This window comes from Manis javanica, chromosome X (assembly GCF_040802235.1).
Source record: "Manis javanica isolate MJ-LG chromosome X, MJ_LKY, whole genome shotgun sequence".
NCBI classification, from domain to species: Eukaryota; Metazoa; Chordata; class Mammalia; order Pholidota; family Manidae; genus Manis; species Manis javanica.
The window spans coordinates 120,877,627-121,021,805 of NC_133174.1; the positions used below are offsets into that span (position 1 = coordinate 120,877,627).

General features: G+C 42.4%; 2 protein-coding genes, 1 long non-coding RNA gene and 1 other non-coding gene across 10 annotated transcripts; 3 read left to right on the top strand and 1 right to left on the bottom strand.

Annotated features, from left to right (window-relative positions):
- The first annotated feature begins 15,311 nt into the window (after positions 1-15,311).
- On the top strand, positions 15,312-61,454 carry TMEM255A (transmembrane protein 255A). 3 transcript variants are annotated; one of them, XM_017673913.3, is made up of 10 exons: positions 15,312-15,563; positions 22,004-22,146; positions 30,262-30,324; positions 32,465-32,554; positions 37,464-37,532; positions 38,959-39,030; positions 39,447-39,535; positions 45,961-46,123; positions 53,204-53,347; positions 59,692-61,454. In XM_017673913.3, the coding sequence occupies exons 1-10, from the start codon at positions 15,506-15,508 to the stop codon at positions 59,848-59,850; spliced, it is 1,050 nt and encodes a 349-aa protein (XP_017529402.1). In that variant the 5' UTR covers positions 15,312-15,505; the 3' UTR covers positions 59,851-61,454. The 3 variants fall into 3 exon arrangements, with proteins under 3 accessions (XP_017529402.1, XP_017529403.1, XP_036864373.1); XM_017673914.3 differs by lacking the exon at positions 38,959-39,030; XM_037008478.2 differs by lacking the exons at positions 37,464-37,532; positions 38,959-39,030.
- Positions 61,455-62,323: 869 nt separating this feature from the next.
- ZBTB33 (zinc finger and BTB domain containing 33) lies at positions 62,324-69,942 on the bottom strand. 3 transcript variants are annotated; one of them, XM_017673912.3, is made up of 3 exons: positions 69,734-69,942; positions 68,018-68,121; positions 62,324-67,321 (listed from the first exon to the last, which is right to left on the bottom strand). In XM_017673912.3, the coding sequence occupies exon 3, from the start codon at positions 67,317-67,319 to the stop codon at positions 65,301-65,303; it is 2,019 nt and encodes a 672-aa protein (XP_017529401.1). In that variant the 5' UTR covers positions 67,320-67,321; positions 68,018-68,121; positions 69,734-69,942; the 3' UTR covers positions 62,324-65,300. The 3 variants fall into 3 exon arrangements, with proteins under 3 accessions (XP_017529401.1, XP_073084191.1, XP_017529400.1); XM_073228090.1 differs by lacking the exon at positions 69,734-69,942 and adding an exon at positions 69,499-69,695; XM_017673911.3 differs by lacking the exon at positions 68,018-68,121 and having other exon boundaries at positions 69,734-69,938.
- Positions 69,943-70,088: 146 nt separating this feature from the next.
- On the top strand, positions 70,089-86,468 carry LOC108405646 (uncharacterized). 3 transcript variants are annotated; one of them, XR_005058597.2, is made up of 8 exons: positions 70,095-70,340; positions 72,139-72,236; positions 80,628-80,741; positions 82,018-82,088; positions 82,272-82,406; positions 84,068-84,121; positions 84,822-85,046; positions 86,209-86,468. It is a non-coding gene; the product is annotated as an uncharacterized lncRNA (long non-coding RNA). The 3 variants fall into 3 exon arrangements; XR_001855241.3 differs by lacking the exon at positions 86,209-86,468 and having other exon boundaries at positions 70,089-70,340; positions 84,822-85,215; XR_001855240.3 differs by lacking the exons at positions 70,095-70,340; positions 72,139-72,236; positions 86,209-86,468 and adding an exon at positions 72,264-75,668 and having other exon boundaries at positions 84,822-85,215.
- Positions 86,469-119,086: 32,618 nt separating this feature from the next.
- Positions 119,087-119,208, top strand: LOC118970550 (small nucleolar RNA SNORA40). Its single transcript, XR_005058609.1, has one exon. It is a non-coding gene; the product is annotated as a small nucleolar RNA SNORA40 (small nucleolar RNA).
- Positions 119,209-144,179: the final 24,971 nt, after the last annotated feature.

Below are 144,179 nucleotides of genomic sequence, written 5' to 3' on the forward strand. Positions count from 1 at the left end.
AGAGTTCTTTATCCCAAAGGGGGCAATGTCCCAAGAGTTTGTAAAAATGTACAGATAAAACAAATTATTGGCAAGTCATCTAATGTTAAAATCATTACCTAAAGTGTGGCCAATTGTGTTGACTCTTGGATGCCATCTTTTTCAGGGACATTCTGGTTAAGGGATGAAGACCAGCAACATTCTACTAAACTGCATCATGTATGATGGTGCAATGCCATCTATAAAATTACAAACTCCTACTATTGGTGACTCAGTTTATCCTATGGGGGTCCCAAGGTAGCCAAGCTGACCTCCTCTAGCATGATGGCATCTGGCAAATGACTGGCGATAGAGGAGGCCACCCCTCATGTAGGTGGGAATCTACTAGAAGGCCCAGGTTTGGCTCCATCCTGTAGCAAGGAGGCCTCAGTAGCTGTAATGTGCTTGTCAGGTTGTATTTCTATGACCCAAAGCATAATGGGAAGTTGGGTAAAAAAGGTCACAGGCTCAGGGACTGAGAGCCTCAATTTCCCAGAGATCTCAGTATGTGGTCAGCAGTTGCTGCCCTAATGGTATACAGTGCAGGGATATGAAGGGCAATTTCTGTGTCAGAAGTCTGTGGACAACTTATGGTCATCATAGACAGTCTAGAGATTTCAGGAAGCGTGAAAGGAGGTTGCTAAAGCTACAATGAAGGAGACTCTGAGGGCACTAACAGGCATGCTTATTGATTTCAATTTGGACAGATTCTAGAGATGCTTGTTGGAGAAGGCCCCATTCAAGGTGGGCCAACGTGCAAGTAACAAGATCAGTGAGATTAAATTTGTAAATGAAGAATATAGTAATTTGTCACTAAAAAAAAAATACTACAAGATGTTGGACTTGTATTAACATTGCCAGTACTGAAAGGGTCGATAGCTGTTTCTTGACAATCTCGGAGATGGAGCAGCCCCCAGTTTACCAAAGAATTTTCAGGAATGTAACACAGGTGGTGGGGCCTTGCACTGTGTGTGACAATGGTCTATCCTCTTTTTGTGACTTCCTTTGTATTAATATGTCCTTAAATGTGTCAAACGAATCTCTTTGGAGGAGGACGTCATCAATGAAATGTCATATCTGTGTCCCTAGAAAAGGTGGATGCAGTGAGGATCTGGCCTGTAAAGGTTGTGTGTGGTGGTAAGGCTGCTGTGGTACCCCGGGGGTAGCCTAGTAAAGGTACACTTATTGTGTCCTTTCAGAGGTGAAGCAAACATCAGTTGAAAAACTGTTGAAATAGATACTGGACAGCATATGTCATCTAAATGTATAATGGCAAAATATTCACCAGTTGCTGAGTGGGTCAAGTCAGTACAAAAAATCCTGCATATTGGATATGGGGCCTTAATGAATAGGACCACAGCATTGAGGTTGCAGTTATTTACTGTGAGACGCCATTCATTCTTTCCAGTTTGAAGAACAGGCCAAATTGGGATGTTAAATGAAGGAACAGTGAGGATAATCACTCCTTCCTAATTAGGTCATAATCTTTAATCCTTGAGGGCACTGTTTTACGATGCATTGGGCCATATTAACTTTTTTAAACTGGGGAATCCATGGCATCTCATTTAGTTAAGCCAACTTATAAGTGCCAAAGACTTTATATAATTTTAACTTATTATTCAATTGGGTCAGAGTGTCCATGCTCACTAGAGGATTTTAGGGTAATGGGTGCTACGAACATGGGGAATTTAGACAAAATAGTAATACTGATGGCAAAGGTGAGGCATACCTATTTGTCCTCTATTTTATATTAGTAACTCCCTTAAGATTTCAGAGGGTACTTTGTTTAAAATTAATGGGTCCCCAGGTATAACTGTAATTTGAGCCACAGTATTGATTAATTCCACGAAGGTTTGCCAATTGGTGCATTTTAGCAAATGTTAATTCAGAACTGTTGTTATAGAGGTGCAAAAGCAAATCAGTGCCCTTTTGTCTTTTTGCCGTATAAATTCTTGTAATAAATTTTAGCTTTCCAACCGTGGACCTTTGTTTCCATTTAATTTTTTTTCCTGCAACCCCAAGGACTGAGCTGTGTTGCAGTGGAGACGTAAGCAGCAGAACAGTATAGCAGAAGAGCATCGGGTCCACAATTCTACTACAGCTCCACTCTTTCCCCCAAAGGGATTCAATTTTCCCCCCTGTTTTCTCTCTGTAAAAGTTCCCTCATAATAACTTAGCTATATAGCCACATAAAGCTGCTGCTTTCAGTTTCTGTCTCTGCCCAGTCACCTATGATGTGTACCTTCTTGGGGGTTATGGTGAAATATTCAGGGGTCCTTGTTCCTGCCTCATAGGGATCTGCTTCCTCTTCCAGGTAAGAGTAGTCTTCCCAGCACTGAGGATCACATCCAGTAAGATCCTTTTGTCTGTGGCGTGGATGGGATCCATCAAGTCTCACGATTGCAAGATTAGCTCTTTGGTGTGCTGGTAAACAGCACACAGCCCAGGTGCATTGGCTAGGGGTTATACATCGGGAGAGCAAATAAGTATAAAATATTCCTTCCCACTTTGAAAACCCATCAATACCTAGGCCATGGGCCACCATGGACATGCACGTCAAGGCCTTTAGGGGTCAGGAGAGCATACATGACAGCAGTAAGGGAAGTAGCAGCACAGGACAGAAGCAAGGATGCTACCCTTTCCTGATCAACTATTAGGGAACTGGGGTGCTATGCTTAATTCTCCTTCCTTTCTATAAACCTCACACAGAGGCATCCCTGGGCCCATCCTGGCAGTCCAGATTCACAAACAAGCAGTCCGTGACAGTAACCAGACTAGACACAGAGAACAGAGAGGTATAGCCTGACCCTTGGCAGTTCAGACTCAAGTGCCAACTGGTTAGAATACTGTGTGTGCTGCCTTCACAGGCAGGAGCCTCAGAGACTACAGGCCAAACCCAGCAGCATATCATGATGGGGCACAGTCAATTAGCAACAATTCTTGCCTGGAGGATTGGAGCATTTATTGTGAAAAGAGAGAAAAATACCTGGCAAAGACAACACAGTGCTAGGCAAGTCAAAGTGCAGGTCCACCACCAATTTGGAGTTCTGTCCCAGACAGCATTTGCCATAGTATGGAACCAGTTAATTAGCCATGAGCAGTTAATTAAAGCTAACCGGGTATTTTTGGTCATGGATGGTCCACTCTGTTTTGGGCACCAGTTGTTCTGATCACCTCATCTTCACCTCACTGTTGAGGGAGGGATCCTGCCGTAGGGTTGGGTAGTGACCAAACGCACAACACACCACACTGGACAGATGATACTGACAAGAGTTTACTAGTCACATATACTTACAGCCTGAAGCAGGAAGACTCTATATGTCACGCAGAGCCACAAGGGGTTTGCACTTGGGAACAGACTCAACAACCAGGGATTGTGGGAGGCAGGCTTGGTAGTATCAAGAAGATGGGGTAACCCTTGGTTCCTATGGGAGGGTGTGATTGGCTTGTTTGAATGATTCTATGGGCTGGCAGGGAACTGAAACTCACTACTCAAGGGTAAGCAAAAACTGTGCCTGGTATCCATGATAAGGAGGGTTGTTTGGCTAGGAGGACTTAATCTGGAGAAACAAAGTGGGTAGGGGAATTTGCAGTTATGCCATTTGAGGCACTCCCAATTTTACTAGATATCAAGGCCAACACATAATATCTTTAGGCTGTATACCACATTCCTTTTTTTCCCCTTTCTGATTTAAAAAACAATTCCATAAAGCAATCATGACAAATCTGTGTTGATGGACATATAATGTATAAGGATATCATTTGTATGACAATAAGAGCACAGTGGAGGGGGTAAGACATGGAGCTATCTTAGAGCAAAGTTCTTGAATAATTAAATTAATTTCATATTAACTTCAACTAGATTGTTATGAGTCAATATGTTAATTGCAACCCTTAGGGAAGCTACTGAGAAAATAACTGAAAATAAAATAAAAGAAACAAGGTAATTAAAATGGCAGACTAGAAAATAATCCATTTAACACAAAAGAAAGTAATAATGGAAGAACTGATGAACAAAAAAGACATGAAATACAGAAAATGAATAGCAAAATAACAGACATAAATCCTACCTTTTGGTAAATTACATTAAATTCAAATAGATTAAACACTACAATCAAACAGAGATTGCAAGAATGGATAAAAAAGCATGATCCAATTATATGCTGTCTACAAGAGACATGCTTTGGATTCTAAGACAATTAAGTTGAAAGTAAAAGGATGGAAAAAGATGTATCATGAAAATAGTAACCAAAAGAGAGTTGGAATGGATATACTAATATCAGACAAAATAGACTTTAAGACAAATCTTGTTACTAGAGACGAGGAAGGACACTGTATAATAATAATAGGGTCAATAATTTAGGGAGCTATAACACTTATAAATACATTCACACCTAAAACCAGACACCTTTCCCCCATATACATGAAATAAAAACTGACAGAATTGAAGGGAGAAATAGACAATTCAATAATAATAGTTGGGGACATTACTACTGACCTTTCAGAAATTTTTTTAAGAGGGAATACTATGAACAACTGTATACCAACAAATTAGATATCCTGGATGAAATGGACAAGTTTCTAGAAAGACACAAATTACCAAAACTGACTCAAGGTTCTATATGAGTAAGGTGATTGAGCCCATAATAAAAAATCCACGCCCAGCAAATTTCAGAACGAGATAGCTTCACTGGTGAATTCTGCCAAGCATTTAAAGGAAGAATTAACACCGATCCTTCTGTTGAAGCCAAAAACCTAGAAATCTTCCATTCTTCTTCCTTTTCTGTCACCACTCCTTCATGTATCCCAAGTGGTTAGCACAGTACTTGGCACATAGTAGACAGGTATTCATTATTCAATTAATATGGAGCTCACAGCATATTCCAGATACTCTTCTGGTCATTAGACGTATAACAGTGGACAAAACAGGTCGCTGACTTCATGGGACTTACATCCTAGAGAATGAGTGAATAAATGAATGAATGAATAAATGTTTCAATACATAAATTAGGCACCACTTCCCCCTCTTCCTCCTACCTGGGTTAGGAACCTCTTCTCAGTCCTTTCTCAGTATCCAGCATACACTCTTATCATTGAATTTAGTTTTCTGTGTGTAAATGATTTTTTTTAACAAATCTCTTTCCCTCACTTAACTGTGAACTCCTTGAGGGCAGGATCTGAATCTTATTTATCTCTAGCATCTGGCACAGAGCAACCACACAATAATGGTTTGTTCTATACTATTCAAGGTGTCTTCTAACTTTGAATACCATCTCTATCCTTCTGGTCCAACTCCACCTCTTAACACCCCCAAGCACATATGCAACAATGTGGCCAAGAACACTAGTCACTTCTTTCTGGATCCCAGATTCATTTCAGACTTAGGGCCCTGAGGTGGTGCTTTAGGTAGGGCCCAGGAGTCTTGAAGTATCCTTAACTTCCCACAGAGAAGAGACTGCTCAGCCCTTTGAGTTTGGAGAGGGTTGCTGGAGCCCTATCCATTTTGTTCCTCTTGGTCCTGAAAGGCTACCCTTTCCGCTGTGCATTGAGGCCTGAATAATTCTAAGCACCGACCTCACTCTGAGTCAGATCCCCATGCTGATTATGGAGTGCACTCTGGAGGGGTTAGGTGGGAATTTTTCACCCTAGAGAAACAAAGATCAGCAAGAAATTGTGCCTAGCTCATTCAAACTGTCTCTACCACTAGGAAAACATCTTGCATCACAGATCCTGGTAAGAGAGGCCTAGCATAGTCAGCTTGGATGTAAAGCACATATGCCATTTGAGTGGTGGGACATGGCAGTCACCTAGGTCCCTGCTGCAATTTCTACCTGCTAGAGAGTATAATAATGACTAGAGAATTTCTACAAGTTGGTATAATAACCACTGTGCTTCTGATGGAAAAATGGACCAAAAAGGGTAATTAGACCAGGAACTCCAGTCATTTTGTGAGATGGGGCCATTTTTCATTTCACTTAAGCCTTGAGAACACCTGTGGCGGGGAGGGGAAGGATGGATGCTCCTGTGAATGTGTGAATGAATGTGTCGGTGGAAACTGAAGTGGAGGCCTTGAGCTGGGAGGAGACACTAAGTGTGATGGATCAGAGGGGATGCAGGCAATGGATAATAATGACAGGAGGGAGTTAAAGGAGTTGACAGGGAAGACCCTAGGGGCAGGAGGGAGGCTGACAGCAAAGGTCCTAGAAGTAGGGAGGAACCCGCAATCTAACAGTGATAACCTCACACAGAACCATAGAGGGACTGCTGCTGCCTGCTGCATTTCCTTGCTAGTTGATCCAATGTCCTAGTTGGGGCCCCCTGGGCTGGACTAATAATGTACGTGCCCCACTACAATGCCAACACATCAAACAGGCCACCATTAGAACCAGATCATTTTCCTCCAGGCAGCTGCTTGCTGCAATCATTCTGCTGATTAAATTTCATTCTGGAAAGTACTGCACAGACATTAATCAGGTGTCACAGCCACTCCATCCTATAGAGCCAAAGCCTCTTTGACCTTTAAAAATACACCAAACAGTTGCTAGAACACATCTCCCTAGGGAGGACAGGTCCTCGGGCCAGCCCACAGAAATCCATGCCGTCCTTGCCCCCTTCCAACCAATCTTCTTCTGCCCTGGAGAGAGAAAGGGGTAACAAAGACCTTTCTGGAATTTTGCCTGGGGGACTCTGGTCATCTTTTGTCTTGGTAGTGCCAGCAACCCCCTACATATGTGGATTTGAAGGTCTGGAAGTGTCTCCCGATCTCAAAATAGCTTCCCCACTGCCAGACATTTTCACTGTAATAAGCACTCTCCAACCTTATTTCCATATGCTATCTCATTTCATCTTTATATCAACCCTGTGAAGACAATATTATTATCCCCATTTTGCAGATGTCAAAATGGAGGCTCAGAGAGATTAATTGATTTGGTCAAAGTCGTAGGGCTAGAAAATGGTCTCCTGATACCAAGCCTTAAACGCTCTCTGTCATGCTAACACAAATGAATATACTGGCAACTGAGAGTTCTAAAAAGAGATATGTTTCGATGAGGGTGCAATGGCTGAGGTCACCTCCAAGTAAGGTCAAAGAAAGGGCTTTCAAAGGGCCAGAAAGCATGGGGGAGACAATGAGCACCTAGGTGAGGGAAGAGGGGTGGAACACAGCCTGGTCTCCCTCAATTTGGATGTTAGTATCAGTGCCCTCTGTTTCTTTCCCCCAAGCTGGTAGGTGGCAAATAAAGTGCCTTATCTCTAGTGGGGATTTCCTGCCAGAAATGGCAGAGAGGGGCTGGATGTAAGTGGAGGAGAGAAGGTCACATATTTCTGTTCCCCTGGGAAGGGCTGCCCCTGGGAAGTAATGCCTTGGTGATATGTACTAGCAGCCTCTGGCCACCCACTCTCTTCAGGCAGTGACCATTCAAGTCTAGGGCATTAATGTTATGGTAGAGCATTATAACACTGTATGAGTAACCTAAGACAGTGACCTGTCCTTAAACCATAATGTCATTTAAAATGCAATGTGTAGTAGACTGCAACTTAATTGGAAAGGATGCCTTGGACCATTCGAGACGGTACAGAACATTTGGCATAGCCATTAAAAACTTTTCTCCAGAGCCCAAGAAACTAATTGTAAGTGGTTAGGTAATGCAGAACTGATGGAAAGAAGACTTCCCCTTAAATTGCTTCCATGGTATATGTATAGGTCTGTTTACTGCAGTATTGCTTGGAACTATGAAAAACTGAAACTAAGTTAAGTGTGCAACTATGGGGGAGTTGGTTAAATAAGTCTGAAACAAACAAAAAATAATCCTCCTTCCAAAAAAAAAAAGAGAGAAGTCTGAAACATTCATATGATGGAATGTTGTACAGCTGCTTAAATAAAAAGGTAAACCTATATATACTGACATGGAAATATGCCCATGAAATAGATTTGGTTTTTAAAAAGTAAGTGGCAAATAATATGTATAGTTTGGTTCCATTTTTGTTTGCTTTATATGTATATAACTGTGTGTGTGTGTGTGGTGTGCATATACTTGTATATGCACAGCAAAAGTGGGAAACTCTGGGAAAATATACACCAGACTTTTACTAGAGGTTACCTCTGAAGAGTGAGATCCTTCAGAAAAAATCCAAAAGGGATTCTTCAGAAAGACTCTCAAAGGGGAGGGACTTTGGCTTTTTAATTTCTACACCTTTGTATTGTTTGAAATTTAGGTGCATATTTCACTTTCGTAATTGTTGGCTGTTGGTTAAAGGAAAAGCAGCCTTTGTGGAGCTTCCCCCTCTTCTTTATGACAGGATTCGGGATTTCTGGGCAGAGCTGAGAGGCAGGCCTGAGTTAAGTGCATTTCACTTTTAGTAGAACTTCTTACAGGTGCAGTTGGACTGCAATGCTGTATTGCTTGTGAACAGGAAGACATAAGAATACCACCTTAGCAAAGGAATCCTCTCTAATAAACAAAGGTGCTCATTTGATCCCTTTTTCTATGTTGTCTTTCCCTCAAATTCCTCCCACCCCACCCTAGGTAGAGCTCCTTTTGTCTTCCTAGGCAGGTCAGTTTCCCACAAAGTTGTTCCTTTCAGGCAGTCTGCAGAGTAGACAGCCCCCTACCGGTGTGATTTCAGGGGCATAGAAAGAGCTGGACCAGAAAAAATACTTGTCCACCTGTCAGCACCAACAAGCTTTAATCACACAACAGAAGAAAGTACAAATTCCCTTGAAAGTTGCACTTAGACAAGTAAGACTGAAAGCAGAGCCGTGTATGTCTGTGTGTGTGTGTGTGTGTGTGTGTGTGTGTGTGTGTGTGTACCAAAGTAGGTGGGTCCTAAGGGCCCCAAGCAGACTGCAGGGAGGACAGAATGCAACTTATGAAATTCTCACCTGTTTATTTCATTTGTTTATAGAATACCATTTGGATAGGTTTTTTTTCTAATTTGAATAATATTCAAGCTCACTGAAAATATTTGAAAGATTCAGAAAAGTGTAAAGAAGGTAGTCACCATGTATTTCCACTACTCAGAGAAAACTGCAATGAATATTTTTATGACTTTCCTTCTAGCCATTTCCTCTGCATATATATCATTTTTAAACATAATTTGGATCAAAGTATACATGTAGGTCTTGCTACCTCTTCATCCATTATTATGGATATTTCTATGTCCCTAATATGTGACAACATGATTTTAATAGCTATATAATATATACATTGTATGGCTGTGGTGTCATCTAGTTAATCATTCCCCTAATTTGGGTCATTTCAGTTTTTTTCCATTTTTTCCCCTTATAAATAACATTGCCATGGATATCGTTGCACATAAATCTTATCCAGATTTCTCTTTCCTTAGTGCAGATTCCCAGAAGGGGAATTACTGGGTCATGGAGTGTAAACATTTTTAAAGGCTCTGTGGAGCAGTTTGAACTGGGAGCAAATCTATTGATTCCCAGAAACTACTGAACACAGAAATCTTCTCCAGTTCAAACCTGAACCAAGCAGTTGGACACAACTTCCCCCGCCCCCACCGCTGCGCTTGCAACAATGCCACATCTAAGTAGGTGTTTACTGAATGTTTTTTGATGGGGATAAATGGAAAGGATGTACTTGGCTCTGTAATTAATTAGAGGAAGGAAACAGAGCAGTTACAGCTTAACTGAATCCTGTTTGAATATCCCCACCAACCACCGTGTCTGGCAGGTCAACCAGGCCATACAAACTGTGAGGCCTACCAAATGATCCCCAACCCATTCCTGTGGGCTTAAGCCTGCTCACCCTCATCTCCTGCCCTTTATTCCTGATTAAAAAGTATATGTATGGTGAATTTTTCTATATGCATTTTTTTCCTTCAGTAAATATACTGCACAAAATATGCTAATTATGTTTACTCATCGACTGATCTTGCTGTATTAACCTCTGCTACACTTATTCTAAAACTCAAAAAAGCATTATCTGGCCTTTTTGAGTATCAAGATTTCCCTAGTGTGTGCTGCTGCATATGCATTATTGTTCTCTGTTGCTGTTTTATGCCTTCAAATTAGGGAAATGTGAGATTCTGTGAAAAAAGAAGGACTTTGATCTTAAAAAGAAAACTACCTCCTTTCTGTAGTGAGAGACAGATTGTTCTTCTGAACTTTACTATCAAGAATTTACTGTAAGTATGTATATCTGTAGTATTCTGATGTTTTTGTTAATCCAAATTTGTTTGTATCCAAACAATGTACTTTGAAATCAGAATTCTTTCTTTTACATTCACTTTCACATGATTCTTCTGATGTTCTTCATCACACAATCGTGCTTGGAAACAAGATGTAATTTCCATTCCCTTTGCATAAGAGCTAGTAGGTACGGCAATATAAATTGAAGGGAGTTTTATTGCACAAGAAGCAACTACTTTTGGTGTTGATTGATTATGGACTTTGCTGCAGTGTATTTGGAAGCTATTAAATGCAACTTACAGTGCTTAACAAAAAATTGTAGTATTGAAAAAGTTTACTTTTTGAAGGAGTATTTAACTCTCCAAACAAATAAACAAAAGTAAAAGTATGCATGGAAAAAAATCAAGAAAATTGCCTTCCAACCCATGAATTTTTATCTCTGGGAAGTAGTATTGTGGGGGAGAAGATAATTTGGTGCCACATACACCTCTGTAGCTTGGGGAATTTTTAGTGTCAATGTTTTATGTCAGTAAGCAGAAAAAACAATAGATAAAATACTATATATTCAACAAGTATCTGAGTCCCTACTATGTGCCAGGTGTAACTAAGTGATCATTACAGAAATTGTGGAAGCTCCATAAAAAGAAGACTTTGGGTATGTGCAGTGGAGAACAATAATGAACACAATAATGAAAACTGAGCAGCTGGAGGTTTCTAAGGGACTTGTGGACTGTGACATGGTGTTGTCTGCCTGCTGGGACTGCCCTCAGTTTCTGTCTCCTAGATCTGTAGCTTCCACTGGATGCCTAGTGCCCAGCTGCACTCCAATCCACTTCTTGACTGGCCTTTTCTGTCATTGACTGTAACCGGTACTAAGATGTTTTAAGTGTTAAAACATCTCCTTTGCAAGGTAAAATCAAGAGGGTGTGAGCATCCAGACATTTTCACATGCTGGTCGTGGGGCTGTTCTTTGCTTACAAATATTTTGGAGGACAATTTGGCAGTATGCATTAAAAGCCTTAAAAATATTCGGACTTGATAAAAGTCAGAATAGTGGTTACTTCCAAGGCATTTATTTCTTGGAAAGGGGGCTCAAGGGAGCCATCTGGGATGTTAGAAAGGTTCAACATCTTGATCTGTGTGGTAGTTATAGAAGTATATGTGTGTAAAAATTCATCAATATGCACACTTAAGACCTGTGCACTTTATGCGTATTGATAAAAAATGCTTTAATTGCAAAATAAATGGGAAACTTTTGAACCAACAGTCCCACTCTAATACTGTATCCTATGGTGATAAAGATGCAAATATTTAGTTTATTGTCCTTTTATGTTGAAAAATTGGAAACCTCTAACATATCCCAAAACAGGGAATGGTAAATAAATGGTGTTCCATCCATTTAAAATCCTGTTATCAAAAATTTCTAATTGGTATTGGAAAACATTTAAAGGGTTTGGTAACTAAAGCAGGTCACTAGAATAGGAAGAGAACAATAATAGGAAGAGGAAGAGACAAGTACCAGCATTGTTCCCTCGTGCTGTGGGATTTTCCTGGTACCCAAAGAAAATGACTAACTGACAATGGGAACCAGTTAAGTTTTGTCGGTGAAACTGCACCGTCAACAGTGGTTCTTCTTAATAAACATTCAGCTGTTTGGGGCTCATGCATTGGGTATGAGGGACTGACCGAAGGTAGTCTGGTGGCACAGCTCCAACCTCAATTAGGGACGTTTGGACTCATTGGTTTCTCCATTATTCTAAGCTCCTTTTCTATCCTTAGCCAACTTAACTCTGGGAGCTGAGATGTGCTAACCAGGATGGAGAGAGAATGCCTGTGGGGGGGGTGTGTGTATGTGTGGGGTAACTAGGTAACTAAATGCACACACATTTGTGTGGCCACCATTCTAAATATGCACAAAGCATGAATGTGTGTGTATTCATGTGGATATGATCCCTCTAGCCCACATTCCAAAATTTGAAATCAGGAAGATGCTATGGTAATATTACGAGTCAAATTGATCATCCAAGTAAGGAGGTGATCTAGTGCTAAGGCTATTCCCTGGGTGAATGTGTTAGAGACAGAGTGCCATCTGGCATTTTTCTAGTGGTCTGAAGGCTTCTAGGGAGCTCCTCATCAGGGGTTTGAAGAAGCTGGACAGAAGCAGGCTGCAGCCGCATTGGCGAACATTTCCTCATCCTATAAAAGTTAGCAACCTAGGGCAACATTGGATGCTTGATTAAGCATGCAGTGAAATGATTTATTTTAAGCCATTTTAATAATTTCTTTTTTATCAGAAGCTAATGAAACAGTTTTACAGTAGCCTTCCCTGGCATGAAAGACATATTCCTTCATCTCAGTGGCTTGCCTATTGGTAAATTTTACTATGAGCCTATTAATGTATAACATTCACATGTGTTTTGACATGAGGCAAGTCAGAAGGGAGCCCAAGAAAAACGGCTCCTGACCTTTTAATTGTCCAGCTCATTCTGAGTTAAAATAAACTTTTGAGGAAAGGGGGTCTTTGTCCCAGGCTGGGTTGAAATGTGGGTTTTCCCCCAGGTTCCCATTCTATTCCTTCCTTTTATCCCAGATCCTCTGTCCAAACAAGCACACCATCTCTGGGAAGAAGACGGCTACTACTCTCTGAGCTGCCGCAGCTGCTGCTATTGTCGCTGCTACTGAGCTCAAAGTCATTTTTAACTTGACTGAGAGCCTGCTGTGTTCCAAGTCTCATAAGGTACCCCAAGAGACAGTATGAAAGGAATATACAGAATGCAGTTCTTTTAAATAGGCAGCTCCCCTAGTACTTTTTAAAATAGCATTTCATTTTCACGCAGGACTCAGGAATACAGATGTGGCATAAAGCCAGCCCCACCACCAGAAGAGCACCACACTCATTTGTGGCTTTGATTATAAAGGTCAAATGACATATGCCTTCGGTGTCAACTGATGGGTAATGTGCTTCTCTCTAAACTGAAAAGCTCTCCTTCTGCCCATCCAAACCAGCATGGTAACAAGTTTTATTTGACTTCTTTAGGGGTCTTTTAACTGTATGGTTGCTATAGGGGAGCCAAAATCTCTGAAGAAGGTATAAAGCTGTCTTTTCCAGCCTGTATAAAAAATTATTTTCTTCAAGGCTACTTTCACAGAAACAAAATCAGTTAGTTACAAAGTACTCCTGAGAAATCGGTGCTGGTCACAGGAGTTCTTCATATTAAACATAAGATATTTGGAGTAGGAAGAGGAAGAGATAAACAGAACTGAAGACAACACGGCATGAATGTAAACATAGGATTTCTCTCTGCTTCTGTGGAGATCATGGAGACTGATACATAAGCCAAGTGTGATTAAGACACACCTTTACAATAGTGGTCATCTTGTTTCTATCTAGGACATATAGCACAGATTTATGAACCACTTCTATAGTGTATGGCTGCTAATAATACCTGAGCAGCATTCAGCCTGGCCCCTGAGGTATCCAAGTTCTTTACAAAGGGCTTTCTTTTCAGCCTTCAGGAAGCATCTTTTCTTTTTCAGGAAGATGGAAAAGGGCAAGGGGCCTTGGCTCCTTAAGGAAACAAAGCCTCACAGTAGATTAGCCAGCCAGAGATGGAAAGAACCAAATACTCTTCTTCATCTCATCAATGTCAGGAGAGTTTTATGCTTGATTTTTGTTGTTTGTTTGGTTTTTGGCCAGGGAGGGGGACAAGGAGAGAGGGTCGCAGCAGTCATAGAGGGAGGTGGTTGGAAGGAGACCTGGCAAGTAGAACTTGGGAGCTCTCACTAGAACAGAATGAATGACTTCAAACAGGTAAATTCCTTCAGATGCCAGCCCAGGGGCTGTGTCCAGACGGAGCTGAAAACCACTCTTACCCCTTCCTCACCTTCCACCTCCTTTGGCCACCAGGCAGATGTCTTGGGGCACTCCAAGGAGGCTCCATCCTGTTCTGCTGATGTTTTAAGGACATCAGAAGCACTGTCTGGGCCAACATAGTGATTCTAGCCTGAAATCTTAACGGGGTCTGGAAGAATGGGTTGAGAAAGTATTTGGCTATCCTCCAAGATCAGGGACATTCCCACCTCAGCCCCCGTTTCCCGTAGCAACCTACACTACATCTGTCATCCACGGCTTTTTCACTTTTTCCAAAGCTACTTGTGTTTTCATCCTGTTGTACCTGTTGGGGCTAAAAACTTCCTTAAATTTTAATATGCTAGTATATAGAGAGTAATATTTGTTCTCAGCTGCCATAGTAGAAGAGCACTGACCAGGAGTTTCAATGGATCTAGGTTCAAATCCCACCTCTGCCACTTAATAGCTGAGTGACTACAGGAAATTTTTGCCCCTTCTCTGAGACTCAGTTTCTTCATCTGTAAAATGGGATTATTGCTACCTCCTCTTCCTGCCTTGCATGGCTGCTATGATGAGAAAATGAGATCCTTGACATAAAAACATCTTGAACAAAAGCACAAACTAGGGTGCTGATGCAGTCATGTTTGCTTTAGCTCAATCTCCTTTTAGCTCCTAGGGGGCTGTTGATTCAGAATTCTCAGATCTGGTGAATGAGCCTGTGTTCTTCTCTCCATCTCTGCATGATTTTATACAACCTGGTCACATCCCTTCCCAGGCTTCATCTTTCTAAAGAGTCTGCATTTGTTTAATCTATCTTCATATGGCAACCTCCTCCACCCTTCCCCATCCCCTTGGCTATAGAGTGGCCCTTCTCTGGATCATCTCCAGCTCCATTATGTCATTCTGGAAGCACTAAGATCAAACCTGCACAAATGTGTGTGTGTGTGTGTGTGTGTGTGTGTGTGTGTCTGGTCTCTGCGTGTGTGTTCCTTAGCTCTGAACCTCTGACCCTGCCCCCTCCTCAATTATAGATCCTAAAACAGGATGCTTGCCCAAGACCCTCTCTCCAAACTACAGAGAAGGCCGGTTGGCCCTGGGCTGTAGCCTCCCCCTCTTTCTCTGCGCAGCCCTGGCCCCAAGGGGCTAAAACAGCTCCCTGTCTGGCTTGGGAGGCTAGTAGGTGGATAACTAGGATTGGGGGGGGTAGAGGAGGAGGGAAGGGGGGGTCTTGCGCAAGCGCACGCCGCTGCTCGGACCGCCAATGCTGCTGCCTCCGGGAGCAGAGGAAGGCAGGAGAGGAAGGAGGGAGAAGAGGGGAAGGGAGGGGGAGAAGGCACTTGGGCTGCAGCTCGCAACCAGAAGCAGCCTCGCTCATCTCTCGGAGGGACAGGGAGCAGCAACCGCGGAGTAGGATGCTCTGCGGGGCGCCCTGAGCCGGGGACGCGTGGAGCAGGTTCGGGGGCCGGGGCCACAGGGCAGCTTTCAGCATGCATCAGTCCCTGACTCAGCAGCGGTCCAGCGACATGTCCCTGCCCGATTCCATGGGTAAGTCTAGCCGTCCTTCCTAGGGGCGGCGGCAGCATGGGGTGAATGCACTGCCCTCTGGGCTGCGAGCGCCCCGGACGCTCTGGGAGCCAGGGAGCGGGAAGCGGGGCTCTGGAGGGGATCCGCGCTCCCCAGAGTCCAGGTCGCAGACCCAAGCCCCAGGGGAGCGGCCCGGCGGGGGCGGAGGCGACGCGCTTAGATTGGAGCTCCAAGCTTGCGTCGGAGTATCCCTGCCCCGGAGTGAGGGTGTGTGCGTGTTTGTGTGCGTGTATCGACAGACTTGCAGCCGGTGGTAAGTCCCAGCTGTCTGGGGATCAAAACACTTCCCTGCAACCTGCGCCTTCGCTTTCCATTCGACGCTCTCTCTTTGCAAAGTCCTCGTCACTTCTGAGAGCTCAGGACTAATGATAATTAAAAGAAGCGGGGTCCTCGCCCCCTCCCAACTCTGTCGTAGCTGCCCTGAAATTCTGCAGGGTCGGCGGGGGGGCGGTGCTGACTTGCACCTGGTTGCCTGGGGGAGGGTTGCGCAACCCTGGGGGATGGGCGTGGGGGGAAAGGAGGTTCTGGCGGGAGGGGAATTCCTGAGGAATCACTCAAGACAGCATAGCCCTGCCGTCTGCAGCGGCAGGATCAGCATTCCTTGAATTTGATTCCTATTCTGCTCCAAATGCACGGAATGTGCGTGAGTGTGAAAAAAGGGGCGGGGCCCGAGTGAGAGCGCGAGAAAGAGCTAGCGCGAGCCCGCGCATCTTCTGAAGTCGCGCTTTTCTTGCCTGGGTGGAATGGAGGGGGAGGTGGAACCCACAGCCCGATTTGGTTTAACACCTTTCCTCCTCAAAACTGGGGGACAGCTACCTCTAGTCACCAACTTGGCTGCCCCTCGAAGCTGCTTTTTGGTAGTAACAAAAACAAACAAACCCAGTCCTCCTCAGCTGCTAGGCACCTTCCCAAGCCCTATGATTTCACTGGGCGGAGAAATTAATTTGGAGCCCAGGAGAGCAGGAGGGGATTGTCAAATCATGATCCCATTTAATCTTAAAATTCGCCTCAGATACACTTTAAATCGAATTCTCTCTTTAAAACGTACTTTTCATTTTCCAAATCCGTCCGTCCCGAATTACTGCCAATTACAGTCTGCTCAGGTGTTCTCCAAAGAATCTGCGCTAACATCTCGAGGGGAGGGGACTGGGAGAGAATTGAACCCCCTATGTGAGCTCCCCTCTGCTTGCAAAAGACTCAGTCTCTACAATTCGTTCACCGGAGGGGCCCCAGAAAGTACATGGTGGAAAGATCCGTATTTTCAATGTTTGCATATTCAGTATAAGAATTTGCTCTTTTTTATTTTTAAGGGCGTAGTTATTTGCAACGTGGTACAAATGAGGCCAAGAACTCGGGTCCGAATCCAGAACCCAGCAGTACCAGACTCCCCGCAGCTCTCTAACACACAGATACGGACACACACGCACACGTAAACACAGAGACAAGCACACACACACACGCACGCACACAATGCACTCCTCACCTTGGCCAGCTGTGGCGCCACGACGCCAGGCTGGGGAGCGAGGGCGGGCAGGGGGCAGAGTGCGAAGGTTCCGCAGCGCCCCTGCCCGCCGCGGGCCACAGCCGCCAACCAGACCGGCCTCCTGCACCCGCCCCGCTGCCTGAGGGGGAGCCGGCAGGTTAGCAGCCCAGGCTTAAAACACTGCTACCTGTGGGTTGGGGAACAAAATGAAGAGAGTTCTTGGGGTCCCAGGGGCCCTCAGCCAAGCTTGCGACTGCGCAACAGGAAGTTGAGTGGGCTTCGCCCAGCCCGGACTCAACACCGCGGGAGAAGAATTATAGATTCTGTATAGACTCGCGAGCCCGCTCCAAACATCCCGCTTTGTAAAGTCCGCAGACCGAGGGCACTAGCGAATTTCTGAGTCAAGTGGTAACCCTGGGCTTCCAGTTTGGACAGGGGAGTCTCCCCGGAGTTCCCTGGCGCTGGTCCCGCACAGCCCAGGCCTGAATCAGCGTCTAGCCTACTCAGGAGCTACTCCCACTTAACTCAGCTCTGGCACAGCCACCTTCCCTTCACGGAGGGAGGGGAAGCAGGGTGGGTGGGTTCGTGTTTCCGCCTCCAAAGGCAGCATTTCTGAGGGGAAGACACAACAGCAGCCAAAACAATAAAATATAAAACACACAAATACACACTCACCAGGTGCCCGCAATCCACGCTTGCTGGCTGCCTGGGGATGAGCGGTTCCTACAGGTCTTGGAGAAGGCGGGCGCTTGGCCTTTTGAAGATGGAGATTTGACTCCAGCACCCCTCCATCCCCTCCCAGCAACCCCACTTCTCCCTTTTGGCAATACTGCCCCCAGGCGCTAAGGCACATCTACTGCGGCGGGGCACTCCTTTCCTCCCAGATAACAAACACATTGTAATTCACCGGTGATCGGGGATTGCTCTGGTCAATGAATTGCCAAGGCAGGGGTGGAAGGGCGGGTGTTTCAGCACCTTTAAGAAAGTGTTTGGGAGATTGGCAGAGCCTTGAGGCTCTTGTGTGGGCAGCCACCTGTTTCCACGGATGCTCAAGGCTGGGACTTCTGGGACCCTCCCTGTGTGGCAAAGTGGACTCAGGTAAGCAAATCCTAATCGGTTCAAGAGATCAGCCCTGAGCATTAGCCGGTTGTCAACAACGTAGTGTACAGGACAGGATACTGGCCCCCTATCCTCACTGCACTCTGATAGAGATTACACACCCTGTGATCCAGGAGGTAATCAAGAACATGCCCAAGGTAAAACAAATGAGCAGCTGCAACCATCCCGCCTCCTGGCAACCCACACCTTGGTTCCTGTCTCATACATAATCCTGGAACTGGTGGACATCACATGGGTTGTGGATCCACTATTACAATTGTAATAGTTAAAATGAATGTATGTATTGAGTAAGACATACAGGACCTCAGGGACATGAAATAATGAGTGATTAGAGTGAGCTTCATCAGAAAAACTTTCTGGAGGAAGTGAGTTTTGAGTAGTTTCAGAGGAAGGGAGGGAATCATGTTCAAAGACCTCAGTGCAGGTGGGGGCTTTGACCAGGCGGAGAAACCCAGAGGAGGGAGAAATTGGCTGTATTTGGAAGGGTGGAGACAGCAAATAATTGGGTGCTTTTAGAGCTGAGAGCTTTGTGGTCATCTGGAACCTGGGGTGGAGGCGGGGCACTGCAGAAAGGGAGGGCTGCAGTAGTTCTGCAGGAGGCTGCTGGAGTGGAGGGGCAGCAGGCAGTGCCAATGACTGGGTTTCAGACTCTTCCACTGCTGTGGGTTGCAGGGGTGGTTACTGTTGTCTAAACAGAAATATACTGGGTGCCAAGTTGACAGACTAGTGAGAGACATGGGGGTTGTAACACAATTTGGCCAGAAGTCTTTTAATTCTGGGGAGCCCTCAGGTGTACCTTATTTTAAATCTATTCTATGACTGTGGCCCATATTTATTCACACAATTCCCTCCACAGCCTTTTTGATTAGAAGGGAAGCAATTCTGAGACATTGCCTCTTGTTTATTCAACAAGTATTGGCTGCTCACTAGGTGTCAAACACTGTGATAGGCACTGTTTTCAAATACCTGCTGCTTTTAAGTACCTCACGGGTCTGAGGTGTTTAATATGTCAATTTACTAAATAAAATGGCAATAAGATGTTCCTGTCTTCATGGGGGCATCTAAGGCAGGCCCAAACTGTATCCCAATAAGAGTAGGGCTCTACTTCTTCCTTCCAAAATAAAGCACTCACCAGGAAAATGTCCTAAGCAGACGCAATGAACTGCTTTCTAAGAGCCTGGGCTCCACCTTTAGAGAATAGACGTGTCTTGCTCTAAGTAGATGTGACTTTTAAGTCAGATTGACACCAAAGATAAATGGAGGCATGATTCTTCAGTTTGCCAAAGGATTCACCCTGGGGTTCCTTAAAATGGTCAACTCCTTAAGTGCAACTAGAAATAATTTCATTTTACTCAATTATCGTCCTTATTGTGTAAAATAAGGGGTGACTTCGGGGAGGGCATGAGGGGACAGAGAATAGATATTCAACCCAATGATGCAAGAGTTTTCTTAGGAATTTTATCTAAAGCAAATCCTATCCGGAGGCAAGGCCCCTGTGGATCTGTAGGATCTTGGCCTGGGTTTCTCAAATGACTGGAGTTTCAATTCAGGTTCTAAAGCACGAAAAAAAAAAAAGATTTTCAAATGACACCATGTGGTTTGCTGAGTCACTTTTCTGACCTGGCTCCTGTGCTTTTAAGAGTTAGAGTGATATTTGCAAAAGAGACCTAAGAGCTGTGAATAGGATCAAAGGAGCAGGCGAGTGATACACACACAACTAGAAAGACTACACACACACTCCCCCAATTTAGTCTCTAAAGTTACATGTTTTCCATATGAGGCGACACTTTCATGTGTCACAGAGATACCCTTGGTGGATCCAGATGTTTCCTCTCTTTGGCCAGTTTGAAGCAGGGAAGCGCTAAGAAGGTGTGAGTGACAAAGGAGAAAGGCAGATAAGACTGGGAGGCAACGTTGTAGGTTTATGTTAGAGTCCCTCTGTGGTGCCAACTCGCAGATCCGCTGGGAAGTATCTATCATATAAACTCAGGGACCCTGATTTAGAGACTCACTCAGGGCCGCTAGAAATCAAGAGGAAGAAGAGTGAGCCTTCAGATAAACAGAGGGCATAAATCCTGCTCCTCCACCCCCACCCCTGGCAGCCCGCAGCTCTGGCTCAGCTCCAGGGTTTGCCACCAGTCAGCTCACCATTTGCATCCCAAATACCCTTTCACACAAAAGGCCCTGATGTCACAGGTGTCTCTAGTGGTCCCTTCTATTTTGTCCCCATGGAGGCCGAGTTCAAGCCCCAGGGGGGAGAAGCCCGCAACTCTCCCTACCCCTCCTCCCCGGGTGAGATACTCTTTATTCTGTGGGTGCCTATAAACGCTCAAGCCACTAATAACATTTCAATGCAAATAGTCTCAGAAGAGTATCGTCTGAGAAATGACCCTGATGAGTCACGTCCCTCACTTTCGAGGCTGACGTCAGGGGAGACCGCCAGCCCCTCCCACCTCCCTGGGAGCCTCGGCAGGGAAGGCACTGGGGACGACAAGATGGATGGTGGGAGTAACCTAGGGTGGCACTCGGGATGCTCTTCTTCCATCCAGGAGGGGATATCTGTTGGGAGCTGCTTGGCCAGCCCCGGCCCCTCCCTCTCATCACCAGCAGCCCCCTCTGGGTCTTGCTGGTTTTCTCGCCTCCCTCCCCCAGGCTTCATCCCTTCTCCCCTCCCTCCCAGTGGTGCAGTCTGGGCAGCTTTAACAGCAGCTGCTTCCTGAGGCTGCAGTGAGGCCTCTCAGAATGACGGGGGTCCTGTGAACAGACTCTAGTGGCATCTTTAGGCCCATAAACGACAGTCAAACCACCTGGGTGGGCGACCCCATCCTCATGCTTCCCATTGTGTCAACCTCCCCACTAGAGAATGGACCCTCCTAGCATGCGTTCATTTGCATATTTTTACAGAAGTCCTAGGTGGGACTCATCCTTGGCATTTCCTGTTGAGAGCCCCTCCCCATGCTTGAGAAACGCACTCCGAGTGGAACAGTGCTCAGTTCCTTCAAAAAAAGGTTGAAAAGCGAGTCACCATTTTTCTATCTGACTTAATAAGCCTGTTTTCGAAAAAAATATTAGTTTGCGCTATCATGTCTGATAAGCACTGAGTTTCCTGTGATTTATATTTATGTCACCTTCACATAAGCCTAAATGTGTATACATTCCCATCTACTTTCCCCGATATATATCTTTGCGGACTAATGGCCTCCAAACACTTACTTTATTACACACATTTGTTATGTGACAAATCTTGCCAACACACCATTTTAAAGTTTATACATGAGGTGGCGAATGTCAGAAATAAATGAAAAAAAGAATCCCAGTACCTGGCTTGGTTCTGATATTTACACTGAAAATGAAATTTCATATCTCCAGCTTATGAAAAAACCCTTCTTAGTTGCATATTGGCTCTAAAATGTTTTCATTTAATACCTCCTCATGTACACTTTCCATTTATCATATGCTTTATAATTTGGCCTAAAAAACCACTCTACTAAGCGAGTATGACACATCTTTTATAAAATGCCAAAATCACAAACATTTGTTTGGTTTTGCTTTTACATAAACAGCAACATTTCTCCTATTGTTTGTTTTCAAACTGGGAATCTATTTTTTATCGTAAATATGGCACCTGATGACTGCACAAAACTAAAGCTCCATTTCTTCTCCAGAATTCCACTCCCCAAAGGTAACCCCAGTTACCAGTCGGAGTAGGAAAGGAAAACCTTCCTAGTGATTTTTTTTCTTTAACTCCATCCCTTCTCCAGCCAAAATGAGCAATTTCAGTTTCTCTGTGTGCTTTCAGGAGCCTTCAATCGGAGGAAACGAAACTCCATTTATGTCACCGTGACATTGCTTATTGTATCTGTGTTAATTCTCACGGTCGGCCTTGCTGCAACAACCAGGACCCAGAATGTGACTGTTGGAGGTTATTACCCGGGAGTGATTGTAAGTATAAAAGGCACAGGTAGGTCTCTGAAATTTGCTGGCTACAGACCTTAAGGTTCTGGTGGTTTCAATTCCGTTTGTTTGAGTTTCTGGGGTTTGCTCAGTGTTCCTCCTTTATATAGTTCTGTATTTATATAGGGAGACAACTCTGGGCCCATTAGGAAGAGCACTGGACTAAGGATTAGAAGAATCCCAGCTCTATCCCTGATCGGCAATGTGACCCTGAGCAAGTCATCTCACTCTTTAGGACCTCAATTTTCTGGTCTATGAGATTGTTACCAGCTAGCAATGTTCACCTTAGACTAAGATCCCTTTCTCTCTGGGCATCTGCTTTCCTATAGATAATAGAGGTTACTTGATCTTACCCGACATCTGAGGACCCTTGCAGCTTGACATGCTATTACCAACAGCCCTGATTTCCAAAGTGATCCTGCATTCCTATCAGGCAAAATATGTGGAGTGTTTACTCCTAAAATATATGCATATTTATTCATTTGTAAATTATATACATGCTCATAAAACATACAAAAAGGGAAAATTGATAATTAGATAAAAATGAAATCAATAATTTTTGCTTGATAAGCAATAATTTTCAATATTGTCCTATTAACACTAACTAGAATTTCAAAGAATGATATACAATGAGATCTGTCATTAAAGATAATGGCTGTAAATCCTTATTTCAAATAGCCCACTAGATAATTTTGAATAATTTTGGCTGACTTATTATCAGATATGATTGGATTGTCATTGGCGTGATTGTGTTTTAATGTCAGTCTCACAATGCGGCTGACAAAAAGCTCACCCTGAGAATCAGAAGCGTCAACTCGACCATTTCTTCGTTGCTCACTTGTGCTTACATTATTAAAGTCATTTTCAATTTGTGGTTTCTCATGAGTCTTCCCAAATGGCTTGTCCATTTTGCCGGGACTAGTTTAGTTAAAATTAGATAATACAGTCCTCTCTCAGGATAGCTCACCTTGTCATCCAAATTCACACTGAGGGAAGGCACCAGGGACAGTCTGTTTATTGAATATTTGTACAACTTAATTTCTTTCTTATTATTTTAGGTAAACAATAAATAGGAAATGAGAGTTGGAATAATTTCTTTGTTTTACCCAACCCCAGGGTGCATGCAATCCACCTTGGAAACCACTGAACTCTTTATATACAAAACCTCATTTTACATCAAATCATCATGTTGTATATTTTAAATATATACAATTTTATTTGTCAATTGTACGTCTGTAAAGCTGGGATAAAAAGAAAAGAAAAACAAAAACCTCATTTGGATCTACACAGATTGAGGTTGAGCCCAAAAAAACCTAACCAGAGGTTGGAAACTATTTTTAACATCAATTATATGACTCCCAATTGTAGTTGCTAGAGAACAGGAAATAAGTTTAGGATGATTCATTTTATATATATTTTAGAACATCAAAGAGATCAGATGTATTTGTTGTTGTTTTGTTTTTTTCTCTCTTTTCCTCTTTTTTTTTTGGAGAGGTGGGGGTTGAAGGGAGAAGCAAAGGGCGAGGAAAGGATTAAAGATGGATGCCTTTGATAAGCCCGCGCTGTGAGTGACCAAGCCTGATGCCTGTTGCCTAGGTCACCAATTCTACAATCAGCCTCCTCAGTAGCCCTAGCAGGCTGGGCCTGCCACGGGCCTAGCGGCGCCTCCCTTGAGCTGAAGCTGCCTAGGGAAGTTCCTTCGCTGCTCTTGGGCAGCAGGCAGGGCTCTCCCCTGCCAAGGACAGGTATCCCACAGATACCGTTTGGTGCCCTCTGTTAAATATGTGACGTGAGAACTCACCCAGTCCACTTTCTGTGGTGAGGCAAGAACAGCAATCGTCAGCAGAATTGGGTTTTATTTTTAAACACAAGCAAGGCGGGGTGAGGGGGGCGAGGTTGCATTTTGGTGGCTGGGAAAAGCAAATTATAGAATTTATGTGACTTGGTGTGCTCCAGATAGCATTTAGTAAAATATTTCTGACGGATGAGCAAATGGTCCAGCCAAGATTCACTCTCCGGTGGGTGAGGGGAAGGTATTTACCGTGTCATTTAGGAGTAGGTACTCCTTTTCATGAACATGGCTATGAACTTTCCCTGTAGAATATCTGACTGTGTGGGTGGCTAGGTTGGAATACATTAACAAAGGAAGGGGGGCGCATAATTGTTATTCAGGTAACTGGTGCTGGCCTAAGTTGAAGCTGTGGGGGTCTCTGTGTGTGTGTGTTTCGCTAAAAGTTAGTAAGGAAATGTTAATAGGAAAGCCATCCCTAACAGACAGTGTGCCCTATGGTTTAACCTTTACAAATTTGCTCTTTTAGTTCCTGTAAGTTTCTTTAAAATGGGTTTTAATTATAGAAAGCAAAGGGGGAGGATTGCAGATTGAAAAGCAGAAAAATCCATCTGAGTTTAGAGGTGAGATCATGTCATAACAAAAGTCAGTAACAAAAGTCAGTAACAACTCATACCTCTGAAACAGTAAATGCCTGAGAATCCAGATTTATATGGGAATGGGGTGCTTTCACTAATTGAATAGTTTAGCTATTAGGGAGGTATTGTTTAAACTCTAAGCTAGTCAGTTCCCCAACCTTGGTGTGTGTAAGAATGACCTGGCCAGCCTGTGGAAAATGCAGAGCTCCATTGCCTTCTCCCAGAGATTCTGATTCAGTAGTTCTGGTGGGACCCAGGAACCTGAATGTTCTTTTCATGAGCCAAACTTCGATTTAAAAAATAACACACAGTGAATCTGCCTTTTAATAAATACTCCAGGGGAGTCTAAATCAGGTTGACCAGCAATCACCTGGAGAACTGAAACACAATAAATAAAGTACACTTCACGATAAAACCAGAGTGAGCATAATGTGGCATACTAAGTTTCTGCACTGTCAAATTGGTCACTTTGAATATAAATTACTATTGCATAGAATTAGGACAAATTTTCAGGCTATTTGGAACTCCGCTGTTTTGGGACTCTGGTTAAATGTGTTAATAATACATGAAAACTTAAATTTTCAAAACAGACAAATTAGGGAGTGGCTATTAGATTCAAAGACTTATACTGTACAATTCATTTAAATACTGAGATCTCGGGCATTTCTGGGGAACCTTCATTTTGCCAAATGAGATGCTCTTGTGCAGTGAGGTGCACTGTAATAGGATGTTAGTTGCTGTACCGGAGCTGGAATGTGGCAGCAGCATCCTAAGATACACATGCGCATCTTTAAGACGTGCTACCCTGTACAGGCTGAACTGTACAGTTGCTAAAAAATCAAAACTAGGCGAAGAAAGACAAACTGGCTTAGTTATTGTTTAATACCTAAGCCAAACTGGTCAGGATTTTTACTGACCTCAAATATGCAAGACATATTCCATTCCAGGACTCTATATAATCTAGAGTTCTGAAAAAAACAAGAGCCTTGTTTGTTGTACAAAGCTGAAAAAAAGGCCCTGGAGCGAACCTGCTCCTTCTCTGTAACTCTCTAACCTTATCTCCTGGAGACTGAGACCACTAAATGTGTTTCTCAAGCAACCCACAAGATGGAGTTGGCACCCTCTCCCCAGCTCTTCTACAGCTAAGGCCCATTCCAGCCTGAGTTTTCTTTCAGGAAAAAACCAGAAGATTCTGCCCCATTTCCAGTGGTGGGGTTGGGGGGCAGTGGTGTTAGTTGAAAATTATATCAATGTTACTGTGGTATCATAGAGACAGGGAAAACAGGGATCATTCAAGACAGTCAACAGCCCAGAAACCTTCTCTAGGCCAGTATGGCTTCAGCCTCACAGATAGAGACTCCTCTTGACAAATACAACAAAGTTTTGACTAACTTGAATACTCAGGAAATAGAGAGAGCTCTAGATAGTGGGATTTGGTGGTTTATTGTGAATTAGGCAGATAGTTTGTCCGCCTCTTGTGTAAAATGTTTCTAAAATATAAGACCACTCTAAAATAAAGTTCCTACCTTAGTAACTACATTTCAAAGATGAGAGTTGGATTCTGATTTGCTATTTGCTGGTAAGACTTATGATGCTGTAAAGTTCTAACCTTCATTGGCTCCCTGTTGCCTCCTTAGCATGGTCATTCAAAGCTCTCTGAAGATGTCCTTAGTCTTTTGCCAAAATTGTCACTTCACAGTACCCTGAACACGACTTGGGCTTTTCTGCCTTGGTGCTGTCACTATCATTGTTCTCCTTGGCCTGAAATGTCCTTCTGCACTCTCTGTTTATCCAAATGGTCTCTCCTATCCCAACTTAAAGACACAGCTGGGACATTTCTCAATTAGTAGGGTCTGCCATCTTTGAACTCCTACCATTAGAGTCCTCTTACTCATGGTTCCTGGAGAATACTCACATTCTGCTTTGTGGCATCTGTTGGGCCATATTCTCATTTAGCTGTCCACAATCCCTTACCTGAACCCTTGAGCCAGATGTATTTGAGAATTTAGATTTTTTTTAATTTTAGAAAGATAATATGGTGCATATATTATTTATTATCTAACATCCCAGTGGGATCTTGAAAAACACCTCATAATCAAGCACTTTGTATTTCCATAATAAACTGAGTTTTTACACTACATGAATAAAGACTTTAAGAAAACTTCATGACAGTTCAAGGTCAGGTTTTGCCACCGAGTTAGTTACAAAAACCTCTCTTGCTGTTAAGAGCTTTGTGGATTTCAGGATTGTGGAAAAGGATCGTGGTGGACCAGTTTATGTAATTATAGTTCCTTAGGCAAAGTCTCATTGGTCTTGATATCATACCACACCCTACCTTCTGGCCTCCAAATCACATATCTAGCACAGTGCCTGCCACAGAGTAGATGTCCAATTAATATTTATTGAATGACTAATCATTCTAAGCCTCAGCACTGGGTGTCTGAGGGCAGTGGATGGGAATAGGCATAGGTTATAGGGCCGAGTCCAAAAAGAGCCCTTGAATCTGACTTTGATTTCTAATGATTTTTCTTTTTCTTCTACAAGTGGAGGGCAGCCAAAACAAAGCAAACTGGTTATTTATTCAGATAATGGGGAATCAAGATGGAGGTCCAAAGGTCTGAACATTCAGCGATTTTATGCAATTCTCAAGGGATGACTACAGGGCTTACCTTTCTGAGGCCTCAGGAGAGCAAACGGTTGATTAGAAGCAGCTGCTCTTTTCAGAAGATTCTGCTGATTTTTCCTTCTTTATTTCCAACCCCTCAATTCTTCCTCAAATAGGACTTTTCACTCCATCCCCATAGAGAACTTCTTCCCTGGGGCCGGGGGGTAGGATGAAGGTCACTGTTCTACTAACACTGGCCACAGATGCAGCAAAGTGTGGCTGAAAGAACCCTGGCTGTTAGTTAGGGGACCTGAGGACTAGTCCTGGCCCTGCCACTAACTTGCTGCCAGAGAAGCTGAGCCATACAATCCTAGGCCTCCATTTTCCTATCTATCAAATGGGAATGATAACAGCTCCACCGAACTCCATAGCATTGCTACTGTGACCAAAATGGAAGGCATGTGCTTCTTTAAATTAAGATGCTTTTCAAATGTAAGGCAGTTTTAGCCCATACCGACTGATGAGTTCATCAACATGCCATCCAGATGAGTGAATCTTCCAGCCATGATTCTATAGGTACAATTCCCTGCAGGTGAACTCTGCCTATGTTTGACTCCATCTTAAAATGTCTCCTTCTCTGTGAAATCCGAGAACTATTATTTATTTAGCAGCCTACCTTATGCAAGTAACATTACATACATCTCATTTAATTGTCACAGCAGCCCTGTGTGGTGGGTACCATTTTGATTACCATTTTATAGATTAGGAAACCAAAGCACAGAGTGGTTAATGGACTAGCCCAAGGTCACACAGTTTATAAGTAGTAGACCCATGGATATAATACAAAATGAATTTTTTCTCTGTTCCTATAGCACTTTGTTTATACCTTGGTCCTTAACCAACAGTCTGTCTCTCCCTCACTAGACTATGAGCTCCTGGAGGGCAGGTGCCATGTCTTCCCTTTAACCTAACAAAAGTACTTGGTGAATGTCAGAAAACTGAATGAATTGGAGTGGAATAGGATAGAATGGAAGGAAGGGGAGGAACTGGATGAAATAACTGGCTGACCCGAGATTTCCATTTCTGGAGTGCCTTGTCTTCCCAGTTGATTCCACAAGGCTTCCAGCCCTGCTCTTCTGGTTGCTGCCATCACAGAGTTATTTGAGGATGGCAGGAACAGCATGTGTCTGTGTTTCCCATCTGAAGGTGAAGATTGCTCTTGGGGTTCTGGGGAGATTCAGTGAATGTCTGTGGCAACTGAGGAACTACTCAGTAGAAGGACTTATCTTCCATGTAAGAAGCTGCCTCCAACTTTCTCTCACTCTCTGCAAGTGGCCCAGAATGCCATCAGCACAGGCTATTCATGGAGCTCTTCCTTAAAAATATAAGCTGACGAATATATTGGAGGGGGAGATAAGACAGAACATGAAACTGTCTTACGAAATAGAATAAATAGTGATAGGATTTTCCAGCTCAAATCAGGTTAGAGCTGCTTAAAAGTTAAATATCTTTAAAAATAGTACAGATGATCACTAGGGCAATAACTAATATTTGCTGAGTACTTACTGTGTACCAGGCACTGTGCACAGTTCTTTGGATATATCATTCTGCTCTATTCTTTAAAAAGCCTTGTGAGATAGCCATGACTGTAGTCCCCATTTTCCAGATAAAGAAACTGAAGTTTAGAGAGATCGATCAGTTTGTTCAAGATCACACAAACGTAAGTGGAAGAGCTGCGGATAGAAGCCAGGCCAGTCTGATAACCAGGTTTTAATCAGTAAGTAGACTTTGTGACAACACATTTTCATTACATTTAAAATAAGACCAGGTGGGAGAGAGACATAATTTGTTGAGTGTGGATGTTCCCGGTAGAGTCTCAGATGGTAACTCTCGGGCACTTCAGCTTCTATTTCCACAGAGGGGTTGCTGGCTGAGTGGCCCTGCAGAATGAGTCCTTGGAAATCTGTACTCATTCCTTCCTTTCATTCTCTTTCATTCTTGGGTTTCCGAGACAACCACCCAGTCCCCCTGTGCCACCCCACCAAGCTCCTGCCCAGCCCGTGGGTCCATTCGATTTCCAAGCCTAGGAGTAAGGTTTGGGGGCCTGGGACTGAAACACACGCCTCTGTGAGCCAAGGTAAGGCTGCAGCTGGAAACCCAGACCATTAGTGAGGCTAAAGAGAAATGTAACTACATCACTGAACTTGTGTTAAGATTTATTGGTCCATTCTTGCCACTTTTTACTTCTTCCATTTTCATCCCCATCAACAGCCATCAGTTAGTGATCGTTTTCAGCTGAGACTGGAAGAAGTGGCACTCAGTCCACTAATGGCAGAACTGAGAGGAAAGTAAGATCGGCTACACCAAGCCATCCCCCGAGCCACTTAGACAGGGAAATTGTTTTTCAGGGTTTTACACTGCCATTTCTGTTCACCCTTTAATGAATGCTTTCTGTCCATAAATGAAGCAAAGATTGAAGAAGAGATGAATAAGTGCTAACATAAATTGCACCGGGTCAGCCACAAATACAGTCTTTCAAAAAAATACTTCTATTTTTTAAAGCCTAGGTTAAGGTGCTTGCTGATTTCTAAAGTACTTCCTGGGTTTGATTAGTCAGTGTGCCAGATGCATCAAAAATTGCTATTTCAAACCTTTATTTTGTAAACCACGTATCAGAGTGGAAGGTCTCTTTTTGAAAAAAAAAAGATATTAGAATATAACTCATGCTTTTCATCATTATATGTCCCTTACTGACTCACCAGCGCCATGCTAGGGAATGGATATTGAAACTGAAACAAGCAGATTCTGAAAAGGTTGACCTTTACTTCTAGTTTTGGGGCACACTGAGTTTCTTTTTAGGTGTGATTCATATCTACAAGGAAAAACTGACAATTGGTGGGAGAAATGCTTTTGTTGTACATACTACATTTGTGTAAGTAACAACTGCATGTGGCTCTGGCATGTCTACCCCAGTATTTTCCATTGTCCTGAGTCATACCCAGGAGCTGGAATGGTTGAACTGGCAGGCTGACCATTTGCCCACCTGCTATGTATGCCGTATTGCCTTGCAGCTCGGCTTTGGATCATTTCTTGGAATCATCGGATCAAACCTTGTTGAGAACAAACGGCAGATGGTAAGTCTTCATCACTACAGAATCAAGTTCTTTTTGTCTGAAAAAGCTCAGCATTTGTAAGGATAACTAACACATTTCTAAGGTTGCCCAAATTGGGCCACAAAAGAAACTGCTACTTAGTCTTTTCTCCTAAGCTCCTGGGGAACTTGTTTTAAAGTGACCCTGTGGTATGGGACTTGTTCTTATTGTGCCTCATGTTCCCTTAGTGGCCTAGCTAGTCTCTTTAAGTCACAGGGATAGAATATTCTGGATCTTGCCCTTTGTTTTCCTCCTCACTCCCAATGGAGTGGTCCAGCCTACTCAGTCAGGCTATTGTTCTCACCTCGAATGCCTTTGCTTCTGTGATTTCCATGGCTGTAGCCTTGGATTATTGGTGACTCTCACATTGTCCTCTCTGATGCATAATCTTTTTGGGAAGTTTTCATAGGGTTCCTGCCTTCAGGAGACTACAACCTAGGGGACTTGGACTAAGAGAACAAATACACTTGGGGCACACAGGAGATAAAATTATGAAGCCAACCTTAATTATTTCCATTACCCATAGTTCAAAGCTAAGTGTGTTGTAAGGTTGAAAAGAAGGATGAACGTATAACAGAAGGTAAAACTTAGAAAATTCTATGTCTTGATAGCAGCCCACAAGGGCAAGCTGTTGTATTTTCCCGGTTTAGTCTGAGAAATCTTCATAGAGGGCAAGAAAAGAAAGTACAGGCTGAACTGCAAGCATATTGCAGTTTTATACGCTTGTAAATCAAGATGCCTGGTGAGTGGTCAGATGGAGGACTGATTAGGCTCCTCCAGTACAAGTCTCTGTGGCATCTTGACTTTGATAATGGGGTCTAATTAGCAGCAAGTAATAGCTCCAGGGACAGAGAACTAACGGTATGTCCTCCCCCAGCAAATGTTGGGAATTGCCCTCAGGGGAGTTCTAATAGTTCTCTTCTTCCATTTCACCTGGACTCCTCCCTGCCAGTTGTGTTTGCACTTTGAGCTTAAATTATTCAAAATAATGGGGAAGTTTTAATTGTAGAGCTGATCATAGCATAGCTAATAATGCCAATTTCATGACATAGTTCATCCATTATTTACCAATTCTCTGTAGTGCTGTGAAGTAAGATTTATGGGGAGAGGTTTCTGAACAACCCCCGAAGGAGATAAGTATTTCCTCCTAGCCTGTTGAGGTGGGAGAACCTTAGGGTGGCCTTGACTTTAATTTCTTCCTCTCTCTGGAAGCAGCTTAATGCCATGCTATTTCCTGCTCCTTTCCCTCAAACACATCAAGGAAGAGAAACACTGATTCCATCTAGTTTTGAGGGTCAACATGGACAGATGATGGGTGTGCAGGCAGCACCTCTCCCTGTCCCTGGAGGCACCTTGAAACACCTGCCCCCACGTTGGGTGGTAGTATCACCCTTGTAATGAAAGACAAATTATGAGGAAAATTTTTGTTACCTAACATGATCAGAGAATTGGGTGGTCTGGTTCAAGTAAGCATTCTTCTTGAAATTTTACATACATACCACACAGAGTTGATGGGTTTCAGAGGCTTCAACCCCTGTAAAAGATCTTTGACATTTAAGTCCTAGTCAGTTGAAAGTTCTCTTTCTTCAACGATGCAGAAGGCCAAGTAGGTGCCTCAGAATCCCCCTGTCTGCATCAGTGTCCACTGTGGGAATGTGGGAAGAACACTGGACCAGGACTTGGTGGCTCCAGGCTCTTCTGTAGAATAGATGGTGACTCTAAGCCTCCAATATCACATTAAATTAAGGGCTTGGGCTACATGATGTCAAAGGTCCAACATTTTTCTGAGTCTGAGAATGGAAGAGCCACAGAATCAAATTCCGTCATGGACAGCATGCTGGACACCAGCAGCTTCCTCCTCATTTGGCACTCACAGACTCACAGAGAGAATTTCTTAGCTTGGCCTGAAAACATAAAAAGTGCTTCAGTGGCCCCTTCTCTGCCTCCACCTCCCGCTTCCCCAGCTCCCACTCCTCCTGCATGACTGAAAAGAGCGTCCACACGGGTTGGCAGCCAGAGCTCTGCTTCGGCTGGCAGGCTCTCAGGGATCGCCTAGTTTCCAGAAGCAGCAAGAGTGGAAGGCTTACAGACACTTTTGTTTTGTCCCTCCCCTCACCCCCAGCTGGTGGCTTCTATCGTCTTTATCAGCTTTGGAGTGATTGCAGCCTTTTGTTGTGCCATAGTTGACGGGGTCTTTGCTGCCAGACACATAGTGAGTATTTTCAGTCCTGCGTTAAAGTAAGTGTGCAATACAGCAAGGCTTCATGGAGTGTGTGCTGGACTTGTGCTCCGTGCTGTGGGGGGGTGTAAGGGGGCAGAGACAGGATCCCTGCCTAAGGAGCTGACAGTCAAGATGAGGAACCTGTGGGACACACAGGCATCTGGACAAGTGGGTCTGGGCTGGGGCTATAAACTCCAAAAGCCAGAGTGGTTTTTCTTGGACTTCACGGGTCAGGGACGGCTTCCCACTGGTGGTGGTGGGTTGGGGGTTGGCTAAAGCTCCGCCTCTGACATTTGGGTGAGACTTGGAAAGGCAAAGCCAAAGGCACTGGAGCCAGGCGGATGGCTTGGAATTGATGTTGACAAGGAGGAAGTAGGGAGAGAGGAGCGGAAGCCACATGCCTTCCTGAGAGCCTTGAGGGTTTCAATACCTGGCTTTGCTCCCCTTCAACGGCAACAAGAGCAGACCATGAGGACAGAGTCACCTTTTCTCAGATACCTGAACTTTGCTCTCCCCATAACAGTGGTTGGACAGTGTGATGTGATTGGGGTCTGCAGAAAGCCCCAGAGCCGAAGTCTCCATTCAGAGTCCAGTCCTGAAGTTAAGGTGCTGAATGCTTTCTACCCTGGAGAACCTGTGTCTCAAGCAGGACCATTTTACTCCTGAAACCCAGACCTGCACTCTCCTCTGGGGAAGCCTGGGGGTCAGGGCATTCCCATGTGGTTCTCTACAGGAGCTCTTGCCCATCACCTCCCATTTCATACACTTCCAGGCACCTGGCCAAAGGCCTGCTGCTCCTTCGGCAAAATAGGCACAGAGCCCGTGACCCAGAGTAGTTCCGGGGTGCCAAAGAAATATCATTTTTTTCCAAATCAGAAGAAAAACGATAAACTTTTAGGCCCTCCAAAAGTTTCCCATGTAATATAAATATATTTGTCTTTATACCAACACAGTCATAAGATACAATTAAAATAAATAAAATATAAATTTCAATATTTTTTAATGGAGGATAGGGCCCACAAATGCCAAAGTGCCTAAGTCCCAGGGAAGTCATAATGTAGCCCTGATCTGGCCCACAAAGTAAAATCAAGAGTGAGCCACAGCAACTTATTGAGCCCCTGCAACAAACACAAACACTCATTTTATTCCAACTGAATCAACATTGAAAATGAAAGCAGCTTGTGAACTAGTTGGAAATTTTTTGCTCTCTGAAACAATTGAATTAGAACAAAATTGTATTCCAGAATCTTCTGTGGATCAATAATATTTCATTCCTTTCAGTCATAGTGCAGGTCATTCCAAAGGAGTGTCATGGGTACAGTTGGATCTGGGAAGGATGACTTAGGATTTCAATTCCAACTTGTTCTCGGACCCTCCTGCCAGACATGCAAGTCAGTCCCTCATTTGCTAAGACTAGAGGAGCTCATATGGGCCATGCGGCCACCCAAATAATCTCTGAAATGGTATCTCAGGGATAATTTCTGCATAGGGGAGGGAAGTAAAGGGCCAGGAATGTAAATGTAGGCCCCTATATCAGACCCATCCCTTCTGCTTTTAGCTGAGAGTAGCCATCTTTTTCTTCATGTTTTTCTTAAAAAGGCAAATGACCCCTTAGGACCTTGCAACATCCACAATCTTACTGCCCTAACATAGCAATTCTTACCGTTTTTGCATATTGCCCTCTGAGTACATACCTATTTTTGTAGCATGGTTGCTGTCAGTCATAGCATGTGTGCTATTTTGTATTCAACAGGAGCCATCTTAGTAACAATAATGCCTTTGTTTTTGTGTTGTGCATTTAGCTTTTCAATGTGCCTTCACATCTATTATCTCATTTGAGACCCATAGCAGTCCCATGAGATACATAGGGTAGGCATTATTATCCCCACTTGACAAGCAGACAAGCACTTGACAAGACTCTGAGGCAGTCTCCATGGCAACAGAGGCCTAGTGGCCAAGAAGCCTACAGTAGATTTTGATGGCATCATGAGTTAAAATGGCTGCCTCCTTTTACCTCCTCCTCCCCTCCTAATGTTTTTTTTAACAGCTTTATTGAGATGTTATTCGCGTCCTGGAAAATGCACCCATTTAAAGTATGTACAGTTTGGTGGTTTTTAGTATAACCACAATTATGTACAAACTATTCCCTACATTAATTTTAGAAGACTGTCATTATCCCCAAAAGAAACCTCATACCCTTAGCTATCACCTCACTATCCCCCTAGCGCCCCACAGTCCTAGGCAACCACAAACCCATTTTTTTCTTTATAGATTTGTCTATATTAACTAACACATATCAATGGAATCATATAATATGTGGTCTTCTGTGACCTGATTTCTTTCACTTAGTATAATATTTTCAAGGATTCATCCATGTTGTAGCACGTATCAGGGCTTCATTTCTTTTTATGGAGTAATATTATTCCAGTGTATGGATATACCATCTTTTGTTTGTCCATTCACCCACTGATGGGCATTTGAGTTGTTTCCACCTTTTGGCTACTATGAATAATGCTTCTATAAACATTTCTGTACAAATTTTCTGTACAGTCATGTGTTTTCCTTTTCCTTGGGTCTATACCTGGAATTGGAATTGCCGGGTCACATGGTAACTATGTCTAACCTTTTGAGGAGCTGCCAGACAATTTTTCCAAAGTGGCTGCACCATTTCACATGCCCACTGGAAGTGTATGAGCATTCCAGTTTCTCCACAACCTTGCCTTATTATCTGACTTTTGAATTCCAGCCACCCTAGTGGGTGTGAGGTGATCTCCTTGTGGTTTTGATTTGCACTTCGCTGACACTCCTAATGTTTTTGATCACTGGCCTCAGTCAAAGGCAATGGGGAAAATGCAAATTATATTTACTGGAGGCTTCCTCTAATAGCCACCTACCTGCCTCTGACTCTAGGCCCTCGGTACCTTCTGCAGTAGAACATATGACTCAGGGGTTTGGGGTAAGGTTGGAGGAATCTTTGAGAAAACCTCTCTGCTTACACTGTACCTGTCCTAAGACATCTGCCAGTCCTTCCTGATACTCAGAGAGTTTGGGGGAAGGAGGCTTTATTAACCTATGGTGATATCTGTTGGCCAGTTTGAACGAAGGGCACATTTGGACCCTAGCATTGCTTGGGCGGGTTAGAGCCAGCTTTTCCTGTTGCTGACGCCCACAAACATTATCTTGCCCTGTCCTTTGGCTCAGGAATGTATAAGCTTCCCCCCAAGAGCTTCCTTTTTATACTACCCTCTCAATGTATCTTGTTCCTTCTCTCTCTTGTCCCTAATATAGCCATTAACTAGCTGGGAAAGTCACTTTACTTTCTTGTGCCACAGTTTCTTCCTCTTCCAAGTGGATATAACAGTAATCGCCCTCTCAGGGTTAGCGTGAGGGCAATACAAAATAATGGGTGTGAAATGCCCTAAGAGGGCCTGGAACAGAGTAGACACTCAAAGCAATTTGTTTCCATCTCTTCACTCCAGAGTTGGTCACCCATCAGATTAAGAAGGTTGCCCAGCCCTGGCTGAGTGACTTTTGCTACCTCTCAGTTTCACAGGCTTGTTTCTCTTCTGGGGCTCAATAGCAGCCAGAGGCAGCAAATGGGCGACCATCACATGTCTGTCTTCATTTAGGGCACTTTGTGGCTGAACGCTTTTTGCTTTACTGGGAGGTCAGGAGGGCTGTGACCAGCACTTCAAGCCTCCCCTTATGCAGGATAATAATGACTTCTGCCATTACCCAAACGTGGAAAATAAACCCTGCTGGCTGTGAGCAGGAGAACCCTCATTCCCTTGCAGCCTGACTCCAGGCTAAGCAATAGTCAGAACAGTGAGCAGCCAGGAGGTTCGTGAAGAAGCAGCTGATGGAAAGGCCTAGGTCCTTGATGGGGTGGCAGGCTGGGAGGCAGGAGGCACTTGGGTGCCAGGTACAGGAACTGCTAAATCACATGGGTAAAAGCAGCCACCAGGATGGGTGAGAGAACTGGGGGCAAGAGGGAGGGGGCAAAAGATAGACTTCCCCTGCCAGGGCGCTTTGGTCAACCCCCTAAGGTCAGTTTGCATAAACTGCTGGTCCAGTCCTACTCTGCTTTGGGCCAGATCCCCTCCCTTCGGGGGGTGTTTCACATCACCCTGAAAGTGAGCAGCATCTCCCTGCTTGCAAGCTTCCAGGCAGCGCTGCAAGCTGTCCACTCTACCCCAGCCCCCTGCCTGAGAGCTCCGTCACCGGGAAGCTGGCCAGGACTGCAGGGTCAATCAACTGTCCTTGAGCCCCATGTCCATTTCCTGGGCTTTAGCAGCATATTTGCAGTTCACTGTCATTATCTCATCTGTGCAGTTAAGTGAAAATGGCTCGTGGTTCAGTTGAGTTAAAACCTACAACAGTCTCAGTAGCTGCCCATCCCCCTGGAGCCTGCTTCCTGAGCTCTTCCTTCTAGAAAAGCTGTGGCAATGACAGCAGGGAGTGCATATCAGCCAGCCCTGGTCCTGTCCCCAGGTGATAATGAGACCTCATTGTTGGAGCTGGACTCACTCCTTTGGAGAGTGTGATCGTGCAATAACCTGGAGTTTTGGATTTTGTTCCCTGGGGACTCTTTGCAAGAAAACAAAGACCAGAAATAAAAGAAAACCAGAGAGGAAATTTCAAGAAAGCCATTTCTCAATCAGTTTCCTAATTTCTCATTAACCAGTGGCTCAGTACAAAGCAGTAATTAGAACCTTTTTATCTGATCCGCATATTCTCAGCTCCCTGATGGGCAGCTTTCAGAAACTAACCCAGTCCATGGCCTCTGTGTGTGTGTGTACGTGTGTGTGTGTGTGTTTTCAAGTCTTTTATTGCCAAGCAGAGCACTTGCTGCTTTATTTTCCAAAGCCAAAACCCCTTTGGTTTGGGTTTCCCTTTCCAGGATCTGAAACCACTCTACGCTAACCGGTGCCACTATGTCCCCAAGACATCCCAGAAGGAAGCCGAGGAGGTGAGCCAGAGTGAGGCTGCATGTCTTACCTTTTGGGAACGTCTTCTGTTCTGCCTGAAGTCCTCCTCCCCCCCTTTTTTTAACTCCTTTTCACAGGCCTAAGGCTTGCAGCTAGGTCTGTAGTTGATTTGTTCAGTGGGTCAGAGCACAGTGCTCATGAGGCCATGGTCGTAAGTTGGAGCCTCATGAGGCCTAATCAGATTCACTTTGTTCTGTGGCCACAGGCTGCCCCTCTGACTCCAGTGGGCAGCCTCTCCCTGTGTGGCTTTGATCCCAAAAGGGCGAGATGAGGGTACAGAGGCCACAGGGAAGGCCCCTGCCACCTCCCTGGGGATGATGGTCCAGCTGCCTGGACTCAAGGCTCCGCCAAGGCACTGGGATGGGACTCAGGAGGTAGAGCCTGAGTCTCACACTCAGGAGGGGTCATGAAGCCGCATGAGGATGACTGAGAAGCCTGGTCCACTTAGAGGCTCTGGGAGGCCTGGACTGTCAGCCTGGCCCCCTCATGACACTCCCAAGAGGCCAGTGTGGTAATGCCTGAGTGGGCACAGAAGAGCATCTCTCTCCCGCCCCTCACAGCCCTTCTTGTGTCTCATGTTGCCTCACGCTGAACTAGAGGCAGGGACAGTGAGTGAAGCGTGACTCCAGGTCATCTTTGGAGAACTTTCATTTTAAGACACAATAATCCCTTCCCAACCCAGAGATCCCTTCAATGTGAAATGCCACCTCATGCTTATAGAAACCTTGACCATCTAGTATGCTGTTAACCTCAAATTGAAAGGCAGCCCTCCCACCCACTCCAGCGTAGTTAGAAAGATAGTCAATTTGTGATTGGGAGAAAAGGGAGGCAAATGGCTATAAAATGGCCACGGCATTACCCAGCTGCAGGAAAAGTCACTGTACAATGTGAATGTGCCCTTGGAGTTGGACAAAGTGCTGGCCTTGTTCCCAAGGTGCCAGGGCAAATGTTTCTATTATGGCTGTGCCATCCACTTGCCCTTTTCCTTTCCCCAATCACAAATTTACCATTTCTCTAACTATCCTCAGGGTAGAAGGGAGGAGTAGGAATCTATATGTGCCAACAGTTTATCAGGCAGCAAGCATTTGGATAAAGGACCAATGTAGAAAAAAATGCCCGTTCATCGTCAATATCCTCTGTAACACAGCAGAACAAATTTACAAGCGTTTCATTGCCTCTGTATGGGGAAGAGAGTCTGAAAAATTTCTTACAAACAAAAGACAGTAAATGGAAATACATTAAAATTTTCTTTTGCAAACTCAAGATGTGTAAAATGTCATTACTGTTCTTTTTATTTCGTCATGACTGCTTTCTTGTGTTAACTTGGTGACTGTAAAGACATTAATGATGACTTCCATAGGTTCACTTGTAACCCTGGTCCCCCTAACCCTATTTTTCCTATATAAGGTCATAAGTTCCTCAACCAAAAATTCTCCTTCCACGAGGGTTATGAGGAACCTTACCCAGGCAGCTAGAGAGGTACTACTGTACTTCAGAGTGCATGTGACAGCCCCTCTGTCTCCCTTCCCATCTGGTCCCCTTTCCTCCTGTACCCTGATTCCCCTTCCTCTTGGATCCTCATTTCCTGCCGTCCATTTGGTCCATTTGTTCTTCTGTCTGTCTGTCCATCTGTCCTTCCTCCTCTCCATCTCCACCCTTCAGGGATGGGGCAATGAGGGCTGTCGCTGAGGCTGGACGCTACCCCAGTTACACAGTGACTTGCCTCCCACAGGTTCAGCTGGGCCCCTGCTCAGCCCCATCCCTCTCATGCGTTGGTATGTTCATTTCACAGCCATCCTTACGGTCTCCATCAGTCACTAACTCACGTCCCAATCCCAGAGGTTTCTGCCTCCCATGCGATGCCAGCTCACCTCCTCACTGTTGTGTACCCTCAGGTGAACTGCCCCCACCTCAGCCGTGGTTTCTGCACACCTCGCATCCGGGGCAACACCTGCTTCTGCTGTGACCTCTACAACTGTGGCAAGTAAGTGTGGAGTTCCCAGGCACAAGAAGAATGGTTTGAGACCACAGTGGGTGTCAGAAGGGCTGGGCACAGGGGAAGCATGCACAGTAGGGATCAGAGTAGAAAACATCAGTCTGTCAGTGACTGCAGCCAGATACTCACCTTCTCTGTACCAGGCATCATGCTAAATGCATTCAAATATTTGATCTCATTTCATTCTTACCTATGAAGCATCATGATCCCTACTTAAAGATGACGAGAGGGAGGCTCAGAGGGAGCAGACAGCTAGCTCAAGGTTGCACACAACTTGAAAATGGTAGAGGTAGGGCTCAAACCTAGTTCTAAGTCCAAGTTCAACAACATTCAACAAATCGTTATTGAGCCCTTTCTCTGTGCCTGGCCTTGTTCTAGACATTGCAGATTCAGCAGCAGACAAAATATACATTCTTGGCCTCATGGAACTTACATTTTATTAGGGGAGACAGTCAATAACACATGAATATATACTGTGCCAGGGGTTGATCTGAGCTCTGAAAACAGTGAAGCAGGAGAGGGAGATAGATGGTGACAAGGTAGGGAGTATGTGTGCTGTGTTGGAGTAGCGGGGAGCTGACATTTCTGCAGAGATCTGAATAAAGTGAGATGCAACCCAAGCAGATAGCTAGAGAAAGACAGAACAGCAAGTGCAAAGGCCCTGAGATAGGAGCAAGCTTGGTGCTAGTTCTGCTACAGCCATGCTGGCCTCCAATTGTTAAAACATCATTTATTCTTTCTTTCAAAACATATTTAGGTAGTAGGAATACAGAGACAACAGCTGCGGAGCTCACAGACAAGGAAAGCAGACAAATCTGTGAACAGTTGGTTGCAATATAGTATGATAAATGCGGTGGGGATCAGTGGATTCCTGGGAATCCTGTGGACCCAAATGACTGAAAGGCAGAGTTTCTGGGGAGCAGTGTCAAGGAGGAGATGATGTGAGAGCTGCGGTTGAAGGATAAATAAGGAGTTAGGAAATACACAGAAAGGGAGTGGAGAGAGGGAGGGTATTCCTAGCAGTTGGCAGGGGTTGGGCTAGTTAGACAAGGGGTGGGAGGTGAGGGTGGAGCAGTAGCTGGAGGCCAGATCATGGAAGGCTCATTGGCCATAGTAACGACTTTGGACTTGACCTTGTAAGCAACTGGGAGCCACTGAAGAGTATCACAGGAAAGATGGGTTTGAGTGGCTGGAGACTGGAGGCAGCTAGGAAGCCACAGCAAGAGCCCAGACCAAAGAGAATGGAGCCTAGATTAATTTGGTTTGGGGACAGCAGGATGCAGGTGATACTTTTGAGAGCAATTTAGAAAGTGGATGGACAGGAGTGGGTGTGCGGGTGGTGCAGAATGCAAGTGAACAGCCCTGCATGTGGGTGTGTAGGAAGTGCCTGCCCATGCACATATTTCCTTCAGCCTCTCAGCGTGGGAGCTCTGAGGCCAGGAGAGGGAGGGAGGGAGGAGGGGAGGAGCTGGCCAGGGTGCAGCTGATCCAGAAGGCCTGCATGGATGCAGCGCCCTCCTCACTCCGTACTCTTGGTATCGGAGGGCCAGTTTCTCTGGTTTCATGGTTAAGCCCTGACAGACTGGAGGCAGGGAAGTGATGGCACAGAGTGGGAGGGAGGTGGCAGGGAACTCCCACCAGCTCCGACCTTCCCCAGCACTAGTCTCCTGTTGGTAAATGGTTTGGCAGCATTGGAAGAGGAACTTAAAGACTCGAGTGAGGTTGGGGGATTATCTGAGGGGTTCAATTATTCATGTTGTAATAACAACTAACACTTGCAAGGGACTTCCTTCCTTAACAGTGATGGAGAGCTGGCTATAATTGTACTTCTTGAGCTCATCCTTCCAAAACTGATCCAAGGAATGTAAAATGGGCCCGAGGGGAACTTGGGTCCTTTGCTATCTTTCCCCTTGCCTCTCCTCACCCTCCCTCCCCTGCTCTGTGCTTCCCTCTCTTTTTACCTCATCCCTCCTCTGAACACCCTCCTCCCTCTCCTTCTTGCTGCTCCCCTCTCCTTTCCCAGTTCATGGCCTCCTGGGGCCCCAGATGGGAGCTGGCCAGAGCTGGGCCTGAGATGGTGGAGGAGAGAGGAGGCTCTCTGGGAGGGCTGAGAAGTGATTCCCTACAGACACACCTTTCTCTCTGCAATTACATGCGTTTCTGAAAAAGGTTTAAATAAACTAAATCCTACTTTAAATTCCATTTAGCTGAGCCCTCAGTGAATTTTATTTGGAAAGTGGAGACACAAACCCAGTTTATCTTCCTGTCAATCTGAACTTCATAATACCTGACTTTCTTCCTTTCTTAAAACAATTATGCCAGGATTGTCTTCAAGGGTCTGAAGGAATTTTCTGAGGAGCTGTGCTAAACTCTGGGCTCTCCAAAGGCAGGGAACAGACTTAAACCTATCTGTAGCCCCAGGCCCCAGCACAGGACTGGGCATGAGTAAAGACCTGATGAAAAGGGAATGATGTTTGTTGAAAAGGAACAAAAGGAAGAACACCCTTTTCACCAGGAAAAGAAAATCTTGACTAGGCAATGAAGAGGGTCATGGGGAGACTGTCCCTAAAGATGTTCAAGCCTGGAACTGGTTTTCACCTACCTAATGCCAGGAGCCCAGCATCAGTCATGGCCCTTTTCCAAGTCTGTAGTGCTAAGATTCCAAGGACCAAGACACTTGGAAAGAGCCACTGAATTTTCATCAGGAAGCAGTCCCACTGGGTCATCAACCCAGGCCATGAGACTTAGAGGCAATGATCCTTGAGCAGAGGCTTTCTCAGCAAGCACCGAGGAGACCTAAACCCCAGGACTAAATATAGCTAGCAACAACAACAGACAAGCCTTCTGAGGCTCAGAGACTTTAATTTTGCCGAGTGTGTATTTGCTTTCTTCACACAAAACCTATTTTTTAATCAATTGCCAGGTCCTCCAGTCCATTTCCTGGAAAGGAGGCCAAGAAAAAAAAAGTGGGAACAAAAACACCAGCCAGTCATTTGTACAGTGCTACGGAAACAGAGTTTCTACTGTGCCCTCAAAGCCACAGGCCTTCTTTGACGTCAGGGGCAGTGAGGTTTTAATACCAAGCATTGATGGTGCCATTTCGCCTTGGGCAGGAAGGTGGCTTTCTTTAGGACACTGCTCCGCAATAGTTGCCTTTCAGAGAACTTCTCGGTTTTGGGAAGGTCGGATCAATACCACTGGCTTTCAGTGCATAAGCTAAAGGAAATGAAAGGAAATAGGGGCGGTTTTTGAAATCTTTCAGCTGGTAACAAAGTGAAAGAAGATAGCTTACTTTCATTCATTCCTCTTTTTGGAAAACTGTTATTGAGTTCCTACCATGTGCCAGGGACTGTTCTAGAAGAATAAGTATCAATAAAACATAATTTTACCCTTACGGAACTCAGTGTACCAGGGGGATTGTGGGGAGGGGAGCACAGACAGATACACAGAACACGTGCAGTGGGAGAGATGCGCTGAGGATGCCCATTGCCACTGCCTGTCTATCAGGCGTTGGTGCATGGTCCCAGGCCCCTATCAAAAGCAGAAGGGCGCCCTTCTGCCTTACCCAAGATGTGTTGCCTCCTACTTTGTTAAATGGGGACCGAAACACAGAGAGGTTATCTGTTTCTTCAGGCACACCCAGCAAGTTGAGAGCAAGGAGGTGAAAGCCCCTATCAGGTGATCAGTTTCATGATCAATGCTATAATCAGTCTTTGAACTCAGTTCCTCATTCACCAAGTATTTACTGATGACCTATAACGTGTGTCTTCCTGTGCTAAGCAGTGAGGGAGACACAAAAGAAGTATAAGAGGTGACCCTTGCCCTCAAGAGGTTACACTGTGGATGGACACATCATGTCTGCCTTGGCCCTGGTTGTAGCCTCAGCACCCAGCACAATACCCAGGACCAAGTAGGCTCTTAGTGAACATTGGATTAAGTGACAAACTGAGTAATTGACCAGTGCAAAGTGCCAGACCAAGAGGAACAGACTGTGAGGCTGTGAGAGTCTTGGGGAAAAGCTAATGAATGGACACTGAAGTCCTTGAAGAAGGCACTAGAGAGGCAGGTACTGAAGCTTTGAGCCATGGCAGAGATTAGGGCAGGCAGAGAACAGAAGGCAATAAGTACTTTCCATGCAAGGGGAGAAATCTGAGCAAAGGTTTGGAATAAGTACACAGCATTGCCAGTTTGGGGCTTCTGGGTACTACAGCCTATCTGGAGAGTGGACTCCATTTTGGAGTCAGATTATGGCAGACTGAGGGATTGGGACCTTTTTTCCTGAAACTAATAGGGAACCGTGGAAGGGTTTTGATTAAGTGAATGACTTAGTTTAAAAAATGTTTCGGAAACTTAATCAGGCATTGGTAGGATCTAGCAGGAGGGCCTCAGAGGCACGGAGGCTTGTGGGTGGGAGCAGTGGGGATGCAAATGACTGAATTTCACAGGAAGCTCTGCCCAGGGATTGTGCCACGTCTGTCATGAATCTCAAGCAGAAACAAACCACATTAATTTGCTAAACCCTGAACCAGATCTAAGTATTCATTTCCTTTGGCTTCATGGTTCAGTAAGAAAACTTTTCAGTAGCTGTTGAACCTGCTCAAACTGAAACCAGTGATATATTCTTTAAACTTACTGAATCTTTTTAAATGAACTGCTAATCTACCCCCTGGTGTGGTCTGTGCCTTTAACCTGTTAATACCTTTAAGGACAAGACTTAGAGGTTTGAATTGTGTCGCCAGAGGCTGGCTCTTAGAGGAGAACAAATATTATTGCCTGTTTGGTGGGGGCTCTCACTGTGTGCCAGTCTGGCTTTCATGAATTCTCATTAAATCCCCCCGGGCTCAGAGATGTTAGGAAAGTTGCTCAGGGGCAGGCAGCAAATAAGTGACAGAGCCACGTGGAAGCTTCCTGTTGAAAATGGTGGGTCTCAAACATTAGTAAGCTAGTTAACACAGACCCCTGAGCCTCACCCCAAGAGATTCTACCATGTTCAATAAGACTAGGGCTGGGCCTAGGAATCTGCATGTGTAACCATTTCTTTCCCACAGACACAGGCATACATGGAGAGACACACAGAGACATCCACAGGCACACAAACATAACGCAGTGACACAGACAGGCAGACACACACACACACACACATACGATCCTGCCGCAGTCTGTCCTGTAACCACGCTGCCTGCAATTCCTTAGAAAAACGCTGGTTTTGAAGAATGCTAAGATAAATTCATTTGTAAAGTTTAAAAGTCTTTTCTTGTGTGAATAATCCCTCCCTAATTCTTTTTGCAGCTTAACCTTTAATTTTTTTTTTTTTTGGTGTTCTTATAGCTGGGGAGCTACATGTAATGACCATACTGATGCCAGGGCATTTGGTTATGACTCTAATTTGAAGAATCACAGTGTTTGAGATTCATTATTGACTCCAGTGGCCAAGTTGTAAACTACTTTGCGACATTCAGGAAGACAGAACTTTCATTTAATTAATTCAACAGATGTTTATGTAGCACCAACTCTGTGTCAGGGACATCAGTCAACAAAAGGAACCAAGGCCTGCCATCACTGAAGTTGGTGAAGTTGGGGAGACAGACAGTAATGAAGCAGACACGTTAGTAAGGAGTGTGGGCTACAGAGGGACTCAACAAGGATAATGGCTTAGTCAGCTTGGGCTGCCATAGCACAAGACCATAGACTGGGTGGCTTAAAGAACAGAAATGTATTTTCTCACAGTCGTGGAGGCAGGAAGTCTGAGATCAGGGTGCCAGCAGGGTCTGATGAGGACTTTCTCCCTGGCTTGCAGACGACCACCTTCTCACACATGTCCCCAAATGGCCTTTTCTCAGTGCGTGCTATGGGGACAGAGATCTCCATCTCTTCTTCTTTTCATAAGGCCACCAGTCCTATTGGAGTAGGGCCCCACATTTATGGCCTCATTTAACTTTAATGTCCTCCTATAAGACCTGTCTCCAAACACAGGCTTCAACATACTGAATCAGCACTTGAAATGTGGTTGGTGAAACCAAAGAAACTGGATTTTTAATTTTACTTAGTTTTAATTAATTTAAATTTAAATAGCCACATGTGACAGGCAGCTACATATTAGCACAGACTTCACGAATTCACATGTGTAAAATGCTGAGCATCATGCTTGGTACATAGCAAGGGTCGATATATGTGATCTAGGATTAGTGTTAGTGAGGGTAATGGGTATTTCTCTGGCTGGTGGAGGGTTTTATGGGACAACCAGCAATCACACTTTGTTTTATTATAGTGCCTTGCTCCCCAAGTGCATCCATGGCTATGATGTTCCCTACCATAGCTCCCCACCTGTCTTTTCGCTGAGCTGCATGGCAGCCAGAGCCCTAGGACACAGCCTGCTCCCTGGGTCTGACTGGAGTGCACTTCTCCCTGTCCAGCCGCGTGGAGATCACTGGTGGCTACTACGAGTACATCGATGTGAGTAGCTGCCAGGACATCATCCACCTCTACCACCTACTCTGGTCTGCCACCATCCTCAACATTGTTGGCTTGTTCCTGGGCATCATCACTGCCGCCGTCCTTGGAGGCTTTAAGGACATGGTAAGGAAAGAAGGGACTTACCATGCCACAGAGGCCCCTTTTGGGGGCTGGGGTCGAGGCTAGGAGGTTGAGGGCAGTGGGGACCCATGCTTTGAAGGGAGGGATCAAAAGGAATTGCTTCAACGATGCAGTTCCATTCAAACATCTCAGGATGAAGGAGCCAGGCAATGTCACCAGTCTGCAAATATTTCTTGTTAGCAGGAGCTGTCTGTGTTGGTGAAGCACATTCTGGGTGCAGGCAGGGGAAGGGAGGGGTGTTCTTAATTCTCCCGTTCATGCTGGGTACCTAAACATAGTCTTTCATATACCCCACACACAAGCTCCTCATACACTTTGATTGGAAACCTTTTTGGGTAGTTTTTCCCCTAACAGACTTTGACATGGAAGGATAGAAGTGTTTTAGCCACAGGTAAAAGTAAGTCTAGTGTTCCTCTCCCCAGCAATTTCATCCTGTGGTTTCTCCAGAAAGAGCATCTGGGCTCTTCTGCATTTGAAGGGCCAGCCCTAGGCTAGGCTGCTTGTAAGGTCTGACCCCCAAGCTCAACCTCCCTACATTTCCTCTCCTCCCTTTCAACTCTCCCCCTAATTTGTGAGTGTGCGAAGGCACAGCATGAACTCGGCACCCGCACCTCGGAGGCACTCCCTAATGGTGGCCTTCTTCCTTCCTTTGCTCTTAAAGCATTCCTAAGCACTTCTTTGCTTATTTAATAAACCTTGATCTCTAACTATGGATAACAGAGCTTGGTTATCAACCTGGCTTCACAGTAGAATAGAATTGCCTGAGGTGCTTAAAAAACCAAGAGGCCTGGCCCCTCATCCAGAGATTCTGATTTCATTGGTCTAAGTCCAAGCCCAGGCATCAGTTTTTTCTTTTTTGTTCTTAAAGTTCCCCAGGTCATCCTAATCTGCAGCCAGGACTGAGTACCACTGCTTTAAAGGAATGTCTCACATATGCTTGTGGAATTATTTTGTGCCTGAAAGTTTTCCTTTAACCTCAGAGATGAGGCAGATAGCCCCTAGCCCCTTGGCTGTTTCTGTCCCATTTGAGCATCACTGAGGAACAGAAACTTGAGAGACAGTTTTTAATTTGACCTTGGACTGTCAAAAGGTTGAGTAATGGAAAATGAAAGGTTGGGTAGGACAATGGAAAAGAAAAATCTCTGCAGTTTTGGGGCAGCAAGTCCCCAGCAGATCCAGGCTGACCGAAGCATTGAGAGTTCCTGTTGGTGACCCTACGTCAGGAGACTTCCCTTCCTGCTCATGCCCAGACATTCTGGCTGTCTCTCTTTTCTCTCCCTCTCTCATACATCCATTTTTCATTCCCACACCCCTCCTCCCACTTGGTAAAGCCCAAGTACTAGGGAGTGGGGGTTAGCATCTGCATGGTGGGTCCCACAGAGGGAGAAGCCTTTGTTCTTGGAGATGTTCCCCAGGGGCAGGTGAAAGCAAGGTTTCGTGTAGAATCTGAGTAGCTCTGGCTGGAAAAGAAGCTCCCAGGTTGGCAAGTTGAGGAGATGGGACATCAGTACAGATGTTAAGGTTCTCTGAATTGCTGCTAGAGCTTTCAGACTTGGGTGGCCAGGCTACCCTGACGTAACTTGGAGTGGGTGGTGGCTACTTGGTAGACTCCATGGGGTTCCTGCAAGGACCCTTGTCAAGAATCAGTTGACCATTGGCATATAGGTTTATTCCTGGATTCTTAATATCACTGTGACCTTTGATCCCAAAAGGAAAAAGGGGCTTGTTGATGGTCTGTCCTGAGAGGTAGCAGTAATGGCCCTTTACTCTCTGCAAAGGGCTTTGGCACAATTACTTTCTTTGCCTCTCCCACTACTGCTACCTTGTGAGGTAAGTATTACTGCCCCCACTTAATAGGTGAGGAAACAGGCCAACAGAGGTCAAGTGACTTGCCTAGAGCTAAATAGCAGAGCTGGGCCTGGAGCCCAGGTCTGTCAGATGCCTGAGCCTTTGCGCTTTCTACTCATGGAAGCTGCCCCTAATTAACATTTGGATGGCCCTTTCTGGTTCTGTGAGTGTCAACAGACATTATCTCCTTTGTTAGTTGCTTTTAAAAGCAAGTTGTTTCCAATTGTTGGGAGCTTCCTAAAGAGGAAACAGGTGAGCAAGGGAAGTACCAAGTATCATCAAATGCCAAGCCTGGGAACTCAGTCGAGGACCAGTGGGGACAATGAAAGATGAATGAAAGATCAGGGAGCAAGATACTTGATTCCAGAGTTGAGAGAACAAGTGGGAATATAAGATGCGGACACCAAGGAGAAATAATTAATTAGATGATTTTATTAAAATGATACATGGTGTAGAAAATCTTGGTGCATCAACCAGGTGAGCCTAAATAAACTCCTTGGCCTCGCCAAGTGCAGTTGGTGACTTGCGGTGTGCCTCCTCCCTGAGTAGAGTGTCCTGGGGACTGCAGGGAGGCCCAGGGGTGCTGGCTGATGAAAGCCATTCCTAGGCAGTGTGGACAGGAGCCAACGGCTGTGAGCAGGCAGCCTTCAATAGGATCAGCTAGGAGCCACCATTTCCAGAGTGCGCATCCTGAAAGGAAGAAGGATGTCTTCATTTCCTAACCAGATGTGCTTGGAGAAAGGGATCTTTAAGAAATGTTTGATGAAGTATTTATTGACCAAAGACATAAGGATTTGATATGAATCTTTAAAAAGTGATTATATATTGCTATTTTTCTTAGTTGGTATCTCTGGTTTAGAGTAAAGTGGAGACAAATGTGGCATTCTTCCCGAAGTCCACAGTCATTGTCTTAGAGTAGACTCAGGTTTGTCTAGGCAAGATTGCTTTCACCATTTCCTGGGCCACCTAGCAATCTTTTGTTTCACTGGAGCAAAGAATGCTACTGATCAATCATGGGGATCTTCTAACTTAAGCCCAGAAATTTAACAGAAATACACCCCCTCCTATATGCACACACAAATAGAGATGGAGCCCAAATTTGTTGTAAAACCAGAATTACTGATTTAAAGCATAACCAGGCCATCATTGGAGGTCATCTCTTTAGCTCCTTCCATTCCCAACTCTTGACTTCACCTCCCTTCGCTCCCTTGACCTCTCTTGTTGCCCTTCCCATTTTCTCTACACCTTCTACCCTTGACTCTCTTCTCTTTTGTGGTTTTCCTGTGCTTATTCAATCTTCCTCTTGTGTTTCTTTCTCTGTAATAGTTAACTTCCTTTCAAAGATTATCCTGGACCCCTGGCCTTACTAAGCACACAGAACCTTTCATAGATATCATTTACACTGAGTGATTGTTTCTCTATGGTTGGTCTTAGTTTATTTGCATAGAAGTGGTTTCATTTTGCAAGAACTGGAGGGTGTATTTTTAATTGAGAGAAGGCTAAAGGAACACGATTTCTGGGACTTCCTCAGGGATGAAATTTCTTCTCAGAATTCTGGTGAAGAGGTAAGGGCATTTCTGAGCACCCTTCCTCTGTAAAGTGAGCCAGCCCTTAGAATGGTCAAGATCTTGGCCTTCTTCCATGCATGAGAGAGCCTGACAAACATTTCTCTGGCTGTCTGTGAGCTGCATCATAATGACTGAGGTTTGTAGCTCTTCAGACTTCCTAGAGATGTAAATAGTAACCCACTCCAAGGAAGACAGCAGCAGAACTGTGCTGAAACTTGCTGTAAGGGAGTTTCCTCTGCCAACTCCCTAACCTGGTTGCCTGTGCCCCTGCCAAAACCTGCCCACACACACACTGTCATCACTTGAGAGGAGGGTTTCTGCTCTCTATTAATGTGGAATAGATATGTACCAGAAACAAGATATATTGACTGTGCAGAGAGCTCTCGATTATCTACATGAATGGAGACAGAGTCAATGACATGGAAAATAGAAAAACATTTACCCCGCACATTGACCCACGTAGCACTCATCAGGTACAAAGCACAGTTGCACTTGAGAACTAATGAGCAGTGGTGACGTCCTTTACCAGTGCTTAGGTGCTGTTGAGAGCAGGACTCCCATCCTGGACAACATTAGCTTTAACCAAACTTTGAAGGGCTACACACACCACCATGTTATAAAAATGGTATCAAATTCTCTCAGCATTGTTTTCTTTGCAAAGGAAAAAAAAGGATCAATATACTCTGCTTGGTCTTTCATGGTGTCTGTGCACTGCTAGGGTTTGGCCTAACCTGCAGGGCTGATGAGAAGTAAATTCCCTTCATGTCTGCATGAGGGCTCCTTAGCAAGGTTGAAATCTGTAAGTATCCTCACAACCTTTACAAACCCTTTTGTGATTCATCATATGTCCCTCATAGCAAGAGCAGTAGCCTGTTCAGCCTTGTCTAGTCGACATTTGGTAGCTTGGGTCTTATTTTTTTCTTTTCCTTTTTTGTTTCTAAAAATCACATAAATAAATGACTTCAAACTCTCTATAGGTTTGAATTTTTCAAAATAATATGTTTGGGAGAAATGACACAAGTAATACATATCGTAAAAACTCTGGCTGTATCATAGAAAGTGAAGAGTCCCCACTGAACTTCCCAGTAATATTACTCCCCTCCCCAGAGACAACCACAGTTAACAGTTTGTTGTAAATTTTTTCAGATTAATTTCATTTACATATGTGCAAACATACAGTTGGCCTCCTGCATGCTCAAAAATCCTTGAAAAATTTTTGACGCCCCAAAAACTTAACCACAAATAGCCTACTGTTGAAAGGAAGCCTTACCGATAATGTAAACCATCAATTAACATGTATTTTGTATGTTGTATGTATTATATACTGTATTCTTACAATAAAGTAAGTTACGGAAAATAAAATGTTTTTTCAAATTGTCTCAAATCTCCCCCAAAGTTTCCAAAATATTGATGGAAAAAAATCTGCATATAAGTGGATCCACACAGTATAAACCCATGTTGTTCAAGGGTCAATTTTATATAATTGTTTGGGTCTTTATTTTTACATAAATTGGAACCATGCTATATTAATGTAAAATGGTGGCTTTTTTCTTTTTCTTTTTCTTTTTTTTATTAAGGTATCATTGATATACACTCTCATGAAGGTTTCACATGAAAAACATTATGGTTACTGCATTCACCCATATTATCAAGTCCCCACCATACCCCATTGAGGTCACTGTCCATCAGTGTAGTAAGATGCCACAGAGTCAGTTCTTGTCTTCTCTGTGCTACACTGTCTTCCCCGTGACTCCCCCACACACCATGTGTACCAATCATAATACCCCTCAATCCCCTTCTCCTTCCCTCCCCACCTGCCCCCCCCACCCCTCCCCTTTGGTAACTGCTAGGCCTTCTTGGGGTCTGTGAGTCTGCTGCTGTTTTGTTCCTTCAGTTTTGCTTTGTTGTTGTACTCCACAAATGAGGGAATCATCTGGCACTTGTCTTTCTCTGCCTGGCTTATTTCACTGAGCAAAATACCCTCTAGCTCCATCCATGTTGTTGCAGATGGTAGGATTTGTTTCTTTCTTATGGCTGAATAGTAGTTCATTGTGTATAAGTACCACTTCTTCTTTATCTGTTCATCTACTGATGGACACTTAGGTTGCTTCCATATTTTGGCTATTGTAAATAGTGGTGCAATAAACACAGGGTGCATATGTTCTTTTGAATTTGAGATCTTGTTTTCTTTGGGTAAATTCCTAGGAGTGGAATTCCCAGGTCAAATGGTATTTCTATTTTTAATTTTTTGAGGAACCTCCATATTGCTTTCCACAACGGTTGAACTAATTTACATTCCCACCAACAGTGTAGGAGGGTTCCCCTTTCTCCACAACCTCACCAACATTTGTTGTTGTTTGTCTTTTGGATGTTGGCCATCCTTACTGGTGTGAGGTGATATCTCATTGTGGCTTTAATTTGCATTTCCCTGGTAATTAGTGATGTGGAGCATCTTTTCATGTGCCTGTTGGCCATTTGAATTTCGTCTTTGGAGAAGTGTCTGTTCAGATCCTCTACCCATTTTTTAATAGGGTTATTTGCTTTTTAGGTGTTGAGGTGTGTGAGGTTTTTATATATTTTGGATGTTAACTGCTTGTCAGATATGTCATTTACAAATATATTCTCCCATACTGTAAGATGCCTTTTTTTTCTATTGATGGTGTCCTTTGCTGTACAGAAGCTTTTTAGCTTGATGTAGTCCCACTTGTTCATTTTTGCTTTTTTTTCCCCTTACCCAGGGAGATATGTTCATGAAGAAGTTGCTCATATTTATACTCAAGAGATTTTTGCCTGTTTTCTTCTAACAGTTTTATGGTTTCATGACTTACATTCAGGTCTTTGATCCATTTTGAGTTTACTTCTGTTTATGGAGTTAGACAATAATCCATTTTCATTCACTTGCATGTATCTGTCAAGTTTTGCCAACACAAGTTGTTGAAGAGGCTGTCATTTCCCCATTGAATATCCATGGCTCCTTTATCGTACATTAATTGACCATATATGCTTGGGTTTATATCTGGGCTCTCTGTTCTGTTCCATTGATCTATCAATCTGTTCTTGTATGAGTAAAATGGTGGCTTTTTTCAAAGACTTTTTTTTAGAGCTGTTTTAGATTTACAAGAAAATTCAGAGGAGGGTGCAGAGATTTCCCATGTATCCCCTTGCTGCTTCACATGCACAGCCTCCCCCACTGTCAACATCCCCCAACCAGAGTGGGACATTTGTTACCAAAGATGATTGACATTGACACATCTTAATCACCCAAAGTCCATAGTTTATCTTAGGGTCACTCTTGGTGGTGTACATTCTTTGGGTTTGGACAAATGTATAAAGACACAAACCCATTGTTATGGTATTAGACAGAGTAGTTTCACTGCCCTAAAAATTTTCTGTGCTCTGCCTATTCATCCTTCCCCCCAGCCCCTGGCAACCAGTGACGTTTTTATTGTCTCCAAAATTTTTCCTGGTTGTTTTTTTTTTAATTCAACGATATACCCTGGACAACTTTCTCTGTCACTAAATATAGGTCCACATCATTGTTTTATCAATAGCTGGATGGTATTCCATAGTATGGATGTATCAGTTTGTTTAACCATTCTCTTAGTGGTGAACTTTTATGTTGTTTCCAATTTGTGTTTTTCTACAGAGCCCAACTCTTCCAGCACTGAACTGTTCTGTTGAAAATGCCCATCCAACTGTTTCTTACTATGCCCGTCCCCAAGTGGCATCCTACAATACCTACTACCATAGCTCTCCTCACCTGCCACCATATTCTGCTTATGACTTTCAGGTATGTTTTGAGGAGAAAAGAACTCTCCATTAACCTTCCTCTCCTGTTTTCTTGCTGTCACCCTAATTATGGAACCTTCCTAATATGTATGAGGTGGTCAGCCTGTTTATCTCAGATGGTCTTTAGCAGCCTGTGGGAACCAGAGGCTAGTTTAAGGAGTACATAGGCAGGCAATGTTGGGAGAGATGGAGAGGGTGGGGAAGACATAGGAGAAGAAACAGAAAGATGGAGGAAAAGAGGAGATAATGAAATAGGATCAAGGTGTTCTAAACTGCCTTGACCTATACCAAGAAGAAGATGGTATTCATTAATACATCACCATGGACCTCTGTCCAACAGTGGCTTTCTCCCTTCTGCCTAGGCCTGCTCCTCAGCACAAGGGCATTCTGAGCCACACAAGGATTTGAATCAAATCTGTAATGAGGAAAAAGTCCCTTCTTTTTCTCCAGACTTCCTAACTAGGACTATACAGAGAAAAAACTTTTTATAACAGGATTTTTTGTGTTGTTATCACATGGGTTTGAAATAGGGTTACCAAATTTGCACCTTCCCCTTTTCCTTTTGAGCTGAGATTAAGCACAGAAAAACAGATCCCAGAAAGGCACTTAAGAGGGATTTGCTGTGTTTAGAGCATTGACCTAGGCACTTCAGGAAAACAATGGAGATAGTCTTTTAGGCATTTACAATGATCATAAACCCTTGACCACTAAAGAGTGGGATTACACTAAAATCTGGTTAATTCAAAATTCGGGGACCAAAGGAAATCCTTTGAAGTGAGGGAAATACATAATGAATTTGCTTCTATTGACTAAGAGCCCAGTAATGCTCCAAGGTAACATAAACGCATGACTGTTTGGGGGTGCTTGCAGTTAACCAGCCAGTTTAGAAATACAAAGCCCTTGGGCAACCTAATTTCAGCTTCAGATTAACAAAATAATTGAGACTGAAAAACCCCATTTAATTGAATAAAATGTACTTTTGTTTAGATACTGTTGGGGAAGGTCTAGGGCTCTGTATTGCAATCAAAATAGATACAGTGTTAACATGGACTTGTTCACTGTTATAAAATACAGTACTAGAACAAGGAGGTGTCCAAGAAAGCTTAGCAAAAAATATTAGAATTTGTTTTAAAGCCTACTGTATTCACAGGTAGACAACTTAGGGAAATTACTATCCAAATAGGTGATGTAGACTGGAAAACAGAAGTATGATCAAGAGGGGCAAAGGTCGTTTTAGTTGTGACAGAGGCAAAAAAGGAATCCTTTAAGAGAATGCAGGGATGTTGAACATAAGACAGAAGGGTCACCATTCTCTTGGGGTCCTATAATGTCATCCTGAGACAGAGGGGCCAGCCCAAGAGGCTGCCTCCAAGTTTTTAATATCAAAGTACATTACACTGATAATATTAATTTTAGAAATGTTCACTATATAATGAACCCCTGAAGTAGGAACAGTTATCTTCTTGGTGATGGTTGCTGCCAACTCTAAGATAGGAAGCCCTTCTCTGGGTATGGAGCCATCTGTCTGTTCATCATTCCTCATTCAAACCCTACCCCAGGGATGGATATAAGATTGACAATGGCAGTGGTGACCTAGGCTGTTGGCTTCAATTTAATGTTTCCTTTGTGTTTCCATGTGCCAGGCACTGTGCTAGAAGCTGAGGACCTAGAGATTGAACGAGCCTTAGGCCCTGCATTAAGAGATCGGTCTAGGGACTTGGGCAGGGGGTAGTCAGGGGATAGCAGTGGGGACAGAAAAGTAAATAGACTTACCCAGAATGCTATGGAAACTCAGAAACAGGGTACCTAAGCCAGCAAAGGGCTGCAGTCTAGCCACCTAAGCCAAACCTACACAGTGTGCTGATAGCAAGGACTTCAGGAGTGTGTGGAAGCCTCTACTTTGTAATAATAGCTCCTACTCATTGGGCCCTTGCTATATACCAAACATTGTGGTAAGTGCTTTACCTGTATCTCATTTCGTCCTTTGAGGGAAATATTCCTGTTGTTGCCATTTTTAAGATGAGATGATGGGGTCATAAAGTAAGTGACTTCCCAAAGTTCCAGAGATGGTAAGGAGAGGAGCAAGGATTTGTGTCTAGGTCTGTGTGAGTCCAGAGATGGGCTTGAGGGATTCTTTGGGGCAGCTGTAAATCTGAGCACAGCAGAGATGTTTTCCCCAATTAATTTTAGGATATTTATATTTTCTACTGACTTCAGTTATGTGCCTCCTAATCATAGCTCTGAAAGGTCTCTTTACTTTCTCTTATGACATTGTTAATTGCTCCCACTCTGGAGGCTGCAGGGATGCTTCTTGTACCTCTCCCGGTTCTTTACCTAGGTTCAAGCTGTCTTTGGTGTTTCCTTTTTGGAGACTTTATAGTTGTGTGGTGTGGGTTTTAAGGGTTATGTTTTTAAGTGATTTGTTTCCTTCTAGAAGTTAAATGGTGTTTTGTTTTAGTGTTTGCATTGAGCTTTCTTCTGTTCACCAATTTCCATTCCCTTAGAGTTTCATAGGAGGAAATACCAGTCTTAACACAAGAAAGCCAAGAGGTCGGGGGAACATCTGCTTATGTTCCCAGATAAGCAGAAAGCAGTCAGCGAAACATAGATCAGCTCTGACAATAAAATCACCAGCAGCACAGACTTGGCTCCCCAGCCCACAGAAAAGCAAGAGTTCCCTTCTGCTCTTCTGAGGTTGTAAAAGGGACCAAATTATAGTGGGAACACTGATCTTTGTAGACTTTCTTCTGAATAACTTTCCCATTCTAATCATTTCCTAATTGGACTGTTTATGTGAGTTTGTGTTTGAAGACTTGTTTCCTTTTTACCCTGAGGCTGATAGAAGAAATAGGAAAGAGATTAATAGGGTTTTGTTTTAACTCTTCAACATCATGCCCTTGTCAGGAAACATTTCTTGTAGTGACCCATGACTGAGGCCTTGGGGCTGCTCAACTGGCCCTGAGGATGCTGGTGAATGCTGAGCTTGCAGAAACAGGGCTCTTTCAGACACTGAACTCTAAGTGTCCTTGCTCCTAAGGAGGCAAGATATAAGCTGAGACCTCCTCAGCCTCCTTGCTAATCTCCCAACACTGACTTCTCTAGCTCCTCACAGTCAATTCCCCAGGACCCATACTTCAGCTTCAGCCAAGTAGTCCAAATTCTGTAGCATATAAAGCATCAGTTTCTATTCTTCTGGAAAGTTCAACCCAGTGTAGCTGAACGCCTTAAGAATTCCTGCCATACTTTGCAGTCTGGCCTACTGGGACAGTCCCCCTACTTCCCTCCAGCCGTGTTTTGGTCCCTTTTCTGTCCATTTGGTGAAATGCCAGGTTTGGCTTAAAACAAACATCTCAGCCTATGCAAAATGCAAGGACCTCTGTTAATGCTCTCTATTAAATCACATGAGGGTACACTAGGTTTGATCTTAGCCACTAAAAATGACCCATTATAAATTGGGCCTATTTAGTGAATGGATTGAGTTAGTCCTGGGAGAGGCAGTGTATGGCACAGGTTTGCTGAGAGCCTTAAAAGGCTGTTGCTGCTGCCACTCAACTTTTTCTCTTTATTTCCCCTCTCCTGCAAAAATTTCCCTTTCTTCTCCTTCTTTCCCTTGTTTCTGACCCCCCACCCCCACCCACCACCACTTTTCTTTATTTTCCTTTTGTCCGCTCTTCTCTCCATCTCCCCTGCCTTTGCTTTCTGGAGCAAAAACAGGGAGAATGCAATGAACCCAGAGATCTTAGATTTTACAAACCTTGGGACACAGTATCTTTTGCTGGTAACCTCTATCACCTGGCCAATTACAGGCCTCCTTTGAGTCATTCCCTCTCAGTGCTCCTGAGGAGAGATGCAGGCGGCTGTGACAGCAGTCCACATAGTTCGTGGAGAGTGTGGGTCAGCCACTGGGCAGAGACGGGACAGTGGTGGGAGAGGAGAGCTGCGTGCATCCCAAAAGGTGACGCACCTTTTGAAGCACCATTGCCTGCAGGCCACCCCAGCGTCTCAGGACCAACTCCAGAAGCCAGCAGTGGGCAATTTGGATGCTTTTCATGCTTTGTGGTGTGCAAGGATTCAAAGAAGGATTCTCTTCTTCTGAGCTGCCTTTCCCATTAGTAAAGTTGACTCTGAGGCAGGAAACAAAGTGCACGAGGCCAGTTCCCCAGCTGCAACAAAGCCAAGGTCTTTCCCAAGGTCCCTGCCTGTTGCTAGGAAACTAGGCACTGCTACTGTGGGCCTTTTGCCCCCAAACTCCAAGGCTGTGTGGACTACAACCAGTTAGCTCCCTAGCTGTGCAGGAGCCCTTCGATTTTATCCTTACGACACCCAGCATCCTCAAAGGGAAGTGAGAATCAGCCTATCCCTGGCCCCCTAGTACTTCCCAAACATGAAACTGAGAAGTGAAAACTGAAGGCCGTTGTACCACCCACTTATTATCAAAGTGTACAACTGCCATCCACAGCAGCTGCTGCCTGGGGAAGTCAGCCATTTATTTAATGCCTCTCCAGACAGAAGTGCCTGTAGCCTCCCTTCTGTGGCTGGAACACTTACAACTGGCCTTCTAACTCTCACGATTCTGTAGCGGGATGTAGAGGAGCAGAGTCCCGCATTCCCAGGCACAGGGATTCTTGTCCCTGTGGAGTTTTGCTCCCCTTTCTGGTTGAGAGGACAGCACCCTTAGCTGAAGAAAGCAACAGAAGAGGAGAAAGGGCAAGGAGGACAAAGAGTTCTACCGTGCAGAGTGGAAAACTAGGAAATCACTCAACAGATGTCCTTAAGAAAGAGTGTGTTCCTGGAGGGAGGAGAAAAATTGAGATTTTAGGAAGGAATCTGTCTTTCTAAAGGCTCTTCAGATTCTAGGACCCTGTCATTCTTTCACTCCCGGCGAAATAATGGATGGGATGGGGCAGTTGGGGAAATGGTGGCTGCTGCAGTCACTTCTCAGTCCCAACATTATGTGGTAAGGGACAGATATTTCAGGGTCTGAGGCAAGACCTAGAAGCCTGAACCTCCCTTCCTAAGGAGTGAAGAGGTCAGGACTGGGGATAAAGAGAATCAGCCAACTGGTCTTAGGTTCCAGAAACCTCTTACCAGAGCTGACTCTAGATCGCTCTAGGCTTGGCAAAATGATGTGATCTACTCAGACTCTGGTGAGCAGAACAAACTAAAGGCATGGCCTCTCTAAATACCACTCAAACTCTTGACAATTTTTGGTGTAAGTGGGTCTTTTTAAAAAATATACTAGTTCCTCCTAGAGCTGAGATACAACAGAAAACTGCAGGTCTCTAGGCCCCTTCATTGGCTTGTTTGTGCTTCTTGAGAGCCTAAAACTGGCCTCCTGTCTCTTGCCATCCCTGTAGTCCACTCCAGCCTTCAGGCCTCAGCCACGCTCCACGCTAGAGCAAGGCAACTGTACCCACAAGGTATGACCGTAGTCTTTGAAAATAGATTTTAATTTTAAAAATATAGTCACTCAACATTTCTTGAGTACCTACTACTCACCAAACATGGTTCTGAGCTCTGGGGGATACAGCAGTGAACAAAACAGGCCGACCCTCCTGGAGCAGGACAGTCATTCGAGTCAAGGCTATCCACGGGCCAGGGAAAGAGCAGTGCACATGACCACCAACATGCCAATTCACTAGGTATTTTTTAAATCCATCTCTGCTCCCTTCCCAACAATGACCAAAGTCAAACTGAATTCGCCGTGTCTTTGTAACTGGACAAATTGCTCCTCGTTCCTTTCCTATCATTGGTATTCTCACTTCTAACCTACCCTGCCCAAGCAGGGGGTACAGTTAAGATGAAATAGAAATTATTGGACTTTTAAGTTGGAAGACACAGATCCAAGAAGGCCATTGAACCTTTCCAGCCTTAGTTTTTGTCTATGAGATATTATTGTAGCAAAGACTCCCCCAAGTAGTAAGGGCCTAACCTCAAACGTTCTTAAGGTCCAAACTACCTTTTTGAAGACTAACTGCGATGCTGTTGCCACAGCTCAAGGGAGAGGTATTGAAGGCTTGAGTTAGAAACATGGAAAAGGGAGTGATGGATTCAAGAGACACACAGCAGTAGGAGCAAAAGGATCTGGTAACTGACTGGATGTCTGCTTCAAAGGTAAGGGGAGGAGTAATCCGAGATTTCAAGATTCTCTCTCCATGATCTTTTCAGCCCAAGTGACTGAAAGTGGGGCCACCTCAGTTTTATGCCCCTCATAATTTCGTGAGGTTTAGGAGCTCTTTATTTTTCCAAACACAAACAAACTTGGTCCATATTGATTTTTAATGACTGGCTTTGGGGGAATTGCAACCTCAATGCAAAAACTGACACTTTATTTTCGTTTCACAGCATTCCAGTGTCTTTCCATCCTCCCCTCCCTCTGGACTTTCTGACGAGCCCCAGTCTACCTCTCCTTCGCCCAGCTACATGTGGTCCTCAAGCGCACCACCCCGCTACTCTCCACCCTACTATCCGCCTTTCGAAAAGCCGCCACCTTACAGCCCCTAAAGAGGAATGCCTGCTGGCTATAGAGATTATTGTGGCTTTTGTATTTCTGCTTTAGTGGAAGTGTGTACGGTACAAAATTTAAAGTGAGATTCTTATGTGTCAAGTCTTACAACGGCCTGCCAGCCTAGGGAAAGAGAGGGACGAAGCTTCTTCGTTATCAGTGCAGAGCAGGGGTGGCTAGGCTGAACGCAACACTTCCGAGAAGGGCAGTGCACACTCTCTAAATGAGCCTGGAGAGCCAGCCCCGCAAGCAGCTTGTGTTGGGACCTGCACTACCTTACAGCGGCTCCAACTTCGTGTTGAGAGGGACTGTGGTTGCCATCTGTTTCATTTTGTGTAAACGGAGTGCTGTCCTCAGGCCCTTGGCAGGTTGCCACCCTAGCACCTTGGCAAAAAGAACCTGGCTTGTAGGCCCTGTCTTTCCCCACCACTACTGTCAGTCCCTATGGAAAATTTCCGAGATGATGGAGCTACAGAGTAGTTCCAATACAGAGAGTTCTGGCTAAGATTTAGTTTGCTTGTGTCTGGTGTTGAAAAACACTGCCCACATCTTACTCCTTTATTCTCTCTATTGTAAAAATGACTATTGTGATCATTCAGCTCAGCTTTTGTTACTGGTACCTCCCAAAGGGAAAAGTGCAATATTCCAAGTAGTGAGGAACATGAGTAATCATTCAGGAAGCACTGAAATACACAGAGCAACATGTGAGGTTTTCAGTCGATCTCAGTTATACAGATTAACTTAGGGGACAGTGGTTCTACTACATGTTGCAGTATTACAAAATACATTTGCTACAGGAGATACAAATCTTTCGGTTAAAATTCAGAGGTTCAAAAATGCTATATTAGGTTCTTGGGTCATGATACGAATTGTTACTAATCTTTCTATTTACTCTTCAAATATTGTGCTTCAACCCCAGCAAACCGCATGGATCCTGCATCCTACCCCAAAAGAATCATCTGTATTTTAATGCCACTGCTCTTACTAGTCATTTTTTCTGTTGAGACCAATCATGACAGTGTTCAAGATTATGAAAGCGTTAAAATGCCGCTTTAAGTCTGCTAAACCTCAAATGTAGCCAACTTGAAAAATTCTTGTGTTATCATAGATTTAAAATCCACTTGGCACATTGTATTTTTGTACAGTTCTTTTTATTATATGTAGCTTTAAACCATCCACCTGATGAATTTAACACTTTGGCACCCATGCCTTCACTTTAGAATGAACACTTTCATTGCGATCTTAGGTTAACCTGAGAATTGACTGATTTCAAGGAAGACTGATAATCCTACACTTATATAATGTATAAATACAGGGCTACAGGAGGGTACCTAATCAGATAGTTCTGCAAACACAGAACACATACTGGAAAATTTTCCAGCCAATTTTGCTACCTCCCAACTTGATGGATTAGAGGTAGCAGGCAAATGCTGGTGCTCCCATCTACCTTGTAGACACCCAGCCATCAAGAATTATCAAGGCACAACAAGTGCCCTCATTGTTCACAGTAAATGTTTGCAAAACTTTCAACTTCCAGCATCATGAATGATGTCTCATCCAGATTTCAAATCTGAAAAACCATAACCCTTTTGCATTATTTAAAATTACTATTGTTTTCTACAGTTCTGAGCATATCAAAATTCTACTGGATTTCAAAAAGGGACTAACAAATTGACGTACTATACAAATATCAACTTGTAATACTCAATTTTTTTGCCATTTACACTTTACCTTTTGCTTCAATGAATATTTAATTTTTTAAAAGGCACCATTACACGGTATATCCTACATTTACCACATTTCTTAAAGTGTTAAGATTCTATGACTCATTTCTACGTATTTTTCTTACTTTACAAAATAACTTGAAACAATAGATTTTTGTAACACTTAATTTGAGCAGCTTCATTTTTTATTACATTGAATTATATAAAATGCATGTTACCTTAGAAAAATTAATACCTGCTGCTTTACTCTTTTGCAAAACATTTGCTGTAATGAAGGAATTTGTACTTCCAATATGTACCTTGACTGCATTTTGTAATATTTACTGCTTTATTCCTAATTCTGCTTTGAAGTATTGAACTGGGCATGAAACATTAAAATATTAATCCAGAACCTGTATAAACTGGATGTTGCTTAAAATCCATTCTCACTGCCATGTTGGAAACCCAGATTGCTTTTGTGATGTTTCAAATAAAACTATCCTCCTCCTTATCCACTTACATGCATCTTCATGGAATCTATGAAAGTATTAAAAACACTCTAAGTTAGCAACTGACTCTCTTTTGACTACTATGGTTTATGATACAATGGGGATGTGATTAACCAACATGTAAAACCTAACGGGAAATTCTGCCTGTCATCAGAAATACAGCTCATCTCCTATGACAAAAACTGAAAAAAAGAATGTAAAAGTCTAAATAATTTTTGAAATATAATCTTATAAAAATGCACTAAAAATGCACTCAAAAATCAGAATTAAAACCTTTTATTTTTGCCATAAGAAACTCTATGAACTAGTATCAGGTAACAGTTAAAGAAAAGTAGAACTTAAAGTCATGATAAGGAAGATTGTACAAGTATGGACATTACAGTATTGGGTAGAAATGAACAAGGTTCCATATGACTGACAGAGGTGAGGAAGCCAGTGCTGTGCAATGAGCAAGTAATCCCTTAGACTATGCATGCCTTGACAATACAAAATACCTTGATCATCTTTACCATTTGTTTTTTTGGTACAATGGAAAAAAATGTAGCATCAATTCCTCATTCAGTAGTTGTATGTGGGGGATCATTACCACCAAAAGGATAATGATCATTTAAAATATATTTTAACTGACTCTTACAAGATTGCTATGATATCTTAAAATATTTGCTTAGTTTGAATATTTTCACCTTTCACCTCGTTTGACAAATTCCTATTTCAAACGTTCCTATCCAGAATACTTACATGTAATTTAACACAGAGCAAATTTAAAGCCAACTTGAAAGAAAAAAAGGAAGTTTAATAGCCAGAAAGCAAAGTATAAAACAGGAAAAGCCTTTAAGTTTTAAACAGGGTCTTCCTACAGATTTCCAAGTACAGTGTTTTAGCCCCAAAGGAGTATTCTACATGAATTCCAAAGTTTAGGTATAGAAACTTCTAGAAAACTGAAGACCCTGACATACATGCAAGTAAGAGTCTTCTGGCAAAAATACAATTTTAGCTTTCCAGTTTCCCTCCTCCCAGAAAACTCAAGATACCTTCAGTAGGCATAGAGTTTAAATTTCATACTCAGATTAACACAGAGCACAGCAGCAGCAAATAATTATATTGGTATTAATTCAGAATGGATAGTTTCCCATTATAGAATTAAGTTCTGGTTTGTCGTAACAGCCTTGTAGAAACTACCAAGTTTTATTATGACAGATTAATTTACCTATGAGTTAAGTCTGAAAGGTCTGGCAGCTTTGCTGGTATCAGTGTCTCTCACACTTGTAGAATGAATTATGTCTGGTGAAATAGCATTAATGAAACTCAAACAAATTTCCACTGAAAATTTCGTAGTGCACCACACAGAGTAATATTATCAATACCTACACAGAAAGGAAACAGATACTGTGATTCCAGAGATCAGAGTCTTAAGTTGTAAGGTAATTTAAAATCTTCCAAGGATTACTTTACAAAATGGTTTGAAGGTCTAGATTCACAGAAAACAGTTGTGCATCATTCTAGTCCTCAGTAAGCAAAGGATTACAGTATTTTTCTTTCCCCTGGTATTATTGTAACTACTGATGCCTGGTAGCCTCAGCTACCAAGTTAAGAAACACTGAAATCTTTATCTTCAAATCTAGCTTACCTTCAGAAGAATGATGTATACATGAGAAATTATGATTAAAGCTTTAAGTTCAAGGTCAAGAAATAGACTATTTTCAAAAATACATGGTTAAGGAGAAAGGAAATATCTATGTTGAATTAAGAAATACTTAAGCAAGGTTACAAATGACTAATAACTATGCACAACAATCTTTTTGTTATCTATTAATTTTTTTCCTTTGCAAAAAGTCATTTACAGAAGTTCATCAAGTCAATCCTATTATAAATGCTAGGCTATATATTTGTTCCAACCTGCTTCCTTTTAGTACTAACACTTCAGTAAGTTGACTTTATTCTAAGTATTTAAATATGTGTCATTTTAAAAGGAAGAAAGGTGGTATTTATTGTTCTCAAGATAAATGGGAATCAACAAGCCTATAAAACATTCCATATATAGCTTCTGATTGCTATTGATAGTGCAGCAATTTGCAGATGGAATGAAAAGGTCTTGCTGAAGGGAAAATACTAGATCACTGATTCAACTATTTCAAATGAAAACTTCCTATCAGAGATTTTAAGTAATATGAACATTTAAAAATATATGCCAGCAGCCTCCTGCACAAAATATGTAGCAGTTTCATTTATGAAAACTATCATTTATAAAGATTTACATATAATTAAAGATTTGGTGGCTTTCAGATTCAAAATGTGAAAAATTTCATGGGAGTATTTCTAACCATAATGAGCAAAAAATCCCCATTCACTTCCACTCTGTCTCTTTTATGGAAGAGCACAGAATTCAAAACAAATGTGACAGAACTTTTCATCTTCTCCTGTCTGCATTATGGAAATTTGTTTCCCACTAGTATTTCTGCCCACAGAGACCACACTGCAAGGGTATGTGTGTATTCGTGTGTATATACATATATATGTGTGTGCATGCACACACACACACACACATACACACACACACACACACAGTAGTCCAGCCACCAGTCTTTTTCAGACTACGGCTATAAAAGCAAGATTTAATTCCTATTAGCTAAAACTAATTTTTTCTTCATATGAGACACTTGTCTGCATGGTCACTTTTGTGGTGGGAGGGAGGCAGGAGGCTGATAACCATTTGGACTACCAGAATACACAATCAAGTGGAGACTTATTCTGAAATTTTCTGTAACAACTTTAGAAGCTCTTACTTTTTATGCCATATATAAGACACAACACACATTTATAGTCTCAATATTAAGAACATTGAAAATTCAGCAGTAAAGTGCTAACATAGAAGGGGAGAGTTGTAAGATATACTAGGGATATGCTAACTCCAGTTATTTTCAAAGAAAACTTAAGACTGCTTCAAACCCTATTCAGGAAACTACCTCTCCAAGCTTTTTTTCCCCCACCAATTTTAAATGAGCTGAAAGCTAATAACTACATAAACAGATACTTGGCGGAGGGGAGGGAAGAGAAACTTCTCAATCTCTACTCAAACTTTCAGAATTTGCTTCTAAAATTTATCAACTAGTCCAAGTAGACTACCTTCAGATGACATGGAAATCAAATTAACTTGTTTTCACCTTAATTCGCTTTACAGGTCTTATGAAACCTCTGCCCCTTAACCCAACCCAAAACTTTCTGATATTCCAACGAAGTTCAATAAGATTCTGGTATTATAAATTCAAACTCAGTACTGCCATCTGTTACATTCTGTTTAAAAATCGAATCATTTTCCTGCTGAATGAAAATATCTTCCCAGGTCATTGGCTTGTTCTGAGGAGTAGATGTGGTCCCTACTGGAGGTTCTTTCCCAGCATCAACCTTATACCCAATACCATCATCCTTCATTACAGGCATAGTACCTGACCTATCAGAAAGGTATGTATATTGTCTGATCTGTAAAGACCTGCATGGATGTAAACGATAAAGCTTTGAGTCTCCAGAAGGATCTTGACTATGAACTGACTTTATGTGTGATGACATAAACTGATAGTTGATGAAAGATTTACCACAGGCCAAACACTGATACCTTCGCTCCCCTGTGTGATGAATTTCATGCTTTGTGCGATATTCTGCAAGAGGAAATACCTTTTCACAGTAACGGCAAGGATACTTCTTTTCCCAAGAATGAATGTTAAAGTGTCTCCGCAAGCTTGTCAGGCAGACATACGACCTTTTGCACACAATACAGATATAATAGACCCTTCCATCTACTATTAATTCATAGTGATCATCATGTTTTACTTTCATACGTTTGTTTGCCGTCTCACTGCTAGAAGTTTTGGGCGTCTCATTCTCAAGTCTGGCCTCCCCTTCATCAGGATCATCTTTGACAGGGATCACTATGTCATACGTATCTTCACCGATATTTGCATAAACCTTGCAACCTGTTGACAAGCCTTCAATTTCAGTAGCTGTATCTAAAGTAATGATCTTCTGACCCTCTGTTAGATGTTTTGATCCTACACCTGGATCATTAGTGTTCCTAGTAATTACATCTGAAATTTTTAAAGAATTGGAAAGTGGCTCTTGCAGAAGTGTAGGAATCTGCATCTTCTGTGTCAATGATCCATCAAAAGTGGTATTTGGGGGGATATCAGCCTGTGGGACCAAAGATGTGTTACTGACCGCCGAATCTGGACTCGAGCTAATAGTGTCATCATCATCATCTATAATTTCCTCCTCCTCCTCTTCATTGGCCTTGTTTCCTGGTAAAACAGCACTGTTTGGTGGCTGCTGAGTCTGCACAAGTAAATTGATTGAAGGAGGCATGTGATTTGGAAGTGAAGAACTGACATTTGGTGGTGTAGTAAGTGGTGTCTGATTTAACAAAATAATGTTGGGAGTCAGATGTGCTGGGGCCGAAGATACAAGCAACTTTTCACTTCCTTGTGTTTGGCTCAGAGTTGACTGATTCACAGAAGTAGGAAGTTTCTGAGTAGGTGTTATATTTGTTAAAGGGGGAGAGTTATTACTAGCACAAGGTGCAACATCTGAAATAGCAACAGAGCCTGGATTCGGCTGGACCTGGGCCACTGCATTGGTACTTGGCAAAGTCTCCTTTGCAGGCAGAATCTCAGAGCAGAAAATGACGTCATCGTCATCATCATCTGAATCGGTAACTATGATCTTTTTTGTTTCATAATCTTCAGCAGATAAGGAAAAAGACTCTGTTATAATAGGCATTATAGTGGCCCCATTATCTTGGGCTTCATCTTTTGATTTTTGTATTTCAAGGTTCTTGTCATTAGAACTGGGAGATAAGGTTTCTGCATTACCATCCTGAGCTGTACCTGAGATGCTTTTAACCTGTGACAATGGGACACCAAGCTCTGCTATAAATTTAACTCCTAATAACTGTCCTGATTTAATTAACTCATCAAGTAAATCTGATCTAACACGAACAATTTTAGAACTGTATATATAATTGAGAATTTCTGCAAAGATCTCTGCTCTTACAAAGCTCAGTTCAACAACTTGCCCGGCAACTGAGAAGAGTTGATGGAAGTAAGTACTAGAAGCTGAAAGAATATTCCTGTGGGCCCGGAATTTTCGGTCTTCCACAATAACGGTAACATCACAGAAGAGTCCATGGCCACGTTGCTCATTCAAGGAGTTCAGCAGACTGCCAGAGTATTGAATGTCTGTAGCAGAAATCAGTTTTCTATTCTCCATGCCTATTAGAGAAAGGGAGGAGAAGGTGATGGGAGAAGATTAGGAAAGAAAAACAAAAGTACTTTATCATTCAGAATTTAAACTATCACACCATTAAATAAATAGTTTATTCAGTTTTAACCAAAGTTTGGCATAACTTTTTGGCTCTTATATAAATTGTTCATACAGGCTGGTTTTTGGACCATGTGTCAAATTTCATGACTTCCCCCTAAGAAGAGACAAGCAAGGTGTAAACTGACCTATAGATTTGAACAGTAATCTCTTCCTATGAACCTCAGATACATGCATCACTACTAGGCAATTTTGAAATATTAGAATTAATTTTCATTGTTCCAATTTTGGGTTTTCTCCTCAAAAAGAGTTAAGAGTTAATTTTTAACTGCCTTAAAACTTTAAGAAAAGTCTTCATCATGAACATATAAAAGTTATTCACCTGTAAAAGAATGATTTTAAAAAACAAAACAAAATGAACAAAAAAGGATTTAAATCAGAAAAGCTTGGTGTGTGCAACTGTCCAAAATATATACTCTAAATTTTAACTTATTTTTAAGAACATATTCAAAAGGTACTCCCTGCAGCCAGTAACTGAATCGATATTTATAAACGCTGACAATTATTACCTCTAAATTTCCCATTATTTTTGTTTTTATTTAAATTGGGGTGCCTCACCTAGATAAACTATGAAAGACCTTTCTTACCTTCTCCTCTTTCTTTATTCCCTTGCTCCTTCCCCTCACCTCTCTACCCTTGCAATCTCCAGAGGTGGAATATTAAACAGAGTGCCAACTGAAGTCAACAGATGCTATTGTAAAAAAATAAGACAAATGAAAAGGAAAGCTTATCATTTCTTAATGCTTATTTGCACAAAAACATAAAACATTTCATTGTGTTGGTAAAGAATTATGTGCATTGGTATGAGAACTTTTTTACACCAAATGTGTTAGTGAAAATGAAAACAAACTTATTGGAAGAGAGCAGACATCACTCGAAAAAGGGAGCAGTTAATAGTATAGCTGTGTACCATCCTAAAACACATTTTTTTTGCACTTTGCAGAAGATAATTCCAGTTTTTTGTTAAAAAACAAAACGTGTGTGTAATAACAATCAGCTGATAAGGAATTTTAGTAAAGAAACATTGTTCTAGCTAATATTCTTTCCCTTTAAAGTTACCAATATAGTACGACTGTTGATTACAGTGCTTAAGTTATATACACGTGGAAGGAAGGGCATCTTAAATATTTCCTAAATTTTTCAAAATTATACCTTAAAAATAGAAAGACTTAAAGTCTAGAAATCAAGGCTTTAAAACATCATCTGATACATGGCCTTGCTCCTTAACAGTACCAAGGAATTCCAGGTTACCATAAAGGTATTCATCAGAAAGGGGGTGACCTTTGGACAGCAAGCCAGCAACCAGGGCTTCTGGAATATGGGGATTTCGACAGAAGTCACTTAAAAGTGGACAAACGAGTTTTCTGAATACAGTTCCACAATTTTTGTCGTTTGCAAATGGCTTTTTCCAACAGGGAATGCATTAAATGTATGTGTCCAGGTGATACCAGGACTTGGTTTCATGTTGTTTGGGTTTCCTTCTCCCCGTTAGGATGGGCCCAGAACAGCACAAATCAGTCAGAATCACCCACTGCACGATCTGCGACCTGACCGTGGAAAAGCCATTCCGCGATATTGTGAGACAAATCCTTGACTGAGGAGGGCAGGTGAAGGTAGAAAAGAGAGAAACGCCATTCGCGAGGGAGTGAAACAAACCAACACGCGGCTCCCTGCGGCAGCTGAACCCCATCTTCCTGCCTCCACCCCCTCTTTCCCATTTACACCCAGCCGGCCGCAACCAAGGTTTTTAATCCCAATCCATGCGAAAAGGCCGCTTCTTGCCAATACTGATGGAGGTACGAACAGCACGGTGAGGGCGGGCGTTAACACGGTGAGCCACGGAAAGTAAAAGGTGGCGGAGAGGAGGGTGGGGTGCTGGGAGGGGATAAGGCCAAGCAGGCGGCATTGTTATGCCCCGGGAAGGGGACGCAAGGGGCGGGTGCGCCCGGCAGAAAAGCTCTAAATCAAAGTACGGGCTAGAAGAAAAAGAGGCGCAAAAATAAAGGCGGGGGGACGAGGGAAAAGCCAAGTGGGTCTCTGTGGTGGGCTCCCCACGCTCCGGGCCTACCCAGGGCAGCGGCAGCCCCTCGGCCCCTGACGGCGAAGGGGACCGCGCCGCGGCCCTCCCGGTCCGTCCCCTCCTTCGCTCCCGGGCCCACACAAAGAAAGGGCCGGAGGAGCGGAGCCGCCGACTCCGCCGCTTCCTGGTTCAAGTGAGGAGAATGCAAACGCAGGCGCGGCCCAGGGACCGAGGAAGGAGGCGCGCTCCCTCGCCCCCTCCCGGCTCCCACCCGGCTCCTCACCTGCTTCCCGGTGCCGCCGCCGCTCGTCGTCGGGCCCCGCAGAAGGGTGGGCGTCCTCCAACAACAAGCAGCCGGACTCCACGGCGACTCGGCTCCTTCTTTAAACGTCGCTCCAGTCTTGGTCGACGTCGACGCGGCTGCCGCCACCGCTGCTACCGCTGCCCCACGCCGCCGACAGAGGGCACAGCGCGGGGGCGAAGCTCTGAAGTCCAAGGCGCCCTCCTCTTCCGAGCGCTGTTCGGGTCTTTCCGGAAGCGCGCGAGCGCTACGCGGCCCCGCTTCGGCGCCCCACTCGGCTTCGACCGCTTCCGCAGGGGGCGGAGGAAGACTGGGAAGCTCTGGAGTGCTCCGCCCTTTCCGGAGGGCGAAAGGGTGGGAAAAAAGAAAGGGAAAGGTGGGATAATATAGCCAGGAGCGGCGGGGTTCGAAGGGAAGCTAGTCGCCTCGTCTAAATTCAGCGCAAGCTTCTAGGGCATAAAAACTGGTAGGGCCTCTATGGGTTTCCATTTCTTTTGCAAGTTTGAAACTGCGCCAGTCGCCTGCTAAGATGATAGCCACCTGGAAATACAATCTGAGTAAACGCAATAGAAACTTCTAGGAAAACAAGGTAACAGCTACACTACAATCAACTATTTTTCAGAGATAAATCTAGTGTTTCAACAAGTACTATCTTTTCAGCTGAATACTAAATGTTATATAGAATATATATACGTAATATAAATACTATGTTATTTCCTTCATTTCAATTATCGTTTGCTGACCACCTGTTTCATCTGTACCAAATCTGTGTTAGGTTCTATGGAATACAAAAATGAATAAGCCTAGGTCTCTTTACCTTTTCAGAGCTCAGTAGGTAGGTACACACACATGGACAATATTTGTACAAGATGTAGGACACAGAGAAGGGAATAGCAAACCGAATGTTTCTATTTGAGCTCTATCTTGAAAGATGGATACTAAGACTTGCACTGTTAGTCTATGACTTTTATTTACATAGCATTTCCTCCTTAAAGGGCTTTCGTGTCTGACACACAGAAGGTGTTCAGTAATTGTTTAATGAATGAATAAACAAATGAGTTGTGGTAATTTTTTGAAATCCTCTGGTAATACACTTCTGACTGACTACCATGATGAATGAAGCAACCAAATGGGTATTTTGAAAGCAAAATATTTATTTCCTTTAGGCTGGTTATTGATCAGAGTCAACTAAACAGCCAAAACAATAGCTTTTTTCTTCAACAAATAAGGCCATTCACTACCTTCATTTTCTTTTAAAAAATTATGTATAGGATAATATTGCATCAGTTTCCAAAAACTTGAATTTACACCGATTTAGTCAAAATCCCTGTGCCTCCTACCTACAAAAATCTTGGAGAAAATGTCCATCAGGCTATTCCAGAATGAAAACAGATCTAATTAATTTTCCTTAACATGAAATCAGACAAGGAAGTCATCATCTATCTATCCCTAATTATTGTACATTCTCCTCAGAAAAGTAAAACCACATAGTAAAACACCAAAGTGGTGTAATACAGTTGCATTTTCACACAGAAATAAATTCACATGAAATTCCTTAGGCATTTCTCCAAGATTTTTTATTGTGGGAAAACAAACTATGTGGGCATTACTGCATTATTGGTTTTTGATTAGGACTTAAAATTATGACAGTCTCATTGTTTAATAGAAAGCATTTCATGGGAAGTAGGAGTGCATGGTTATAAAAGAAACTAAAGGAGATCAGATGGTAGTATTTTCCTGGCAACTGAGCACTTAACAAAACTACTTAGCCAATTAGTGACCATTTTTCTGAGTCACCCTTCTCCAAAATTTAGTAGCAAAAAAAAATTTAAGGAAATATGACAAAGTGCATCTTAAAAGTTTAGGGTCTCTGTCTTTCAGTGGCTTAGTTAACTAAAACTAACATAGACATATCTTTGAAATGCAGATCACAATGTAGCTGCCACTCATCATATCAAATGTTTGTTGGTCATCTCTCAATAAACTGGAAGACACAATACAATTTCTTTTGCACCAACAGCACCAAGGCCGCCAAAAGAATTGCTTAGCCTTTGTCCCTTCTTGAAAGGGCTTTAAAAATGTGGAGCCTCAACTGAGGTATGATGAAAACCTGTTAATTCAAAGCACAGGAAACCTCTTCCCTTCTGGTCATGTCCCTCACTCACTAGCCCAGCAAAAAAGAATGTGAAAGCTACCTATAATTAAAGGGGATCCAGTGATCAGGAAGGGAATTTTTTTTTAAGTTAAGTTCTCAGTAGGAAAGAAGAGCAGACCAGGAAACTTGAATGGCCTTAAAAATTGCCTTTGGGACAAGATCATTGGAAAGTTTCATTAATTTTTTGTTTCTCAACAAGTGTTTCCACCTTTCACTTTCCTTTTATCTGCAGGTTTAACCCTACTTCAAACAGCCCAGGAGATTTTAAGGAGAAGAACCTATATCAAAAGGAGTTGATACACATCTGCTGAATGAATGAAGCCAAAGGAAGTGAGTGGTTCAAGGAATGGTGTCAAACGCTGATAAGGGGGTCAAGGAAAATAAAGTAGTGAAGTATGCAGTGGATTAAAAACAAAGGATTTGGAGCTATCAGTTGGAGCTTTCACATTCTAGAAAGGTTTTTGATTGGTTTATAATGGAATCAGTTAGGTGTTAGTGTTTGCTGGCCTTGTTTCAACTTGATTATGAATTCTATTAGGGCAGCAAAGTCTTCTGTGTTAAAATGCCAATAATTTTGTGGGTACTTATACATATTAATTGATGATAAAAGATTTTAAAATGACATTCATTCAGTCCTAGAGCCCTTCCCCTGAATTACATTTAGCTTCACAGACTTAGTAAGGTCACTACACAAGTGTAAGAAGTACAAGTACAAATAAGGTATAGTGTAAAAAAAGACTTGAAGAGCAGATGTGAGTGGATTAAAATCCTAGTACTGCCACCTAATAGTTGTGTGACCTTGAGTCTGAGTCTTCATCTGTGAAACAGGGATAGTAACATTTTCCCATAGAGTTGTTTTGAGGATTAAATGAATTAACTACGTGTAGTGTCAAACTACTTTTAGTTTCCAAAATATGACACATCATTTATTGCTTCCGTATCTGTGCCTGGAATCCTGAGCCTGGGATAACCCTTCCTTTTGTATCCACACTTTGCCTCTCCTGTTGTTTGGCAAGTGCCTCGTGTTCCAGAAAGACACAACCCAAGCACTAACCTACTTGTGCAGCCTGCTTTGACACAATAATTGGTAGATAGATATGGTTACTTAATGTTGAATGAATGAGTTTCTGGTACCCAATAGGTGCTAAACATGTTTATTTTTCATCACTATCCCCTTTTCTCCTTAATTCCAATTCTCTCTTTAAGTGCATGTCTGTTAGTGCTGATTCTCCTTTTCTTCTTAATACCTTCCAAGTCAGTTGGATAGGGATATATAACCCTCCTACTGGGAAAGAGGGAAAGGATAATTGCTAACAATAATACAATCTACCAAAAAACCCCAACAGGTAGCTTATTTCAAATATGAAAAAAATTGAGGGAATATACCATCCATGGGTCCTTTATGAAAAATAACTCGGCAGCATGAAATCAAATCAAATAAGAAATGAGTCAAAATAAAGAATAATGGATATTTTACAGTGAGCCAATCTATTTAAGTGGAGGACTAAGATGAAACACAAGGTTGAGTATATGAATATGTGACAGAATGGAACTATTATAAACCCTGACACAATAAAAATCCATTCATTCATTTGTTCATTAAATACTTATCATGTACCTATTCTGTGCCAGGCAATGTCTAGTCACTGTGGATGCAGTGATCATCAAGATGAAGTCCCAGTCTTCAGGAAACTTAGAGTCTAATGGGAAAAGCATACAATAAACATGTGTATATATTATCTAAATATATAATGTAGTATCACATAGTAATGAGTACTATGAAGAAAAGTAAACAGCATAAAGTGATAGAGAATGATGAGGGTGCTATTGTAAATAGTGTGGTCAGGGATGACCTCTCTGAAAAGATGATGTATGAGCAAAGAATGGAATGAACTAAGGAAAAGAGCCATGCAAATATCTGGGGAATAGCATTCTAGGCAATGGAACATGTCAATGCCTTTCAACCAAAGACCACCAGGAACATACCCATAGTTAACAAGTTGGGTTTGATATCATTTGCAGAGAGGAAGAAGGCACACCATTGGGAACTGTTGGGTATTTCAGTAAGGGGATGTTAGAAAGAACCTGTAACAGTATTTGTCGACTTAGGGGAGGGTCTAAGGAAGCAGGAGTTCACTCTAAATCAGATGCTGTCAGAAAGCAAGAGCAATAGTATGACTGAACATCTCAGTAAATCTTATCTATAGGGCTGGCAGACTAGCAAAAATAAAGCTGCAATTGGTTAAGTAGCAGTCACCCACTTTGGCCAAGGGAGGGGGTAAATTGTTGTTTTCTGGATGGTGTAATACCTTTTTTTTGGTCTGTGCTTGGACAAAAGTATGAATTGGTCTTGTTTTGCCTCATTTCATTAGCCTCCTAGTGACCTTATCTTAGGTTGATGTTTTGTGAGTTTATGTCCAACAGAAGAACATGGCCTACCTGAGTACTGTGCCAGCTTCAGGATATCAGGGGTGGCCTGCCACCCATTCTCAAACACCAAGTAAAAAGCTTTACAAAATAAGGAATACATTTTAGAGGTGATGAAGAGGAGGGAGGAGGTTACAACAGTGGCCTTCTCCTCATCTTCAATAGAAAATAGGCACTTAATACTGCATTATTATTGTATGGGACGTATTTATACTAAAACATTATTCTTTGTTTATCTAAAATTGAAATGTAAGTAATTTTTTTCTACTTAATTTTTTGTTTTTGCTAAATCTGACAACACTAAAATAAATATACTGTCCCTGTGTAGGAAATACTTTGAATATACTTTGTGCCTTTCCTTTCTATCCCATTTAGATCGTTCTTTAATTCAGGATAGACTCAGAAAAAACATGTAATTCAATCTGTGCCATTCCTATATATTATATATGTACATAGATACACACATGTCTGGGAATACATCATGTATACATACATATATATGTATACACATACACGTATGAGGCACAGTAAGCTCCAAATAGTATAGAATATGTGTAGCACACACTCATGCACGCATAGAAAACACCTGGAACACAAGTAAAATTGACGTTGTTTGCTACGACCACTCTGTGAAATGAATCCTGTGGTCCCTTCAGTTATTTGAAGTATGAGGCTGAGAAAGACTTGGTCTTCCGTGCTATTTAGATCCTTTAAGCCTCTTGCGGAACCGGAAGGATGCGCGAAGCCAACTGCAGCGACGGCTTATTTACACGGATACACACACGCCATTCACAGCTGCTGGAGACCACATAGGCCGGGGGAAGGGATTTCCCGACGTACCCGGGATGGTTTCCACGCTATACTCAGTTTTGGGAGGTTGTGCAGCGTTGGGGTCTGGGAGCCAAGGAACTTCCCGGGTTCCTGAGAATGTTTTCTATTTTCACGGCAACATGGATTCAGCCTTCTGTTCTGTAATCCGGAGGGGGGGGGGGGCCTCGGGCTCCGGAGGGAAGCGTCCGCAGTTGGTCCAAGAGCTTTGCGCACAGTAAAGCCGCCTGCTCCCCGCGGGGCCGCTGCTCTCGCTCTTGCTCTTGCTCTTGGGGGACCAGAGTGGCCTCAGCCATCAGCTGTGTGGCCTCAGCCAAGGCTCCTGAAACCAGTCCTATCGCTACCGCTCGCGGTCACGCTTTTGAGAGCGGCCCTCTGCGCCACGGGCACCCCCTTCGCTTCTGCCTCCTCGTCCGCCCATTACGGTGGCTACTCGCGCCCCTGCGGGGGCGACAAGCCGTGGCCTAGCCTTCTCGACAAGGAAAGGGAGGAGAGCCTGCGGCGGAAGTGAGTGACACGGGCGCACCTTCGCTGTGAGGAGCCCACCTGCCTTCGGAGTCCGCTTTATGCTTCATTCTGCTTCTAACCGTTCGCATTTCGATCCCTTCTACCTTCCTAGCGCCCATTTTCATGTTTTTCTTCAGTCTATCCACAGCAGCCCTTTATTTGCCATTTTTCGCTTACTTCTCACTCATCCAGGGGCCCCTTCATACAGTGTCTCCCCCACCACCTCTGGTTTTGTAGCGGGCATATCTCATTTATTTGCTTTGTGTTATTCGTGAGCTTTTTTTTCCCTCCGCTAGACTGAATCTTTGGAAAGGGGGAGCCCGATTTTATTCACCACAGAATTCGCACTCTAGCACTTAGTAAGAGCTCAACCATTGCTTATTGAATGAATGAACAGATCGGTTTGAGATAATAACAGGATATTTAAGTGGAAATTGTATGGAATTGGGAAGGGTTGAGATTAAGGATTAAAATTGGAAAGTAGAAAACCCTTCCTCCAAGATGGGATTGGATGAATGTAGTAAAAGTGACGTGTTAAACTGCCGCTGAGGCTACCGACAAGGGTCTTGTTAAGTGGTCTCAATCATCACCCTGAGGAAAGGGTGGGAGGTGGTGAGATAAATTTTCCTCTAATGAAACTGAGCATTGGAATGGAAAAATAGTTTAAGGAGAGGGGAGTTATGATTATTGCTGCTTAAGTATTCGTTTATATATAATGCTTATGCAATGTGTCAGGTACAGTGCTAAGTGCCTTGTATGTGTTAAAAAGTGAGAAATTTTTAGACATTACAGGCTTTGAGGGGTAGGTTGAAATTACAATAGTTGGGAGATGTCTTGATTCTTTTTCTTCCAGCAGTGTGTGTCAATAAAGCATAAGTGGAGAGAAGGATAGTCTTTGGATTCAGATTGCCTGTGTTTGAAGCCCTGCTTTGCCACTTATACCTGTGTGACTTTTGGTGTAGAGGGTTTATTTATCTAAGCTACTCCATGGTACTGCTGTCTCCGCATCCATTTTGCTTGTCCAGGTGGTTTGTAGGAACCTTAAAGTGACACTAGCCACCACCCCCACCATACAAGTAGATGCCCTAGATAGCAGCTCATAGAATCATAAGCAAATGTGAGTTCTTGATACGACTTCCCCAAAAGCCCTTGTGATCAGCTGTCTCCTCTGCATCCTGGAGCCTATATGAAATATGGACCCTTAGATAAAGCCCTCAAGGGCTTACCAAACCCCACCTCTTTCGGTTTAAATTGACAATGTGGCCCTACCCTGGGAACCGCAAAGCACTCCACCCACACACCTTAATAAAGGTATGCACCCCACATCCTGTCTGTCTGCACTCTGCCTTAACCTCCCTGTGTGGCTCTTCCAGGCATTCTGTGTACTTCCTCCAGGACCGGTCACTACTTGATTTCAATTGCTCTTACTGAACTTTGGCTCACTGTCCCACACTCTGTGCTCCACTTAACAAATGTTAGTTTAATAAAGTCAAAACACTATGCAAGCTATTTAACCTCTCTAAACTTCATTTCTTCACCTATAAAAGAGATAAAAATAGTACTGGAATTTTTAGTGTTGTGGCAATGATCTAGTACTGGGAACATACTACACATTCTGTGTTAGCTATGAGGGTTTCATGTGTGGGAGCAGAAACAGTAAAAACAATTCTGAGTTACACTGGAGACCTACTTTTCCAAGTTAAATGTTTCAAAAAGGTGTCCCCAGTCTGTGTCAATCAGAAATCAACAGTTTCTTATTTTAGAATTCTAACTAAAAGATGTAAAAACAGCTTGGATGAAATTTGAATTTGTGTGTGTAGAGGATAAAGAATTTATCTTAAGAGCACAGGTAGCCACAGGGACTATTTTAATGGTCTCCTGTTCATCCTGTTGGTGAGGAGGCATTTCCACCTTAAGGTTATGGGGAGGTTGAGCACAGGACACCTGACATTGGACAGATGAAAATCCTCAGGTTGGCCAATATACTGAGACCCAGTACCCAGGGAAAATCCAGAACTGCAGAGTCCCTTTGATAAAGAGGGTTGTTTGGCTAGTGGATCATATAAAGGAGCAGATTAGAGAGGGGAATATGCAGTTTGGCCAATGGAGGCTCTCCTGGTTTCTCCCAATGTCAAGGCAGCACATAATGCTGAACCTTAATTTTAGGCCTTATACTACAAGAACTATGTATCTACAGTTTGGTAGGTTTCAGTGGCCCCTATACTTGTATATTCCAACAACTATTAATTCTTTAAAAATTTATTTTTGGTATCATTAATATACATTTACATGAACAACATTGTGGTTACTAGATTCCCCCATTATCAATGAACATTTAACTTGGAAAAGTAGGTCTCCAGTGCAACTCAGGATTGTTTTTACTGTTCCTGCTCCCAGGCATGAAACCCTCATAGCTAACACAGAATGTGTAGTATGTTCCTGGTACTAGATCATTGCCACATACCCCATTACAATCACTGTCTATCAATGTAGTAAGATGCTATAGAATCATTACTTGTCTTCTCTGTCCTATACTGTTTTCCCTGTGTGCCCCCCCCCCACATTATGTATACTAATCATAATGCCCCTTTTTCCCCTTATTCCTCCCTTCCTACCCATCCTCCCCAGCCCCTTTCCCTTTGGTAACTGTTAGTCCATTCTTAGGTTCTGTGATTCTGCTGCTGTTTTTTTCCTTCAGTTTTTGCTTTGTTCTTATACTCCACAGATGAGTGAAATCATTTGGTACTTGTCTTTCTCTGCCTGGCTTATTTCACTGAGCATAATACCCTCTAGCTCCTTCCATGTTGTCGCAAATGGTAGGATTGTTTTTCTTCTTATGGCTGAATAATATTCTATTTTGTATATGTACCACATCTTCTTTATCCATTCATCTGCTGATGGACACTCCATTTCTTGGCTATTATAAATAGTGCTGCGATAAACATAGGGGTGCATATGTCTTTTTCAAACTGAACTCCTGCATTCTTAGGGTAAATTCGTAGGGGTGGAATTCCTAGGTCAAATGGTATTTCTATTTTGAGTTTTTTGAGGAACCTCTATACTGCTTTCCACAATGGTTGAACTAATTTACATTCCCACCAGCAGTGTAGGAGGGTTCCCCTTTTTCCACATCCTCGCCAACATTCGTTGTTGTTTGTCTTTTGGATGGTGGTGATCCTTACTGGTGTGAGGTGATATCTCACTGTGGTTTTAATTTGCATTTCTCTATTGATTAGTGATGCAGAGCATCTTTTCATGTGCCGGTTGGCCATCTAAATTTCTTCTTTGGAGAACTGTCTGTGCAGATCCTATGCCCATTTTTTAATTGGATTATTTGCTTTTTGTTTGTTGAGGTGCATGAGCTCTTTATATATTTTGGATGTTGACCCTTTATTGGATATGTCCTTTATTGATATATTCTCCCATACTGTAGGATGCCTTTTTGTTCTATTGATGGTGTCCTTTGCTGTACAGAAGCTTTTCAGCTTGATATAGTCCCACTTGTTCATTTTTGTTTTTGTTTCCCTTGCCTGGGGAGATATGTTCATGAAGAAGTTGCTCATGTTTATGTCCAAGAGATTTCTGCCTATGTTTTTTTCTAAGAGTTTTATGGTTTCATGACTTACATTCAGGTCTCTGATCCATTTTGAATTTACTTTTGTGTATGGGGTTAGACAATCGTCCAATTTCATTCTCTTACATGTAGCCGTCCAGTTTTGCCAACACCTGCTGTTGAAGAGGCTGTCATTTCCCCATTGTATATCCACGGCTCCTTTATCATATATTAATTGACCATATATGTTTGGGCTAATATCTTGACTATTCTGTTCCACTGGTGTGTGGGTCTGTTCTTGTGCCAATACCAAATTGTCTTGAGTACTGTGACTTTGTAGTAGAGCTTGAAGTTGGGAACAACTGTTAATTTTATGTTTACTTTTGTCTGCTTCTTGAAGTGGAAACCGTCTGAGTCCAACTCTTCATAGTTACAATACCTTTTCTCCTGAATAAAGAAGTAAAAATTAATTTATTCAAACAATGAAACCAAATATATTTATTTTGTAAGGGATCTTTAAAAAAAACAAATAGAGACATAAGATACTAACCTTTGGGGAATTGAGCCCCTTTAAAATTTTTTTTCAGTTTTTGATTAACAGCAAAAATTAAAACAGGAAATGACAAACATCATAAAAAAATTTAGTTTCCTCCAAAGAGCAGGTAGAAAATGCATTCCTTTCCCAAAAAAGAACTAAGGGAAAACGAGAGAACAAACCCTGAATCTCATTGAATAAAACTTCTGTCACATTAAACTTTTCTTTTCATTGCTCCCTTTATTTTCTACTTGTAGTGCTTCATATTTTAAACTGTTTTACCAAATTGAAATAGATTTCCTTTTCTTTTCGCAAATATGTATATTCAGATGAAGTTATTTCCAAATGTGAAACTGTTTCTGTCACATATTGCAGAAGATGAAATGGGCAATTAGGAGCTCTGCCATCACGCAGCAGAAGGGACATACTTGACAGCCTCCCAGGCTCTCTGTAATCTGTACCATTTGGTTGTACTATCAAAACATCAAATTCTCTGAGTTTACATTCACACCAAGTTTTTATTAATTTACTGTTTAAAACATAAAGGGCGATTAGGACTTAACTGGACCAATAGAGTAATAATTTATATGCCTATGTCTTCTGGGAAATTGAGATAGGATTGGAGAATTGGGAACTCCTAAAGTATGAAGACTTTCTCCAGAGAATCCTTGTTATAGGCTGAATTGTGTTCCCCCAAAATTCATGTCGAAGCCCTAACCCTCAAAGTGACTATATTTGGCAATAGGGCCTTTAAGGAGGTAGTTAAGAATAAATGAGGTCATAAGAATGTGGCCCTAATTCAACAGGACTGGTGTCCTTAGGAGAGGAAGAGACAACAGATATCTTTATTTTTGTCTCCGTATGTGCACAGAGGAAAGACCATGTAAGAACACAGAGTAGGCCCCAGCCTGCAAGCAAGGAAGAGAGCTCTCCCAGAAACCAACCCTGATGGCACCTTGATCTTGGACTTCTAACTTCCAGAATGGTGAGAAAATAAATTTCTGTTGTTTAAGCCACCCAGTCTGTGGTACTTTCTTATGGCAGCCTTAGCTGAGTAATACAATCCTGAACCAGATTAAGTTGTTATGAAATATTTTTTTAATATAACATTTGTTAAATCTAGAGTTTATTGTCAAATTTTGTATTAAGTGAAGAACTTCAAATATATCTCGTTTTTTTCTTTCCTGTGATTTATCCTCTTATATCCTGTAAGTTTTAAAACATGGAACATACCTAAGAATTAAAATATGTTGCCAGGGGATGTTGGCATGCTAATTGTTCTCTTTAAATTATAATTCGTGAGGTGCTAACTTCTTATTCATAGAAGGGTTCAATGTTAAATGGTACATTTATATTATTTTGATATTTTTCTCAACCCAATTGCTTGCCAGATTTAGCATTACAAAGGGATTTTTAAAAAGGATATATGAGTATAGTTTTGTTTAGTTTATTTTCCTGTGTCCAGTACTATCTGAAGGCTTAATGTGTCTTCTTCTTCATTTCTTTCTTCCTTGGTGCTATTCGTAAACCACTTTTTCCTTCACTTTTATTTCTGTGTCTACTTAAGGTTGAGCTGAGACAATGCACTTGATAGATAAACTTTGTAATTTGTAACAGGGTGATAAAGCATTATCAGAAACTTATTCTTATAGACACCCTGATAAGAACCTGAAATCATAGCTTTAGAGTTGGAAAGAACCCCAAAACAATTTTCTACACAATACCTGAATTATTCCAGATGTGAAATCCAAAGAAAAAGTTTATGTGATACAGAAATTCCCTTTTAAATTATTTTAGAATTTTAATAATGCTAATTTTCAAAATTCTTTACAACACAATGAAATCTTCTGCTGTAGTTTGTCAGGTGCTTCGTGCTCTGGGGAGACAGACAGGTGCTGCTCTGCCGTGTGGCCTTTGCACACAGAGAATACAGTTAGGAAGCCTTCCTGCAGCCCTCTTGCCTCCAGTTCTTTCACTTTCCTTATGGTTCACGCGACCTTCACCTGGTGGTTTCTTCTGAAAATATTAATCTTATGTGCTGCTTTCAGTAAATAGCACTTTGTAAACTCTAAAGCATCATGCAATGTAAACGATTATTATATTATTATGAAGGTGGTAGATATTTGAACTGTACAATTATAAATGCAGTCCAGTGTTTGCTTTTAATGTTTCTTAATTTGTTCCTGAAAATTGTCAAGTCTATACTTTATACTCCATTTAATCACTTTCATGATGCTTATAACTGTTTTCTTTAAATTCAGCTCTGATAAACATAGACCAGTAGAGGATGAAGAGCCAAAGAAAAGTACCACTTCATCTTCTACCTCAGAAGGTATTCTTTAAATACAGAGCTTTTTTTATTGAGGAGTTACAAAATACATTTATAGTTGAACATTAGACTTTGCTTTTACTCAAATTGCCTGTCATCTATTCCTTTTCAGTATTTCAAATATAATAAAATTGATAGTCAGAAATACTTCTTTAGAACTTAGTTTTTTATTTCTGTTTAATGTAGAAGAAAAGAAGAAGAAATCTAGTTGCTCAAAATAAAGGTCCAAGAAAAGGAGAAAGAAAAAATCATCTAAAAGAAAATACAAGAAGTATTCTGATGATAGTGACAGTGACTCTGATTCTGAAACAGACTCCAGTGGTAAGAAAGGCAACATCATTCTGCAAACCTTTCTTCAAACCGAGTTGTACTTCTTAAAGCTTATTTTAGAGGAAGGTTCTTAAAAATAACAGTAAGGGACAAGAGTTTTTGAATTCTTGCTCACTGTGGTGGCCACCCTGCTAAGTGCTTGATATTCATTATTGCTGTTCAATCCACACAGTAGTAATGGTAGGATAATAGAGATGGGAAATGGAGGCACAGAGCAGGTTCTAAGTACCACACTCAGGGACACACAGTTGGGATTCACACCTAAGCAGTATGGCTCCAGATTGGTTGTGTGTAATCGCACAAGGCATGTGGCACCAAAGCAAGTTGAGATTGGGTTATGAGATCCATGGTGCTGAACCAAACCATATACAGGCTGCCTCTGCCCAGCAGAGCAGCTCTTTTGTGAAATTCTCACACTCAGTAGGCACCTTTGTGCAGTTTTCAAAAAGGCAAATCATAAAAGACCCCCTCGCGGCAGCTGATTATGGAAAACACCTCCTGTGGGGTGGCACATCACAAAAAGCCACCCTTTTGTGCCCTCTCCTGGCTGATGCTGGACAGAGGGTGCTTCCACTGGGGACACATGACACAAAGGTGCTCCCTCCTCTGATTCCTTCCTCTGATGTCACCAGGATTTCCTGCCCCCACCCCCTGTCACTTTTCTTCCTCACTGCTGGAAGACTGAACATTTTTAAAGCACAAATCTGAGCAGGTCAGTCCCCTATGTACAGTCCTTCAGTAGCTCTCCATAGCCGTCAGGGTGAAGTTGGACCCTGTTCAATGCCTCGGTAATCACATAGACCTGGGTCTCTCTCTTGCAGCATCCCATAGCCTGAGAACCACTTTCTGTCTCAATATTCCATGGTCTTTCTCTTGATTCTGTTACTTGATACAGAGACTCTGTCTGCTTACAATGTCAGACCCTCCCTGCATGTGGCTTGGCCTACTCATCTCAGCAATGGGCGTGCATTGCTTTTGTAAAAAAAACTGATTTTTTAAAAGAACTAGCTTAAGAGTCACCTTTTCCTGGGCAACCATTCCTCAATCACCCTCCCCAAATCAGCCTGCTTTTGAAACTCCTCTATATGCCCAGAGCACCCCATGCTTCCCTCTATCTCTCTGGATTCCATCATCTCTTTACCTCTGTCTTCTCCATTAGACTGAGTCCTTGGAAAGCATCCCCCCCCCCCACAGGGTTATTTTCCCTTTTTATCATGAAAATACTCAAACATTTAAAAAAGTAAAGGAAATCGTATAATTAATACCATATGCCTATCAGTCAGGTTTAACATCTGTCAGCATTTTGACATATTTGTTTCAAATATGGGTTCTCTGCTAAGTTATTCAAAGAAAATTGCAAATATCATACTTTGATGCTAAATATTTCTGTATGCAACTCCTTAAAAAGGGGGCATTTTCCTACTTAATGATGATACCATTATCTCACCCAATAAATTAATAATAATTTCCTATATCACCTAATACATATTATGACCAGTGGTTCTGAGTGCCTAGCATGGTTCCTGACAAAATGTTTGAGTGAATGAATTTCTCTGTAACAACAAATGGAATGGCAAAAATATATCTATCTGCTCAAAGGTACTAGGAATTTTGGGTAAACTTTTTCAATTATTATGTGTTTTAATTTGCAGATGAAAATACCAAAAAGAAAGCAAGAAGGCCAAGAAAAAGGAAAAGAAGCACAGGTGGCCAGGTTTTTTTCTTTAATTTTTATTATGGTAAAGGTCAAATATGTATAAAAGTGCCAAGAATGGTGTAATGTCTCCCATGCACAGGTCACCCTGCTTGTTATCAACTTGTGGGAAGTGCTGCCACCCCGCCACCCCAATCATTTTAAACGAGGCTCAGATATCATTTCATATATAAGCAATTCAGCATGTTTCTAAAAGATAGATATTCTTTAAAAAAAAACATAACCACAATACCATTACCATACCTAAAAAAATTTTTAAGGATCATTGATATACAATCTTATGAAGGTTTCACATGAGCAACATTGTGGTTTCAACATTCACCTATGTTAGCAAGTCCCCCCCACCCCATTGCAGTCACTGTCCATCAGCATAGTAAGATGCTATAGAGTCACTACTTGTCTTTTCCATGCTATATACTGCCTTCCCCGTGACTTATCTATATTGTGAGTGCTAATTATAATGCCCCTTTAATCCCCTTCTCCATCCCTCCCTATCCACCCTTCCCAACCCCTTCCCTTTGGGAACTGCTAGTCCCTTCTTGGAGTCTGTGAGTCTGCTGCTGTTTTGTTCCTTCAGTTTTGCTTCATTGTTATACTCCACAAATGAGGGGAATTGTCTGTATAGTACCTAAAAAATTTAACAGTAATTCCTTAGTTCTTATCATAATATTTTTATTTTTGTTGTTTTCTAGCCTGGCAGCTTCACATCAGGAAGACAGCATGAAGAATGCCAAGGTCTGACTGCTTCTTTTCAATGATTCATTAATGTGGGACCATCTCCTTCATTTTGTTTCCAGCAACACTAAACCAAAGGTTCCCTTAAGCATTTAATCATCAGGAACCAGGGTTCTTTCAAGGATGCTGAAATGAGGCTGAATACATTTGAAGGCATGACTGTCAGTTCTGAGCTGGGCAAGGTACAATCATATGGCTCCTGTGGTGGATGGATCGGGGGAAAAGGGGAGGAGCCTCTTTCTGGCTTTGAGGGAGTCTCCTCTTGTGTTTCCTTTGAAGGAGCAGGACCTTTGGGCCAGAATGGTTTCTGTTCCCTTATGGCCTGCACAAAAAGGAGAATTTGAAGCATAGTAGATCAATGTTTAGATGCCACTTTCCCATAAAGCCCTACAAGGAGCTGCTTAGGAAGATTCCTTTAGAGTCCACGATTGTGCCTGAGCTACTCTTGCAGCACACTGTGCTCTCACTGGGAACTTACCCAACCCCGTCTTGCACATGTATGCATCTGAGAAGTGCAGCATCTGATGATAATGATTCCAGGATGTCACCTCATGAAAAGAAGCCCCCTTGCCACTCCTTGGCAATTCCTCTCCATAGTCTACTAACTCCACTTGGCACGCAAAAACCAGTATAGAGAACTCATGTCTTTAGCGAAAATACAAAACTGCCCTATAAAATACAACGCACAGACTTTTTTTCATTTTTTTCAGTTCATTTAGTGGGCACTTAATGAGCTGCTCTTGATGATGGTCTAGGAAGAATTTGAATCTGGGAGGGAAAAACTTTTGAGAAACTGTCAGAAAACATACCTTAGAAGATAGGGACTATAAAATGAATGCTGATGACAGGGGCCCATGCCAGGTCAAACAAAGCCAAACCAAAGGATGGCACTGTGTTTTGGGCTGCAGTGGCACCAGAAGAACCTAACTATAATTGGGCTGCAGGACAAAAATGGCATCATAAGGTCCACCAAGATTATGCAAACAGGGTGACCTGTGTCAACGGGGGATGTATTTCTGAGAACTAAAGCCCTCTGATGTCCCTAACACATGGACTGCCTATTCTTAAACCAAACCTACAATCAGAGGGAAAAGAAAGAGATTAGTTTAGTATATTGAACACTTAATAAAAAAACATGACACACAAATCTATATGCTGTTGAGATTTTAAACCACAATGGGAGAAACTATTTCATTATTGCTAAAATATCTTGGGAAAGTTCATACTGTACTCTTTCCCTTCAGCTCACCCTTACTCAGAGTGGACTAGGTGCCTAGCCCTGCTCTAGGCTTATTGCTTTGTTTCTATCCTCCCACTTTTTAATATTCTTTCATTATTTTCCAGGTGTTGGATGCAAGACTAGCTAGTGAACTGTACTGTGTCCTTGTTGTTGATGCTTTGCCTGGTAATAGAATGAAGAAATGTTAGTGTCCTCACAAAAAACCATCAGTTGTCCAGCTGCTCTGCCCCCTCCTCACTTAAGAGTGTCACCCTGGTGATGCAGGGAGCTGAGCTTGGCAAAAACTCCTTTTAAAGTCACACTGAGGGAAACAGACCCCTACTTGAAAAGCTTATCTTCAGTCTGAAGTAACTATTCAAGAGCACATTGGATTTTTTAGATGGGTTTCCTTCAAGAATGACTAAGGGGTCATTCATCCTCTGAAACCTCTTGAGAGTTAAAAAGGTGACCTTGCAAGGGGACCCAGAGGGTTTGTAACTTGTATTGCTGGGACAGGAGAGTTGTTGAACCTCTGGACACTACCTTAATGCTTTAGCTTTTAATGCTAAGGAAAATTCAGCCTCACTAGGTTCAAATTCACTAAAACTCAGTTTCTTCCCAGCCAGTAATTTGGATGGAAAGAAGCATACCATTGTCATACCATTGTCAATGCTGCATGTAACCAACCTGCCCCCACCCTGCAACCTTCCTGGGTTCAGGACACTGTCAGCTAACCCAGTTCTAGATACAGGTTTAGGATTCTGGTTGGAAGGTGATGTTGCCTGGGATGTGGAGCACCCTTGGCACTGACAGTCCTACTTTTCAACTAAGAGATCCCAATTCTATCACCAGTTCCTAAGTCCGGAGAGTGGAGCTAGGCATTTTAGAACAAGGTCAACAAGAGGCACCCCCATATCATTGCAGCATTATTTACAATAGCCAAGATATATAGGAACAATTTAAGTGTCCGTTGATGGATGAATGGACAAAGAAAATATGGCATATACACCCACACACACAATGGAATATTATTCAACCATAAGAAAGAATGAAATCTTGCCATTTATGACAACAACATGGATGGACCTACAGGGTATTGGTATTAGGCTAAGAGAAATAAGTCAGATGAAGAAAGACAAATACCACATAATCTGACTTATATGTGGAATCTAAAAAAACAAACTCAAGAGACACAGAACAGATTGATGGCTGCCAGAGGCAGGGGGCAGGAGGTGGGAGAGATGGAGAAGGGGGTCGAAAAGTACAAACTTCCAGTTATAAAATAAAGAATTCATGGGAATATGATGTACAGCATGGTGACTAGTTAATAACATATTTGAAAATTGCTAAGAGAATAGATCTTGAAAGTTCTCAGCACAAGAAAAAAAGGTTTTAACATATAAGGTGACAGATGTTAAGTAGCCAATGTGGTGATTATTTTGCAATGTATATAAATATTTAATCATGTACACCTGAACTAATATGTTCTATGTCAGTTATACCTCAATAAAAATTAATTTAAAAAACCAATGTGGAGATGGGTCACACAAAAGGCTTTTACCTAAATGCTGACAACTATTAAAAAACAAACAAAACCATGTCAGTTCAGCCTCACTGTCTACTCAGCATCCTAGTTAATGAGATTTACATTGTATGTAATCCTTTGGGAAGTTCTCCAACTACAAATAATGACAGTATGGGCCTCTTCTCCCTACCTGACTCCTTGTTTTTACTCTCCAATTTAGGATTTAGGATTCTTCCTCTGTATCAGTATATAATCTAAAGAAGGCCAATGTAATAGAGCTCATTTTGGGGAGATTCAAAACCTCTCTAAACAGCCAGAGCCCACACTGGGCTGTTATGTGGGCCAATATTAGGTCCCTGTTCCCAACACTGGTTACATAAAGCAGGTCTATTATACTTGCAAAAGAATGGGGGGAGCATTTATTAAGAGTTTCTGGGGGAATTGATGCTGTAGAATTTGAAAATACATGAGAACATTTTCTTTCCCTTTTTTCTGTGGCTCCTTTTCCTTTCAGTACTCCACTAAGGAACACTATGTAAACCCAGCAAAAGCAAGTCACCAAACCTTTTCTTTTACTCTGAGCTTGCTTCGCCCGCTTGAGGAAGCACAGGCCTGGGTCTCCCAAGCCCTGGCCTGACCTGCATGGGAGCCCAGCCCCTGGCGTCAGGCTGTTGGCACTCAGCGGCCTGCTTTGTTGGGCTGCTTTCCAGATACCCCATCACTAGATCTACTAGCCTGTTTCCGTCACTGCATTTACACGTTTTCTGCAGCAAAGCTAATAAGCACATCCTGATTTCCGCCCCCACCAGTACTTGTTTGATACAACTTACCATTTTCTATCTTCTCAAATAGTCACCTTTTGCTCCCATGATGCAACTTACGGTTTTCTGTCATCTAGTCACCTTTTGATTCCATGACCTGCAAGTAAGTCACCACTACCTGAAGAAATAAAAAAGCACTGCAAGTTAACACAGATACAACTCTACCCTGAACTGACAGCCACCCCCCTCTGACTAAATTCCACAAATTGTACCATCAAACGGGAAGAAAATGCTTAGATGTTAGAAATTGCTCAAGAGAATATTCACTTGTGCATCTGCTAGTTTCATGACATTGAATTTGTGTGGTATCAGCAAGGCCTATTTTGACTGTGTATTAGAATTCTCGTTTTCATCCTTTGAAGGTCAGTGGAAGTTTATTCATAATTGTTGTTTTTGTGTTTCATTTTTTGAAGATAAATTTAGGGGAGCCACTCCTTGCACTGCTTTCACAAATGCTTAAAAACAACAGAGGAGCACTTGGACCATTCTTGCATCAGTGTCAGCATAACAAAATAGGCATCAGTTGCTGGTACAGTGTATTCTGTGGACGAGTGACTCCCTTGCACCAGTGTTGAAATATGTACAAAATCACTCATAGCTCAGAGGTTATGCTTGGTTTTAAAGACTTTAAATAACTTAGTACAGTGGAACCCCCTTATAACTCAGCTCCTCAGTGCTCTAATTTGAATAGTTCCAGCTCAGACTGAGTCCCAAAATGACTATGCCAAAGACGGGAGTATTCCTTTAGAGAGGGTAATATACACTCTAGAGATACCTGTGTTAGGAGTTGAACTCTATTGGAAAAAATATACATATATATGAAAATTTATGTGTATATGTGTGTGTGTGTATATATAGTAGGTGGAGGAAAAATGACTTTTTTTTCCCTGTAGGAACTCTGTGCCACTTGTAATGGGCAATTTCCATAATGTGGAATTTACTTATCCCATTTTCTATCCTTAAAGCCCCTGAAGTTCTATTTTCCAATCATGGAAAAGGCAATAAAAACAAACCAACGTGAGAATGTTCAGGACATAGGTGTCCAAGTCCTGAAGCTGGTTTAGAATGGCTGCCCTGCCAAATTGCGTTTTTCAGGTTTACTAACTGGCACTCTAGCTTCAGTCACACACATGCATATTGCAAGCTCCTTTCTGAGAGGAGAAAGTCACAAGTGTTTGGTTTTCAGAGATGTGGATGAAATTAAACATACGGATGTTATCTCATGCTTGTTTTAAAATTTCTATCCCCCTCGTGATCCCCACCCCAGTAGACTTTTTTGTAATACCCAGTTCCAGGCTTGCTTTAGGGGGTGGTTTTCCCTCCTACTTAAAATTTAATGCTGGGCCAAAGATAAGTAATATGAATAATGTCTTAATGCATTAACAAATACCAAAATTAATGTAAAAATAATCCATGATTTAAAAATTATCCTAATTTAAATACAGGTATGATCTGACCCTCTACTTGCCCTACAGTTTATCCTGCGTGGTTCTAGTAAAACGTTATTTACAAAACAGGCCTCTAGCCAAAATTTCCCGACTTGATGGATTTAAATACTGTATGAAAATATTTACCTTGATGCCCAGCGGGTACTTTCCACCACACCAAAGTCTTGGAGGAAAGGGCCCTATTGGCCTTGGGCCCTCTAGGTGGCTTTTGGCTCTGAAAAGAGCCAGAGACAATTAAGTCTCCTGGAGAACTAGGTACCTCCAGGAGCAAGCAGTACACAGAGGGAACACGTACGGGTATTCAGTGCGATGTAAAATGCTTTCCGTCTGTAGCTGCAGGGGGCTGAACATGGTGCAGTAGAGGGCTGCTGCCTGTTCCTGGGCACCAGCCCCTCTGGGACCAGTGCTTCTGCTTCCTGGGATCCTGGCCGCCCCGGCCTCCTCGTCCTTCCTCCCGCACCCGCCAATCCCAGCAATTCACCTACCCCAAGGAATGGACGTTTGTTTTCTATGTTCGCCAAAGCACCTGTCCCGGTCCAAGCATTGACCTGGACCGGTCGTCGCCGCCTCCATTTAGTGACGCCAGGATCCTGGACGCTGCACCCGAGGAGAAGCTCTGCGTCTTGTATGATGTCGATGAAAGATTCTGCGCTGGGATCCACAGGAATACTCTTGTTGGAGATAGAGCTGGGGTCCGTGGAGGAATCGGATCTTCTTCCTAGAACCTGGGCCCTGGGTTACCGCGTCTGCTGCAACTTCAAAGCGCCGGTGCTTGGGGTTAGATGCCTGCTATGGGCTTTCTTGCTCCCCTCCAGTTGCAGTGCTTGGGGCCTGCCGGGGAGCGTACGCGGCCGAGGGGGGGGCCATGAAGTAGGTGGAGTGTTGCCTGGAGGGGCAGGTAGGTGGCGTGCGTTTAGGGGGCCCCGAGCTCCAATTTGCAGTTTAACCAGTTGCTCCCTATAAAAATATAGTAATTTATCCTCCATTTACCCCATGGTCCCAAGCACATAGCCGGTGATAATTATGCCTGGACTTGTCTGGGCTTGCCCCACCTTATTTCTAAACATTCCGACCCTCCCACAAGGCAACAGGCCAAGCGGATCCGCCACAATAAAATGCACAACTCTGCACCATGCTGCTGCTCCCTCTCTGTCTCTCTCTGGGGGCAGCCACTTTCTCTTTCAGATAATAAAATCTCTTGCGTGGGCCGGTGTCTCCTGAGTCGTTCTGGGTAAGGAGGGTCGCGGTGAGATACCCTTTCACTCCCGACATGGGTGGGGGTCTGCCCTGAGGAAGGGGCTGTGCGGGGTGGGGGAGGGGCGGGGACCCGCAGCCCCACACTAGCCCTGGGAGACATCTCTCCGCCCGGCCCTCGATGCACGCCAGTGGGCGCAGGGCTCCGTGCCTATAACTCCAACAGAGCGAGACGCGGAGAGGCGGCTGGAGAGAGGTGGGGCCCCCAACCCTGCAGCCCTAGCACGCTGGAGCGACGCTTAGACCCCCTGCTGTGTGGGCTCTGCGCACTACTCTCCCCTTCTGGGAGTCGGGAACTAACGGATGGGACTCGGGTTCTGTTCCGTTCGCATCCAAAGTCCGTGAATCAGGCTAGTGATTCAGACGAAACTAGATGTAACTAGGCGGCTGCTTGCTCTGGTTTTTTGCAACGATGCTCAAAGCAGAGCACTGTGAGTGCTGGGATGCACCCTGCAAGAAACCCACACACTCATTATCATCATCCACTTTTTAAAAGAAATTAAGCCAGGGTGGAATGGCTCTACCTCACTCTCAGACCAGCCATGTCCTGTCTTGATGAATGACGTGGTTCCACTCATTACACTGAGAGATGTGGCCCTTCTTCCGGAACAAGTTTAAACAGAAAAGGGCAGGTAAGACACAGGCTGGACCTGCTGTGTCAGCAAACCTGCCTTTGAAAGGACAAGGGAATTTGATTAAACAGCTTCTTAGGTACTTTTTAACCTGAAGGACATTAATCATTTTTTTGTCATTAATTAATTCCACTTGCAAATTCTTTAAACTTCTCATTCTTAATGTCACTTCAGTGCTGGTGTGGAGGAGCAGGGGTGAGGTGAGATTCGTGCATGCATCATTAGCATACTCTGTAGAAGTTTGCCTCCTTATGCCATGGGCAGCAACACTTGGGGAGCAAATGCTTCTAACAAAACTTTACAGATGACCAAACTACACTGCTTTCTATTTACTATTTCTCTTTATTTATTCATGCAGGTCTTTAAGAGGAAAGAGAGATTGTCCTCTGGTGGTATGCCACAAGGACAGGACAATTTCTTTGAAAATAAGATCCCTCTTGCAACTTTTTGTCCCTATGAGCTTCAGTCAATAAGCCTATGTTGACTGCTGGGTGAAAAGTGCCCTTTGCCAGGCAGTGTGGGAAATTTCACAATGCCTGGCCCAGCCACTGTACTCTGGGATCTCAGTCTGTAGAGGCAGATCGGCCCACATCAGAGAGAGAACCACAGATTATGGAGACAGATTGCCCAGCCCCACTACTCACTCACTCCGTGACTGTGGGAAAACTGGCTGACCTCTCTGTGTGCCTCCATTGGCACATCTGTAGAATGGTACCTACCCTATGATGCTGTGAAGTTTAAATAAAATAATGAAAATAAGGCCCATGATGAGCACTCACTCAACATCAGCTGGTGCCAGAGTTAAGGGGTCAAGAGTGGGGTCAGTCTGTACCCAAGTCAAAGTTGAACCTGGAAGGATTCCCTTGAACCCATGAGGACAAACTAAAACCTGTGAAGACATAGTGGAACCTACATCTGCCTTTTACTGCCTCCCGTCTGGAGAAGGAGCTGGCATCCTTTGCCATGGAGCTGCACAAGCACCTGGCCCAGGATATGGAGACATTGGAAGAGAAGACGTTGTGGGAGCTGGGGCTGCTGCGGGACTCTGCTGTCCCACACCAGCAAGTTACCAATGGGCACAAGTGACAATAGCGCCTGGTCTTGCGCCAAACTTCAGAACATAATAACTGTTCTTCATTTCCATCTCCCAAATTCTCCCAATTTTTCTTCTGGCTAGGCTTACCCCAGAACCCCTCATGTAAGGGAATCCCAGGAAACTGTTTCCAGCCTAGCTAAGTTGACACAGCCACTACAACTGGTCACTACTGGCAAGAAGCATGGCACAGCCAGCAAAAGCCAAGTGGGGCTCATTCTGTACATCAGTTACAGACAAGGACATTCCAGCATTTAGTGTTCAGATTCAACAAAAGCTGTATCTGGGATGGACTCCTTTAAACAGCCACATTCATACCACCAATCCTGCTGAATGTCTTTGTCCACAATATTCAGTGGAACAGAAGAGGAAGGAATAGTAAGCATGGAGTTACTGGCAGCATTTTGGAAATCTTTTAGTCATCATGGATTTTGGTCACTGACCTCTGACTTCTGAATAAGCCATTCACCATTGAACCTTCCACCCAGCTTTTCAAAGAGGGTAAATGTTTCCTTATTTTGTTGATAACCCTTGGAGAAATAGGGGTGACACATACATTGGATTAACTATATAGACTTTGGTAGGAATAGTGACTACTTTCTAAAGCTTCAGATGGGAATATGAACCTGAAATCTGTCCCAGGGTGACTCATGGATATCTTTCCAGCTTAAAAATAGTTTCAGAGGGAACAACTGCTTCCGTGCTCTTACCCCCACTTTCTAGGAATAAGAAATCGTGGGGGCTCATGGGTAAAAGAGAAAAGCAGAGAATACTCGAAGGCTCTAGGAAGCTGTACAGATGACAGCATAGATATCCTGCTGGTTTTATGGGATAAACCGTGCTTTGAAGATTTTCCAAAGGAACAAGAATCAGAGGTGGCTTTATCACAAAACCATTGAATTTTACTTAAGAACCTTCAATGAAAAGCTGGCTTTTCTCTTTTGACTGGCACTAAGCTGTATAACCAGAAGATAGTAAGCAGCTCAACAGCCAACACTTTATTTAAATTCGTCATTTATTCCCTGGATAAAATTAGAAATAAGAAATACTAATTTAGCTGCTGAAGTTTTACACCTAAAAACTTCTTCATAAAACTCTGATTACTCTTTTAAAGAGTAATAGAAAACTATAGAAGTTATCTTGAAGAACCAATCTTCTTTGGGGGCTGTGGTAATAATAATAAAATAATAATAGCTAATACTGACTTAGGACTTATGTGCTAGGCACTATTTTAAATATATTGTCTCATTTAGTCCTCCCAATACCTCTAGGCAAACAGTAGTATGATTGTACTTAAAGATGAGGAAATTGGAGCCTAGAAAGGTTGTGATTTGTGCAAAGACACTCAGTGAGTTCCAGAACCAGAGTCCAAACCCAGACTACATCGTTGTACTACATTCCTACAAAAAGTTCACACCAATCAATAGGTAGATACCTCTTCAGCAAAAGGTGGATAAACAGGAATGTTTAGTGCAGCATCTTTTTTAAACAAATAAGGTATCGTTGATATACAATCTTATGAAGGTTTCACATGAGCAACACTGTGGTTTCAACATTCACCCATATTATCAAGTCCCCCCCGCTGCTGACCTCATTGCCATCACTGTCCATCAGCATAGCAAGATTAGTGCAGCATCTTTTATAATATTTGAAAAAGTTTATATGTCTATCATAAGGGACTGATTAAAATAATAAAGGTAAATCCATTCAATAGAATAGTTATGCATCTTTTAGGAATTGTAAAGAAGTATGGATGATGTGATCCAATTTTAATAAATATGGCATTTTTACTAGTAGTCATATTCGTAAAAAACTCTGGAAGATTATACAGCAAAAATACTAACAACCATCATTTTGAAGCGGTGGGACTCGAGGAAATTAAAACATTAACTTCTCCCAACTTTTCCTACAATAATCATGTAACAAAGAATAGAATAAAATCTTTAAAAATCACACTACTGTCCTTTCACTGAGAGATACTCCTTCCCTCTTGAGCTCCAGACTGGAAAACAGCCTGAGTACACTCCAGCACTCTCCGACTTTGGACAAGTCACTTACCCTCTCTGGACCTCCTGTTCCACATCTATAGTGAGAAGCTGCTTTAATTTTGTAAGTTCCTCCCGAATCTAACACTCTTTGACTTAGTCAATTTCATTCCTAGTGAAGTTATTAAAAACAAAAACAAAAACTGCGTGTGAGGAATTAATGTTGAACGGTCTCTTAACACCTTGTCTGTTTTCTTTGGCATATGAAGTTCCCTTATTCCCTTGTAATCTGTCTTTTGAGAAGGGAATGTTAATGCATTTTATCAGAAATGTGTCTAATCACTCTGGAAAAATAAGGAACTTTTCCCAAAAAGGCGATTTTTAACCTATTAGCAAACAGACAAAAACCACTACATGCCGATAAAACACACCCCGCAACCTAAGCAAAAAAAAGAAACAAAAGCAAACTTTCCAAACACAATCCCCACTCCAGTGCTTATTCCCTAGACTTCTGGCTTCTTCAAGACCACCTGTTGCCTGTATACCTGATTAATGATAACAATAACTGGCCATTATTTTAAATATATCCATAGGGCCGTTTTATCTGTTCCCCCAGAGAAGCACAACGAACTCACTGTAGATCACAAGACCGCGAAAGACTGACTCGGTGGGCTCGCTACCTACCTGCCGGGAAGCAAGCCGGGCGCGAAGGCGGCCCCTGCGCCTGCGCGCGTCCGGGCCGGCGGCGCCGTGGCTCTCTGGTGCCCTCTGCTGGGAAGCGGTTCCACGCGTCCTTCTGCAGCTCCTCCAGGCTTCGCAAAGAATTCTGCTCACGCGCGCCTTCCACACTTGCTTCTCGCCATCCGTAGGGTGAAGTGAGACTGCGAAGTGACGTGAAGCCTATGGGGGTGATGTGCGGTGAAGTGGAGCTTTCGGGGGCTGCGGTGGGGGCATGTGGAGTCTGAGAAGAGACTGGCAGACTGAGGGTGGTGAAGGTGAATTTGTTGGGGAGGGGCGGGCCATGCAGCCTGCTGGGAGCGCAGTCTTCCATCCCCCGAACAAATACTTTCCTAGATCGTGTGTTCACCTAAGAGCTGTCAATTCTAAGGTCTCATCCATTTATGTCCATTTGCTAGCTGTGTGGTAGCAGGTGAATCACTAAACTACTCTGAGCTAATAGCATCAACCCCACAGAGGCCATTTATTCACTCATTTAACCTATGACACCTGAGCACCTACTCCATCCAGTTGGACCCTGGGCTAGGTGCTGGGAGTATGTCAGTGAAAAGACAAATGCTCTCCAGACGCTCCTGAAATTTGCCAGCTAACCCAACTGGGAACAATAAACTAATACATAAATGGTGTTAAGAGTGTCCCTGTGAGGAGCATAGTACAAGAAGACAGAATGCAGGTGATTCTGATCTGGGCTGAGGTCAAGGAAGGCCACGCCAAGGAAGATACATCGAAGTGGAACCTAGAGGATAGATAAGAATACACCAGATGAAAGGTATTGGACAAAGGTCCTGAGTTGGGAAGGTTTCTCACATTCCAGGAGAGACCCTGTGGCAGGATATCAGGAGTGAGGAGGAAAGAGGCTCCACAGGAGTTTGGAGATTTAACCAGGGGACTCTTGGTGTTGCATGTTCTGTGGATGTGCACAAATGTCTAATGACATGTACCCATCATTATAGTCTCATGAAGAATATTTTCCCTACCCTAAAAATCCTGTGTTCTGCCTATTCATCCCTTTCCCTGACTCTGAACCCCTTGCAGCCACTGGCCTTTTTACTGTCTCCATAGTCTGCCTTGTCCACAATATCATATCTAGTTGGAAACAGATATGAAGTCTTTTTGAATCAGCTTCTGTCACTTAGTAATAATGCATTTAATGTTTCTCCGTGTCTTTTCATGGCTTGATAGTGCATTTCTTTTTAGTGCCGAATAATAGTCCATTGTCTAGCTGTACAATTCATATACCCACTCATCTGCTGAAGGACATCTTGGTTGCTTCCAAGTTTTGGCAATTATGAATAAAGTTGCATTATTGTTTCTTTGTTTTGAGAAAAGTTTACTTGTTGCCCTTTGGGATCCTAAAAGGCAATAACTACAGGTTAGATCATACATGAAAGATGATCAGGAAACCAGAAAACAAATAATTTTATACTCTTGAGTGTGCTCTAGAGATGATGTGAAGGATTGCTTGCAGAAGCTAAACCCCTCAGCAGAAACATAAAGTAGATCGCATATGGAAAATGCATGGTGGAACTGGGCCCTGGACAGCCTGAGGACTTCACTTCAGTAAGTTGACCATTCCAGCTTGGTACACCGGGGTGAAGAACAACCAAACGTCTGTAGCTTGATCAAAAGTTTGAAGTTCAGAACCCTGGGAGATATTGTCAAAGGCAATTAGAGTAAGTAAACATTGTCCCCATCTGACTTCCAAAATCAAACTGTGACAGTCTTTGAAGGTGAAAAGCAGATCATATTTTCTAGTGTCTGTCTTACAAAAACTGTGCATTTCCCTAAAAATAGCTTATATTCCCAGTTAAACATTTTGCTCATGCTGGTGCATTAAATGTAGGGCTTTGTGGCCTAAGGAGGGAGAGGGTCCTCCAAAAACGGCATCTTCCATCACCAACTTTATTTTTGCTTTAGCTTTGGAATGTATTCACTGTACAATGAGATATACATGCTCATGAATTCCTTTCACTTTTCCTCCTGCACCTGACTCTGACCCTTCCTATATCTTATCCCGGTGGCTTTGGTGAAAAGGCTGTTGGTGGCTTTGCATAACTGGCAGGGTGGATGAAGAACAATGGCCTGAAATCCCTACTCACTGTATTTCCTAGGAAGAGAAACCAGTTAAAATGGGTGTAGGCGAATTCCCCAGCCCTAGAGAAGTTTCCTGCTGTCTTTGTTCAGCAGGAACAAAGGGCAGTTTCCTAGGCCCTAGGCATCCCTGGTCAGGTGGGAACAAGGCAAATCAGGGATTCTGGCTCCACACCTTCCATCTGTGATCCAGGGGGCACAACTCACCATCTCCATTTAGAGGGGTATCTAGAGCACAGTGTAGATGAATGGTGTAAAGTATTTGTTACTCTTGGGCTTTCTTGCTCCAGAGCATATCTCCATTTGGAGTTGGGCAAAGGACCCTAGCAGATGCACCACAGTTCCTGAGTTAGACTGGAACTGGACAAGGAGATGGGAAATTTTGCCCCTGGAAAGCCCACTGATCACTCCTAGTACAAGATAAAAGTAAGTCCTGACAATGACCTATAAGACCCAGTGCAATCAGAGCTCCTTCCCCCTCACCACCATTAAGGCTCTGACTCCATCAACTACTTTCTCCCTTTACACTTTCTTCACTCCAGTAACACTTATCTTCTTGCTGTTCTTCAGTTGCCAGGCATGTCCCCACCTCAGGCATTTGCACTTGCTGTTTCCTTTGCCTGGAACACTTCCCTGAGATATTCTCATGGCTCACCTTTCTACCTCCCTTCAGATCTGTGCTAAAATGCCACTTGCTTACTGAGGTTCTTGCCGACTCCCTTATCTCTAATTGCACCACTCTTCTTCCTCTATTTGTTCTGTTGCATTACCTAGGAGTCTAGACTTTAACTATTTACTTTATTGTGTTTCTTTTGATACCAGAATATATGGTCGCGCGAAGGAAAAGACTTTCATTCAATTCTTGGCCCTCATTGCCTAGAAATGTCAGGTAAACAGTAGAGGCTCCAAAACTATTTTTTGAATATATGAACAGACTTATGCTTTCCACAGCATTGTCTTTCTTTGTGAAATAGTATTTTTATTGAGATGTAATTTACATACCATGATGTTCACTCTATTAAAAATGTGCAATTCACTGGTGTACAGTACATTTGCAAAGTTATTCATCAATCCTCACTATTTCCTGAACGGTTCACTCATCCCCAAAAGCAACTCCATACCAATTAGCAGTCATTCCCCGTTTGCCCTCCGCCAGCCCCTAGAACCACTAATTTACTTTCTTGTCTATGGACTTCAGTATTCTGGACATTTCTAACAAATGGAACCATATGGTACACGGCCTTTTGAGCTTGGCTTCTTTCACTTAGGATGTTTCCATGATTCATCCATGTATTAGAACTTCAGTTCTTCTTGCATTGAGACCCTTCACATATCATTTTAAAGTGCGTAATTCAGTGGTTTTTAGTATATTCACAAGGTTGTGCCACTCATCAACTATTTAATTTCAGAAAATGTCCTTATTCCCCAAAGAAATCCCATACTTGTTAGCAGTTACTCCCACCCTAGGGCCTTTACAGATTTACCTAGTCTGGACATTTCATATAAAGGGAATCACACAATATATTTTGGCCATTATGAATACTACTACTGTGAGCACTGGCATACACATTTTTGTATTTGGATATATGATCTCGGTGCTCTTGGATATATACCTAGGCATTTAAATGCTGGGTCATACGGTAACTCTACATTTAACTATATGAGTTACTGGGAAAATGGTTTCCAAAGAAGCTGTCCTATTTTATATTCCCAACCTGGGAGTGTTTACTGAACATATCAGTAAGGACAGCAGGCTTCATGGTATTTTAAATTACCCTAGTCCCATCTTCCACTCCATAGCTCTGTGGTAGCCTTGAAAAGTAACAGCCCACATTCTCAATATGAGAGGGAGCAGAAGGGTCCTCTACAAAGCCTCATTCTCAAAGACTGTTCATTATTTAACCTGTCTCATGCCTCATTGGAAGACACTCCTCTAAAGACTTATCTTTATTTGAATTAACTAGGAGTTTGGCCAGTGTTAAAAAAAAAATCTCTTCTTGGCAGTGTTTGCCAAAAAAATTCACTGGAAAATGTTTTAGTGGAGGTTGCTTAAGTTGATAGATAACACTTGAGGGAAACAACACACTAACCAAAAAGCTTAAAAGAATGGGCTGGGCAACCAATTGTCCATAAAAGTTTTGAAAAGTTCTGACCTATTCCTAGGAATCTAGAAGACCAAGCACATTCTTAGGGCATTGTGCATGCTCAAGAAAGTGTGAGAAGTCCCTTAAATTGTCGCCTCTTACTGATCTTGAGACTAGTAAATGTTATTCAGAGTTGTAAACTCCTTGGTTGAATGCTAAACCAACACATGCACCCAGCCTCTCAGGAATGACTGGAAGATTTATTTGTTCCAGGCATTAAAGAACTCTTTCTCCATCATTAGATGACTAGTAAGCTAACTGGGCCATGACTTCAGCAGCTATACACAAAAAAGAATTGCGTCTTTACAGAATTATTTCGGAAAAGTCTGAAACAAACGATAACTACACTAGGCAGCAACAAGAAAGCCTGGCAGGAGGGGAATTGGGTTCCCAGAGTTGCCACATTATGGTATTGGAAATGACCAGATTTAACAAAAATTAATGAGGCATGCAAAGAAGTAGAAAAGTATGGCCCATATATAGGAAGGAAAAAGTGATTAATAGAACTGTCCTCAAAGAGGTGTAGGCCTTGGAATTACTAGAGATTTTATCAGATATTCTAATGTCCAGAAAGCTAAAGAAAACCATGTCAGAAATTTAAAGGAAAGATTCCACTCCAACCTGATAGCTTGCAAGTCAACACTCTCATACTCACAATAACAAAAAATATGAACAGATGAAAAATCAATGACTTTTTTTGGATATATCAATGAATTGAGGTCATGGGACAAGTTGGAACCCCTAAACTGGAGAAACAGGTGATTGTAGAGATTACAGATTATAACAAATACAAATCAGCATAGCTGAGGCAGAAACTGCTGGGGTCTGTAACCAGGACCTCAATAGTAACTTCAATGAAAATTGGTGGGGACTGAGTGTGGACTAGCTTGAAAGGCAAAAACTCCTGGAGGCCCAATCTAAGGGAGGCCCTCCCTCCAACAATCATTGTGTTTAGCCTGAGAACCCACAACAGGTTTTCCTGGTAGACATCAGAGAAAAATTGCCTTCTTTCTGGCGAGAGAGAAGGAATAAGTAGCCTTTTTGAATCAGCCTACCCAGCAAAGGAGAAGACTTCACTTGGGATAAGGGAAATTACCAAACTTCTGACCCTCTTGCCTTTCTCCTTCACATTAGAGGGGAAAAAAAAGCTGAAAAGCACTTGTGAAGGTCCCAGCCCAGGGGAACAGGCACACTAAAAGACTAAGACCTAATCACAGGATTACAGAATGCTTCTCTTCAACTCAGAACTGACCAAATATCAATAGTGTTCCTTTTTAATAACAGTGGATCCCAGACAAAATACCTGCAAGGCTCAGGCTCTATTTAAGAAGGGATTTCCAGGGAAAACAAAAGATGCCAGGTGACTAAAACAAAGACACTAGTGGAAATGGAATCCTCTGGTACTACAGATACAGAAAACAGTAAATATAATGTATCTCCTAGCCAGACAAAATGTCACACTAAAGGCCTATCTCCTTCCCAATACCTGATAATGCATGACTGGCTTTCAACAAAAAATTATGTGGCATGATAAAAGGAAAGAAGAAACAATCGGAAAAAACAAAGCAGATGTCAGAACCAGATTCAGATATGGCAGAGTATTTGAAATTATCAGACTGGGAATCTAAAATAAGTATGATTAATATGGTAATGACCCTAGGGGAAAAAGTGGCCAATATGCAAGAACAGATGGATAATGTAAACAAAGAGATAGAAACCCTAACAAAGAATACAAAGGAAATATCAGAAGTAAAAAACACTAACAGAAATAGAGAATACATTTGATGGGCCCATCAGATGGTTGGAAAGGGCTAGAGTTAGAATCAGAGAACTTGAAGATATGTCAATAAAAACTTCCCAAACTGAAATGTAAAGAGAAAAGCTAATGAATAAAAAATGGAATAGAATACCTAATAACTGGGACAATTACAAATGGTATAGCATACATATAATGGGAGTACCAAAAGCAGAAGAAAGAGAGAAAGAAACAGAGGAAGTATTTGAAGTAATAATGATTGGAATTTTTCTAAAATTAATGACAGAAAAAACACTACAGATCTTCACCAAGCAAGATAAATGCTAATATATAACATATATACATACATATACACACATACACAATATGTAAATATAAATAGTCCTAGGTTTATCATATTCAAACTGCAGAAAACCAAAGAGAAAATCTTGAAAAAAGCCAGAGAATAAAAACACCTTACATAGAGAGGAAGAAAGATAAGAATTATATTGGACTTAGCTTCAGAAATCATTCAAGCAAGAAGAGAGGAGAATGAACTATTTAAAGTGTTGAAATAACAAGCCCACCAACCTCAGAGTCTATATACAAAAAAATCATCCTTCAAAGTGAAGGGAAAATAAAAACTTTTTTGGTGTATTCATTTGCTAGGGCTGCCATAACAAAATACCACAGATCAGGTGGCTTAAATAACAGAAATTTATTTTCTCATAGTTCCAGAGACTTGGAATTCAAAGAGCAAGATGCCTGTAGTGTTGTTTTTTTCCTGAGGACTCTTTCCTTGGCTTGCAGATGGCCACCTTCTCACTGTGTACTCACATGGCCTTTTCTTTCTGTGTGTGCATATCCCTGGTGTCCCTTCTTTTTCTCATAATGACACCAGTCATACTGCATTAGGGCCCCACCCTTATGACTACATTGAGCATTAATTACCTCTTTGTAAGCCCTAAATCCAATATAGTCATATTGTGAGTTAGCCTTTCAATGTATGAATTTGAGGAGGACACAATTCAGTTCATAACACTCAGACTAACAAAATGAAGAGAATTTGTCACCAGTAAATGTTAAAAGATGCCCTTCAGATAGAAGGAACATGATACTGGTCAGAAATGTGGATTTACATGAAGAAAGGAAAAGTATTAGAGAATGAATAAATGAAGATTAAATAAAACCTTTTGATTTTCTTATTTAATCTAATGGATAACTGTTCAAAGTAATAATAGCCACAATGTATTGGATAACTATAGTTTATAGATGAGTGAAATGAATGGTAGCAGTGTTATAAGGGATGGGAGAGAGGAATTGGGAATTGTGTTAGAAGTTACCCACACTACCCATGAAGTAGTATAGTGTTATTTGAAGGTGGACTTAGATTAATTGTAAATTTATACTGCATACTCTAGGTCTAGGGAACCTACTAAAAAATTAAAAAGAAATATAACTGGTAATGAGAGGAGAAAATGGAATGAAAAAATGCTCAATTAAAGCCAGAGAAGATAGAAAAAAGAGAGGAAGATTTAAAAAGAAAGGAAACAAATCCTGCCATTTCCAACAATGTGGATCGGTGTAGACAGTATTATGCTCAGTGAAATAAGCCAGGCAGAGAAAAACAAGTACCAAATGATTTCACTCATCTGTGCAGTGTAACAACAAAGCAAAAACTGAAGGAATAAAACAGTAGCAGACTTACAGAACTCAAGAATGGACTAACAGTTAGCAAAGAGGAAGGGACTGGGGAAGGTGGGTGGGAAGGCAGGGATAAGGGGATTAAGGGGCATTATGATTAACACATATAATGTAGTGGGGGGGCATGGGGAAGGCATTATGGCACAGAGAAGACAAGTAGTGACTCTATAGCATCTTACTATGCTGATGGACAGTGACTGTAATGGGGTATGTGGTGGGGACTTGATAATGGGAGGAATCTAGCAACCACAATGTTGCTTATATGACTGTATGTTAATGATACCATTATAAAAAAATTAGTGTTGCCTTCACAAAGTTTATGACATTTATAAAATTAATTTTACATAAGTGCTTCTAGGAGCAGTTCTTGACATATACTAAGTCCTATGTATGTGCTAGATTTCATTGTATTAGTATTAATGCAAGAATTAGAAATAGTGTAAGAATTCATGTTATGCCTACTTTCTTTTGTGTGGTTTACAATATGCAGGGAAGTGTTTCTTAAATGATATAAAGCTGCCTTAAAAGTGATTAATGTATTGATGTGATGATGTGTGAAAACTTTAAATATGAGTACTACTAGGTTCTAAGAAAATCAAACACAAGGTAATGATTTGATCTGCACCCAAAAATGGTAATTAAGGGCTTATCTGTATGATAAAAATATCATATAAAGATGTCATTTCAAACCAGTGGGAAAAGAATTTATCAGTTATTAAGTGATGTGGGAAAAATTTATCAGAAACAAAAATTTGATTCTTCTTTCACAATACAAACATCAGATTGACTCAAGTGCTAAATGCAAACGAAGTAAAAAATGGTAAGAACACTATGTAAGTGAAAATCTATTCTCTTTATGGGCAAAGGGGAACCTTCCTACAGTGTTGGTGGGAATATAAATTAGTTCAACCATTGTGGAAAGCAGTATGGAGGTTCCTCAAAAGACTAAAAATAGAAATACCATTTGACCCAGGAATTCTATTCCTAGGAATTTACCCTAAGAATGCAGTAGCCCAGTTTGAAAAAGACATATGCACCCATATGTTTATCACAGCACTATTTACAATAGCCAAGAAATGGAAGCAACCTAAGTGTCCATCAGTAGATGAGTGGATAAAGAAGATGTGGTACTTATACACAATGGAATGTTATTCAGTCATAAGAAGAAAACAAATCCTCCCATTTGCAACAACATGGATGGAGCTAGAGGGTATTAGGCTCAGTGAAATATGCCAGGCAGAGAAAGACAAGTACTAAATGACTTTACTCATTTGTGGAGTATAAGAACAAAGCAAAGTGAAGGAACAAAACAGCAGCAGACTCACAAACTCCAAGAAGGGACTAGCGGTTACCAAAGGGAAGGGGTTGGGGAGGGTGGGTGGGGAGGGAGGGAGGGAGAAGGGGATTAAGGGGCACTATAATTCACAATAACAATATAGGTAGGTCATGGGAAAGGCAGTATAGCATGAAGAAGACAAGTAATGACTCTGTAACATCTTGCTGCATTGATGGACAGTGACTCCACTGGAGGGGGTGAGTACTTGATAATATGGGTGAATGTTGAACCACTGTGCTGTGTATTTGAAACCATCATAAGATTGTATATCAGTGATAGTTTAGTAAAGAAAAAAGAAAAAAAATAGGAAACAAAAAACTGCAACAAATAAGAAAACAACCAGTATCTCCCAATTTTCCTAACCTCCCAGTTCCTGGCAACTACCATTCAACTCTGTTTCTGTGAGTTTGACTTTTAATTTTTTTTACATTACACATATGAATGAGATCATTCACTATTTGTATCTGTCTAGCTTATTTCACTAGTCCTCCAGGTTCACCCATGTTGTCACGAATGGATATATATATATATATATACACACACATACATACACACATGTAACACACATGTAACATCTAGGCCAAGTTTTGCTCATTCCTGAATGTGCCATTTATATTTTAGTATGGAAGATTCTTGAGTCACCTCCACCAGGTGATTACAGAAATCTGCTTGGATCCATGATATGACTGGGATTTCTGGTTTTAAGATTACTTCTCATCCATGGCTCATGTGCTCAGTATCTACCAATGCCGAATAACAGCCCAATAATTTTGTCCCTAGCTGACTCAGATGCTAGACACTGGCTCTCTGATTCATGCTCAGATACACCAGGAGAGGCTGGGGGCCATCACCGTGCAAGGCTTTACCCAGTTAGTCCAGAAGAGGGCTCCCGATTACCACTTTTACACTGTTCTTTTGGTTGGTTTTCTGCTGTTTTTGCAGCAGCCACTCCTGTGCCTATGAATTTCTCAGTTAAAATCCAATTCTCTGGGAGTTTAATGGGGTTCAATAACAAGCAGAAGCAGCACAAACAAACCTAGAAATCTTGAGTCTGGTAAAATTATCTACTGGTCCCACTTCCCTCATTGTGGACCCAAGAGACCACCAGGGGCCTTCAGACATGGATTTTAGCGACAGGGTACTCGTGAGTGGGCCACATCTGTAAGAGCTCAAATATTACCCAGCTGAGGAAGAGGAGGTTCTCTAGTATTTACGCCCTCTCATATCTCCCTCTTTCCTTCTCCATAGGCAAAGTGGCTATTTTAAAGGTACTCTGCAGTAGGGCTCTGCAGTGATGCACCGCACAAGAAGCCACTTTCTCTCATGAAGTTTAATAAGATTACATCTGTCATCATGGAGGGAAACCAGCCAAGTTACTATGGTCTCTTCAGATCACTGGACAAAGCAATTTCAAAAACCTCTACACTCTTTTTTGTTAGAAGCACAAGTCTCAGTAACATAGTATGCAGCAGGTTGCCCATTGGTGCCAGGAATCTGATTAAATCTAAAAGTAGTCATCGGGTACAACTCAGTTTGCAGAGTCTCTGACAATTTTAGCTCCCATCATCAGAGAACTGTAAACAGCAGCGAGGGAATTGCTTCCCTATTTTTCTTAGAGCTCCTTTGTTGGACCTTGAATTTGATGTATCCGACGATCTTGGCCAAGGTGTTGGGGGCTAAAGAGAAGGACCAGTGGTCCACTTCGGAGCGAAAAGGCTTCTATAAACAATGTGCTGTCATTCTCCAAGAATGCCCCATGGCTTCTGCTAGCACTTTCTGACACGCATCAGTGAAGCACCCTGTGAGATTCTCTGACTCTTGCAGATGACCTGCTAGCACCCTCCAGGAGTGGCCTGCAACCTCTGCTAGTACCCCATTGGTGAAGTGCCCCAGGAGATTTTCAGGCTTTTTGCTCTTCAAAAACAGCATTGTGCTTAATCAGCTACTCTGTTTGCTACACCAGGTTTTCAAATGGTTAGCTCAAGTAGCAAGAGCTGAGTTATCAGGTGTCAAGAGAAGTCGATTAAGATGGGTAACAGTGAGTTAGAGACAGCAACATGGGACAAGTATCATGCCAGTATAAAAAAATTTTTTTTCTCTATGATCAAAGGCCTAGTTTATTGTTTAACATGTTCTTCCTCCTTCCAGTCACATTAATCAGCTTGGTAACATTATATCCAAGACAGTTACAGACCTCCAGAGTGTAACCAGGACAGAAAACAGACCCCTGGAGTGTAAATGAACCTATGAACCTACATGTCAACTTTGATGGATAAAGAATGCCAAGATACAAATCAACAGTCATCTAGACAATCCTATACTTATGACAAAACTTCAAAGGAAATATTAATCACTTGTATACATGATACTTTATACTGACCTGCATTCAAAAGGCTCTTTGAAAATCCAAACCCTAAAACCTTTAGGCACTCCTCTTCTCTCTCTTCTGAGGTCACCTGCACTCCTTTCTGAATGTGCACTTTCACTTTAAATAAAACCTTCTTGCTGCTTGCCTTACTGTTCTTTGTCTCTGAATTCTTTCTTCTGACAAAGACAAGAACCTGGACCTTAATCAGTCTCAGGAGAGCTCCTCCCACATCAAAAGTAACAGTCAAGACTTTAATCCCTTTCTTTGATAGTATAACCAAGGGAAGTATAAGAGAAGGTGCCCACTACCCCACTGTTCCATTCCTCCCACCCACAGTGGAAGGGCTCCAGCAAGGATGGGTGGGGTGCAAGTGGATTAGCACAGGTGTGGGCAATGGTCTCACTGGGGAGAAAGCTCTGTCTACAAGGCTCCTGCCATTTTATGGACTCAGAGGCAGGATGAGGGGAGGAGGAAGGACTAGGAGTGGAAAAGTACTGAGTACCTACAGTGAAAAAAAAGTATCTTTAAGTGTCCTTTAACCACCACCCCGCAGAAGGAGGTCTTAGCAGAAATGCCGGACAAATGACTCTGCCATAGGCTGCTGATAAAGAGGCCTCCAAATGGAGGCACGTGAGCTAGGAATGCAGCTGTGTGTAACTGTGTGGTCGGCCAGGGGTCGTGGGTCCATGACCACAACTCCCTATGGAGAATGCACACGCTGGCTGCATCAATTGTGATATGGGAACACCAGCTTCTTCCCATGACACCCGCCAAGCAAATCCGTTGTAACTGCCTGTGGTAGGGCCTGAAAGATCAAAGATTTTTGACCAGGAGCCAGACTACTTACTTTCTCCAGTAGTCCCAGCACTTCTGTGAGAGATTTTGCTTTCCTTGTCCCAAAAGAATGACACCAAGGAAACAGAGCTCTCCCCCTTTGGAAAGCAGCTTCTGGGGGCCTGGGTGTTTCTAGCTCCGATTCCAGAGATATGGAATGCCCTCTCCAACACACACACACACAGGGAGCTCAGGAAGGGGGGGCAGAACTGTGGTTTGGGGCCTGCTGTGGCACTAGAAGGTACACAGCAGCTGGTCTGGTGGGCTTTATGGGATTCAGCCATGTGAGAACTGAGGCCGGTAGTCACCATTGACAGTATTCGTGGTTCTGGGGCCTGAGGGCTCATTGATGACAGTGTCCTCATGCTCCTTCTGCCTTGACTGTTGGCTATTGACCCCAGTGAGTGAGAGCTCTGCATGAATCTCTCCACTTCATCTTTTCAGCCTTATGAACTAACGACTATTCAGATCCAGTTGTACAGTTGAGAAATGGAGGGAGCTGAAACAATCTGCCTAAAGGCACAAAGCCAGCATGCGGCAAACTCTGTGATTGTTGATTTCAAACCCTCGGAGCCCAGAGTTTGTTTTCTTCCTATTAAGTCTCAGTGACTTCCACACTTCTTCCTCTCATGCTTTTATGTTTCCATGCATCTCAGCAACATGATCTCTGTGTGTGGGTCCTAGATATGTGTGGTGACTTCCAGGCAGCCAGCTCAGCAGTAGACTCATAGACACTGAGCAGTGACTTGTGGTTACCTTGGGGGAGGGGTTGGCAGGGGGTGAGGGGGATAAAGGGGCACAAAAATTCTCCGTAGTAATATAAGTTGGTCACGGGGATGGTAGTACAGCATGGAGAATATAGCCAATGGTGCTATAACATCTTCCTATGTTGACAGATAGTAACTGCACTAGTGGGGGTGAGGATTTAATAATATGGGTAACTGTTGTATAATTGAAAGCAATATAACTTTATGTATCAACTATACTTCAATTAAAATAAAATAATCAATTGACACATTTAAAAAAACAGAACATTTAGTCTGGGAATCCTGGGGAAAAGTTGCAGAGAGGCTCTTTCTGAGGCTTCCCAGGCTACTATGGTTCCAAACAAGGATCTGGTCACTCAGGTATCAGGTGTTTATAAGGGTGGGAGGGTTCCACAAAAAGGCCCTGCACTGGTTCTCCCCAGGCATCACCCAGACCCTAAACTTAACCCCACCCTGACCCTTCTCACCCATTCTGCCCATCTGGCCTCTCTCATTAGGAACAGAAAGGGACAAAAACAACGAGGGGCCAATGGGAGGGATGCTGAAGAACGGTTTGTGCCCATAGATGTGTGAGGATAAAATCCCAGAATTTTCCTTCTCATGTTGGAGCACAGGGCTCTACGGAGAAGTTCTAAAGAGGATATTTCCAATGGATATCCAATGGATAAAGACCCTGCCTCATTTGCTTGGTGTTACAAGTAATAGCTTTGGCTCTAAGTCAATTCATCAAGAGCCATTTTACCAAAAGTCAAGTCACAGAATGACCAAGTGAACAAGTAGGCCATTCTTTGAAGAATCAAGTTACCTTATGACAAATTTACTAAAGTTTACCACATTTACCTATTTGCAAAAAATTCTGTTGTTTTCTCATTTATTTATTTCCACTTTATTGAGGTATACTTAATATACAAAAAAAGTACATACTTAATGTATGTATCTTGACAAGGCTGGACGTATGCATATACCCATGATACCATCACCACAATGTTGTTGCCTTTATTTTTTATGGATTGTTTTGTTTATTGTTATTTGTGCAATGTTGTTTTTAAATACAGAGCTTACTACAATTGTCTTTAGGCAAACAGGCATGGCCAAAGGCTGTGGAGACCCAGTTCTGTACGGTTCTGTGCTTCCAGACATGTACCCTCCCCATTCTTCAGTCCGGGATGGGCACCCCATGAAGACTGCTTTTCCACCAGATGACCCTTGCTTCTACCCTAACCCCCAGCTGCCACAAGGGCAAGTTTGCTGAGGCTGAGAGCCTTCTCACAGTTACCTCACATAGTTTTCCCTTTGTATGTGCGTGTGTGTGTGTGTGTGTGTGTGGACAGAGAGAGAGCAAGCTCTCTGGTGTCTTTTCTTTTAAAGTTTACTAATCCCATTGGATCATGGACCTACCCTTAGGACCTCATCTAACCTTAATCAACTCATTGTAGGCTTTATATCCAAATAGTCACTTTGGGGGTCTGGCCTTTCTCTGGACTGAATTGTGTCCCTTCCAAATTCATATATTGAAGCCCTAACTCCCAATGTGATGGTATTTAGAAGATGGGCCTTTGGGAGATATAGATGGGGTCATGAGGGTGGGACCCTTATGATGGAATTAGTGCCCTGATAAAAAGAGACCCCAGAGAGTGCCCTCCCCCATCTCCATCTCCATCTCTATCATCTCTATCTCTATCTCTGTCTCTGCCTCTGTCTTTATCTCTCCCTCCCTTGTGAGGCCACAGCAAGAAGGCTGCCATGTGCAAGCCAAGAAGAGAACATTTACCAGAACCCAACCAGTTGGTATCCTGACCTCTGACTTTCAGTGTCCAGAACTATGAGAAATACATTTCTGCTGTTTAAGCTACCCAGTCTATGGTATTGGTTATGGCAGATGACTAAGGCAGGGCTTCAAAATACGAATTTGGGGAGAACATAGTTCAATCCACAGCACACAAGAGAACTAATACCAAGTGAGAAAATCGCCTTTTCTAGGACACAAGGAAAGATAAATGCTTGAAGTCTTTCAGTGCTCTGAAAATTTAATGAATCTGATCCCTGTAGAGTGGGAAAATGGGAATGCAATTTCAAGCTTTTCTCTCTGTGTTTTTTTTCTTTTTAAAAATCTTTTCTGAGCATCTCCAAATTCCCAAGTGTTTTGCAGGTGGTGATAGAAGGACAAAAATGGGGGGCCAGGATTGGACAGAGAAATACAGTGTCTACCAAATGGATGCAATTAATTTCCAGAAAGCTGTCTTTCATGTTCTGGAAGTCAGAAGAGAAGGCACCAAGACTAGGACTCTTAAACTTTATTGGCCTCAGAGAAAGAAGATTAAGGGCAGAGTACAACAAGGAGAAGATTTTGCACAATTTTCCCTTGCAAAGTGAATGTTACAAAGAGAATTGGACCCTGTTGCCAAAGAGAATAAGTAAATCAGGGACTGATGAGAGACTTTAGCAATACTGACAGGTTATGTTAAGATTTAGGTGTTATTTGCAAAATGGTCCACTATAGATAGGCTCTTGGATGGGAAGACAGCATAACTATACATATGACAATTTGCTCCAATAATTTTCTAACCTCTACACAATTTCAGTTAAAATGGAGAAAAAAGCAAGACAAAAGAAGAGTCTAAAATGTAAGTAAGAGATTCACCTGACCACATATATTTTAGAACAAGATACAGCTCTAAACTTTAAGATTGATGCCGGCTCAAAGGGAAAATGTCAGTGGAACAGAGGGGAGACATTAACATAGCTGTTGGTATATAAAACATTAAGAGATGCCAAAAATATATCACAAGAGGATGGGGAAAATGTTTCTTTTGCTTTAAAAAAGAAAGAAGATGAAAACTATATGACGCTCTTAAGAGAAATTAAAGAGGACACTAACAAATGGAAACTCAACCCATGCTCCTGGCTAGGAAGAATTAATATTGCCAAAATGGCCACCCTGCCCAAAGTAATCTTAAGATTCAATGCAATCCCTATCAAATTACCAACAGCATTCTTCAACCACTGGAACAAACAGTTCAAAAATTCATATGGAACCACCTAAGAACCCGAATAGCAAAAGCAATCCTGAGAAGGAAGAATAAACTGGGGGGGATCTTGCTCCCCAACTTCAAGCTCTACTACAAAGCCACAGTAATCAAAACAATTTGGTACTGGCACAAGAACAGACTCACAGACCAGTGGAACATAATAGAGACTCCAGACATTAACTCAGACATATATGGTCAATTAATATACGATAAAGGAGCCATGGACATACAATGGGGAAATGACAGCGTCTTCAACAGCTGGTGTTGGCAAAACTGGACAGCTACATGTAAGGGAATGGAACTGGATCATTGTCTAACCCCATACACAAAAGTAAGTTCAAAATGGATCAAAGATCTGAATGTAAGTCATGAAACCATACAACTCTTAGAAAAAAAACATACGCAAAAATCTCTTGGACATAAACATGAGCAACTTCTTCAGGAACATATCTCCCCAGGCTGGACTTTAGCGCCAGGCTGATGTAGGTGTGATGACCTGCCAGCTGTGCGACGCTGACACCCAGTACTCCTGTAGCATGAGAACAGCCATAGCATCCATTTGATAAAATTTCCTGCCATGGATCCAGGTGCATGAAAGCGAACAGCAGCGTGCTTGGCACAGAAGCGCTCGAGAAAGGTTATTGCTCCTGAGGTCTCATCCCTACGCAGCTTCTCTGTCCGCAGCCCAGGCACCTACCTAACCCGTCGCTGGAGGGCAGCCAGCACCCGGGTGGTTTTGGGGACCCGCCAGTACCACGCTCTAGCCTCACAGCTGGGCAGCCCTGCACTGACTCCCCCCAACCTCCCGTCTGTCTTCCGGGGCACTGACCGTCCCGGTGCGCGTCCCCCAGTCTGGCGAGGGACACGTCCCTGGCCCCGGGGCTGAGAGCGTCTCCCCAAAGCCTCCCGAACGGTCGCGCGCCCTTAGGGCCCGGGAACAACGAGGGGCGTGAAAAGAGCTAAATCGGGGCAAGGCCAGGGGGACGAGTGCCTGAAACGACTAGGCGAGTTAAAATCCGAGGCCGCTGGCGTGGGCGCGGCCAGGAGCGCTCCCGGGTTAAGATGTCCTCCCGGAGGGGCGCTCTCAGCCCGCAGAACCCGGGAAGGCCCGGCCGGGTCGCAGGCAACGGCAGCGGGGACTCGTGCCAGACAGGGACACACCAGCCTCGCTCCGTACCCTCCTCCCCGCCCTCGCCCGAAGCCTGATCAGGGATGGCTGGGGGCAGCTCGCGTCGCCCGAGCGGGATGCTCCCCGCGCCCGCGCCCCAGGGACAGCCACGCCCTCTGGCTGCTGCCGGACTCACCGCTTCGCGCCCAAGGCTCTACCAGGCTCACCGGGCAGCTGCCCAGTGCGCATGCGTAGCTGCGCTGCTGACTACATCTCCCGGCAGGCCCCGTGCCACTGGCCGTGTCATTGGGGCCCAGAAGGATGCTTACGTGATAGGGGCTGGGAGTTCCTTTGCTCCCCGAGGCCTCAAGCTTCTTTGGAAGTGATCCCATTTCCGGTCCTAACCGCTTCTAGATCCCAGTGGATTGGTGGGGCGTGCCTTGGGTCTTGATGCTGGCAAGGGTTTCTCTCCCAGCAGCCCTCGAGAAAACGGAGCCGATAGGAACCTTCTTTAAATCTGTATGACTGGGTCAGTGATTATTAAAGCTCCGTGTAAGAAGTATTTCTTGGGAGAGCTTGTCAAAAATTCAGATTTCTGGTCCCCACCCCGACTGTCTGACGCACTGGATCTTGCAGGAGCTCGAGAATTTTCATTCATGAGGCTTTCCTGGGGATTATGACTCTGGTCTTCCCCTCGAGGGTCACAGCGGCCTTGAAATACCTTTGTATTTTATCCTCTGAAAGACCAGAGGATCCACCCAGTTATCTGGTGCGTTCGTCTCTCCCTCAGCGCTCACTTTAGGGCAACCGGGTCTTATGGTTCGCCCTATGGCCCCGCCCCCTGCCTTTCGGGTCCCTCGCTGCCCCGGGTCAAATTTTCCCTTCTGGGTGGTCAGCTGTGAATAGAGACCGGGCCACATGTGGCGCTGTCATTCGGAAAACCTAGGGCTAACATGATCTTTGGACGCCAAACTTTAGTGCTGGTACTTCCTGCGTGGAATCAGGACAGAGAGAAGAGAGCTGCCTGCGATTATGCCTTTCAGAGACCCTGATGAAAGCGAGAAGAGAGGGCAGGCGTCTCAAGGTCCCAAACCCACAGAGGCCAAGTCACTGGAGAAAGCTCCGCGGGGGCTGGAGGCGGGCTCTTGGGATGGGACTTGGGAGCCCTGGGCTTGCAGACTCCTGTGGATGCTATTTATTGTCGTACAGGGCACCAGGCACCTTCGCTGGCTGTTGTGGCTGGTTTCGGGTCCAAGGTGGTCGAGGAGCATGGCGTCTGGCTGGGGCTCCCAGGAATGAAAAGGGATCCCGATTGTGAAACCATAGTAGTTCCTGCGCGTGAAGCCGGGAGTTGTCTCTTCCCAACCAAATGCACAGTATGGAGGCCTCCCACCTGCACTTCTGTGGGTTCTGCCCCTGGGCCACGGGAAACATTCAGGCCACTCCTGCAACTTTGCCACCAGCTGCTTCAGCCCTGAGAGTTTTCAAAAAATGAATAATCAATTGAATTAAATTTCTTAAGTGCATCAATGGTACTGTTACATATAAATCACCCATTTTGAATCAGGTAGCAATAAGTAGAAAGTTTCATAAAGCTAAGTCTAATTAGTAATGGCCTCCCCAAATAATTTTGAAACAAAGAAGGTGTCATTTGTTGTTTGGGGTTTAATGGTATGGGAGCCTGACCAGTGTTGGGTGTTCAGTTTTTTAAAGCGTTTTCCAGGTTCTTATTATGCACCAGGTTCTGGACTAAGTATTGAGGACAAACACACATTGAGCAGAACACATGTACTCACTATAAAAGAACATATGGTAAAATGGAAGCAGACTTGTAAACAAGCAAAAATCTCCTGAATATAAGCATGAGCAACTTCTTCCTGAATGCATCTCCTCGAGAAAGGGAAACAAAAGCAAAAATGAACTCATGGGACTACATCAAACTAAAAAGTTTCTGTACAGCAAAGGACACAATCAATAGAACAAAAAGGCATCCTACAGTATGGGAGAATATATTTGCAAATGACATATCTGACAAGCGGTTAACATCCAAAATATATAAAGAACTTACACACCTCAACACTCAAAAAGCAAATAACCCGATTAACAAATGGGCAGAGGATATGAAGACATGGTTCTCCAAAGAAGAAATTCAGATGGCCAACAGACACATGAAAAGATGCTCCTCATCACTAATCATCAGGGAAATGCAAATTAAAACCACAATGAGTTATCACTTTACACCAGTAAGGATGGCCAACATTGAAAAGACTAAGAACAACAAGTGTTGGTGAGCATGTGGAGAAAGGGGAACCCTCCTACACTGCTGGTGGGAATGTAAATTAGTTAAATCATTGTGGAAAGCAGTATGGAGGTTCCTCAAGAAACTAAAAATAGAAATACCATTTGACTTGGGAATCTCACTCCTTGGAATTTACCCAAAGAATACAACTTCTCAGATTCAAAAAGACATATGCACCCCTATGTTTATTGCAGCACTTTTTACAATAGCCAAGATATGGAAGCAAACTAAGTGTCCATCAGCAGATGAATGGATAAAGAAGATGTGGTACATATACACAATGGAATATTATTCAGCCATAAGAAGAAAACCAATCCTCCCATTTGCAACAAGATGGAAGGAGCTAGAGGGTATTATGCTCAGTGAAATAAGCCAGGCAGAAAAAGACAAATATCAAATGATTTCACTCATCTGTGGACTATAAGAACAAAGAAAGAAACTGAAGGAACAAAACAGCAACAGACTCACAGAACCCAAGAATGAACTAACAGTTACCAAAGGGAAAGGAGCTGGGGAGGATGGGTGGAAAGGGAGGGATAAGGTGAAAAAAAGGGAAAATACTATTAGCAGACATAATGTAGGGGGAGTGCACAGAGAGGGCTGTACAACACAGAAAAGACAAGTAGTGATTCTATAGCATCTTACTACGCTGATGGACAGTGACTGTAATGGGGTATGTGGGGGGGGGGACTTGAGGATGGAGGGAGTCTGGTAAACATAATGTTGCTCATGTAATTGTAGATTAATCATACCAAAATAAAAAAGAATATATAAAAAATAAAAGAAATAATGGCTGAGTATTTTCAAATTTGATGAAAAACTTTACACATCCAAGAAGCTCAATGAATTTCAAGTATGACAAAAACAACCAGATCTATAAAAATATGCATCATAGTAAAAATGCTGAGAACCAAAGACATGGAGAAAATCATGAAAGAAGTAAGAGAAAAGGGGTCACTTATAAGGAAACCCTAATAAAATTAATGCGTGACTTGTCATCAGAAACAATGGAGACCAGAAGGCAGGGAGAAACATATTGAAAGTGCTCAAAATGACAACAAAAAACTATTAACCAAGAATCCTATATTCTTCAAAGCTATCTTTGAGTAATAAATGTGAAATTAAGGTATTTCTTGATCAACACAATCTTAGAGAATTTCTTGCTGGCAGACCCACCTTATAAGAAATACTAGGCTGGAAACAAGTGACCCCAGATAGTATTCTGAATCCATACAAAAAAAGCACTTGTAAAGGTAAATTTGTTATTATAAAAAACAATATAAATGGATATTTCTTTACTTAACCAGTTTAAAAAGCAATAAAAAAGATACACACACACATATATATATATATATACACGTATATATACATATACATACTGTTGGACCTTTAACATAGAAATGTAACATTTGCGGATAACAACACAAAGGAGGTGGTAGGAAGCAAAGCTGTATTGGATTAAGGAAATGAGTCAAGGTGATAACATGGATCAACAGTAATAAATGAAGAAACCAAATACGGGAAATAAGGTTAACATAACAAAAGCTATAAATATATACATGCTCTCCTTGCTCATTTGTTTGAAAGATATAATTATAGCACTATACTGCTGTGTCTTAACATATATAATACATGTAAGGAAAATAACACAAAAAGAGGAAGAAGGGAATAGAGTTATACAGGACTAACATTTCTATATCTAATTAGAATTAAATTAGTGTAAATCTGAAGATGATTCTGCTAAGTTAAGATCTACATGGCAAGCCTAAGGAACAATGAAGAAAATAACCCAAAAATATAATGAAAAAACTAAAGAAATTAAGAATTTACATTAGAAAATAGTCACTTAATGCAAAAGAAAGCAGTAAATGAGGAAATAGCGTAATGAAAAATGCATGGGACATACAGAAAACAAGAAAGTAAAAATAATACACATAAATTAAATTATATCAACAACATGACCATCAGGAATATATAACAATTATATGATAACACCAAATTACATGAAGCAAAAACTGACAGAAATTAAGGGAAAAATAGACAATTCTAAAATAGTTGAAGGCTTTATAAATCTACATTCAATAATAGATAGAACAAGACAGAATACTAACAAGGAAGTAAAAGAACTGAACAACACTATAAAATATCTATACCTACTGGACATACACAAACACATCATGGTACACAACAGCAGGGTACACATTATTCTCAAGTGCATATGGAATACTCCCCAGAATAGACCATATGGTAGGCCACAGACAAATCTCAACACCTTTCAAAGGACAGAAATAATATGAAGTGCGTTCTTCAACCACAATAGAACAAAATTATAAATCAGTAACAGAGGAAATTTGGTATGTTCACAAATGTGGAATTAAACAACACACTCCTAAATAACCAGTGGGTCCCAAAGAAATCACAAGGGAAATTAGAAAATTCTTCGAGATGAATGAAAACAATACAGATATTTAAACTTATGGGATCCAGTGAAAGCAGGGCTTAATGGGTATTTTATATTTGTAAATGCCTAGTTTGAAAAGAAGAAAGATCTCAAATCAATGAGCTAACCTTTCACCTTAATCACTGGAAAAAGAAGAGCAAGCTAACCCTAAAGCAGAGTTAAAGAAATAATAAAAATTAGAAAAAAGATACATAACTAAAATAGAAAACCAATAGAGAAGAATCACTGAAACCAAGATTTGGTTCTCTAAAAAGATCAACAAAATTTGACAAACCTTTAGCTAGACTAATAAAAAAAATGCTCAAGTTACTAGAATCAGAAATAAAGAAGGTAGCTGCTATAGACTGAATAGTTGTGTCATCCCCACCAAATTCCTGTGTGGAAACCTAACCCCCAGTGTGATGATGTTTGGAGGTGAGATCTTTGGGAGCCCTCATGAATGGGATTAGTGCCCTTATCAAAGACACCACAGATTGCTCTCTTGCCCCCTTCTGCCATGTGAGGTCACAGCAGAAGAGAGCAGTCTATACCTAGAAGAGGGACTCACCAGAATTCAGCCATGCCAGTACCCTGATCTTGGACTTCCAACCTTCCAGAACTGTAAAAAATAAATGTCTATCCACCAAAAAACTATTAGAATAACTGAATGCAGCAAAGTTGCAGGATACAAAATTAATACACAGAAATCTGTTGCATTCCTATATACTAATGAACTACCAGAAAGAGAAATCAGGAAAACAACTCCATTTACAATTGCATCAAATAGAATAAAACACCTAGGAATAAACTTGACCAATGAAGTGAAACCTTTATTCTCAAAACTACAAGGTACTCATGAGAGAAATGAAAGAAGACACCAATAAATGGAAATCTATCCTGTGCTCATGAATAGGAAGAATTATTGTCAAAATGGCCATCCTGCCTAAAGCAGTCTACAGATTCAATGCAATCCCTATCAAAATACCAATAGCATTCTTCAATTAGCTAAAACAAATAGTTCTAAAATTCACACGGAACCACAGAAGACCCCAAATAGCCAATCAAATCCAGAGAAGGAAGAACAAAGCTGGGGGCATTACACTCTGTCTTCAAGCTCTACTACAAAGCCACAGTAATCAAAACAATTTGGTGTTGGCACAAGAACAGACCCATAGATCAATAGAACAGAATAGAAAGCACACATATAAAACTAGACATATGTGGCCAATTAATATACTATAAAGGAGCCATGAATATACAATGAGGAAAAGACAGCCTCTTCAACAAGTGGCGTTGGGAAAACTGGACAGCTACATGTTAGACAATGAAAGTGGATTATTGTATAACTCCATATGCAAAAGTAAACTTGAAATGGATCAAAGATCTGAATGTAAGTCATGAAACCATAAAACTCACAGAAGAAAACATAGGCTAAAATCTCTTCAATATAAACATGAGTAACTTTTTCCTGAACACATCTCCTTGGGCAATGGAAACAAAATAAAAAATGAACAAGTGGGCCTACATCAAACTAAAAAGCTTCTATACAGCAATGGACACCATTAGCAGAACAAAAACGCATCCTACAGTATGGGAGAATATATTTGTCAATGATTTATCCAATAAGGGACTAACATCCAAAATATATAAAGAACTCATATGCTTCAACACCCAAAAACCAAATAATCCGATTAAAAAATGGGCAGAGGATCCTCTTTCGCAACCCAAAACTCATTGTTCAGCATGAGTTTTGATACAGATAAGATGGAACATGATACATAATGAGGACTAAAGTAGTGATGGGGGGCTGCTATTGATAATTAAAAAGCATAGGATATAAGGTAAAGCTCAGCTGCTATTGATAATTAAAAAGCATAGGATAAATCTCAGCTGTATCAGCTTAGTGTTCTAATGTTGACATGAAACAAAAATGGTTCTCTTTTAGGCTCATAACTTGAAAATACAGTCTCTGGACTTACAGATATTTGCATATCCCAATGATCTATACTATTCTTAGGGTATGACAACTTAGGAATGTGTATGATTTGATCTTAACTAAGGGCTAGAGGGTGTCTAAAATTGAGAACCAGGCAGATCCATCTCCTCTGACCCTAAATGTGGTCCCAAAGTAAATTGCATGAAGAAGTGGAACTCAGATTACAAGACTGACTAATAACTGGATTGAACAAAAGGTGATTTTAAAAGGACTGTTTTTATTGAAGATCATGCCTCAATTTGGAGAAGGTAAGGCGATTGGCAGGGGAAGGAACCATGCCATACTAAGCTCTTAAAAAATTTATTGACTTATGTTGCCTATGTTACATAATAAAAAAAAACCCTTTACAGTTTAAAAAAATGGGCAGAGGTCCTGAACAGACACTTCTCCAAAGAAGACACAGATGGCCAACAGGCACATGAAAAGATGCTCCACATCACTAATCATCAGGGAAATGCAAATCAAAACCACAGTGAGATATCACCTCACACCGGTTAGCATGGCCACTATCCAAAAGACAAGAAATGACAAACGCTGGCAAGGATGTGGAGAAATAAGAACCCTCCTACACTATTGGGAATGCAAATTGGTTCAACTGATGAGGAAAGCAAAATCGACTTTCACCAAAAAACTAAAAATAGAAATGCAATTTGATCCAGTAATTCCACTCCTAGGAATTTACCCAAAGAAAACAAAATCTCTGATTCGAGAAGACATATGCACCCCTATGTTTATTGCTGCACTATTTACAATAGTCAAGAAATGGAAGCAATCTAAATGTCCATCAAGAGATGAATGGATAAAGAAGATGTGGTACATATACACAAAGGAATATTATTCAGAAGTAAAAAATAATGAAATCCTGCCATTTGCAACAACATGGATGGATCTAGAGGGTATTATGCTCAGTGAAATAAGTCAGGCAGAGAAAGACAAATACCAAATTATTTCACTCATTCGTGGAGTATAACAATGAAGCAAAACTGAGGGAACAAAACAGCAGTAGACTCATAGACACCAAGAAGGGACAAAAAGTTACCAAAGGGGAAGAGGGGGGGCAGAAAGGGATTAAAGGGCACATTAATTCACAATTACGATATAGGTAGGTCACTGGGATGGTAGTACAGCACGGAGAATACAATTAATGACTCTATAACATCTTGTTGATAGACAGTGACTGCAATGGAGGGGGGGAGGTCCTGATAATATGAGTGATTGTCGAATCCCTGTGTTGTGTATGTGAAACCGTAAGAATGTATATCAAAGATACTTTAAGAAAAATAAAATGTAACCATTTAAAATGTACAACTCAATGTTTTTAGTATACTTATAGATAAGTAGTGATATGTCATTATGGTCTTAATTTGCATTTCACTAATTGCTAATGATGTGGAATATCTTTTCATGTGTTTATCCATATTTCCTATTCAGTGAAGTGACTTCTTTTTTCTTGTTAGTTTTGCTAGTGTTTAGTCAATTTTATTGATTTTTTTCAAATTACCAGTTACTTGTTTCATTTGTTTTTTCTATTTTTCTGTTTTCAATTTCATTGACTTCCACTCTATTTCCCTCCCTTGCTTTGGGTTTTCTAGGTTAAGTTATAACTTTAGGTTATTGATTTGAGACTTTTTCTCTTTTATAATATTAGCACTTAGTGTGCTGTGAATTTCCCTCTCATCTCTTTTTTAGCTGTATCCTTCAAAGTTTGATATATTTATTTTCATTTTCATTCAGTTCAGTACATTATTTCCTTTGAGACTCATTCTTTGACTTAAGGACTATTTAACAGTATGTTGACTTGCTTCCAAGGGTTTGGAGATTTTCCAATTATCTTTCTGTTCTTAATTTCTGGTTTGATTCCAAAGTTGTTGAGCAACATACTCTGTATGATTTCCTTTTTAAAAATATGTCCAGGTTTGTTTGTGTACAGGATATGGTCTATCTTGGTGTATGTTCCATGTTCATGTGGAAAGCATGTATACTCTGCTGTTGTTACCTGGTGTATTCTATAAATGTCAATTTCACCCCGTTGACTGATGGTGTTATTGAATTCTATATCCTTGCTGATATTCTGTCTACTTCTGTAGGTTTTTGAGAAAGGTGTGTTGAAGTCTTCAGTGACAGATATTTGTCTATTTCTCCTTTTATTTCTGCCAGTATTTGCTTGGCATATTTTGCAGCTTTGTTGTTTGGGGCATAAACTTTGGGACCCCTATATGTTGTCTCTGTGTATTGACATTTCTCATTAAATATGTCCTCCTCCTCTTTCTCTGTATTTGATAATTTTATTGCATTGGTTCACTTTATTTGATATTATTATAGCCACTCTTGCTTTCCTTTGTTAAATGTTTACATGAACTTTTTCCATCCTTTTACCTCCAACATGCATATATTCTTCTATTTGAAGTGAGTTTCTTTTATGTGGCATATTATTGCATTGTGTTTTGAACCTACTCTACAACTTTGTCTTTTAATTTGTGTACTTAGATCTTATAAATTTAATGTAATATTTGCTATGCCAAGGCTTAACTGCAACATTTTTTGTTTCCTGTTCCCTCTGTTCTTCAGTTGTTTATTGTTCCTGTTCTTTTGGTTTACTCATACCTTCTTTTAGAATTGTTTTGGTCTATCTATATTTTTTGTATCTAATTTATTGAGACATAATTAATACACTATACAATTCACCCATTAAAAGTGTACAATTAAGTGAATTTTAATATATTGAGTTGTGCACCTATCACCACAATCAATTTTCATCACTCCAAAAGAAACCCTGCACACCTCCCAACCCCACTAGCCCTAAGCAAACACTAATCTACTTTCTCCATATATATGTATATGTGCCTATTCTGGCCATTTAATATGAATGGAATCATATAATATGTGGTCTTTTGTGATTGCCTTTCACTTAGCATGTTTTCTAGGTTCATCCATGCTGTACTATGTAACTGTACTTTATTCTTTTTATGGGTGACTAATAGTCCATTATATGGACATACTACATTTGTTTATCCATTCATCACTTAATGAACACTTGAGTTGATTCTACCTGCTGATTATGAATAATGCTGCTATGAATTTTGTGTACAAGTCTTTGTGTGGACACGTTTTCATTTCTCTTGGGCATATACCTAGTAGAATTTCTAGATTAAGTAGTAATTGTGCACTTAACATTTTGAGGAATTTCCAGACTGTTTTCCCAAGTGGTTGCATAGTTTTGTATTCCCATCAGCAGTTTGGGGGGTTATGACTTCACATCACTGCCAAACTAATTCTAATTATCCTCCTTTTTTTTGTATATCCATGAGGGTGGTTGTGCATTTATATCTCATTGTGGTTTTAACCAAGTCCTTTAAAAGATGTATCTCTTTTTTTATTCATTATTTGGAGGTTTGAAGTGAATTTGTCAGGGGTGATTAGACACCTTCCAGCTTCTGTCATTTACTTCTTCAACACTCAGTTCTCACTGCATTCATTTCGATCTTGTCTGCTCTTTTCCAAGTAGCTTTAACCATACTAAATAGTACAAATTCTTCTCTCACTCTTTCTGGGAGGTTGTTACTACTGCTGGGGTCTGAGCTATACAACATTTTTATGACCCTGTCTCTGCACGCATGAGCCTTTACCAGGTGGAAGTCCAGGAACTCTACCTAGTTCCCCGTGGCCCAGAGTGCCTCCATACCGGACCACTATAGTTTTTTGGACAATCATAAAACTAAATGGACAGGAGTTGTGTGGACCTAAACGGAGCCCAAAACCCTGAAGTCTCAAAGAACAGGGAGGCGATTGTGAGCAATCCTAGAATGTGAGGTCATTCATTGGATGCAGGGCATGTCAGTCGTTGCTTCAGGAAAAGGGGGCGTGGCCCTCAGGTGACACTTGCGGCCCCGCCTCCCGTCACCTTTCTAGAGGCATCTTTCATGCCTCCTGCACAGTTGTCCTCAGAGGTGCAGCCTTGGTAGGCCCGTCCTGACATCGGCTCTCTGCCTTTCACGTGGTGGGGCCTCCTTAGGCACCATCACAGACAGTCTCTTGTCCCCTCAGCGGCTGGCTCCTCTGACACCCTGCCTGCCTCAAGTCAGGCCCCAGTGCCCAGGGCCTCACCTCAGCAACAGCCACCTCAGGGGCCACCCGCCATCTTTGCGGTTGTTGCCACAGCCAAGTCAATGGTAGTCAAGTTACTGCCTGGGGCCATGTCTGCCACAGGCGATGGATACCAGGCCCTGGGTGGGCATGAGAGCCCAATGGATGTGGGAGGGTGTGGGGGGTGTGGGCTGAGGTAGTTGGGGCTGGCGACCCAGGGGTCGGTGACTTCGAGCCCCATGGGGGTGATGCGGTGGGGGCCACTGGAGTGGCGGGGACTGCTGGGGTGGTGGTGGTGGTGACTCGGCAGGGGCCACCGGAGTGGCATGGGGTGATGTGGCAGAGACCGCTGGACTGGCATGGGGTGATGCTGCGGGGGCTGCTGGAGTGGCCCGGGGTGATGCAGCACACCCCAGTGGTTCTGATCCCTTCTTCTCGAGAAATAATCAGTAGCACACAGTGGTGGCTGGTTCAGTAGAACGTCGGAAGTAATGTCACTGTGAAACGAGCAAGCAGCCGAAATGTGAGGGCCCTGGAAGTGCTGTATCAGCCAGGAGGAAGGTGTCCAGCTATTCTTTTCTTGGTTACTCCTACCCTCCTGCTTGTCCTGAGGGTAGAGTAGTGAATGTCACTCATCATTATGAATTGGGATATTCCTTTCCTGTGAATGTCTGGTCTCAAAGTCTGTATTATTCTTCACTAAAGAAACAACTAAATATTTGCATGAAACCTTTGATGATGAGAGTAAGGATGAAAAAGAAAAGTCTAACAAAAAACAAGAAGGCCCCTAAACACATCTGGACCCAGCAGAGAGCAGGAAATCCAGCTATGCTTTGAATATCACCCAGCAATTCCTGGCGGCATTTACCTGTTCCTGACAACTTTATTATTTTTGAAAAAAATCTGCTAAATTAAGAAAGTCTTAATTTCAAAATTCAATTTTACCTACTTAGAATGTTAATAGACTATGCATATGCCTAGTAATATAAACTAGAGTGTTTTCTGTACTATCCCTCATGGCTACTCATTTGCTCTTGTGAGGTCCTTTGTCCTCTGTGTGTAATATTATGAACAAGAGGTAAATGTATCAGTACCTGAGACCAATATTTGTTTAGAAAAAGTCAGCAGGAGCTGAGCAGCTAAAGTGGCTGGGCTGAGAGCAACTTGGACATAATTACTGGGCCATGGAAACATAGTCCCTTGTACTAACTAGGAGACAATGCCTCTTAGAATATGACTAATACAGGTAGCAAAAAGTTAAGAATTTCAGTAGGATCACATTTAATTATGAACATCGAAATATTCATTCAGTTGTAGATTTTTTTTATCTTATGTGACAGTCAGAAGAAACTTAGTCATACTGTGGTTATTGTTTATCAATGCACTGGTAATTAAGTTTTAAGATATATCACGTCTTTCAGTTTATTTAAAAGATAAACTAACATTTTTCTTTTTCTTTTCTTTTCTTTTCTTTTTTTTTTGCATTTTCATAGCTGTGTGTTTCATAATAGCAGCCTCTTTCTCATATGGTAGATACAGAAACTGAGGGTCCAGGAGAGTAAGAGAGTATTTGTGGAACAAGCACAGGCTTTTAAGTTGGAGACATTTATTTAAATCTCAGAATGGCCTCTCAAGGAAAAAAAAGCATTCAGGGTGTTAGGAAACAGGGACAAGACTGGTTTGATCAAGTGTTGAATTGTCAGTTGCACAAGCATCCTACGTCCAAGAGAACAGGTTACAGGAGGAAACCATGTTGTTCTTCTTTGCTTGTTGATATATAGAATACAAATGCAGCAGATGAACATAGGGGTATTTTCTAAGATTTAGAAAGTCACTGGTGCTGGTTAGCGCTTAATAATTTTTAATTTTCTCTCATTTCATCCTGCAGTTGGGAAGAATAAAAAGAAGATGGAGAAAGAAGAATCTGTTGTTCACTATTTTTAGGTTTTTCATTTTTCAGAAACCCATTGGAATTTCATTCCAAAGTTCATCACCCAAAATGTGATATCCAATGACATCTCAGTTCTCTCTTACATTTTACATATGTATTTGACAGCACTTATTCTACTTAAAAATAAGTATGCTTTAAATTAATGAACTGAAATGTAGGCAGGATTTATTTAGATAAATAATCTTGACTTAAATCTCTCTTTTACCTCTTTCTTTGGCCCATTGTACCTTAAATGAAAGGTATCACTTTCCACCACTTGTTCAGCCTATTTTAAATTATTTTATTGCAGCCCCAAATAAATGAAAATGTCAAGTTCAAAACAATTTTTGTGAAGAGATGAAGGTCAAGTCTTTAGAGCTGTACTGTCCACTGTTAGTCACTAGCCATATATGGCTACTGAGTCCTTGAAGTATGGCTAGTCTTATTTGAGATGTGCTCTATGAAATACAATGTTACATATCTAATAACTTTTATACTGATTACATGTTGAAGTGATAATATATTGAGTTAAAATATACTATTAAAATTAACTTTGCCAGTTTCTTTTTACTTTTTTTAATGTGGCTACTAGAAAACAAAGTAACATATATGACTTGCATTATAGCTCTATTAGACAGTACTTCTCTACAGCATGATTTTGAAGGCAGCCTCGTGGATAGCACAGCTTGCTTGGAGACCAGATATTGCCTTGTGGCAGTGGTTGTCAAAGTTTGGACCCTAACACAGTATTATTAGCATCACCCAGGAATCCTTAGGCTCGATCCAAGACCTAGTGAATCAGAAACTCAGAGGGTAGGCCCAGCAATCTGTGTTTTAACAAGCTCTCCAGGGGATTCTGATGCAGCTAAGGCTTGAGAAGAACTGGTTTAGAGCCACAGGGGAAGAAACTGAGACTCAACTATACTAGGACCAGCTTTGATTCACTGGCTTGGGTTTGCAGGTAAACTGAACGGGATGGCAAGTGCTGGGCTGAGAAGGACTAGAACTCACAGGGGGCTGAGACATGGAGGGACACAGGTTGAGTGAAGGCTGCAGAAAAATGTGCAAAGAAAAAACCTAGTTCCAGAAGGATACAAACATTTTGATACCATGTATATGAAGTCTAAGAAACATACAATCACCATATACTGACTGGATATATAGAGAAAGTAAAATGTGAAAGATGCATACAAATGTCACATACAAAAGGCGTGGGTTGGAAAGATAAACACCCCATCTAGGATGGTGGCTATTTCTTGGGCAAAGAAAGTGGGGGGATCCTACTGGGGAGGGCTCCACACTAGGCTTCAACGGTATCTCTAATGTTACATTTCCTAAGCTGGCTTGTGGCTAAATGGAGGTTTTTAGCAATATTGTCTATAATTTTGTGTGGGCCTGAAATATTTCATAAAATATAATGAAAAGAGGAAAGTGACAGAATGGACTTAATCTCTAGAATCTGTTTTAAGGGGAAAAAAAAGGTCCTAGTTAACCTAGTTTTGATGAGAGAAGGGGAAGGGCCCTGGGGCTTGATGCTAGACAGCCTCATTTTAGTATTTGGTTAAGGCTTCCTGGGTGCCCCTCAGTAGCACTGATACCTTCTCTCATATTCTGTTATCACATCTCATATTCTTAAGTTATATATGTATGTGAATATATATATTATATATATGCATATATATGTTATATATATGTATTTATTTTTCCCCTATTCCACCAACACCAAACCCTGGACTGAGCCTCTGGATGGCTGGGAACTTGAAGGGTTTTATTTATCTTTCCTTCCCAAAGCTGTAGGCAACAAATTTTCCTCTTAGCAGGTGCTTAATGTCTGTTAAAGTGAAATAAACTTCACATTCCCACCACTTTCTTTTTGGTCACCAGTGTTAACATTTTAAAATGTATTATCACGTAGTATTCTGTATGGCTAGAACCACACGGTGAGACAGAAGGCAAAGGGCTCCTTGTCACTATTATTTAACTGAAAGGTCAGGCCAAGTAGTCTGATTTGAGGACTTTCAAAGTGGCTCTGATTCGTTAGTCTTTATGCTGTTCTAGTTGTTAATATACTATTGCTTTTAGACCTAGGCAAGAGGGACCTCTGTCCTGAGCTCCAGGCTTTAGAGGCCCCTACTCTACCCTCTTCCAACTACATCCCTCTCTTCAGGGCCAAGAGCACCCCGCTTGGGAACAAGGGCTGTACCCCGGCTAGCCCATGCTCAAGGTACCTGGCACTCCCAAACAGCAGGCCTGCTGCCCAGGCCTGCATGTCCCTCTTGGAAGCTGTCCTGGAAAGGGCTGATTGCATTGCCAAGTCTGCGCTCCCAGGCTTAAGGGGTGGTTGTATGCCCAGAACAGGGGATGGGGCCTGGTCTACAAGCTGGGGCAGGGACAGCGGGTGGGAAGGCCAGCTCTTCTCACATCACTGGAGTAGGAGTTAGAGGAATCCGAGTATTCTATATCCCAATCGGGCCTTTCAGGTCATTATGAAGGTACATTTGTCATGAAAGGAAATAAACCATTAAATAAAACATGCTCTATTAGGTGATCTAAACCTTTCAAATATTTAGACATATGTGGATCCCCAACTGAGCTCTCTTTTCTGAAGGCTACAAATGCTACAAATATTATAGGCAGGCCAGATTAAATATCTGGTCTATCATCTCTTTCCCTTCTTCAGTCCGTGTTACAGTTTGCTACGTGAGTGTAGTGGGGCCCCTTGCTTCTGAAAAATGGCTTGTTCTAATAGCCAATCTTACTATAAAACTTGGATCAATTTCGTAGTCCGGGCTAGAGTACAACCACCAACCGTCTTGTCCCCTCTACTCACCCCCAACTGCTCGACCCTCTCGCTGGTCTCTTTCTTTGCTGCCCAGGTATTCATACATAAAACTTTTCTTCAGTACTACTTTTCCCCTGTACAAACAGCATGTAGAGGCCATCAGCTTGGTCAGCTGGAGGTCCTGGATGCCCTGCACAACCTCTTAAGAACACTGTGCTTCTCTGACAACCTTCTGGTCTGAATCACCAGTATGCTCTTTGATTTCCCTCCCTGTGTGACACACAGAACTGCAGCAGACTACAGGTTCTGGTGTATTTGTTTTTCATACAGTAAAGATCAAAGAAATTGAATACTCATAAGAATAACACCTCTGGCATTATAAAGTAACTTAACCTTATCATTTAAAAACAGTGTTGTTAACTATTAGGAAAAAAGTATTAATGGAGAGTTCTCAGAGTAAGAATCACCTAATAGAGGTCCACGCTGAGGAAAGAGAGAAGGGAGTTGTGACAGCTAATCTACCAAAATTACCTGGGCAAAGGGCATCTACCTAACTGAACTGTTCACTATGGGAACACAAAGGAAATAAAATCCAATCAATCAAAAACCTAGCATTATCAAAAAGGTAAAGATGCAGTATTAGGAACAAGAGATGCTTTGTAGAGAAAATGCAAAATCCAGCATATGCTTGTATAGTGTTGTATTATAATATCACCAGGAAAACCAAGCAGCCATTAGTTTTTCTCAGCTGTCCCACTCAGAACTTGGCACAGTTGTGTCTAGGCCTCTATTTCTGTTTAAGCAAAGTAGACCTGAGGTGACAGAGGCAGACACAGTGCAAGTTATATTGGGAAGACACTTCTGGGTCTCCTAAGAAAATGAGCTAGATACTGTCCAGGCATCCAAAGGGAGCTCTCTGACTGGGGTGTTTGGGGTATGATATAAATAGGAAGGACTTTGAGAGGAACATTTAACTAACTTCCAGTGAACCTAGATGAAAACCTAAGGTGGTTTGTGCCTTGGAGAGCCAGCCTATTAACTCATTGACTCTTATGGTAAACGTGCCTACACCTTTACTCCTCTGCCTGGCAGTTCTTAATGGGGGTGATCCTAAGAAAGAAAAAGACCACATGGTAGGATGGGAAGGGAAGAGTCAGAAATTTCTGGGCTACATGACCCCTCCCCTCACAGCTGGCCATCCTTCTCCTGATTCCTCCTGTCCCACTCCCTTTCTGGCCTTCCCTCTTCTGTGTGCCTGGGGGCTGTCCAGCCTAGTACTTTTTGAGGTGTGCGCCTCTAGGAATGACAGGAGGGAGAGGTTGATTTACTCACCTAAGGCTTCCAGTTAGCAGAAAGCTAATTGTTCTATAGCTTTGGGACTGCAGCCTTGCTTTGGGCTAAAATTTTGTGAAAAAGAGGCTGCTGAGGGGAAGGGACTATAAGCTTGGCTACATGGAGATCTCCACCTTAAGGGGGAAGCCAGGAGGTACTACAGCTCTCCAGTGGCCCCAGACTTCCTTCTTGGTAGTGAGCTTGTTGTCTCCTAATTGAACGTACAGCTTTTGCCATCTTTAAAACATTGAATTTCAACACGGTCTTAAGTTCTTCAACAATAAGATATGCATCACATAGACTACATTTCTGGACAATTGGAAATGGTCACAGTAGCACTAGGACAAGAAGGCAAACACTAATGGACTAACCATCCAGAGCACTATGATGATCCCCCGCAAAAATATTCTGCCTTAAAGGAAGATGCTCACTTTAGCCAGAACTGGTACAGGTTGACATGGGGCATGTGGGAAGAGAGAGCTCTGTATAAGTCCTGTGTGTGTTGCTCTTACCCAAGTTATAGGCACTGGGGGACCCCAGGGATACAGGGAAGGTGTTTCAAGAGGTAGTGGGCTAACTGTGGGACTGGTCTTTCGAAAGCTTGGAGTAGCAACCAAAAAGTGAAACACTTACCAAAGCTACTAAACTTAAAAAACAATCCTTGGGCCAAGTCATCTGGACGTTTCCATTAAAAATACTTTGTTTGGTCAAGGAAAATGACAGCCTCTTAGTTACTCCAAGAAAACATTTTTTCTTCTTCCCTTCGAAAGCACATTGTCCAAAGATACACATTTCGTTAGAAAGTCTACAACAGTGTCGCGTGCCCTGTCCTCGCCGGCAAGAACAGCATGCAACAACAGCAGGATTCTTCTGCAGAAAGCTTTATTCTTCAGCTCTTTGTGAAACAAATGAGTTGGGCAGGACCCAGAGGGGAAGGAGAGGCTTGCTTATATAGTTCTCATGCTCTGACCTGGTTGGTGCGGCTCCATATGCCTTATTAGCATAACCATTTGGTGGGTCTCATTGGTCCTTATGCCAAGGCGCAATTAGCATGTAGTTTAGTGGTGTGGGATGATTTGTCATTAGGAAGTTCGGGGCCTTCCGGCTGCCCTGCATGGGGCGCTATTTTCTGAGCGCGGCTGCCAACATCTCCCCCTTTTTTGTCTAACAGAAGCTCAAGGCGGAACTTGCCAGCAGAGGCGGAGACAGAGGCCTGACCTCCATCATACTTCCTGATGCCCCCTTTTTGGAGAGGGGTTCTGGGCATCTACCCCTATGCAGTCAGGCATGCCTCTCAGAGGGGTCCAAGACCTCTTGCAGTGCTTTGCCTCGCATCCTCTGGCTGGCGTTGGGACCGCTTGGTACAAAGGGTTTGGACCCTTTTTCTCAACCCTCTTGCACCATGAGCTTCTTAAAGAAAGCTGTGATTAAGCATTGAGGTACTCGGGCCTGGTGCAGTGCCACATGGGCTCAGGGTGCAAGAGCTACCTCAAGCTAAAGCCGAGCTTCCTTCTTAAGCATGTTGAGCCACACTTGGGGAGAGGCGCCAACGTCTATCGCCATTAGGGCTTGAGCAAGGATCACCTTGTCCTGCTTATGTTGGTTGCGGAGTCTGCATAACAACTAGAGTAAGAGCATGAGACCTCCAAGCAGGAACACGCCCATCCCAGCCATGCCCGCCCACTCCTTGACGTGGGAGAGAGCTCTGAGGAACCAGGAAGAGAGTCCTTCCGCTACGGAGATATCTAGACGGGTGGAGTTGATGTGGATAATTTCTCGCCGCAGCTCTTCTAGTGTCCCATCGAAGTCTTGGGACCAGTTTCCTGAAAGATACTGGGACAGGTCTCGTGACAGATTAGCTGCCCGTGTAAAATTTTTATATTGAATGCTAGTGATGCAGAGGGCACGATATTTCCGCTCACATCCCAATTGGGCCATTTGCCAGAGCACTTCTATTTGTTCTTCCACGAGATCTATGCGTTGATTGAGGATCATTATTCCTCCTTTCAGTTTGCCATCAAGTGTGGACTGTTGGTCCAGGGCAGAAGCTACTGAGGCTGCAAGGTTATTGAGCTCTGTAGCCGATTTGATGGAGGTGTCTAAAGCTATACCAGCGGCGGTGGCTGCGACCGCGGTCGCGGAGATCAGGAGCACTATGGCGGCTGTAACACCGAAATTGCGCCTTTCTCGAAACAGAGTCATGGTGTTAGGGGCGTCTACGGGAACAGGGACCCAACGGGGGATGCGGACTACCAAAGCATTGGTAAAGTTACGCGCATCCCAACACTGAGACAGAAAGCAGGTTTCATTGGAGCAGGAGTCAAAGCTACTATTGGATAAGATAAACAGAAATGGGGGGTATACGCATACTGGAGAAGGTGGAAAAAGGGAATTAGGTGACTCTGGACCTGATTTTGCTGAACACGTGTAGTTCTCGTTGTTATGGGTCATGATCATGTTCCAGTGTGCGCGCATGTGGTTATTCTCGCACCAAAAGGTGATATTTTTTACACCGATTCCCCCACCCTGGAGGGCGGAAAAGGGGGAGAGGTCGGTACACGAGCCATTGACTCCACACAGCATCCATTTATGGAAGGGGTTCATGCTCAGCTGCTGACGAAACTCGCCTTCGAGCACCTTTACTGGCCACCAAGCCTCATTGGCTGGCCGTCCCTCCATATCTGGGGAGATGGTAAACTTCTGCCTCTCAGTTGCCCACGTTACTACAGTTGACTGACAGTCAGTCCAGGGCCACAGCTCTCCCTCATAGTCGCCCACACAATGGGAGGCATATTTGGGTTGACGAGGCCTGTCGGTGGAATTGTTCCTGGGAGAGTGTACAAATGTGCCATTGATCCAGAGAACCATCTGGTGGATAGTCATGTTCTTATAGGACGGGCTCCCTTCCTTATTAGGCCCTTCAAATTTAGCTGACATAACGGGGAGGCTACTGGCCTCTAGAATTATGTCACTGAACCATCCGTATTTCCTCCGTTTCAGGGAGATACAGCTAGCTAGATTCTGAGTGGTGAAGCATAATGACCCATTAGTTACGAAGGATCGGTTTTCTCCCAGGGGAGCTACTAGGGTGTCTTTAACTAAGTAGGGCAAGTTCATACTAGCATTGGTAGTGAAAAAGCGCGGAAAAACGGCTGCATTGAAACGGACAGGCATAGGCTTAGGAAAGGCAGACAGGATTCCCCATCTCAATACTCCCTGAGTCGGGGTCTCCAGTGTCAGGAGCAGGGTCAGGAGGTATAGCGAAGTCATCTCCTTTGTTTAGGACTTTCTTCGTTAGGCGCTCCGGGATCCAGAAGGGATTTTCTTCACCCTGGGGGAAAACACACACAGCTCCCCTGGATCTGATTATGATTGGATCTGGGCCCTTCCATTGGTTAGATAACACGTCCTTCCATTTTACTAGTTCTTGTGGGTCTTTTGGCCACTGATTATGGCGATCCGCTGCTGTATGGCCTTGAGCATCCAGATTCAAAAAATTTATAGTGAAAAGTGCTAGGGCTATGGCAGTTTTTGGTGTGGGGGGTATATCTTCAATTCCCCCTTTTTGTTTAAGTAAATAGGATTTGAGCGTGCGGTTCGCGCGTTCTACAATCCTTTGACCCTGTGGGTTGTAGGGAAGGCCAGTGATATGTTTTATCCCCATGTGATGACAAAATTGAGCAAATTTTGTAGAGGTATAGGCTGGGCCATTGTCTGTTTTCAGAATCTGCGGTAACCCCCATGCGCTCTAAGCTTCAAGGCAGTGCTGGATGACATGGGAAGCTTTCTCTCCTGACAATGGGGAGGCAAAGATGACTCCTGAACAAGTATCTACGGATACATGTACATATTTCAGTTTCCCAAAAGACGAAATATGCGTCACATCCATTTGCCAAACTTGTAAAGGCCTAATACCTCTGGGGTTGATCCCAACATGAGGTGTGGGAAGGAAGCTGCAGCAATGTTGGCAGCTAAGGACAATGTTCCTAGCTTCGGCCCTGGTTATGCTAAACCGCTTGCGCAGTGTTTCGGCAGTGACATGAAATTGTGTATGGAATTTTGAAGCTGTGGTGATAGGGTCTAGCAGGGGAAAAGCTATATTTCTGGTTGCGAGGTCTGCCAGGTGGTTGCCTTGGGTCATAGGCCCGGGAAGGCCTGAATGTGCTCTGATATGAGTTATATACAAAGGAGATTGCCTATGAAGTAGTGCTGATTGTATCTGTTTGAACAAAGTGGCTACTGGGCTGGACGCTTTGATTAGCCCGGCCACTTCTAGAGATTTGACTGCATTAACTACATAACAGGAGTCAGACACAATATTTAAAGGTTCAGGAAAGATTTGTAGGACTTCTAAGACTATGCGACATTCCACTATTTGTGGAGTGTCAGGCATGTAGCCTTTTGTCACAACTTTGCCATCATGGACATAGGCACCTGTGCCTGTCTTAGACCCGTCCGTGTAAACTGTTTTTCCATGAGGCAGCGGGGTTAGGCTAGTGACCCGAGGAAATACTAGGAGATGATTTTTGGCGAAGTTGATGAGGGGATGTTTAGGGAAATGATTATCAAAGGTTCCTGAGAAACTGTAAGCAAGTATGGCCCAATCATCATTCATAGCACATAATACTTGTATTTGTTCTATGCTGTAAGGGGTTATAATTTTAGCTGGAGCCTCTCCGAAATGTGTCATGGAGGTTTTTACTCCTCTCAAAGCAAGTTTGGCCACGGCTGCTGGATAGTACTCTATTGTCCTAGCCTGAGAGGCTTGGGGATGAATCTAGATCAGTGGGCCGTGCTGCCATAAGACTGCTGTTGGCAGCTCTGGGGTGGGAAGGACACACAACTCAAAGGGTTCATTCGATTGCACTCTATTTAATTGTGCTGTCATCAAAGCCTGTTCTACTTTGCGAATGGCTTGTAATGCCTCAGGTGTGAGGGAGCGCGGTGACATTAGTTGTGGGTCTCCTTCTAGGGTTTTAAATAGTGGAGTCAATTCAGTGGTGGGTATCTTTAAGTATGGGCGCAACTAATTAATATCTCCTAGGAGTTTTTGGAAGTCATTCAAATTTCGCAATTGATTATGTCTTATCTCAAGCTTTTGGGGGCAAATTACATCTGTGTAAATGGTTGCTCCTAGGAATTTGCTAACACTAGATTTTTGGACCTTCTCGCTTGCTATATTCAGTCTCTAATTTTCTAGGGATCTAGTGAGATCTATATATGCTTCTTTTATTTCCGCTGGTTGTGGGGAGCAAAGAAGGATGTCATCCATGTAATGGATGATCTTTAGCGTGGGATAGGTCTTACGAATTGGGTCTAGCGCTCGCTGAATGTACAGTTGACATATGGTGGGGCTATTTGCCATTCCTTGAGGGAGGACCTTCCACTGAAATCTGGCATCGGGTTGTTCATGGTTAATAGCTGGCAAAGTAAAAGCAAATCTTTCCCTGTCCTTGGAGCTTAGAGGTATAGAAAAGAAACAATCTTTAATATCTATTATGAGCACTTCCCATTCTTTGGGTAAGGCAGAGAGGAGTGGCAGTCCCCGTTGTATGGGTCCAAGCATTCTCATTTGAGCATTTACTGCTCTCAGATCATGAAGCAACCTCTATGATCCTGACTTTTTCCTGATTACAAATATGGGTGTGTTCCATGGGGACACAGAGGGTTCTAGGTGTCTCACTTGGAGCTGCTCTTGCACTAAGCAATGAGCTGCTTCTAATTTTTCAGAGGATAGGGGCCACTGAGGAACCCATACGGCCTCCTCTGTGAGCCAAGGTATGGGCATGGCATCTTCAATGGCCCCTATGAAAAACCCAGGCCGTGACGGTCATTCTTTACTTTGGGCAGGATGGGCTCTATGTGTCCCTGTTGGTGTTTCCCCAGCCCCTTGCCAGGGATGTATCCCATGTCCATCATCATGCCTTGGGCGGGGGTGGAGTATTCATTAATGAGTTTGAGGCCTAAGTCTCTCATGACATCCCTCCCCCATAAATTGACCGGTAGAGGGAGTACATAAGGGGTGACTGTACCCTCTTGTCCTTCAGGGGCTCGCCATTTCAATGGTTTGGCACTAATTGAAGGGCTTGACTCATATCTTAAACCTTGTAATGAATGTGAGGATTGGGTCACAGGCCACTTGGAGGGCCACCAGGTTGCAGAGATAATACTTTTATCTGCTCCAGTGTCTAGGATTCCCTCAAAGCTCTTTCCCTCTATTTGAAGAGTTAATTTTGGTCTGTCTGCTAAATCTAATACTATGAAGGCTGAATCCCAGTCAGAGGAGCCGAAGCCCCTTTCTCCCCTCTCCGTGTTGGTAGCAGGATAATTGGCGTGGAGACTAGGTAAAACTAAGAGCTGGGCTATGCGGTCTCCCGGGGATATAGGATAGATTCCTCTGGGAGCCGAACACATGATTTTTACCTGTCCTTCATAATCTTGATCTATGACTCTGGGATGAACTACTAGGCTTTTCAATGCAGCAGAAGAGCGCCCTAGGAGTAACCCAATGGTATTTGGTGGTAGGGGGCCTTTAAAGTCTGAAGGGATAGGCTGAACTCTCATCTGTGGAGTCAACACTATTCTGGTGGTGGCATGGATGTCCAATCTCGCGGAACCTGAAGTGGCTCTCCTTGGGGGGCCTGGTTGTTCCCGAATGACACTTGCGTGCTGGTTGCCCCATATATTTGCGGGCCCTAGTGACGGGGGCCCCTCTGGGCGTTTTTTGGCAGTTCTAAGGGTTTCCCTTCTATATCTTTAATAGACCGGCACTCATTAGCCTAATGCCTGCCTTTCTTACACTTAGGGCACAACTCAGGGGTCTTTTGGGTTGTTTGTTCTGAAGCTGGGCTCCTACACTCTCTCTTTATATGTCCTAATTTCCCGCATTGAAAGCATTTGATACTTCTGTTAGTGATCCTGGCTTGTTTGTGGCTCTGTAATATGGCCGCGGCTAGGCCCGCATTGGTGAGTGGCCCTCCTATTTCTCTACAGGCTTTCAACCAGGCATGTATCCTTTTTTGTTTCCAGGGTGTTATCGCCTGTCTGCATTCCTTGGTACATTGTTCAAACACTAATTGCTCCACTAGGGGCATTGCTTGTTCCTGATCTCCAAATATTCTGCCTGCGGCCTCCATCATACGAGCGACAAAGTCAGAAAATGGCTCGCTCAGCCCCTGAATAATTTTTGTCAAATTGCCTGATACTTCTCCTTTGTTGGTGAGGGCTTTCCATGCCTTGGCGGCGCACGTGTTTATTTGTGCATATACCTGTAAGGGGAAGGCGGTCTGGTCGGCTACCCACTGTCCTTGGCCCGTCAGCATATCATATGACCATGCAGGCTGTCCTTCGGCCGCGTTTGCGCGTGCCTGGGTCATGCTGATATCATGCCACAATGCCTTCCATTCTATGTATTGCCCCATACTAGAAAGGCATGCCTTAGTTACATATTGCCAGTCTGCGGGTGTCATGGCTGTCTCTGTTAATCTCTCAACTTGTGCTATGGTATAGTTAGCACTGACTCCATAAGCCCGAACGGATTCTGCTAACTCCTTAACTTGTTTATGGCTCAGGGGCTGGTGAGAGCGTACACCGTTATCCTCAAATACAGGAAACATTTGTCTAATTGCCTGAAGAGTATCTGGGTGGCAAAAGGAGAGTGCGCCACTCACGTAAGGTGGCGGGGCAAAGGGCGTCGGGGGACACCCTGCTTTCATTTTTTCCTTGGTCCGCTTTTCAACTTTGCTGGTTCCCTTACTTCTACACTCTGCGGTTTTATTTTCTTCCCCTTCCTCTGCGGACGTTAATTCCTCCTCAGATTCCCTATTGGAGAGTTGGAGGTCCCTCAACTCTTTCCAGGGGTATTTACTATTTTCTCCGAGGCGATTGTTACTCGCTTCTCGGGGCTCTTTCGCTTTTGCCTTAGGCGGGCTTTCTCCCTCACTCTGAGGTTTCTTTACCTTCGTTTTTGTGGCCTTTTTTCGGCCGCGCGCGCTCTCTGTTTCCCGTTCCGTTTCTGACATGCTCTCTTGGATATCTGTCAATGCTCTCTGACCTTCTTTTATTACCTTTTCACATCTCTCATCTTGCAGACAAGCTCTAATCAGTTTCCAGAGGGGCCTGGTGCCTCCCCTCAGGCTACCCTCCTCCTCCTCTCTATCAAGATCTTTCCCCAGTTTGTCCCAGCTCGGGATTGAGAGGGACCCTGAACAAATGAACCAGGGGGCCACACGGTCTATCTCCTTCACAAAAGATCCTAAGACTTTGCTGGAGACCTTCAAGTTTCGCTCTTTGAGAGCTGTCTGCAGCGCCGTGACTAATGACGGTGCATTCCCCATGGTGCCTCCTTATTTACAGAGAACCATCAACCATCATCCTAAAAAGCAGGGGCCTCTCGGAACTTACCCCTCCGGGCTTTCTTCTGACCTGCAGTTCTGAATCCTCTCCAGATGTCTGAAGGGTCCTCCCTGTGCCGGTGATGTTCTGGTTCCCGGGTTTCGGCACCACTTGTCGCGTGCCCTGTCCTCGCCGGCAAGAACAGCATGCAACAACAGCAGGATTCTTCTGCAGAAAGCTTTATTCTTCAGCTCTTTGTGAAACAAATGAGTTGGGCAGGACCCAGAGGGGAAGGAGAGGCTTGCTTATATAGTTCTCATGCTCTGACCTGGTTGGTGCGGCTCCATATGCCTTATTAGCATAACCATTTGGTGGGTCTCATTGGTCCTTATGCCAAGGCGCAATTAGCATATAGTTTAGTGGTGTGGGATGATTTGTCATTAGGAAGTTCGGGGCCTTCCGGCTGCCCTGCATGGGGCGCTATTTTCTGAGCGCGGCTGCCAACATCTTGTGCGTACAGCATCATGACCCTTTTCTGAGAGCAGAAACCTCATAGGCCATCATTAGGATTCAAATAAAAGGAGGACGTGAAGGTCATGTGTAGATAGTAAAGACATACAGGTTTAAAAAAACAACGCTATCAATGGGATTCCAAATAGCACAAATCTTAACAAATTCAAGAAGAGTGAAATTATAGCAAGTACTCTTTATGACCATACTGGTATAAAACTAGAAAATCAGTAACAGAAGGAAAACTGGAAAATTCACAAATATGTGGAAATTAAAAAATGCACTCCTGAACACCTAACAGAGCAAAAAAGAAATCAAAGGGATATGAAATAACATCTCAAGACAAATTTGGAAACACAACATACCATAACTTACAGGGTGCAGCAAAAGCATTTTTAAGAGGAACGTTTACAGTAATAAATGCCTATATAAACCAAAAAGAAGGATCTCAATCTTATATTATACTTCAAGGAACTAGAAGAAAGGGGAATTCAGCTCAAAGTTAGCAAAAGAAAGGAAATAAAGATTTGATCAGAAATAAATGAAATAGAGAACATGAAAACAATAGGAAATATCAGTGAAATAAAAAGCTGGTTTTTTTGAAAAGATGAACCAAATAGAAAAACCTTTGCCTAGGCTAACCAAGAAATAAAAGAAGACTCAAATAAATAAAATTATAAATGAAAGAGGAACCATTATAACTGATACCACAGAAATACAAGAGATCACAAGAGACAAGTATGAACAATTATATATCAACAGATTGGATAAACTGGAAGAAATGGATAAATTCCTAGAAATATACAACCTACCAAGACTGAATCACAAAGATCCCAAAAATATGAACAGAATGATAATGAGGATACTGAATTAGTATTCAAAAAACTCCCAACACAGAAAAGATCAATATCAGGTGGTTTTCCTGGTGAATTCTACCAAACATTTAAAGTAAGATGAATGCCAATCTTTCTCATGCAATTACAAATAATCAAACATGAGGGCATATTCTTCAAACTCATTGTACAAAATCGGCATTACCCTGATACCAAAACCAGATAAGGACACTATAACAAATGAAATTACAGACCAATATCCCTGATGAACATATATGCAAACTTCTCCACAAAATACTAGCAAACTGAATTCAACAGCGCATTATCAAGTGGGATTTATTCCTGGGATGCAAGAAAGTTTCAAAATATACAAGTCAATAAATGTGACATACCACATTAACAGGAGGAAAGATTAAAATCCTATAATCTCAACTGATTGAGAAAAAACATTTGACAAAATTCAATTTCCTTTCATGATAAAAACCCTCAACTAATTGGGTATAGAAGAAATATACCTCAATATAATAAAGGCCATTTGCGATAAGCCCACAGTCAACATCATGCTCAGTGGTGAAAGGCTGAAACCTTTACCTCTAAGATTAGGAAGAAGACAAGGATGCCCATTGTTACCACTTCTCTTTATCACTTCTATTTTGCTGGAAGGTCTAGACAGAGAACGTAGGCAAGAAAAAGAAATGAAAGGCATCCAAATTAGAAAGGAAGAAGTAAAGTTGTCTCTGTTTGCATATGACATGACTTTATATATGGAAAACTCTAAAGACTCCACCAAACAACTCTCAGAACTAACCAACAAATTCAATAAATTTGGAGAATATGGAATCAACAAACAAAAATCAGGTACACTTTCATACACTATCAACAAACTACTTAAAAAAGAAATAAAATAACAGTCCCATTCATAACATATTAAAAACTATAAAAGGCTTAGGAATATATTTAGCCCAGGAGGTAAAAGATTTATACACCAAAAATTATAAGACATTGAGGAAGAACAGATAAAGGGAAAGAGATCCCAATTTCATGACTAGGAAGAATTAATATTGTTAAGATGTCCACAATACCCATAGCCATCTACAGATTCAATGCAATCCCTATCAAGATGCCAATGTCATTTTTAACAGTATTAGAAAAACACAACCCTACAATTTGTGTGGAGCCACAAAAGACTCTGAATAGCCAAAACAGTCCTGAGAAAGAACAAAGCTGGAGGCATCACGAGTTCTGATTTCAAACTATATACAAGGCTATAGTATTCAAAACAGTATGGTACTGGCATAAAAATAGACATAGAGGGCAACAGAACTTAATTGAGAGCCCAGAAATAAACCCATGCTTATATGGTCAACTAATATTTGACAAGGGAGCCAAGAATACTTAATGGAGAAAGGATAGTCTTGTCAATGAATGGTTCAAACCCAAATCCCACAAACACCAGAAAGAGGGCCAAGTGAAATTGAACTCATTCTTCCTGAAAGAAATTTCAAAATAAAAATCATAAACATGCTCATGGAGGTACAGAAAAATATTAAAGAACTCAGGGAAGAATTCAGGAATGAGACACAAATGTTCAAGAACACAGTATCTGAAATGAAATATCAGTGGAGGGATTTAAAACCAGATTAGATTAAGTAGAGGAGAAACTAAATGAAAAAGAAATTAGAGAACAGGAATACAAAGAATCTGAGCCATAGAGAGAAAAAAGGACCTCTAGAAATGAAAGAATATTGGAGAACTGTGTGACCAAGCCAAATGGAGCAACATTCATATTACAGGCATACCAGAAGAAGAAGAGAGAGAAAGATGGATAGAAAGTGTCTTTGAGGAGGTAATTGCTGAAAACTTCCCCAATCTGGGAAGGGAAGGCAATAATCTATCATGTCATGGAGGTGCACTGATCTCCCAACACAAGGGACCCAAGGAGGACAACACCAAAACATATAATAATTAAAATGGCAAAGTTCAAGGATAAGGACAGACTATTAAAAGCAGCCAGAGAGAAAAAAAAATCACATACAAAGGAAAACCCACTAGGCTATCATAAGACTCCTCAACAGAAACCTTACAGGCCAGAAGGGTGTGGCATGATATATTTAATGCAATGAAGCAGAAGTGCCTCAAACCAAGATTACTCTACCCCAAAAGATTATCAGTTAAATTTGGAGCAGGGATTAAACAATTTCCAGATAAGCAAAAGCTGAGAAAATTTATGTCCCACAAATCATCTCTACGTTATATTGTACAGGGACTGCTATAGATTGAAGTGCTCCTAAAGCTAAATAGCTATCACCAGAATAAATAAAACCATAGTAAAGAAAGTAGACCAATTAATTACTAAGCAGATACAAAATCAAATCAACCACCCACAAAGTCAGTCAAGGCATAGACAAAGAGTACAGAATATGATACTTAATATATAAAAAATGGAGGAGGAAGAAAAAGGAGGTAAAAAAAGAACCTTTAGATTGTGTTTGCAATTGTATACTAAGTGAGTTAAATTAGACTGTTAGATAGTAACAAAGTTACCCTTGAACCTTTGGTAACCATGAATCTAAAGCCTGCACTGGCAATAAGTACATATCTATCAATAATCACCCTAAATGTAAATGGTCTGAATGCACCAATCAAAAGACATAGAGTCACTGAATGGATAAAAACATAAGACCCTTCTATATGCTGCCTACAAGAGACTCACTTCAAACCCAAAGACATACACAGATTAAAAGTGGAGGGATGGAAAAAGTTATTTCATGCAACTAATAGGGAGAAAAAGCAGGAGTTGCAGTACTTGTATCGGACAAAATAGACTTCAGAACAAAGAAAGTCACAAGACACAAAGAAGGACATTACATAATGATAAAGGAGTCAGTCCAACAAGAGGATATAACCATTGTAAATATATATGCACCCAACACAGGAGCACCTACGTATGTGATACAAATACTAACAGAATTAAAGGGGGAAATAGAAAGGAATCCATTCATTTTAGGAGAGTTTAACACACCCCTGACAACAAAGGACATATCAATCAGACAGAAAATAAAAAAGGTGACAGAGGCAGTGAACCACACACTAGAACAGATGGACCTGATATCTACAGAACATTCTACCTAAAAGCAGCAGGATACATCAGTAGATGAATGGAAAAAAATTAATTTTCTTCTCAAGTGCACATGGAACATTTTCAAGAATAAATTATATCCTAGGCCACAAAAAGAGCCTCAGTAAATTAAAAAAGATTGAAATTCTACCAACCAGCATCTCAGACCACAAAGGTATGAAAATAGAAATAAATTATGCAAAAAAACCCAAAAAGGCCCACAAACACATGGAGGCTTAACAACATGCTCCTAAATAATCAATGGATCAATGACCAAATAAAAACAGAGACCAAGCAATATATAGAGACAACTGACAACCATATCTCAACACCGCAAAAATCTGTGGGACACAGTGAAGGCTGTTTTAAGAGGGAAGTATATTGCAATATAGGCTTACCTCAGAAAAGAAGAACAATCCCATATGAACAGTCTAAACTCACAATGAATGAAACTAGAAAAAGAAGAACAAATGAGGCCCAAGTTAGTAGAAGGAGTGACATAATAAAGATTAGAGCAGAAATAAATAAAATCGAGAAGAATAAAACAATAGCAAGAATCAATGAAAGCAGGAGCTGGCTCTTTGAGAAAAAAGAAAAAGCCCCTAGCCAGACTTATCAAGAAAAAAAGAGTCTATACACATAAACAGAATCAGAAATAAGAAATAAAAAATCACCACAGACACCAGTAGTAAACTTGACATGGATCAAAGACCTGAATGTAAGTCATGAAACCATAACACTCTTAGAAGAAAACATAGGCACAAATCTCTTGAATATAAACATGAGCTGACTGCAGCTTGTTCACACGCTTCAACACCCAAAAAGCAAACAACCCTATTAAAAAATGGATGGAGGATATGACCAGACAATTCTCCAAAGAAGAAATTCAGGTGGCCAACAGGCACATGAAAAGATGCTCCACATTGCTAATTATCAAGGAAATGCAAGTTAAAACCACAATGAGATATCACCTCACACCAGTTAGGATGGCCAACATCTAAAAGACAAACAACAAATGCTGCTGAGGATGAGGAGAAAGGGGAACCCTCCTACACTGCTGGTGGGAATGTAAATTAGTTCAACCATTGTGGAAAGCAGTATGAAGGTTCCTCAAAAAACTAAAAATAGAAATATCATTTGACTGAGGAATTCCACTCCTAGGAATTTACCCTAAGAATACAACTTCTCAGATTCAAAAAGACATATGCACCCCTATGTTTATCGCAGCACTATTTACAATAGCCAAGAAACGGAAGCAACCTAAGTGTCCATCAGTAGATGAGTGGATAAAGAAGAAGTGGTACATATACACAATGGAATATTATTCAGCCATAAGAAGAAAACAAATCCTACCATTTGCAACAACGTGGATGGAACTAGAGTGTATTATGCTCAGTGAAATAAGCCAGGCAGAGAAATAAAAGCACCAAATGAATTCCCTCATTTGTGGAATGTAGCAATACAGTAAACCTGAAGGAACAAAACAGCAACATACTCACAGACTCTAAGAAGGGACTAGCCGTTACCAAAGGGAAGGGGTGGGGAGGGAGGCAGAAGGGGATTGAGTATTATGATTAGTAAACATGGTGTGTGGGGCGGTCATGGTGAAGACAGAGTAGCGCAGACAAGTAGTGACTCTGCGGCATCTTATTACACTGATGGACAATGACTTTAACGGGGTATGGAGGGAACGATATGAGTGAATGTAGTAAACACAATGTTTTTCAAGTGAAACCTTCATAAGAGTGTATATCAATGATACCTTAATAAAAAAAAGTGAAAAAAAAGTAAGTCAAGCCGCTTCTTATGCCTTTATCCCCTCATTAG

Excerpts from the sequence above, each read along its gene's own strand:
- TMEM255A (XM_017673913.3), top strand. The coding sequence starts at position 15,506 with ATGCATCAGTCCCTGACTCAGCAGCGGTCCAGCGACATGTCCCTGCCC. Across the intron at positions 37,533-38,958 it reads CCCAGAAGGAAGCCGAGGAG|GTCATAAGTTCCTCAACCAA; the intron begins GTGAGCCAGAGT and ends TTCCTATATAAG. Across the intron at positions 46,124-53,203 it reads TTGGAGGCTTTAAGGACATG|AGCCCAACTCTTCCAGCACT; the intron begins GTAAGGAAAGAA and ends GTTTTTCTACAG.
- ZBTB33 (XM_017673912.3), bottom strand. The coding sequence starts at position 67,319 with ATGGAGAATAGAAAACTGATTTCTGCTACAGACATTCAATACTCTGGC.